Source organism: Quercus lobata, chromosome 12 (genome assembly GCF_001633185.2).
Source record: "Quercus lobata isolate SW786 chromosome 12, ValleyOak3.0 Primary Assembly, whole genome shotgun sequence".
NCBI classification, from domain to species: domain Eukaryota; kingdom Viridiplantae; phylum Streptophyta; class Magnoliopsida; order Fagales; family Fagaceae; genus Quercus; species Quercus lobata.
Genome location: NC_044915.1, coordinates 2,481,133 through 2,625,311, shown reverse-complemented (window position 1 = coordinate 2,625,311; position 144,179 = coordinate 2,481,133). Strand labels below are relative to the sequence as shown.

The 144,179-nt window shown below is 34.9% G+C and overlaps 11 protein-coding genes across 12 annotated transcripts in view; 5 read left to right on the top strand and 6 right to left on the bottom strand.

Moving 5' to 3' along the window:
• The window catches only part of LOC115971666, a 3,776-nt gene extending 553 nt beyond the window's left edge, over positions 1 to 3,223 (top strand). Inside the window, exons 2-4 of the mRNA XM_031091671.1 lie at positions 622 to 1,508; positions 1,628 to 2,162; positions 2,279 to 3,223. Of these exons, the coding sequence (XP_030947531.1) occupies positions 622 to 1,508; positions 1,628 to 2,162; positions 2,279 to 3,223 (2,367 nt within the window). The remainder of the gene's footprint in view (positions 1 to 621; positions 1,509 to 1,627; positions 2,163 to 2,278) is intronic.
• A 605-nt stretch (positions 3,224 to 3,828) lies between these two features.
• On the top strand, positions 3,829 to 9,672 carry LOC115971665 (cold-responsive protein kinase 1-like). Its single transcript, XM_031091670.1, has 6 exons — positions 3,829 to 3,850; positions 6,465 to 6,592; positions 7,060 to 7,273; positions 7,548 to 7,779; positions 8,474 to 8,624; positions 9,332 to 9,672. The coding sequence occupies exons 1-6, from the start codon at positions 3,829 to 3,831 to the stop codon at positions 9,647 to 9,649; spliced, it is 1,065 nt and encodes a 354-aa protein (XP_030947530.1). The 3' UTR covers positions 9,650 to 9,672.
• On the bottom strand, positions 8,247 to 22,543 carry LOC115971664 (pectin acetylesterase 8-like). Its single transcript, XM_031091669.1, has 18 exons — positions 22,323 to 22,543; positions 22,119 to 22,201; positions 21,593 to 21,722; positions 21,538 to 21,542; positions 21,394 to 21,492; positions 21,202 to 21,288; positions 20,998 to 21,122; positions 20,824 to 20,884; positions 20,542 to 20,595; positions 20,379 to 20,456; positions 19,266 to 19,371; positions 18,919 to 19,064; positions 18,628 to 18,753; positions 15,430 to 15,550; positions 12,852 to 12,971; positions 11,468 to 11,582; positions 11,200 to 11,308; positions 8,247 to 8,649 (listed from the first exon to the last, which is right to left on the bottom strand). Exons 1-17 carry the CDS (start codon positions 22,450 to 22,452, stop codon positions 11,224 to 11,226), a joined length of 1,671 nt encoding a protein of 556 aa, XP_030947529.1. The 5' UTR covers positions 22,453 to 22,543; the 3' UTR covers positions 8,247 to 8,649; positions 11,200 to 11,223.
• An 18,425-nt stretch (positions 22,544 to 40,968) lies between these two features.
• Positions 40,969 to 42,779, bottom strand: LOC115971663 (pectin acetylesterase 8-like). The gene is made up of 4 exons (XM_031091668.1): positions 42,773 to 42,779; positions 41,659 to 41,868; positions 41,312 to 41,457; positions 40,969 to 41,145 (listed from the first exon to the last, which is right to left on the bottom strand). Exons 1-4 carry the CDS (start codon positions 42,777 to 42,779, stop codon positions 40,969 to 40,971), a joined length of 540 nt encoding a protein of 179 aa, XP_030947528.1.
• A 501-nt stretch (positions 42,780 to 43,280) lies between these two features.
• LOC115971662 (F-box/kelch-repeat protein At3g06240-like) lies at positions 43,281 to 44,495 on the top strand. Its single transcript, XM_031091667.1, has one exon. It carries the CDS (start codon positions 43,281 to 43,283, stop codon positions 44,493 to 44,495), a length of 1,215 nt encoding a protein of 404 aa, XP_030947527.1.
• A 4,043-nt stretch (positions 44,496 to 48,538) lies between these two features.
• Positions 48,539 to 49,657, top strand: LOC115971660 (F-box/kelch-repeat protein At3g06240-like). The gene has a single exon (XM_031091663.1). It carries the CDS (start codon positions 48,539 to 48,541, stop codon positions 49,655 to 49,657), a length of 1,119 nt encoding a protein of 372 aa, XP_030947523.1.
• A 9,710-nt stretch (positions 49,658 to 59,367) lies between these two features.
• LOC115971659 lies at positions 59,368 to 60,819 on the bottom strand. The gene is made up of 3 exons (XM_031091662.1): positions 60,173 to 60,819; positions 59,970 to 60,052; positions 59,368 to 59,807 (listed from the first exon to the last, which is right to left on the bottom strand). The coding sequence occupies exons 1-3, from the start codon at positions 60,817 to 60,819 to the stop codon at positions 59,368 to 59,370; spliced, it is 1,170 nt and encodes a 389-aa protein (XP_030947522.1).
• A 10,451-nt stretch (positions 60,820 to 71,270) lies between these two features.
• Positions 71,271 to 76,180, bottom strand: LOC115972210 (receptor-like serine/threonine-protein kinase SD1-8). Its single transcript, XM_031092417.1, has 8 exons — positions 76,087 to 76,180; positions 74,429 to 75,627; positions 74,181 to 74,294; positions 73,025 to 73,218; positions 72,546 to 72,756; positions 72,202 to 72,436; positions 71,952 to 72,099; positions 71,271 to 71,629 (listed from the first exon to the last, which is right to left on the bottom strand). The coding sequence occupies exons 2-8, from the start codon at positions 75,450 to 75,452 to the stop codon at positions 71,321 to 71,323; spliced, it is 2,235 nt and encodes a 744-aa protein (XP_030948277.1). The 5' UTR covers positions 75,453 to 75,627; positions 76,087 to 76,180; the 3' UTR covers positions 71,271 to 71,320.
• Positions 76,181 to 91,694: 15,514 nt separating this feature from the next.
• On the top strand, positions 91,695 to 98,766 carry LOC115972214 (cold-responsive protein kinase 1-like). Its single transcript, XM_031092422.1, has 8 exons — positions 91,695 to 92,205; positions 92,487 to 92,896; positions 93,036 to 93,158; positions 95,627 to 95,754; positions 96,163 to 96,376; positions 96,650 to 96,881; positions 97,564 to 97,714; positions 98,421 to 98,766. Exons 1-8 carry the CDS (start codon positions 91,802 to 91,804, stop codon positions 98,736 to 98,738), a joined length of 1,980 nt encoding a protein of 659 aa, XP_030948282.1. The 5' UTR covers positions 91,695 to 91,801; the 3' UTR covers positions 98,739 to 98,766.
• LOC115971654 (pectin acetylesterase 8-like) lies at positions 97,339 to 114,667 on the bottom strand. The gene is made up of 18 exons (XM_031091657.1): positions 114,328 to 114,667; positions 114,124 to 114,206; positions 113,598 to 113,727; positions 113,398 to 113,477; positions 113,206 to 113,292; positions 113,002 to 113,126; positions 112,828 to 112,888; positions 112,546 to 112,599; positions 112,383 to 112,460; positions 111,269 to 111,374; positions 110,922 to 111,067; positions 110,631 to 110,756; positions 107,458 to 107,578; positions 107,273 to 107,342; positions 102,267 to 102,376; positions 100,291 to 100,405; positions 100,023 to 100,131; positions 97,339 to 97,739 (listed from the first exon to the last, which is right to left on the bottom strand). Exons 1-17 carry the CDS (start codon positions 114,455 to 114,457, stop codon positions 100,047 to 100,049), a joined length of 1,707 nt encoding a protein of 568 aa, XP_030947517.1. The 5' UTR covers positions 114,458 to 114,667; the 3' UTR covers positions 97,339 to 97,739; positions 100,023 to 100,046.
• A 28,007-nt stretch (positions 114,668 to 142,674) lies between these two features.
• Positions 142,675 to 144,179, bottom strand: part of LOC115972213 (pectin acetylesterase 8-like) — a 9,119-nt gene continuing 7,614 nt past the window's right edge. For both annotated transcript variants that reach the window (XM_031092420.1, XM_031092421.1), the window contains exons 11-13: positions 143,651 to 143,756; positions 143,304 to 143,449; positions 142,675 to 143,138 (exon numbers count right to left, since the gene is read on the bottom strand). In XM_031092420.1, coding sequence (XP_030948280.1) covers positions 143,010 to 143,138; positions 143,304 to 143,449; positions 143,651 to 143,756 — 381 coding nt within the window. In that variant the 3' untranslated portion in view covers positions 142,675 to 143,009. The remainder of the gene's footprint in view (positions 143,139 to 143,303; positions 143,450 to 143,650; positions 143,757 to 144,179) is intronic.

Sequence of the window (144,179 nt, the reverse complement as noted above, 5' to 3'; positions counted from 1 at the left end):
AAACAGAACATAACGCGAATCAAAACACCCAAAACTCAAAAACTTTTCAAGAGAGAGACTTGAGGTGCGATCAGCTTGTTCTTCGTGATTTGGAGCGTTTGGAGGGGGAGAAAACACTTGTTTTGCATCATTGAAGCTAAACAACGTATGTGTGACTGCTGTTCATCTGCATTTGGGCTCTTGATGTTATTTTTTTATCGCGACCCACCCACGTAGTTAGGTTTTGTTGTTCATCTGCACATTTAAAATTTTTTTGTATGTTAAATGTGCATTTTGCCATTTATATGTAGAATCGCTTAGGATGTAGCTAATGTACTGCTATGGTTGTTTATATAATGCGTATACTTGAAAGAATCAAGTTTATTTGTCAATGATTACACTTGTTTGTGAGCTGTGGGTAGTGTGGTCCCTATGAATTTGTTGGGAATCTAGTTTTGCATGTGCTTTATGTGGTCCTTTGTCCGTGTGTTGTTGTCTTGTTGTCAATTTGTTGGCTTGTTATCTCTTTTGGTTTCTTGTCATTTTCCATATGTCAGTGTGTAAACAAACTACTTATTTTAATTACAAATGATTGACTTCACATTTGACATTGAAATTCATGTTGGGGGATGTTTTGTGTAGGAGCCAACCGTTGAATATGTGGGTGGGTCTGTACATACACTGACAGAGATTGACCCTAACAAGTTGAGTTTCTTTGAAATTCGAGATTTATGCCATCTAGTTGGTGCTCCTAAAGAACATAGTAGATATAGGTATTTACTTCTTGAAGGTGATCTACAGGATGATTTAAGAGATATAGAAACAGATGCAGATATCTTGAACATGACCACCTTTCATAGGGCATGGCCAGCTAAAAAAATCATAATCTATACTGACATAGATGTGGAGCCACTGGCAGTTGAGTATCCTGATGAAGGGGGAGTGGCAAATGGTGGTGTAGGTAGTGATGCAGTAAGGGATGAAATAGATTTGGATTATGATGAAGATGATGAGAATGATGAAGAAGAAGATGTTAAGGATGTTGAGATTGGTGCAAGAGATGAAGAACAGGATGTTGAGGTTAGTGCAAGGGTTGAAGAACAAAACGTTGAAAGAGATAATGATGATGATGATGATGATGATGATTGGCTAAATGAAGGTCTAGAGGGGGATGACTTTGGTGATGACATATTTACTGCTCAAAACTCAGCTCCACAAGGTTTTGCTCCCAATACAGCCTCAGAATCAAGCAATGCACCCCACACAGCCCTAGAATCAAGCAATGCATTCCATGCAGACCCTGAGTGGGCTGAGCCAACCCTTGAGGATGACTTAGTAAGCATGGATGGGTCTGATGATGAGCAGGTACTTGAGCATGTAGAGTTTAATGCTAAGAGTGACATGAGAAATGTTGTACTGAAGAAGGAGATGAAGTTTCCTAATGCAAAGGTGTTCAGAGCTGCTTTGAGGGAGTATGCAATCAAAAAACCTATTGACATCAAATTCAAGCTTAATGAGAGGACCAAGATGTTCACTGCAAGAATAGGTGTGGGTGGAGATGTTATGCATCTCAAATAAGTGGAGAGATAACATTTCAAATTAAGACCTTAACTGATGACTATACTTGCCCCAAGTCTTTTAAAAACAGCCAAGCAACATCAGCTTATGTTGCTAAGAGGTTCATTGAGGATTTTAGCAAAAATCCAAATTGGGAGGTGAGTGGTGTACACAACCATGTGATGCAAACTTTATATGTTGACCTAAGTGTAAACCAAGTGTATAGGTCAAAGAGAAAGGCAAAAGATTTGATCAATGGAGATGAGCAATTGCAATATGGTGTCCTTAGGGACTATGCACAAATGATAAACACTGTAGACAAGGGGAGTAGGGTTATACTGCAGACAGAAATGGCTGATGAGACTTCCCAGTCAAAATTTAAGAGGATGTATGTTAAGTTCAATACTCAGAAGGTAGGATTTTTAGGTGGATGCAGGTCATTTATAGGTTTAAATGGTTGTCACATAAAGCACAAATTTGGTGGGCAAATCTTATCTGCCACTGCCAAGGATGCAAATTACAACATTTTTCCAGTAGCCATGGCTATTGTGGAACAAGAAACCAAGGAGTCTTGGATTTTGGAAATTTTTGCTAATGATATAGGGAGGCCAGAGGAGCTTCAGTTGGTCTTCATTTCTGCTAGGCAAAAGATATGCAAGTTTTGTTTTGTTCAGTTACACTTGAATAGTTTACTTTGTTTGCTAAACTAGCCTATTTTGTTTGTTTTTTTGCTTATTTGTAGGGGCTTATACCTGCAATAGAGACAATATTCCCTACTATGGAGCATAGATACTGTGTGAAACACATCTACAACAATTTCAAAGTTGATCACAAGGGATTGGAGCTGAAGGATGCACTGTGGAGGTGTGTTGTTGCCACAACAGTAAGGGAGTTTGAGAGATGCATGCAGTACATAAGGGATTTGGATGAAAAGGCATATGAGTATCTTGCAAATATTGCACCTGCACAGTGGACAAGGTCACACTTCACTCCTAGGGCCTTAACAGATTGTTTGGTAAATAACTTGAGTGAGTATTTTAATACAATGATATTGAAGTCTAAGGACAAGCCTATCTTGGCAATGTTGGAGTGGATTAGGGTTAGACTTATGACTAGGCTTTACACAAAAAAGGAAGGGATACAGAAGTATGCTGGAAAGCTGTGTCCATGCATACAAGATAGGTTGGAGAAATTGAAGGTTGAAAGTAAGCCATTTGGTACTACCCCAGCTGGCAATTTCCTTTATGAGGTAGGCAGTCAGTATGAGAGGCATGTAATTGATCTTGTCAAGAAGACATGTAGCTGGAGGTCTTGGGATTTAAATGGCATTCCTTGCAAACATGCCATAACAGTCATTTATACAAACATTGAGACACCAGAAGACTATACCCACCCATGCTATTTCAAAGAAACTTACATGGAGATATACAAGGAGGTACTTCCTCCCATGCCTGGCCAGTCAGAATGGGCTGAGACTGGACAGCCTACTCCCCTAGCACCTCACATATACAAACCACCAGGCAGGCCACCCAAGCAAAGAAAGAGGGCTTCTGATGAGCGAAGGAACCCTTACAAAGCAAGTAGGCTGAATAGACTTGTAAAATGTGGGAAATGCAAAAAGGAAGGGCATAACTCAAGAGGGTGCAAGGCTGGCATCACTGGAGAGACACCATGGCAGAGGAGATAGAGGCTTGAAAGAGAAAAAGTTATAAGTATGTAATTGGGATTTAAATGGCAAAAAAAAAAAAAAAAAAAACTTGTTTTTAAACTTACAAAAGTATTTATGTATTGAAACTGGGTTTTGTTGCAGGCAAGGGGATGGGTGCCTGCACCTAGTACCAGATCTACACCTCAGCCTACACCCTAGCCACCATCCCAGTAGCCTACCTACACCTACAACATGATGTCTGCCATTCAGCCTTCATTCTCACAGCAAGGAAATCAAGCGAGGCCATCTCACAGGAGAGCGGGATGGTTCTCTTCCTCACAACCAGAGTTTCACACACCTAGGGAGACCTGGGATATACTACCAAGTTCTTCACAAGTAATTTAGTTGAGTAACCTCTTTCCTGAATGGTTGTGTAGACTAGGATATTTTTTAACAAGTGGATCTATTTTTTATTTTGTAGTCTTCACATACAAATAGGAGCACTGGTGGTGTGAGGACTAGAGGACAGTTTGCTGCACAAAGGCCACAAAAAATGAATTCAATGGGTGGAAAGAGGAAAGAGTAAAGACAAGAAATGAATGAAGCTAGTGGGTACGCATGCTAGCATTGGGAAACTATCAAAAATGCGGAAGGAAGTGATTAGAGGTAAACCAATGTGGATTTTGACAATCATATTTAGCCTATCAATCAATTTGGTTTTGTAGGAAGGTGTTGGAATCGTAGTTATAAATTAACAATTTGCTTGATGATTGTTGACCTAAGTAATTTAGTTAAAAGGGTAAATTCTACTAACATACCTTGAAGTTTAGGCTAATACCAACTAGGTCTAAAACTTTGCAAAACTGGTCAATTTAGTCTCTAAAGTCAACTTAGTCCATAAACAGTGTTATTTTTTCTCAACTGTTTTAGGGGCTAAGTTGGCTTTAGGAACCAAACTGATTAGTTTTTAAAAATCTTGGTCCTAATTGATATTAGCCCAAACCTCAAGATATATTAGCCCAAACCTCAAGATATGTTAATGAAATTTACCATAGTTATAAATAAAGAGAAAAACAACAAAAATAGTTTTATCTGAATTCAACCATGCCAACATCCTCGAGGGTGGCAACTATTTTTTTCATGTAATCAAAAAACTAGGGTTTTGATTCTCGGTCAAAACCTTAACTTATATATATATATATATATATAGAGAGAGAGAGAGAGAGAGAGAGAGAGAGAGAGAGAGAGAGAGAGAGAGAGAGAGAGAGAGAGAGAGAGTCAACACCTTAACTTAGTACTTTGAAATTTCCAATATATCTTTATTGAACACATGGTACGACCTTTTCAACCTATTATCCGTTGCTCCACTCATTACCCATTTCACCTGTAAATAAGTCTAGTCCTATAAACTTGTCTATAACTTTGTCTCAATTTTGTTACGTGGTAACTTGTGAGTGGTAAAATCATGGATCCACATAAACCCACTATTTTATTTTCACAACTCACAAGTTGCTACGCAATAAAGTTGTGAAAAAGTTTGTGACACTAAACTTACTCTTCTGTCATATGGAACCTCTATATACTAGCTATCAATATTACATTCTCATTCAAAATATGAGCCCTACTCTCTCACACAATTCCTTTTTATTTTGATTACCTTTTTTTTAACAATATCCTATTATATTTTCTAACTCGCTAGTGCCTTTTCCTCAACCCTTCTGTCTTCAAATCAGAGTCGATTGCAAAACATATTCTGATTTCAAAAAACATTTGTAGTTTTTTTCTGTAAACTTGGGTCCCTACTATGATGCCATCTATTTCAATATTTAAAGAAACTTAAAATTTTAACATTCAAAATTCTTCGGTAATTGTTTTTATAATATTTGGACAATATTTAATCCAAAAAAATATAAGCGAATGAGTTTGATTAGACATAACAATATTATAGTAATCTCTAGTATCATGTGAGGGTTTCTACTATTTTGTAAGGAATAATCTAGACTCAAGCATTCTTTTTTAATTTTATTTTTAATTTCTACATCATGTATGATTACACATAGGAACCAACCATACCTTTTTACCACGCAACTGAATCATTAATTAATCTATAAAATGATTCAATTAGGTCCTTGCCCTAATCTATGTGTTTACGTGCCATCTGATTAGGCACATTCATATTGGAAAATGTCTACATTAGTCCTTTAAATTTGTCCCCTTTTTCATCTAAGTCCTAAAAGTTTAAAAGTAGCAACTGAATCCTTAATTAATCTAAAATTATTTAATTAGATCCTTACCCTAGCTAGACGTTTATGTGCCATTTGATTCTAAAAAATTTTATATATCTTTTTAGAGCATCATTAGACTAGTTCAAAAAATTCAAATAAATTGGGAGGGTCAAAGTTAAAATTTTGAATGTCCAAATTATTGAAAACGGGTCCTCTACTAGAATAATTTTAGGGACACACCCATTCTCACACTCAATTTCACAATTTGTTGAAGTGTACGACTATGGTAGACACTCTACGTTCATTCATGTTTACATGGACTACAATTTTTTATCAATCACTTACAATCGCACAAATCATTAAGTTGTTAAATTGAGTGTGAGAATGTGTAGGTTTAGTAAAATAGTAGTCATGTAGCAATGATGAGCCTCCAACTTGCTCACATGGAATTATAGTTCAGTTAGTCAAGTAGCATAACAATTTTAATTCACCTAAGTTGTGCATGTATCTTATAAAATACCTAGACACTTTATTATTGTAAATAAGCTAGTCAGATGAAACATCATCATTAATATTATGGTAAGGACTAAATTGGACCATTTTAAATTAATCAGGATTGGATTGCTTTAAAAAAAAATTAAAAAAACTGAAAAATTGAGCCAACCTTAAGGATCAAATATAGTCTTTACCTTCTCTCAGAAATATATAAATATATATACATATATATTACCCTTATTTTTTTAACACCAACGTAGAAGCCAACCAACAAAATAGGATCCCCTCCATCCCTCTCCATTTCAAGTGAAATGAAAGAACCTATTTCAAAATTTATATTTTCTTTCTAATATATATATATATATATATATATATATATATATATATATTTTATGGGAATTCTTTCTAATATTTAATGGTGTATATGGTGCCATATCATTTAAATTTTTTTATAGTTTGGATACATACCTCCATTATAGTTTTAATCTTTCACCAATGATTTATCTATACAAGTTTACTACATATAACACTGATGGATTTCAACTATCTTTTTTTGACAGATGGCATATTAGGAGCATCTGAGTTGCGAGGCCCTATGAATTACAAGTATAATGTTTTGAAATCAGCTACAAAAAATTTTAGTGAAGAAAACAAATTAGGTGAAGGAGGCTTTGGTGAGGTATATAAGGTACGTAAGACTAAAGAAAAATATGAAATTTTAGAAAATATTACATGCACGTCGTGTATGATCATTTAATTTTTCAGTGAGCTTATGTCATTTTTATGAATTTAGGTAACCTAGTTGCCATTAAATCTATCATATTACGTACATTTCAATTAACTTAGCTAGTAACGAATAAGAAATTTAGAGTTTAGACCTCACCTACATAAAAAACTAATTAGTGTCTTAGACTTGATGATAAAGAGTAATCATCATGAAACGAACATCACAAATTGAATTTCTATGTGTGTGCGTGTATATACACGTATATAACTCAAAATATCAATCTCATCTATATGACTCTTTTTCTTGAAACTAGTTGACTACCATAACCATAGTATGTGCCATGTGAAATAGCTACTATTAATCATGTTTCGATAATGGACAATGCTTACATTAAGTTAATTCTCTGTTTTTATTACAACATCGAATAGGGTATTCTTAAGAATGGGAGAGTAGTTGCAGTGAAGAAGCTAGTCATAGGCCAATCCCGCAGAGAAAAGGCAGATTTCGAAAGTGAGGTCAAGCTTATAAGTAATGTTCATCACAGGAATCTTATTCGTCTTCTTGGATGCTGTAGCAAAGGACCAAAACTACTTCTCGTTTATGAATACATGGCAAACAACAGCCTTGACAAATGCTTATTTGGTAATCCAAGCCCATCTCTCCAATCTCAAGAAAACTTGAATGTTATTGTAAGAGAATAAGAACATTGTTATTCTAGGAGTTAACTATTATATAGGTTGGTGTCAATCTAGCTTATAAACCACAAAATTACACACCTTAGCACAATTTGTGTAATAAGTTCCCTTTTTCCTTCTTTCTCACCTTGAGGCTAAAGTTCACTTGTCAAAATTTATTTATTTACTTATGTATTTAATTAAAAAAATTCTGTTTGTGCATTTTTTTCCACGAGAAATAGGTGAAAGAAGGACCATTCTCAACTGGAAACAACGTAATGATATTATAGTTGGCACAGCTAGTGGTCTTGCTTATCTACATGAGCAATTCCATGTATGTATCATTCACAGAGATATAAAAACCAGCAATATTCTTCTTGATAACGACATGCAGCCCAAAATTGCAGATTTTGGGTTGGCAAGACTTTTGCCAGAGGATCAAAGTCATCTCAGCACCAATTTCGCAAGAACAATGTAAGTCAAAATAGTAACAACTAATTACCAAAAGAACAAAATTGTGACAATTTTTAGTTCAGAGTCCAAGGGAATTTGTAATTGTATTAGACAACATTTCTTACCGAGTTCATGTACATCTATAATTTTAGAACATTAATTCATTTTTGTAAAATACCCAATCATGGGAATTAAAAAGTAAAGAAAACCAAAAGGCAAAGTTTTTTTTTTTTTTTGGGGGGGGGGGGGGGGAATCAACATTGCAAAGGTGTTCCTAACACCAAATATATATATATATATATATATATATAAAATAAAATAAAAATGATGGTGCAAACGATTCTAAAGAGTAAATAATTGAAAATTTTCCAAAGTAGATTTCTGGATCACTTATTTAATCACATCTCATTAGTTTCATGAGGTTACTGGATGACACTAGCTAGCAGTCTGATATCAAGACATCATCAACATTAAAAAATCACCCAGGGAATATCAAATTAGATGGTTAATTGAAATTTGAGAATGTCAATATTATTTCAATATAAGGTTTTTAGTTTAACAAGTAGATTGATTTACATGTTACTACAAATGTAATCAACTGATGCAAGATATTTGTGCATGCGGATGGGGACCAATTGGTAGCAAAAGCTCCATTACGGCCTTTTTTGGTTCTGCAAAATATGTATTAATTAGATCTCATCTCATTACTCACCAGGGGATACACAGCACCAGAGTATGCAATCCAAGGTCAATTATCAGAGAAGGTTGATGCATACAGCTTTGGCGTTGTTGCCCTTGAAATTGTTAGTGGCCAAAAGATTACCGATGTGAATTTTGATGCTGACAGCGAATATCTACTTGAACGGGTATGTTCTCAAAGCTACATACCTCCTGTTAGCAATGTAGAACAATAAGAAATCGAGCCAATATGTATCAAGTGCATGTACACATTACTACTTAGTGCTCATTTTTTTTAATGAGAGTCAGTGGACACAACTTTGTTTGTACTTCTGCCACAATCTTGACATGTGCAAGTATGAATGGTGGGAAAAAGTGGTAGATCCATGTGTGATGTTGTAGAACTGTTTTTTAATTGGATAAAACTGGGCTCCAAATTAGTTTGGGGAGGGGAAACAACCCTTTTAACTTGTTAAGTGACCATTTATCTGTGCTTCTAATCATATATTCAAAAGTCTTATTATATAATGACATTACTAATATTGTGGCAACATCTCCAAAAGTTGTGATAATAAAGAGAGAATCGATGCGAGGCATAGTGATAAACTATAAGAATTACTAAATAATCGGTTAAAAGAGATTCCTCAAATAAATTTTAAAGAAAAGTTTGTCCTTTCCTAAGAGGAAATTACTCATTAATGTCTCATAATATTTTTACCAAAAAAGGGACAAACTGATATAAGGTAGCTGTTATGTGTTTATGTTACCTAAATTACAAGTGAGAAAAGGATACAATTTAAATAAATAGTTTTCACTAAAATTTCCTTTGGGACTAATAGAAGAAAGCTTAAACTTCCCATTTTACAAGTTGATTATGTTTTATAATATGACATAGGCCTGGAGACTGTATGTGAATGATATGCACTTGGAGTTGGTGGACGATAATTTAGCTCCAGATGAGTATAAAGCAGAAGATGTGAAGAAAATTATAGAGATAGGCCTCATGTGCACTCAAGCATCAGCTTCCTTGAGACCCACAATGTCTGAAGTCGTCGTTTTGCTCAAAAGCAAGGGCCCTCTGGAGCATAGCCCGCAAAATAGAACTGCCTTTGTTGATTCTGATACAAGAGTAGTCCATGGAGACACAACCACCTCCAACGGCTCCTCTAGTTCCAATGCCACTGCCTCCAACTCTCAGCTCTCTGGTCGTTGAGTTGTAAATGTGCAAAATTTTGATGTGACTAGTGAAAAATAAAGTCTATCAACATTACTATTCTGTTTGATTGATGACTTTTTTATTGAGCCACAGTTTAATTTTATGAGAATTAAGAAACTCTTACAATTTGATCTTATATGAATAAAGAAAATTATATTTGATTCAGGATTGTGAACATTAAGGATCCGTTTGGATTGAGCTTATTTTTGCTGAAACTGAAAACTGAAACTGAAAACACTGTAGCAAAATAATTTTTAAATGTGTAAATAGTATCGTGGGACCTATTTTTAATGAAAAAATTGCTGAAAAGTGAAATTTGTGGGTCCGTGAACAGTGTACGAATACACTGTTTACAATTGACTTGGTCAAATAATGCGGTTGAAAGAAAAAAAAAAAAAAAAAAAAAAAAAAAAGCTGGAAAACGCAACAATGCATTCAGCCACTTTCAGTGCAATCCAAACGCCCTCTAAATCAGGAACTGTAGCAAATCTAGTTTAGCAGCTAATAAATGTTAGTTGAGCTGGATCTTTGTACTATAGGAATTTTTTTTTTTTTTTTTTTTTTTTTTTTTTTTTTTTTTTTTTTTTTTTTTTAAGATAGGTAGATATTAGGGGAAAGCAAGATAAGGTTTGAACCACAGACATGGGGCACCACAAAATATGTCACTATCACTTGAACCCCATCTGTACTATAGATTGTAGGAGTAATATATATATATGCAAGTAATACCTAAACCTAATAGGACCAGACTCTATAGGTTTTTACTACAAAAACCAAACTAAATAACCATTACAACCTGCAAACAAAGCCCAATAACAAAATAAAACCCAAAATAAGACCCAATCGACCATAATTACAGCCCATGCTTACAATAGTTCATTTCTATAGTTAGGTTTTAGTTAATCGAATATAAAGAATGGGGACTTTCCTAAATGTTCGATTATTTGTTGACATAAATTGGTTAAAGAGTTAATGTGGCTCTATGTTTCTGCTTCCCTATCTGCATACAAAAAATCAAATCCACAAAAGTGCTAAATCAAGCCAAGCACAGGCCTGGCTAAGAATTGCCTAGACAAACTTACAAAAGTTCAACTGCTTGACTCAAGCTTGAGCCAAGCCAATGACCAAACCTAGGTCAAAACAGCATAGAACTCAGTTCAGCTTTGCTTGAAGTATCCCTACACATACCAAATACTAGGAAATTACCAAGGCATGGCTAGCACAATTGATTTGAGGGAGGGTATTCTATTACACTCTAAAACCTTCAAAACCCAAAAATATTCAACCTCTATATATAGCCTAACAAATCTGGTATTACAAGGCACCAACAAGTCAAGGAAAAAAAAACACCAAGAAAAACCATCCTACCAAACATGCTTTCTATGTATTGATTCATTCATTGTAGATAACCCCTGTATCAAATCATTTAATAAGCCTAATAAGATTGTGATAATGATGAGGATCACAGTGACAAGAAGAATAGAATTATTATATATAAATATAAAGGTAATAACAACAGGCAAATGGAACTGGAAATAACAACTTACAATCTACTATCGCTAGAACCAAGGTTAAAGATTTCTTCGACCTAATTGCCATGCAAACTGATCAACAGCCGCCATAGCACGAGATGCTGATCCAATAGAACCATCATACCTGCCAAAGAAGGGCGAAAGTAGGCAAAAAGGTTAAAACCCTTTGAAAAGTTATATCCACTTGTTCCCCATCCCATATCCCATTCAAATTTCCATCCTAATACCTAAATGTATTGAAAACATACATTAGCAAAATGCATTTAAGTGCATGCATACTTACAATGCAACCAAGAGGAATGCTGCTGTTTGCATGATAATAGCACCTTCACCAGCAGGTTTTGAAGTGTTCATGCACCTTGCACAGAACCAATTCTCATGAATTGAAGTGACCAAGTCTGTCATCAAATCCCATCCACCAAACTTTAAAAACAATAAAGCAGCTATATCATTATAATTAAGATGTATAAAGCTTTCTGAGACACATAGGTTCAATGCATAAAACCTATTTCATATGGATTGACATGATGTGATATGCCAAGCAAATTCACCATATAGCATAAAATGTTAGTCCCTAGCAATCTAGTGGCAACTGTTCCAAAACATGGTACAATATCCTCTATGCTTCAAATTTGATACATTCTTGGGAGGAGGCGGGCGGGGGAGGGGGAACAAGGATTTGAACCATGGACGTCTCAATTAGAAACACTAAAAAATGCTATTTGACAGAAATGTCATTGGCTCCTCCATGCTTCAAATCAATAGAACAATCATTAGAATTGTAAAAGCTTTACAATACATATAGGTTATGTTTAAAATGATTTAGTTCTACTAGGTTTTCTACAAAATGATAGTATCCTGGAACCCTGCAGTTGCTTACAGATTCCAGAACATATATTTTTCTTTACCATTTTTATTTATATAAGTAATAAACATGTTAAAAGAGTGCATAAAGGGTGCACAACCCTAGTAAACTAGAGGTATGCATGAGAAAATAAAAGAAGCTAACATCGAAAGTTTAGCAACTCAACAAAATCCAACATGGGAGAAAAAGTATAGCCATTAATGTTCTGAGGAACAAGAGATTGACATCTTGCCTGCACATTCATGTCCTTCAAAAAAAAATGCGGGAATTCCATTCACTCCAAATACACCGTATTTTAAATAATATTATGCTTATGCTTTCCCAATCAACCCTTCCAACAAGCTAACAGATGTACCACAGTATATGTTATTGTCCACATAATACCAAAAAGAGGATAAAAAAGGAGGGAAAGACCAGAGATCTCTGACTATGAGGCAATGAAGTACTAAATGATTCAGTCTTGCCATTCGTCTTGCACATACAGCACCAGACTACTATAATTAAATTTTGATTCCTCATATATCACCTGTCCAAATCTTTCCCAAAGCTGCAGTCCGCACTAAAACAGCAATTATAGGTGATTCTTTCACCTAACATATACTCCACCAAGAAAGAAAAAAAAAAAGAATTCGTCGTTTTTCCAGATCATAGTTTTTTTCTTACATGTTTTCTGTAATGAGAAATATTAATAAACCTCCACATTGTTTTTCCATTACATATTAAGCAAAATATATTAAAAATGAACTTGTTTTTCCAGAACATAGGCATTATAATTGCTGGTCACAGCCAAGGGATAACTTACACTGGTTTGGCCCAATAATGAAGGTCTCAGTTTGGAGTTTGTCACGCTTGATGAAATCCACAAATTGGCTCAATTCAATGGGATTTACTTTAATTCCTTCTTGTTTTGCACTGCAAGAATCTAGTCAACCATCAAATTCAGTACATCTAAACAAAATGAACTAAAAAACATGTAAGAGACATTTCTTGTGACTTACTCCTTGCATCCATCCCATTTTGTTAGTCCAGCATAGAAGATCCAAATTTTTATAGGGATTCTATTGTCTTTGACATAAATAGTTCTCATTTTCCAAAATTGCCATCCGAAAATTTACACTCAAATAAAGTAAACAAAAAAGGGTACTTTTTAGATAAAGTAACTGTTAGGAAAGTTATTAATAATCTGCCTGTTGACTTTTTGAATGGACAGTACATTGGGAAATCCCAAAATGAACAGTGAACAAACCATAAGTGGCAAAGGTCATTCGCAGAGCAAAAGGAAATTAAAAATAAAAATAAAAATAAAAACCTTATTCTTCCATTTAAGTATCACAGGTCATAACATAAAAAAGAAACAACATGTATAAATTATTTGGAAAGGCAAGGCAAAATACAAAAACATAGACATGCACACTTCATAATAGCTATGATGAATAGGGTGCAATCTATATCCAACAATCAAATTGACGTAGTTATTGATTTATTATTTCTTTAGAAAGAAATACATACAAAACATTAAAGGCTAATTCTAATAATTTATCCTTTGTGAGGGTGGGAGGGGAGGGGTGGGGTGGGGATGCCTTTTGGTCAAAGGACCATTAAATGTTTGCAATTACATTTTTTATTGATTTTAGTTTGAATTCAAGGATCTCTTGAGAAGAAGATAGTTTATGTTTCCAGAAACTATCAGAAGGCCCGTCAAGGGGAGATTGTCCCAGATTACTCACATCATTCTTGGCTACAGAAGGGGTTACCAGTGCTGTTAGAGGAGAGAAGTTACATATACACCTGGTGGGTCTTAAACCCAAAACCTTTGCCCTTAGAGCATTGGTAGTAGCTCACCAAAACTTTTCTCCCTATTTTAGGATAAGAACCTACTTTTCTTATTTTAGCTAACTATTTTTCTTTTTCACCCACATCAAATTCCCTATTTAGAATCGTACTTCATTTAAATATTATTTCCTCATTCATTTTTTATTATTTCCCTCTTTTTTCAAAACACCTACATTTCTTTATCACAGTGACCAAGACACAAAAACAATAAAATACTGATTTGGGGAATGAACAATGCTTCCTTAAATATTCACTGTAACAAAATCCTAAAACAAGGATGGATAGGAAGGCTGATGTGGGTTGTTTCTTGGGTGATTTTTGGTTTTGCTTACCTATATTGACCCCTTACCCTGTTTTAGGGAAGCTGCTACCAATGCTCTTATAAAAGGAGATGCCATTGGATTTATCACTCACGAGCTAAATGTTAGCAATTACTTGTGAGCTTAAAGCATTATTAGATGTGGAATTACACATTCTTTTTTCTTTTATAAGGTTATGATAAATGGATCACACACACACAAACAACATTGCTCTAGTTAGCATAAATCTTGAGTCGAAAATGAAGCTATCAGATGAATTTGCCAATTCAACACAAACCAGCACTTTACACTAACTCAACTCAAAGATTTAAGAGGCATGTGACATTAAAATTGTTGCAAAACAAAGGTTTTGCATGCTTCCTAAAATCTTTTTGACTTATTTGGCAAAAGGTTCAAAAGGGAAATTCAGCTAACTCACTTTTCTTTTCTTTTTTTTTTATTTTTTATTTTTTTCCAGAAAGTCTAGCTCACCCCCAAGAGGAAACTCACTCAAATATCAACTTTTACACATCTTCAAACTCCATTTCATTTCAGAAAAATTAGAACTAAATTAGGCACCACAAACCCAGAATTCCAAGGGATCTATCAAAAACTAACTGGACCTATATGATTAAGAATCCTAAAGGCTTCCTAAAATAAAACAACACAGCCAATATATGATGACTCTAAAGAAAACTCATAACTATGCATCATAGGTTCACATGAAAAGAGAGTGCCTCCGTCACCCCTTAAAGGTGAAAGCTTGTGTTCAAGTTTCACGATTCTTCATGAGGATCCTGTTTCAGAATTTTTTATGTGCATTGAGACGTCTTCCAAACCTATCTTCACATATTTCCTGAATTGATGAACTAACAATTCAAAAGTGAATTCAATCACACTTTAACAGGTACAAGATCCTTCACCTTGATAAAATGCATGAAAGTGAAATAAGGGAAAGGCAGGGACAATTAATGACTGCCTCAGTAAGACGAACTCATGGAATGCTATTAAGGGAGAGAAAATTTTCAAGATTTTTAGGATTCATGTGGCTATACATAAAAGTATACTCATTGACTCAAAGATCTGATGTAGTGTTCATTTTCATTTGTTAATAAAGTTCACTTATTACTTATCCCCAAAGAAAGAAGAAAGAAGCAATAATAGCAAATATTTCCTTAATTTTTACAAAAATAAAAGCAAAACCAAAACATAGTACATAGTAGTTGTGGTTTGTGGGGTTGAAATTACCAGAAGAAGAGGAGATATTGTTAGAAGCCCACTTGTCCCAAACTTTATGCACGAAACCCCATTCCATTTTTATTCTCAAAACGATCTCTCGGTACTGGTAGAAGTAGTTGTCTCTCTCAGGCTCTCAGGCGAGGCACAAGGTGTTTGATGCTGTTAAGGAAATGAACAATCAGGTTTGAATTTTATTAAGGTCTTTTCTGAAAAAATATAAAATCCTTATTGGGCCGCTTTTAGATGTGGCTGTGGGCCCAGAGGTGAATGCCAAATTTATTCCATACTAATTTTCATAAAATATTTTACAACTATTAAGATAAGTTGTAAATGATAGATGGTATAATAATCTAAATTATTGGTTGAAAACCCTAAGGCTAACGTCGAAATGGTTTTTCTCCAAAAAAAAAAAAAAAAACGTCAAAATGGTAATTTCACACACTTATGGCTAAAATGTCATTCTACGCTATAATGCAACTTTTATTTTATTTTATTACTTGATCATCTGGGGAGGAAGATTTAAATATCAAATTTCTTCGTTTGAAACATCAAGTGGTAGTGCCAATAAAGTTAAAAAGTTCTTGACCACTATTACGTAACTTAAGTTTGATTTAGGATGAAATTCATGCTAAATTTGGACCCTCAAAGGTAAATTGGTCATTTACTGCACAAAAATTGAAAACTTCATTCAAGAAAATACTAAAACTTGATTCTCATTGGTTGAAGAACGTCCTTCAAAAGGGCTAGAGGACACATGATAAATGTTAATTAATTTTAATTCATCTCTGAATAGAAATAATTCTTATTAATTTAGAGATTAATTTTCATTGGTCCAAAGTAAGAGAAAATTAAGCATAAAAGCATGTGATGAAACCTAAATGATAAATTAATTAACAGTTTGGAAGTATTATTAAATCATTATTTGTTTTCGTTAAATGACAAATTAACTAATCATTAAGCAAAATATTAAAGGTTAAAGAGCTTGAAGGAAAACCTACCATCTAGAACCTAACCAGCCAACTAATGTAAGGTCTGAATGAGTTGATCACACAGGGTCTTAGTATTTTCATTGATCTTGTTCTGAAATTGTTAAAATTTTGAACCAAATTACTATTCAATTAAAAAAAAACATGCAAAAAACAACAACAATCACATGCTTTCATACCGCCATTTCCATATCCATGAAGCTTTTTCTAGTGGTTCCTGTTGTAGATTCAAATCTAAACTGATCCAATTGCTCTTCGTATTTCTAAAACATAGCTTTTTTTTTTCAATTTCATTTTCAAAATGCTAGATGAAAGCATAGAAAAATTTTCTCTCTAAATTGCTAAAGTGAAAAAACAAAAAACCTTAAACCTAATTTCTTTCAAGTGCATAGCAAATTAGCTATGAATGATGTAGAAATTGTAATAGTTGAAGGACCTATAGGTTCTTTCCCACTCCAATACTGCAATTTGTGAAATCTATCTTTAATACACGACAATAGAGTTGCACTTTAACGATGAACAAACTCTAAAGAAAAAAAAGATTATATCAAACATTCTCTATCTCTATCACTCTTACTCATTTAAGTATGTAGATGGACCTCATAATTAGATTTGGAGTTGATGGATCTCCGAATTAGATTGGCATTTCTTTTTTATTTTAAATAATATCTTTTTTATTGTATTATCTTCTTTGATTTGATTTTTTTTTTCATTTATTTCTTTCCTAATTGTTTGGTGGTACATTTCTTATTAGAATAGCGATTACATTTATCTATGGTGTACATTGTGGATCATATCTCGATGGTATTTCCATCCTTTTAAATTCAATGGAAACATTTCCAGGATTATAGACCGCATGACATTATAGCTCACTACATCAATTTGGTATGTATGTATATGTATCAAAACATGTTTCGAGAGTTGAGTTAAGGGTTCCATTTAATGATCTTTTTCTTTAATAATTTGGAGTCAAAGGATTAATAATTAACATTAATCATTCTCTCATGTATGCAATTAATAATTATAAATATTCTACATCTCTTTTTTATAGAGAAAAAGAAGATGCATAAATACAAAGATAAAGAATCTCTTACAAATTAACTATAAGGACCATTCATGTCATTTATTACAAAATGGGCATCAATTATATTTACCACCTATATAGAATTGTCTAAAACAATATTACAAAAGGCTCATCTAACTTTCTGACTATATACACTTTCCTGTCAATAATAACTTTGAACAAAGCTACAATGCTACAAAAAATAAAAATAAAAATACAATGATGAATACTAATTACATTAGCAGCTAGCATTTGTTGATTACAAGAATTAGTCCACCATGCACAGTTGTCCGTTTACTAATTGCAAAAGGGTCTATGACGCTTCTCACAAACTTATCTTATCCTCTCTTCCCTTCTCCCTCCTTTTTTTTTTTTTTTTTTTTTTTTTTTTTTGTTGAGAGTTTGAGTTTATGCTTTGTAAAATCTCTCGTTCGCTAAGACACTTTGTATTTTAGATTGTATTTTAGATTGCACACATTGAGGTTGAGGATAAAGCTTCAAAGGATGGCAGGATTGGCATTAGGGAACTCAGGTTTTGAGCTGATAACTCTTTGTGATCTGCATCGTTATAATGCATGCCAATGCTGAATCAAGCCCTGAATCTTTTCTTTTCATTGATTTGGATGAAATTTATCATTAGACAACAAGGCCATTTGTATATGGGAGATGGATATAAAGGAAAAACATTATTTTCCAAATAAAAGATTCCTAAACATGTCCCTTGATACACAATCACAAAAATTATCATGAAGCTACTAAAAACAAGGAAATAAAATTATAAAACCTAAAACTCTAAAAATTTTAAAAAGAATAATAAAAATCTTCCAATAATGACTATTGAGTTCACATCTCATCCAACGTGAAATTGTTTATTATACACATATAGATGCTCAGAGTAGAATTCCTTTGCAATATGATATTGATGCTCATAATAGAATCAACATTGAATGTATCAAAAAAAAAAAAAAAAATTCTTGATTAAGTGTTGAATACATAAGCAATGGGGAAAGACACCTAGCACACCATTTGGTGCAGTGGTGCCTTTTTCTTATTTTGAAGACTTGATAAATCATTAATTTTATTTTCCTTATTTCTTATCAAAGCTTATTTTACCTATAACTATCATTCATATAAATGATAAATTTTGACATTAATCTATAGTTCTGGGTGTTCTTGTAAAACGGTAACAAGGTTGTGGCAAGTGGGGTTGCAAGGATAAGGGCAATCTATCTTTTGGAAGGGCCTTCGGTCATAATACCAGTCTCCAACAGCCTTTGCAATTGTCTGTAGAATTGTTTTTCATACAAAAAAATGGAATGAGTTACTCCACAGCAAAAAAGGGAAATCAACAATGAAAGGTAAAAAAGAATATGAAGAAAAATGTGATAGTAAAATAATTGATAAAATAATAGAAGAAGAAGAAATATTGAAGATAAAGTTGCTTCTTACTGTTTTAGCCAGCAATGGAGAATCATCAAATAACCATGTCTCCTGCAATTCGGTTTGGCAGTGGTCATAGCAAGAGTCGATAAATAGTCCCTTAGATGAAGAGTTGCCAGTGTTTTCCAATGCTTTTAAGAAGTCAAGCCTAAAACCTGAAAATAGACATCAAGATAATACGCCAAATTTCCAGAAGCCAGTTCTTATCATTACCAATCTTGTTCCTTGATATATAGCAATGGTATTCTATATACTTGAAGAACTCTATTCTTGAAGACAAGATGATGTTGTTGAAAATCTATGCTTGCCTCCTTGAAAAATTGTTCAAGGATAAGAAAGAGGCTTTAGGTATTCACCTTGCATGGTTTGAATTTGATCGTCCGAGCACTTCTTTATATTACGTCTGCAATTATGCCAGGTGCCATGAGGATCAACTATAGTTGGTACCAAAATGTTTTTAATCTGAAAGAAAACAATGAGTATAGTACAGCTCTTAGAGGAATGAAAGGGATTAATTTTGAAATGAAAGTAGATACTAAAAATAATAATTTCATTTATAGATATGTCTTACCATTTGTCATCAGTATGGGCAAAAAATTTGTGAAGTAGAATAATCACAAAAAAATAAAAAAGAAAGTAGACGTCAAATAATCACATGATGCTTTTCCATCATATTTTTCTTGAATTTATTTATTTATTAATTTTTTGTTTTTTCTATTCATTTGTCAGAGAAAGCTTCACAAAAGCTTTTTCCAAAAACAGAATATAAGGTTTGGAGGGGAAAAATATTGAATGAAACATCCCAGTTACCAAAAAAAAAAAGAGACAAATCCCAAAATACACAGTCACATCAAGTGAGTGAAGGTGGTAAACCATTCTTCAAAGCACCAAGGCCTTGGCTCAGGTGGGGAAATGAGTGTGGTGGATTGGGGTTGGCCTTAGGTTCCAATTTCACTAAAAATCAGATTAACTTAAATTAGATTTTTAAAATGAAAACGAATTACCATTACATCAAGCAAAATGCCTCAGTCCAAAGGAAGATATTTGAAGTTGCTTCTCAAAGTTTAAACTATGTCAGTAATGTTGCTTAAGAAGTTATGATGTTATATATCGTCTAAGATGAAGGGACTTAGGGAGGCAATACCAATTTTATCCTTCTTTTAATTATTTATGGATGAGAAATGGAGTGGTCTCCATATATCAGAACCATCTCATGTTAAATGCAAATAAGTTCAAAAGCAAGTGAGATACCAATTCTTGAAGACATTCATACTTCTTAAACCAAGCTAGTGGCCAGTTTTCTATTTTTCAGTTTATACATTTATTTTACCTTCAAGGATAAGGAGCTATCCTATGTATATATTAAAAGGAAAGTTTAAAAGATTTCTTGCAAGCAGAGGATAGTAACACATCAAATTGAAAATAAATTCAAGAAATTGTAACTTTGTCATGGAATACAATGAGCTTACCTGCCATGAATCATAGGCTGCATTTACAAAAATTATTGGTGTTTTAATTTCATGTGCCACATTTTGGGGAAAGAAACACTACAAAACAATTGAGAAATGTTGGTAACGGTGAAGAGGAAATGGTGAACTGTGAAACTAATAATACCACAATAGACACACTTACCAACTCTGGTTTTATTTTTGAAGTGCATGATGAAGGCAAATTCTTTGCTGAACCCTACACACCGAAAGAAAGATTTACATTAAGAATCAGGTATTGCTTATTTCTTTTTTTGGTGGAGAATAGGTATTAATTTTTAAAATTGAATGAAAGCTTGAAAAAATGGATAAATTCTATTGTCTTGTTGGACATAAAAAAGAGACTTGAATAAGTGAGCAACTAAAAAAACAACTGCAATATAAATTGCCAATTCATACAAGGGAGAGAGAGAGGTTTGAATAATACATGCGTTGCAACCACTTGACTGTAGAATTCTTCAATGTGTCGTGCTCCGGAAATATCTTTCCTGTTAGACAATGCTAGGTGCTAATTACATGAATGTGTAACTACTAACTACACCAACTCTAAAAACTGTTTGTGATATGAAGTCAAGATAGAAGAACAAATATATGAGCTTACACATTGATGAAGTAACCAGCATCTGATAGGCATTTAACTTTAGCACCGCTAGGTATGAGAGCTCGGAAGCTATCACAATGCAAAATAGAAGCCAATCCACCAGCCGAACTACCAGAGAGAAAAGCCTGACAAGTTGTAGGCAGGGTGAGGATTACAGGAGGGGGAAAAAAAACAAATGATAATAAGGATATACATATACCATACATTTTTTGCATCTTTCATTCCTTTTGATAATAGGTCCTCAATTACTGCAGGCCAAATTCTTGCTCCTCTGAAGTGAAGATTAGTAGCCTGATCAAATTATTATTATTAATTAAAACCCACCAAGAAAAAGGAAAAATACACTGGAATCAGGTCGTCCCCTGAAATTAAAAATTGAAATTCCAATTAACTTACTGGATCGACTGCTTCTACATCACCAGTAAATGATGCCCCATCACAGTATCTAATCTTAATTCTGTTCCAGTTGTAAAGTCTGGATATTTTAGACAGATTCTATTAATTTCATTAAAAGGCAAGACTCAGGAGAACAGAGGTGACACAAGCTGAAAAAAGCATGAAAGATTAACTAAAACAATAAACAATTAAGTCATACCAGGATTATAATTTTGGACTCTACTCAGAATCCCAGTGAAAGCAACTGCCTTGTCCATATGCTTAGATGAACCTAAACGAGTTTCTGAACGATTAAGACAGAGGGTGACATTGTTGCACCATCCACCTCCCTAAGAACCAGAACAAAAGTAACATACAGATAACATCAAGATATTAAAAAATTAAGTTTATTCTTTTTTTATTTTATTTGCAACTTAATAATTTTACTAATTAAAGCTGTTAAAGCCTTCAAGAACTAGATTTGAAAGAAATTTTTAGCATTTATATGTCATAACATGTGATCAAAATTACAATATTTAGCCTTTTCTAATTCTTTTCATAAAAGCTGAAGAGTAATATTTATTATTACTATTTGGCATTAGAAAAATTTCTTTAGTATTAATACCCATTTCTTTTCTTTTTCTTTTTCTTTTTTCCATGTAGGCAATCTGTTCAAGGATTTATTATGGCATTGTTTCTTTAGTTGGTAAAGAAATGGCTAAACAGGATGTGACAAAAGGACAAACCTCTATGTGAACCAACCAATTGTTAATTCCTGCACCGAATCCCTTATCCCAGTGATAAGCTGGCGGACTTCCATCCAGACAAACTGCTCCATATGTCTAATTTCAGAACATATTGAAACAAAGATTTGAAAGAATGTATTGTTTTTGAAAAGAAAAGAATTTAGGTCTAATTTTGATCAGTTTATCTTGCAAGAGATTTCTTACCAGCTCCTTTTGCCACCGCATCCTCAACAATTGTAATTGATACATTAGCACCTTCTGTTTTGAGCATTACTAGTGCCCATACTAGAAGAAACAACCATTGGATTAATCTTGTCCCAGCCATTCTGCGCATATCAAAATTTAGTGATCAAAATGCAGAAAATATTGAAGAAAACTAAGATAACACAGAGGAGAAAACAGATCAGATCACTGCTTTCAGAATTTTCCATTTAGTATAAGTAAATTGATCAACAAGCAGCTTAATGACTTTTTCCCATACATAATTTCCAAATAGGTAATAGAATCAAAATCCCTTAGTAAATTGATAAACTAGTTTGATATGAAGCATTCATAAAATAATAATAAAATCTCGATCCCGTCCTCCTCCTTTTCTTTTGCTCGGAAATCATAAAATCTACAATATGATTATCAAGATAAATCAACTTTAACTCTAAAGATATGATATCATTGGTGAAAAATACTTACTTGAGTTATTTGACAAAACCTTAACCCAATTGCGTCAAAGCTGGGATGGATATGATAAGACAGGCTTATGAGCAAATATTTTATTACGCTTATATCAATTGAAATTCCCAAAATGTAAAAGCCCAGATAGATAAAAACATGTGATAAATAAATTACACATTAAAAAAATAAAATAAATAAAGAAACAGAGGATAGGATAAAATCGCACATCATTGTTATCAATAGTAAAAATATAGATTGGCATATGATTCTCAGACCAAAGATCAAGACTTAGTTGCCCATATCAAAAACCTGCAATTAGTCAATTACTGGTACCTGAATTTTGATCAAATACCCGCTATTCCCATCAACAGGAAAAAAAAATAGATTGATACATGAAACATGCAATCAATTAGTCAATTGCTTGACACATGCCTCTCACATCAAATACATGCAATCAATGGTATCTATCATATTTCATTATTTAGATTAAGAAATCAATTGCATCTATTAGTTAAATCCACTTGATGATTTTCTCTGACTAGAAAAAGGGTATTTCAATCTAATCTCCATGATAACTTCCATCCATGGAGAAATCCAAATTATACTGCCTCCCCATTAAACTGTACATATATATATATAGCAACTTCATCACAAATGCAAAACGAAAAGAGGGAAAAATCCATTGTACCATATAGAGAGACCATTATTACTTACAAACAGAAGAAAAAAAAACTAGAATTGTGAACAAAACAAAGGTGGCTACATAACCCAGTGGACGTAAAAAAGAAAAGTAGATATAGAGTAAAAGAATCACCACATGTACCTGAACTAGAACTAGCAAAAAAAGTAGGGAATCTCAAGCGAGCTTTCTCTTTTTGTTGAAAGAATGTGAATTAAAAAAAAAAAACCCAGTTTTGTAATCTAAATATAATCCCCTATAAACAGCTCCCAGCAATGCAAAAACCAGTTTGTTAGTGATGAAGAGAAAGAACTGAATTAGTAGGAGCTTCTACATACAAGAAGAGAGAGAGAGAGAGAACTACTATTTACGTAAACACAAAAACACGAAATAGATAAGAAAAGCGCTTTGTTTATGGGTAATTATTGAATTCTTTCGGAGTACTATAAATACGTACTCCTCCCTCTCACATAACTGTGGATCTCGCTAATTTGGGAGGACTGTTGATGTGGTCCTCCCTAACCAATGAGATAATGTCATCTATGCAAATATATGTGTGAACTTTCTAATCAATATAAGGAATAAAAAATAAAAATTACTAGATGATGTCACATTTGCATAAATAACAGTATTTTATTAGTTGGAAGGTTCGAAGGACCATGTCAATAGTCCTCTTGGTGGACCTAATAATTTCTCATGTTTCAGTTGGACATGATAAGAGTGTAATTAATAGTAATCAAATAACTGAAGAACCGACACTCATTCATTCAGACCACAAAACATTCAAAACAAAACACAAACATTTATGTTTTTTCAACCTTTAGGTGTGCTTGTCTCGGGCTTGTGGGTCGACTGGGCCAGCTTCTCAACAAATTGTAGAGAGAGAGAGAGAGAGAGAGAGATTTGTGCATTTAACAACCAATTGAAAGCTAGTTTTAAACTTTTAAGTTATTCACAGTTTGCGAGTCTCATACTCTTTTTATTATTTCCGTTTTATTTTATATAATATAAATTTTAGTTTTTTTTAAAAAGGAAATGTCACGTGACAGGCTATGACTAGGTTTTAGCTTTTTGTCTCTATACTATTATTTAACGCTAACGTCAAAATGGTAATTTCACAAACCTATGGCTAAAATGTCATTCTACGCTTTTATTATTTGGTAATTTGGGGAGAAAGATTTAAATCTCAAATATCTTTATTTGAAACATTAGGTGGTAGTGCCAATAAAGTTACAAAATTCTTGACCACTATTACGTTACTTAATTTTGATTTAGGATGAAATTCATGCTAAAATTGGACCCTCAAAAGTAAATTGGTCATCTATTGCAAAAAAATTGAAAACTTCATCCAGGAAAATTGATAGGCCAAAAACGAATTGACCCCCTTGTGATATATTAATTGATTAATTAGCCAAGTTTTATAATTAATCAAATTAACATGCAAACGCGTGGTAGCACAAACAAATCACCAATTAAACTAAGTATGCAGCGGAAAATAAATAACACGGTGATTTGTTTACGAATGGGGAAAACCTAACGGCAAAAACCCCACCGGGTGATTTTCAAGTCATCACTCCCAAAATTCCACTATTATCAAAACAAGCGGTTACAAGTAAAGGAATCCCAGTACCTTCTACCAACCTACAGTTGAACCCTTACTCGAATACCCAATTGGACTTGTTCTGTAGTGACAATTTCCCATTTTGATGCACGGCTCCCAAGTACGTGACTAACTAATGCACGAATCTCAGTATGCGATAGAATTCTACTCTAGCCTAATTTAAGTGTGTATATGTGTAAAGCTCCTTCCTAGAGACTTGAACCCCAGCTCTTGCCACCCACGCCCCACAAGTATTTATACTTGTGGAGTGACCATCACACCAAGGGTATGCGGTGGTTTAATTCATCTTTGAATAGGAATAATTCTTATTAATTTAGAGATTAATTTTCATTGGTCCAAAGTAAGGGAAAATTAAGCATAAAAGCTTGTGATGAAACCTAAATGATAAATTAATTAACAGTTTGCAAGTATTATTAAATCATTATTTGTTTTTGTTAAATGACTAATTAACTGATCATTAAGCAAAATATTAAAGGTTAAAGAGCTTGAAGGAAAACCTACCATCTAGAACTTAACCAGCCAACTAATGTAAGGTCTCAGTGAGTTGATCACACAAAGTCTTAGTATTTTCATTAATCTTGTTCTGAAATTGTTAAAATTTTGAACAAATTACTATTCAATTAAAAAAAAGCGCAAAAAACAACAACAATCACACATTTTCATACCTCCATTTCCAGATCCATGAAGCTTTTTCTAGCAATTCCTATTGCAGATTCAGATTTGAATGGATCCAATTACTCTTCGTATTTATAAAACATAGCTTTTTTTTTTCAATTTCAATTTTGAAAGGCTAGATGAAAGCATAGAAAAATTTTCTCTATAAATTGCTAAAGTGAAAAAACAAAAAATCTCAAACCTAATTTTTTTTCAAGTGCATAGCAAATTAGCTATGAATGATGTAGAAATTGTCATAGTTGAAGGACCTATAGGCTCTTCCCCACTCCAATACTGCAATTTGTGAAATCTATCTTTAATACACGACAATATGGTTGCACTTTAACAATGAACAAACTCTAAAGAAAAAAAAAAGATTATATCAAACATTCTATCTCTATCACTCTTACTTGTTTAAGTATGTAGATCATATCAACATTCTCTGTCTCTATCACCTTTTACTTGTTACTTGCCTTTTGTATGTTTTCATATCTATTATAACATATAGAAAGGGGCTTAATCATATTATTCTTACCATGTTTCACAATTAATGACAATTTCCATTTTGAGGGTTCCCTTTCTTCCCTTGAAAATTTTATGACATCTTAGGCTTCTTTGCTATTTTGAAGGTATCCAGACACACCTAGTATATATACAAAAGAGTAGGTTAAAGCATGCAAACCCATTGTGGATTATGTTCATGCTAAAGGTTTGTCTTTGACTGAGACCACCTTCATATGTTCTTGAAAGTTCAAAAACGTGTATAAACACCTTTGAACGTTTAGACCCCCAAAATACAACTTAACCAATTCAAGTAATATGTCAAACAACTAGTTTGCGGAAACTTAACATATGCTATAATATGAAATTGGTTAAAAACTATCTAAGCCAAAACAGAACATAATCCACAGCAGATAATAAAAAGGCAAAGATAGAGAGGAAGGAAGATGCAAACACAAAGACAACACGCGATGTGTTATCGAAGAGAAAACCGAAGCCCTCGGCGTAAAACCTCTCCGCCGCCCTCCAAGCGGTAATCAATCCACTAGAAAATACAGTTGGGATACAAGGACAGCAATAGACCCTCCAAGCCTAATCTACCCAGTGCACCTAAGCCCTCCAAGCTTCTTCCTCCAACGAGGTTGCGCCGAACCTTTTTCTTTTCTAGCTTCCCGGATTCCGCTACTAGACCGTAGCATCAACCAATGAAGATTGGTTCCTTCCTAACTGCTTCCCAGAAATCCAAACAGCAGTCTCACAATGATGATGATGGTGAGAACCTGGTTTGGTATAATGCCTCTCAAGGTTTTAACAATGGAGAGGAAGAGAGTTGAGGAATTTGAAGAGATTCTAAGGTAGAGATTGTGGGTGAAACAATCTGGTTTTTCTTTAGGGTTTCTCTCTCAAAATTCTCTCTGGAAGCTCTCTTTCAATCGTGGGTAAAAGGGGTATTTATACTGGAGTGGAGAGGAATGTGAAACGTCAGGTTTTTACAAAACAGGGGTGGCTCGCGGCTTGACCTCGCGGCTTGACCAAGTCGCGAGATCCAGTCACGAGATAACCGTATGGCCAGTTGTTCTGTTTTGTCCTGTAGTGCTCCAGCTAGCATGACTGTTCATCTTCCAACATGCTTGGCACGTGTGCATCTTCTGGCGGCTTGTAGCCGCAAGTCACCAGCGAGTCCCAACCGCAAGTCCCTGTTTTCTTGCACACTCTTGAGCAAACTTCACTCTATCTCACTCACTACCCTTACATCAAACCCACCTAAATACAGGGTTACTAAATGCTGAATTACAAGCAAATTTGGCACGGAATAAAGCCAATTAGATGGTTGAATAAATTCAACCTCACAGTTCTCTTCTAATATTGCTTGTTGACAATTGAGCTTTTGTAATGGATGGAGAGAATTGAATGTTTGTAATATTCTAAGTACAAAAACTTTATGGTAAATTACTCATGAATTGCAAATGAGTAAATTTGGGCTTTCTGTACCATATTGTGTTTATTTAACTAATAATTGTTGTTGATCCTAAAGGAAGTATTGCATGTGAACCTATTTGCTAAAGATCAAATTAGATGGAAGTTTTAGAGTGGAACATTTGTGGAACCCCATCCTTGTACTGTACAATCATGTGAAACACATAATGGAGCTATTATGCCTTCTTGATCCAAAAGAAGCATTAATTTTTTCTCTTACTTTTTCTTTTTTCTTTTTGTGATTTCCAAATCAATAAAGGTCTTGTCAATTACTTATTTAGATAAATGTTTTGTTTTTTTAAAAGAAAAAAAAAAATCTTTGCAAAAAATGATCTTTTTCTAAGTAATTTAATAGATCATAACTCTCGTTTTTCTAATTCTTTAAGTGGTGATTGATGATTTCTTATCAAACTCATGAGATTTATTTGGATATTTATTTTTCTTTCATATTGTTGTCTATAGGTTTTTAGCCAAATGGTCAAGCTCCAATTTCTTCCACTAATAAGCATGTGACCCCTCAAAATCTCTCTTTGATTATCTCCTTCACAGCGACTATCAGACTATTTGGAGGTATATTGAATGAAGTTATTCACTAGACAATTTGTTTGTCTTTATCCATTCAAGCATTTCAAAGTGCCGATTATGTATCAGCTGATGCAAAAACTTTCTGCCTCTATAATAAAATTACATAGAATTATGGTGAAGGTTGTGGTTGTTCTTGGCAATAGCGAGGGTGCCTATGGCACTATCTACTTTGTACATTTTTAGACCCCTTAAAACACAACCAGATTAACCTAGTTAATTAGCCAAGTGATTACTTAGTCAAATTATCAAATCTAGGTTAACACAAATATATCATATTAGTATAAAGTGCGGAAAATAAAGAACACAACAATATGATAACCCAGGAAAACCAAACCGGTAAAAAACTTGGGGAGGATTTAACCTAACTATCCTCAAGGTAAAACAAATCTACTATGAAAGAATTGATGTTTACACAATAGCGACTTAGACCACTAACATCCTATTACTACCTTGAGTAGGAAACTTACTACCATGATCACATGACAGCTCCGAGTCCACATACTATTTTTTTCTTGGATTCACAGCAAGCACAAGCACTCCCGCTTTTATATCTTTAAGCTCTTGAAGCAACAACTGAATTGATCACGAAACTCTCGACATCAATCTTGAGATTGGAAACCCTAAGTGTGTATGAAGGCAAACACCTTTAGATCTCACAAGAGATTCACACACATAGCATAAAAGCAACCACAAAATGTGGTTAGAGTTTTTCCTTTTATACTTAAGGCAAAACATAAAACACTACACGTCAAATGAGCTTGGGCTGAGTTGGAAAAATTCTGTAGAAAAACAATCTACATGAGCTTCAATCGATCGAGTCTAATTCTTGATCGATCGAGCCAGGCAGATTTACATAGTAAATCCTGCAGTACACTCGATTCCAACTTTACACTTAAACATACTTTGAGCAAGTCTAAAACAAGACTAAACGTTTTGATCATGGTTTGCCAACATTACAAATTGAAGTTTTAATACATTAGTTCCTAATTCCTTAGAACCTAACAAACTCCCCATTTGGCAATCCATGACAAAACACAAACTAAACAAAATACTCAAAGTTTACAAAAACAGCCCATTACAATAATATTGCCCAGTAAACAAATCCAACCTAACTACTATCTATCAGTTGCAAGTGTAGACAGTAGCACGACTGAATCAACCTGTATATTCCTGTAACACTTAACAAACACATAAACACATGTGTGGAAAATACAAGTAAAACAAAATAAATTCTTGATTTCACATAAGCATAAACTACAAGACATATATCATGAAAAACCTCATAAATATAAATCAATAATCAATGTAGCACAATGTGAAACAAGAAACAGAAATAAACACATCATAATATCTCCCCCTATCATAGACAACTCAAATAAAACAAAATACATCATGAGCCAAAAATATAAATACATGATGAAGCACCTAGATACAATCTAAAGCTCCATAACTCCATAACAACAAAAAAATCTCCCCCTATCAACAAAATCTCCTATCCCTATCCATATGTACTCCCCCTTTTTGTGACGAATTACCAAAGGGTAATCACTCATCATCAAAAGGAGGTGGCAGAGGTGACTGTCTAAGACTCGCCAAATCTGCTCTCAAGGACCGAAGCTCATCAAGCATGTACACCAAAAGCTGACCATGAGCCACCTGAACGGTCATGATAGTATCCAACATACGATGAATGTCCGAATCATCTGAAGTAGAAGGCGGAGGAGCAGCAGCAGCAGCCGAATCAACGTATGCATCAGCAGCCACATCACCTGTAGAAGAGGGAGGAGGAGGAAGAAGTGGAGGTGCACCAGAAGAGGAAGAATCAACTTTAGGGCCTTTAGAGCTAGCTCGCATCTGAGCAGTCATTTGCTTAAGAAAGGTGCCACCTATAGGAGCAATGATATGAACGGGTTCAGATGCCGGAAACTGCTCTAATCCTAAATGTAACAAAATCCTATGAATGAATACAAGAAAGAAAAGAGCATGAGCAGTAAAACTACTCCTATGTACCTCAATCAAAGAATGAATGAAAAGATGAGGAAAGCTCATGGGAGCATCAGTGACAAGGGCATACAAAAATGCACATCTCTCCAACGGATTAATGTATAGGTCAGAGATAGGCCAAATGGAATGGCAAGAAATCCGAAAGAAAAGATAGTGAATCTTGATCAACTCGTGAGAGGTGATCCGAGGATTAGAACCCCACTGGATAGAAGTACCAGTAATAAATGACATAATGTCATCTAGGGGAGGAGACTTATCGTAAGGATAAACAGGATGCTGGACCAGTGGCACCCTAAGAGCATCAGCCACTACCGAAGGAGTAATAGTGTACTCTTCACTCCATAACCAACTCTTCACTTGAGTGTTGGAATTAAAGGAGTGGACCAAGAGGTTCAAGTAGAACTCTCTGATCAAGACAGCCGGAGCGGGTTAAGAAATGTCCAGCAAAGGAAGCCAACCCCTACACTCAAAATTTCTCTGAATCTCACCATCTAACTCATCTAACAAAACATTTCTCTCAGCCCATACATTCCTACGAATGTTCAGCTTCTCATAAGTTTCCTGGTTTTTCTCACTAAGGAACCTCTCACTATCAAAGGTGGGAGAAGAAGTAAAGGTGGAGGTTCTATGAGCTCTAGTCTTCCTAACCATGATGCTAAGGATCAAAAGGATAGACACAAAAGAGATAGAGAGAAAAAAAAAAAACAAAAACCAAGGGCAGACTGCAAGTTTAGCACAAAAATATATAGAAAATAACAATCTATATGATGCAAGAACAATATCAACACATGATGAATGATCTAATGCAGTGAAAATAAGTTCAATTGCACTTTAAAATCACAAAATTGGCATGAGCATAGAGTTTATATCAAAAACCCCAAAATTTTGAAAACCCACTTTCAAAAATCCTAACAAATTGATCAATTGATCATTACACAAGATAGATAACATAAAATAATGATCAAATCAATCAATCTAACAAGCCAATTTCATCAATTAATGCTCAATTGAACAAAAACCCCAATTCGGGTAGTTTCAAGCCCTAGAAAATTAAAATTTTCCCAAATCAACAAATTGATCAAATTAATTCACAAGGATCAGATTTATATCATCCCACAACAAAAACCCAATGATCAATTTGGAAAGAAAAGATTGAAAACATCAAAATCCCCAAATTTTCCTCAGGTTCGAAATTTTCCCAAAATGCATGACAAAAATGCATGAAACATGAAAATAAATGAAAAATGAGGGGCAAAAGGGTCTTACTAGCCTTAGAAGACAAAAACCTTGCAAATTTTTTGAAGAAAACAACAAAAAATTGAGCTTGAATCCTTGACCGATCGAATAGAGAGAGAAAAGTGTTTTTGAAAAAGTTTGAAAGTGACAGAACACGTGAACACTCAAAGTTTTAAAAACTCTCTATGCGATTTTCGATTGATCGAAAATTAGATTCGATCAATTGAAAATTACATTTGATTGATCCAGAAGCAGTCGAGCAGCAATTGAAACGGTCAGATTCAAATCAAAATTTTAATCACATTTTCGATCAATCGAGCAACAGGTTCGATCGATCGAAAATCTGGAAAAATTAAAATTTTGAAAAACAGAGCAATTTTATGTAGAAACTCCTCAAAACATAGTATTTTATGAATAAAATGCATGAGTATGAGATGAAATGCTTTTCAAAAAACAATTGTATTGAACCCAGATTTCCCAAAATTAAGATTTTCAATCAATTTTCTTTAAGTTCTCAAACTTCAAACACATTTTGCATTAAACTCAAGGAAGTTTCAATCTTGGATGGCCTAAACAAAATCACACACAATAACATGTACAAAGTTTAGCAAAGAGTAACTTGTGTAGTGTATGTAACTAGTAAAAGCTTGAGATACATGTGAGGTGATATGTAAATAAAAATCAAGCACAATTTCTACAAAATTCATTACATAAATTTGAAAGAGACTATCACCTAAAGAGTTACATCATATAACTCCCACATCTCCTAGAAAACAAGCTTACAATCATGTAAGTTTCTTGATTTGCCTCATAATGTATACACCAATTTTATTTAATTAGCAACTTATTGAAATAGCCAGGATAATGTACACACCAATTTTAATTGATTGAAATAATTAAAGTCCAATAATGTACACACCAATTTCATTATTTAAACCGAGACTACATCTTATGTTCTTTTGTGCATGTGCTACACTTTCTCGAGCACTTAAATCATATGATATGCACTAAGGTGTTAATGATTGGCTAGTAAACAGTGGTGAGATGGTTATTTATGTCTTTCTCAATAAGATCAAGTCTGACAATCAAAGGCATGTGACTTTAAGATCAAGACAAAGTGATCAAAAACTATAAACATCTTCCCACACAACATGCACTACAAAGCTCAAATTAGTAAAGTGCAATAAATAAGCTCATCAAAACTAAATAAGGTACATAAACATGTTATGTAAAAATAAATTGGCCAACCTTGATTTCAAATCCAAGATAAATAATGCAAAACACATTTTGCTTCCCTTTTCTTTTTCTTTTTCTTTTTTGAAAAAAAATAACAAAAACAACCTAGAATGAAATGCATGAAATGTTATGCAATGCAAATCCTAGAAAAACAAAGACAACAAAGAACAATGGTCACAAAGAGTAAAGCGATAAAGCACAAGGACCATGTCAGAAAGACTCACTTAGATTGAGCCTTTTGCATCCAAAACTTTTTAGATGCAACTCTAGCATTGGAGTTATTATTCACATTATAATTTTGAGCAACTCCAGGATTGAAATAAAGGTTTAAAGCCTTTACCAACTCACCAATAAGTATTATAGGATCTTGTACTTGAGACATAAGTACTTTTGGTTTATTTGCTCGCTTAGCAGCTTGCAACTTGAAACAGTTTGGACGAATATGCCCAAAATTTCCACAAAAATGACAAACCCATGCAGGCCTATCATGCAACTTGCCCTTAGGAGGGTTAGGAGTCTTAGGTTTAAATTCTTGAAGATCAACCCTAATTTTCCTAGGAGGTGTAACTCCAACAGGTTTGACAACCTCACTCACAGGAGGCTCAGAAGAAAAAACAAAGTTTGTAGAATGAGTTTCAGGCACAGAGATGCATTTTACAAAACCTAAACCAGTTTTGTCTGAGGGAGACTTTTGAACACTCAGCATGTGATCAAGTTTGGAGCTTGCAGACCTATTTGTTCGTTCTCTAGTAACAAATAATTCAAGTTCCAAATTCTTAACTTTATCAAGTAAAAGCATGTTCTCAGTCTTCACATTATTCAACAATTCATTAGCATCAAACAGTTTCACAAGAAAATTTTTCTTATCAAGTTCAAGAGATGCAATTTTCTTTAAGCCTAAATCAACATTCATAGCATCCTTTACAGCAACTTTGCAAAGTTTATTATAGGCTTCTTACAAATCTGCATCCTTAGAGAGTCCTCCATCAGAAGGGTTCTCCTCAACAGTAGCACTTTCATCAACTACAGCAATAGCAATGAAAGCAATGAAGTTTCCATCCTCATCACTACCAGACTCATTGTCAGAAACTTCATCATCACTATGGGTTACAGTCATAGTCTTACCCTTAGACCTCAAGAATGTTGGACATTCAGATTTCACATGACCATACCCTTGACACCCAAAACATTGTTGAACCATAGAATTATTAGAAGGTTGACCACCTTTCTCTTCAGGTTTTTCAGTGTTATTAACCTTAGTGGGATTATTCCTCCTAAAATTTCTAAGTTCAGCATTGTTCTTAGCTCTTGCCTTTCTGTTATTATTCCTAAGAAAATTTCTAAAATTCTTGGCAAGATAGGCAATCTTTGTAGCAGAGAGCTCATCATCAAATCCATTCACATAAATATCATCAACAGACTTAAGAGCCATTGATTTGGATTTGCTTGTCTTAGGTAAGTCCAACTCATAAGACTGAAGAGATCCTACAAGTTCATCAACAGGGATGGAGTCCACATCCTTGCTTTCAGTGATGACAGTCACTTTGGGTCTAAAATCCTCAGTCAAAGATCTAAGAATCTTCCTAACAATTTTAGGTTGATCATAGATTTCACTCAGATTATAAGTAGAATTAACAATATCATTAAGCTTAGTATAGAATTCATCAAAAGATTCATTATTAGACATTCTAATACTTTCAAATCTAGTACTTAACTGCTTCAGTTTGTTAATCTTAACTGTCTTTGTGCCTTCATGCACAATTTGGAAAATATTCCAAGCAGTGTGAGCAACCTCAACATTAGAGATTCTGTTGAATTCCTCCATAGAAACAACATTAAAAATAACATTCATAACTTTGCTATTAAAAGCGGCTGCTTCTTTCTGAGAAGTTTGCCACTCACTAACAGGAGTAGTGGGCTTCTCCCATCAGTATTCAACAGAGTTCTAAACTCTCTCATCAATAGATTTTAGGAATGTTTTCATCCTTACTTTCCAATAAGCATAATTTTTCTTTCTCAAAGTGAGGTGGAATAACAAGAAAGTGACCATGTTCCATGACAACCGAAGTCAAGGATCAACTCTTAGATCAAAGGATCTAAACACTAGAGCTAACTTGCTCTGATACCACTTATACGTTTTTAGACCCCTTAAAACACAACCAGATTAACCTAGTTAATTAGCCAAGTAATTACTTAGTCAAATTATCAAATCTAGGTTAACAAAAATATATCATATTATTGTAAGGTGCGGAAAATAAAGAACACAAAAATATGATAACCCAGGAAAACCAAACCGGTAAAAAACCTGGGGAGGATATAACCTAGCTATCCTCAAGGTAAAACAAATCCATTATGAAAGAATTGAAGTTTACACAATAGTGACTTAGACCACTAACATCCTATTGCTACCTCAAGTAGGAAACTTACTACCAGGACCACGTGACAGCTTCGAGTCCACAGACTACTTCTTTCTTAAATTCACTGCAAGCACAAGCACTCCCGCTTGTATATCTTTAAGCTCTTGAAGCAGTAACTGAATTGATCACCAAGCTCTCGACATCAATCTTGAGATTGGAAACCCTAAGTGTGTAGAAAGGCAAACACCTCTAGATCTCACAATCTCACAAGAGATTCACACACACAGCATAAAGAGCAACCACAAAATGTGGCTAGGGTTTTTCCTTTTATACTTAAGGCAAAACATAAAACCCTACACGTCAAACGAGCTTGGGCTGAGTTGGAAAAATTCTGCAGAAAAACAATCTGCACGAGCTTCGATCGATTAAGTCTAATTCTCGATCGATCTAGCCAGCCAGATTTACATAGTAAATCCTGCAATACACTCGATTCCAACTTTACACTTAAACATACTTTGAGCAAGTCTAAAACAAGACTAAACGTTTTGATCATGGTTTGCCAACATTACAAATTGAAGTTGTAATACATTAGTTCCTAATTCCTTAGAACCTTACATATTTCACTTAGGAAGGAGAGGGTAGCTTGAAATTCCTATATGATTGATAAGGAAATGTAAATTTCTATTTTCATAATTAAGGTTATAGTTTTCATTTCAAATTTTTGAGGCGCAGCTACTGTGACTAGAAATATTTCTGGCAGCCTTTAAACCTGGACTCCATGGCTCGCTTCCTTGTGCATGTTCTTAGGGACACCATTACTTCTAACTACACTGATTGGTGTATTCCAATTTTGTTTATTTCTTTGTACCTAAAGCATATTTGGGAAAAGTAAAGAGTAATTCCCACTTAATTCCAATTAAAGGCCCTTTTGTCTTTAATTTTTTTATTATTGTTTTCTTATCTATCTGCTTGCAGGACCACATTTCAGTCTTGCTGGCAAAGAGCTTGATGCTCGTGAGGATGAGAATTGTCATGTTGGTGATCTGGGGAATGTCAGGGGCTGTTTGGCACTGTTGTTAAAACAACAGTTTTCAGTGTTTAGAGAACGATAACACTTCTGACACGTATTTCTATAACACTCAAACACATATTTCCAAAACACTGAAACTGAACATCAATACTTAAACACTGTTACCAAACGGGCCCTCAATGTTGGTAATGATGGTATGTGTTGTACTTAACTCTATAGTGGCTTGAAGTTCCATTAGATTCCATGTTCTATTTTTGTATTTGGTGATTGATTTTGCTGTTATAGGAATGTATTCTTTGTGCCTAACCTCACCACTATCCTTTTTAATAATCAACAACCAACACACAACAGGTAACATCACACCTCCCTAAACCCATTTTTCCTTAAAACCCTTGGGGCAGCGACAATGAGTTTACTCACTTAAATATTAATAAAATTAAACATAGAAGTTAAGCAGTTCAACAATAAGGAAAACTATAAAAGCAATTAGAAGTAGCAACCAAACCCTTTAACTTTCCACCAAAATAAGGATCACAAAGTGCAGTTATTTCGCAGATACCAATTTAAGTATGAATATTTCTGATAACAAATCTTGTAAATATCCCAGCTATAGTCTGCTGACTCTGCCCATGCTGATTTACCATGCCAACAATGAATAATTCATATGCCTATAACTGAAGAATAAAAGTTCCCCTTTTTCTTTTAAATGACTTCATCTAATATGTATGTTTTGCCTTCTCCTTATCTCTGTACCTTACAAATAATAAGCCTATCCCATTTCAATCTCCGTATCATAAGGAAACAAGTACTGTTTCTACGCACTCCTATATGTAATAGTAAGAAGTACCCTTACACCTTGTCCTCTGCTACACCCACATAATGTAGCATCTGAAGCAACATCCTCAACAGCAGACCTAAAAAATCTGATCTTGAGCATGTAATCTAAGCTGCAGCATGGGGGTGTTTGGGGGGGGGAGGATGGGGGAGAGAAGCTAATAAGAAGTTCATTTTAAGAACTATACTACAAACTGACTGATCTAATGCAAACTCTGAAAATGAGCACCTTTAAGCAATAGATTTACTGCCTTTTCAAGCGCATGAAGCATTGTGTAAATCAATTTGATGTTTCATGCTAATGAATTGTGTTATATGATGGAGAGAAATCCACAACTACTAGGAAGAGTAACAAGCTCCTAACCACAAAGTTCCCATTCCAAAATATTGACAATAAACATATAAATATATTATGCATTTTGAAAAAATCTTGAAAGACTTTAGGATGGTTGAATTGTGGTGGAACATATTTATTTATGTATTCGAATAAGTTGTAAGAGGAACTAATGCTATAATTCATGAAGTGTATAAAATCTTTTTTTTTTTTTTTAAATATAAAACATTTGACATTTGGAATCAAGTAGAATGTTATTGAAACAACAAATTACAGACTAGACGACCCTAAAGGGCACAAAGTTACCAAAAATGAACCATAATTCTAATCCAACTCAACTTAATAAGTTACCAAAAAGTAAATAAAAATACTCAACTCAACTCAACTCAGTCCTATTCCCAATAAAATTGGATTGACTACATGAATTCTTCTAGACCAACCCGGCTCTATATAGTGGGTTATGGGTACCTTGTACCGTAAAGCATAATGCTAATATTTTATCAAAAAATGATATGGATTTTCGATTTATTTATTTATGGACAGTAATGGACAGAATCCTATGACATGGTTAATTTTGGAAAACGCGAGGGAGATGATTGTATTTTTGTATTCCCTATGAAAAGTTGGAAGGGGGGAATTGGTATCTTAAAACAAGGAATTATAATATAATTTCTTCATAAAAGTAATACTGTAACGTCATTGGCAATTTCTGGGTTGTGTTTGTTAGTCAAGTACTAATGGACTAAGAAAGCTAAAGTTAAGGTATAATCTATAATCAATTCGTTTAAGTATACTATTTTTTAATTCTCAAATATTAAAGTTGTTTAACTTGATTGTGCACTTCTGGCTTAGATTGATTTTATTTGATATGCATTTATTTGTTTTAAGGGTTAGTATTTGTAGTTTGTGGGCAAAAGAAAGAGATTGAATTTCATCAACCCAAGTTCTAACATTTTAATTCTCTTTTTTTTATTAATAAAAATTCTCTAATACTAATTGGAAAAAAAAAAAAAAAAAAAACTTTGTTTCTCCATAACTTATAAGATCCTTCTGTAGTGGTGGCTATTTCAAGAGATGCTTTAAATTCAAATCAATATGTTGATCAAATCGCCTAGCCAAAGCATCCAGAGACTATAATTATGAAAAAAATAATAATTCAGCCCTCAAACAATCTTTAAATTTTCAACGTAGATTTAAACAATGTTTCTTTCTCATTATAATTTGTGATTTATATTAATGATGATTTTAGGGTCCTCCAACTCATGAAAAGTATGCAAGACTTATGTTTCTTTCTCATTGTGTGTCTTCCAACCCAAATTGAAACAAGAAGAAAGAAGCTTTGACCTGAGGTTGATAGTCATTAGTGAAGAGCTTCCAAATCCAAGTTTTCAATATATATTCTCTCTGGATTTGCTTTTGATTTTTGATACTCTACGTTGTTTTTGGGTGGTATTGGTAATTGGTAAGTCCAAAATGCTCATTTTCTTTCTTAGTTGGTGAATAAATTTATAACTTTAATCTTGTGCTTTCTCCATCACATCTCTCTTATGTTCCATTTATGGCTATTATGGACAACATTGTGTTTGTTCTATTTTGTTTTGAGTGTATTACATCAATGTTGGTGTGTATCATATTTTTATGTTTCTTATTTTACTCATTGATTGTTTAGTGAAATATGACACTGGAACATTGTTTCTCTTTGTGAGCATGTGTGAATTTAAGTAGTAATGCACAGATGAAAAGCTAACTGTGTGATTTTCTTTCAGTGTTATCAGTGTGTGGCTGATGTATTGCTGTCTATATAAAATGTTATAATTCTGTTTTCGGCAAAGAGATTTTGGATTCTGTCTTTTAATTTCTTCTATATTTTCTAGAGTAAACCAGTTTCTTTGGAGTTGATGGACCTCAAAATTAGATTTGCATTTCTTTTTTGTTGTATTATCTTCTTGGATTTGATTTTTTTTTTTCATTTATTTCTTTCCTAATTGTTTGGTGGTACATTTCTTAGTAGAATAGTGATTACATTTATCTATGGTGTACATTTATCTTGATGGTATTTCCATACTTTTAAATTCAATGGAAACATTTTTAGAAAGGGCAAAACTTAGGAACAGTACCTTAGGTGCTGTTCCTTAGGTTTCTCTCTTAAGATTCAGCTATGTGACTACTTAACTAAAAAATACACTTACATCTCATGAGAAAAAATTTACATGGCAGAATCTTAAGAGGGGAGCCTAAGGAACAACACCTAAGTATTGTACCTAAGTCTTGCTCTTCCAGGATTATAGACTGCATGACATTATAGCTCACTATATCAATTTGGTGTGTATGTATATGTATCAAAACATGTTTCAAGAGTTGAGTTAAGGGTTCCATTTAATGATCTTTTTCTTTAATAATTTGGAATCAAAGGATTAATAATTAATATTAATCATTCTCTCATGTATGCAATTAATAATTACAAATATTCTACATCTCTTTTTTATAGAAAAAAAGAAGATGCATAAATACAAAGATAAAGAATCTCTTACAAATTAACTAGAAGGACCATTCGTGTCATTTATTACAAAATGGGCATCAATTATATTTACCACATATATAGAATTGTCTAAAACGATATTACAAAAGGCTCATCTAACTTTTTGACTATGTACAATTTCCTGTCAATAATAACTTGGAACAAAGCTACAATGCTACAAAAAAAAAAAAAAAATACAATGATGAATATTATTTACATTAGCAGCTAGCATTTGTTGATTACAAGAATTAGTCCACCATGCACAGTTGTCCCTTTACTATTTGCAAAAGGATCTATGACGCTTCTTGCAAACTTATCTTATCCTCTCTCCCCTCCCCCTCCTTTTTTTTTTTTTTTTTTTTTTTTTTTTGTTGTTGTTGTTGTTGTTGTTGAGAGTTTGAGTTTATGCTTTGTAAAATCTCTTGTTCGCTAAGACACTTTGTATTTTAGATTACACTTTGTATTTTAGATTGCACACATTGAGGTTGAGGATAAAGCTTCAAAGGATGGCAGGATTGGCATTAGGGAACTCAGGTTTTGAGCTGATAACTCTTTGTGATCTGCATCGTTATAATGCATGCCAATGCTGAATCAAGCCCTGAATCTTTTCTTTCCATTGATTTGGATGAAATTTATCATTAGACAACAAGGCCATTTGTATATGGGAGATGGATATAAGGGAAAAACATTATTTTCCAAATAAAAGATTCCTAAACATGTCCCTTGATACACAATCACAAAAATTATCATGAAGCTACTAAAAACAAGGAAATAAAATTATAAAACCTAAAACTCTAAAAATTTTAAAAAGAATAATAAAAATCTTCCAATAATGACTATTGAGTTCACATCTCATCCAACGTGAAATTGTTTATTATACACATATAGATGCTCAAAGTAGAATTCCTTTGCAATATGATATTGATGCTCATAATAGAATCAACATTGAATGTATCAAAAAAAAAAAAAAAAAAAAATTTCTTGATTAAGTGTTGAATACATAAGCAATGGGGAAAGACACCTAGCACACCATTTGGTGCAGTGGTACCTTTTTCTTATTTTGAAGACTTGATAAATCATTAATTTTATTTTCCTTATTTCTTATCAAAGCTTATTTTACCTATAACTATCATTCATATAAATGATAAATTTTGACATTAATCTATAGTTCTGGGTGTTCTTTTGTAAAACGGTAACAAGGTTGTGGCAAGTGGGGTTGCAAGGATAAGGGCAATCTATCTTTTGGAAGGGCCTTCGGTCATAATACCAGTCTCCAACAGCCTTTGCAATTGTCTGTAGAATTGTTTTTCATACAAAAAAAATGGAATGAGTTACTCCACAGCAAAAAAGGGAAATCAACAATGAAAGGTAAAAAAGAATATGAAGAAAAATGTGATAGTAAAATAATTGATAAAATAATAGAAGAAGAAGAAATAGAGAAGATAAAGTTGCTTCTTACTGTTTTAGCCAGCAATGGAGAATCATCAAATAACCATGTCTCCTGCAATTCGGTTTGGCAGTGGTCATAGCAAGAGTCGATAAATAGTCCCTTAGATGAAGAGTTGCCAGTGTTTTCCAATGCTTTTAAGAAGTCAAGCCTAAAACCTGAAAATAGACATCAAGATAATACGCCAAATTTCCAGAAGCCAGTTCTTATCATTACCAATCTTGTTCCTTGATATATAGCAATGGTATTCTATATACTTGAAGAACTCTATTCTTGAAGACAAGATGATGTTGTTGAAAATCTATGCTTGCCTCCTTGAAAAATTGTTCAAGGATAAGAAAGAGGCTTTAGGTATTCACCTTGCATGGTTTGAATTTGATCGTCCGAGCACTTCTTTATATTACGTCTGCAATTATGCCAGGTGCCATGAGGATCAACTATAGTTGGTACCAAAATGTTTTTAATCTGAAAGAAAACAATGAGTATAGTACAGCTCTTAGAGGAATGAAAGGGATTAATTTTGAAATGAAAGTAGATACTAAAAATAATAATTTCATTTATAGATATGTCTTACCATTTGTCATCAGTATGGGCAAAAAAATTGTGAAGTAGAATAATCACAAAAAAATAAAAAAGAAAGTAGACGTCAAATAATCACATGATGCTTTTCCATCATATTTTTCTTGAATTTATTTATTTATTAATTTTTTGTTTTTTCTATTCATTTGTCAGAGAAAGCTTCACAAAAGCTTTTTCCAAAAACAGAATATAAGTTTTGGAGGGGAAAAATATTGAATGAAACATCCCAGTTACCAAAAAAAAAAAACAGACAAATCCCAAAATACACAGTCACATCAAGTGAGTGAAGGTGGTAAACCATTCTTCAAAGCACCAAGGCCTTGGCTCAGGTGGGGAAATGAGTGTGGTGGATTGGGGTTGGCCTTAGGTTCCAATTTCACTAAAAATCAGATTAACTTAAATTAGATTTTTAAAATGAAAACGAATTACCATTACATCAAGCAAAATGCCTGAGTCCAGAGGAAGATATTTGAAGTTGCTTCTCAAAGTTTAAACTATGTCAGTAATGTTGCTTAAGAAGTTATGATGTTATATATCGTCTAAGATGAAGGGACTTAGGGAAGCAATACCAATTTTATCCTTCTTTTAATTATTTATGGATGAGAAATGGAGTGGTCTCCATATATCAGAACCATCTCATGTTAAATGCAAATAAGTTCAAAAGCAAGTGAGATACCAATTCTTGAAGACATTCATACTTCTTAAACCAAGCTAGTGGCCAGTTTTCTATTTTTCAGTTTATATATTTATTTTACCTTCAAGGATAAGGAGCTATCCTATGTATATATTAAAAGGAAAGTTTAAAAGATTTCTTGCAAGCAGAGGATAGTAACACATCAAATTGAAAATAAATTCAAGAAATTGTAACTTTGTCATGGAATACAATGAGCTTACCTGCCATGAATCTGGCGGACTTCCATCCAGACAAACTGCTCCATATGTCTAATTTCAGAACATATTGAAACAAAGATTTGGAAGAATGTATTGTTTTTGAAAAGAAAAGAATATAGGTTTAATTTTGATCAGTTTGTCTTGCAAGAGATTTCTTACCAGCTCCTTTTGCCACCGCATCCTCAACAATAGTAATTGATACATTAGCACCTTCTGTTTTGAGCATTACTAGTGCCCATACTAGAAGATTCAACCATTGGATTAATCTTGTCCCAGCCATTCTGCGCATATCAAAATTGAGTGATCAAAATGCAGAAAATATTGAAGAAAACTAAGATAACACAGAGGAGAAAACAGATCAGATCATTGCTTTCAGAATTTTCAATTAAGTAAATTGATCAACAAGTAGCTTAATGACTTTGTCCCACACATAATTTCCAAATAGGAAATAGAATCAAAATCCCTGAGTAAATTGATAAACTGGTTTGATATGAAGCATTCATAAAAAAAAATGTCTCAAACAAGAGAACCCACAAAAGCACAACCACTAACCCCTGGAAAGATCAAGAACAACCATCTTCCAGACGACATGATATTCAACATCTTAGCAAGGCTACCAGTTAAATCACTCATCAGATTCAGGTGTGTTTCTAAATCCTGTAACTCCTTAATCACAAGCCCCTATTTCATCTCCACTCACCTTATTAGTTATAATAACAATAATCATGATAATAAGGATCGTGGTTATATCCTTGACATGTCATGTTTCAATTCTCCTCCTCCTACAAATAGACCAGTTATTACGTTTTATTGCGACCATGAGTTTGATAAAATTTTCCAGTTTGAAGTTCCCTTAAACCTTCCTTCTCATCATGCCACCTTCTTAGTCGGTTCGTGCAATGGCCTTTTGTGTCTGAATTTTTGTCCTCCTCGCACTATGATTAATGTTATTTACGTGTGGAACCCCAACATCAGAAAGTTAAAGAGGTTGCCTGATCCTTGTGAAAGCCAATCACACCTTGTGTCACTTGGATTTGGTTATCAATCTAAGAGTATTGACTACAAGGTTGTTAAGATTTTACGTTGCGTTACCTCTCAACTTGAGGTTGAGATGTACTCATCGAAATCGGATTCTTGGAGAAGGGTTGGGTTTTCATTTAGAACTAATGTTGAGTTTGAAATTCATCATAATTATTATTTGCCAATCCCATTCTTTGGTGGAGCTTTGCATTGGTTATTAGATACCATACCAGATGAAGAGAACAACAAGAGTGAAATGATTTTGTCATTTGATATCGATAAGGAGACATTTGAAGAGCTAGCGCCACCTGATCATTGCTTAGATGGAGAGCATCCTGGGAGAAGTCTTATGTTATTTAGGGGGACACTAGCTTTCATTAGATTTGTGAGCGTTGGTGAACATAAATTCACATGCATATGGGCGATAAAAGAGTATGGCACACATAAATATTGGAATAAACCTCTTGTTGTACCAAAAAAATATGATGGTTTTAATGGTTTCACCAAGTGTGGTTTAATTCTATCGCATGAACAATTTCGGATGTCCTCTAATGGCGTATCAAAGATGCGGAAAAAAACTAAATATGTTTTAATTGACCCTGAAACTTTTCGTGAAAAACGTGTTCATATTCAAAATATTTCATTTGTAGCTACTTTCATGGAGAGCTTAGCCTTACTCGATGGAGCAAATGTGATAACTTATTAAGTGCATGGAGATGTTTGTACTAAAAAGTGAAGTTATCGGTTGTATAAATGAAATAAAATCTTTGTAATGCTTTTCTTTTTGAGTTATATATTCTAGAATCAGACACACAGTCACTCAATCTGAGTGTCTAATTCAACTTTGAAGACATATATTTGTCCGAAACTGGAGCTAGTAATGTACAGAGGGGTTGATATAGAGAGGAAAACTAGGAGGAATTTTCCACTGGAACATCCAACCCTCACAGAATTGGATTGAACTGCTTGCAATCAGCCATGCCTCTAACCAGAACTCAACTTTTACCCAGGCACCCCCTTTACCCTGTTTTGGAATATTTTTATAAAGATTACAATATTTTTATTAAATGTTGATTTAAGTGTGTAAATAGAAATCAGTTTTATTCTTTGATGTCTTTCCTATATATCATGGAGTAATTCTTAGGTACTTCTGGAGTATAGAAAATAATATTCTTTCTTCTCACATTTATGGTGAGATTCACTCATTAAATTCATGTGGAGTCTACTCATTAAATTCATAGTAGGGTTCACCATGAATGTAAAAGGAGGAAGCATCATTTCTTCGTACATTTCTTCGTACTCCAGGAATACCTAAGAATTTTCTTATATTATGAGTTGGCCAAATTAATGCATATTGATTAGCAAACCTTTCCAAATGTTGGTGCACCTGATGTACTTCCTTATTAAATATTTTCTTCAAACGTTTTCTGAATTGCTAATCTGATATGTTTCTTTAAATGAATTTTAATTGGCATGGATTTTTTACTTTTAAATAGATTTCTATATCCAGCCATATGTGTTAGAGAAAACCATTATTCTCATGGGCACTATTTTCTGCAACCAAAAGCCTTTTTAGGTTATCACCACCTTATTTCCCTTTGAGCTACCTATCAAAAGTCTTTTTAAGTTACACCACATTTTCTCATCATTGTTCTATACATTATCCAGCACAATTAAGTACTTCTTTTGTTTGCCCAGCAAAAAAAATACTTCTTTTGTTTGAGTTCTCTGCGAAGTTTGCAAATGATCCATATTAAGGATTTCAAGTTTCAAACCAGTTGCAAATCCAGTTATCTTTTCAATAATTGTTTTCACATCAAAGATATCAGAGACACACACCTACATCTTCAACTCAAAATAAGTCTTCACTTTCTCATCATTGTATACATATTGTGAAAGTGTGGTCTTCCCCATTCCTTTAATTCCCACTATGGATATGAACGAGACATTTTCTTCCACATCAATGTTCAATAATAAATCTATGGTCATTTTCTTATCCTCTTCTCTCCCAACAACTGATTCTTCTCGTGCGAATGAGTGAGTTTGGTCCCTCTCCCTCACCTTTATTAATTTGCAAAGGATGCTCTATCAATTGGAATTTGTTCCAAGCATTTGCTGTTGCATCAAGTCTCTCCCTTATGGCCATTATTTTGTGAGCCATGTTAAAATAAAAAGCAATTTGGTTTGAGATCGAAAAGAAAGTGTGTACCTTCTTTGCCATTTTATCACCCCCCATCACCCTTTAATTTGTCGCAAGTCTTCAGTAGAGAAATCACTCAACAGATCATCTGCGCCATATACTGCCTCTCTAAGCTTCTTGACTATTTACTTATTTAGTGATAATATCTTGTTTCCTTTGTTAATTTATTTTATTTTATGTATTTCATCTTTTATGTATATCATAATAATAATATATATATATTAGATTATTATTATTTATATTATTTTATATTTTATATGTCAATCTTCATTTGAAAAATAAATAAATAATCTCCGTTATTTTGTCAATGTCTTTTAAAGGTTCAAAACCTAAAAAAGAAAATAAATATTGAAAAGAAATTTTAAAAATAAAAAGAAGTATGAGTTTAAAACCCAAAAAAAAGAAAAAGAAAACACAAATTGTTAACTAAATAATTTATTGTTCCTCATGTAAATTTGTGTATAAGTAATAAAACACATATGGTCTATCTTTATCTCAAAAAAACAAAAACAAAAAACATATATGTAAGAATGATTCCATAATAAACTTGAAGTTTATTATTACTTTCGATTATGAAGTTTCAAATACATATATCTTTCATTAACCATTCTTCATGATTCTTAAACTTGGCTTTTGTCAATCTATTTGTGTTGCTTTTTGTTCCATTCATTGGTAAAGTACAATAACCATATATGTGAGACGCCCACATCCATACTTATATCTTAGTGTGTCTTGCAAGTTATTTTACAAATTTGAAAATTTAGACTTTGGAACATGGGGCTCTTTTGTTAGATAACGCATTTTTTTTTTTCTTCAACTAAAATTGGCATGTAACAAATTAAGAATTAAGCCTCTGTTGTTTGCATTCGTGAAGTCTCGTTGTAGGTATATATTGTAAAGCATCCTATAGCAATGGATAATAATTAGATGAAATTTGCGTCTAGCGCCAGGAAGGATTTTCTCAAAAAAAGAGAGAAAAGGATTCCATGTCCGTGTACTAACTGTGTGAGTAGAAAACTGTTTGGTCTAGGACTCTAGATGTTGCATGTGATCACCTATTTTCATATGGGATTGTTAAGGGTTATTTATAACCTTGGGTTTTTCTTGGAAAATCAACATTTGCAATGACTTCTACTGAAAAGTCAATGGTTACATCCAAAAAATCTTTAATGAAGATGGTGATATTCTTGAGATATTGCATGAGCATGACTATTCTGGTGTCAAAACCAGTGAAAGAAGGCCTTACTGTGCAACAAGCTGCACAAGGTTCTAATGAAGAAAAAACTTAGATATAGTATTTTTAACCATTTAAAATTTTAAAATAAAGTGATGGGCTTTTTCTTTGGTTGGGTTCTAAGTGCCAATTTGTAAATGTTTGGGGAGAGGGGACCAAGAGTAATTATTTTGGACCTAAATGTTAAAAGAATTCAAAATATATAACTATTATGATTTTAAAAAAAATTTGGGGGGCCACTGCCCCTCTAGCCAATAAACAACTCTGTCCATGGATGAGGGAACCACAGAATCTATATCTAGTACCCAGCCACAATTGTGGAACCATTTTTTTTTTTGGCTCAGATCTGTAAATTTTTCATATCTCACAAACTCAAGACACAAAAAAGAAGCTAATAAAGACCGAACTGAGATCAACGGTTGTGCTTGAAATCGATGTCGATTTGCTCTTCAGGTTCATCATTAATTGCAGGATTGTGATCATAGGGGCTCAAGCTTTCATTGCAAATCTCCAGCCACCTCCTTTGTTATGTCAAACGTTAATCACAAAGTGACAAATTCTAAAGTAAATTATACTTTGCCAAACTGATCTCTAGTTATTGGGATAAATGATATAAAGGAACGTAATACAAATTCTAAAGTAGATATATAGAATGACCCTACTTCTACCCTTCCTTATTGTACTCCTTTTTTTTTTTTTTTTGGTAAACTACGTATTTGATTCCTATCCTATATACTATATTTTAATTTAATCTCTAACCTTACAATTGTGTCAATTTGGTTCCTAACTTTTAAAAACGTGGCCATAGAACTTTTTTTATGTAGTGTCAGTCCCTGTCATTATCTTTTTTATGAAAATTGATGACTTGTCTAATGGCTAAAATAAAAAATAAGCTTTCATTTATGTCACAATAAACTTAAATTTTATTTTAACTGTTTGTCATGTCAGTAATTTTCATCTAAGATATAACGGCATAGATTAAATTGACACGATATTAAAAAGTTAGAGACCAAATTGATACAATTAAAAAAGTTATAGATTAAATTAAAATATGGTGTAAATGTTAGAGACCAAATATGTAGTTTACCATTTATTTTTCCTTTAAAAAATCATTATATATATATTTATATATTTTTTTAATGTTCATGGATTTTTTTTATTACGTGGAGACGTGGCTTTTTATTATCTTACAATTACTTTAATAATATATATATATATTCCTCGGAATTTCTCAGGAGCGTTAATGAAAACCCTACCTCTCTTTATATTAATAAAAACCCTAAAAACCCTACGTCTCTCTCTCTCTCTCTGAAAAATGTCTCAGACAAGAGAACCAGCAAGCGAACAACCACCGACCACCCTTCGACGTCAGAAGTATCTTCACTACAGTATTGTACTCAATATCCTGGCAAGGCTACCAGTTAAATCACTCCTAAGATTCAGGTGTGTTTGCAAATCTTGGGATTCCTTAATCACCAGTCCATATTTCATCTCCACCCACTTATATATCAATAACGTTGATCGTGGTGATTATATTGTTAACATGCCCTGGTATGTGAACCCTTCTTCTCCTCCTTATTCCAACAGACCAGTCATTACGTTTTATTGCGATCATGATGGGTTTGATAAAATTTTCGAGTTTGAAATTCCCTCAAGGTTTCCGCCTTATCAAGCTAACTTAGTCGGTTCGTGCAATGGCCTTTTGTGTTTGGAATTTCAAGTATGGGAGGAGAGATGGCAAGCAGCATCTAAAACTGCTATTATCTACTTGTGGAATCCCAGTATTAGAAAATTAAAGAGGTTGCCTGATATTATGTTTGACTGCTTTTTTGACTGCTTTATTCCACTCGGATTTGCTTATCATTCCGAGGATAATGACTATAAAGTTGTCAAGATTTCATATTATTCCAGGAGAAAGCTTGAGGTTGAGGTGTACACATCAAAATCAGATTCGTGGAGAACACTTGAGGACCTTGACGTTTCATTGAGACCCAAAACTGATGACTTTGGATTTCATTTTTCTTTGCCAATCCCATTTTTTGGTGGAGCTTTGCATTGGTTAGTAGATATCATACAAGGCGAAGAGAAGCACAAGACTGAAATGATTTTGTCATTTGATGTCAATAATGAGACATTTGAAGAGCTAGCTATGCCTGACCGTTGCTTTGATGGAGCAGGCAATGAATTTGATGGGAAATGTATTTCGTTGTTTAGGGGGAAACTAGCTTTGATCAGATTGGAGACAGTTGGAGAACAAAGTTTTGCATGTGTATGGGCCATAAAGGAGTATGGCAAGCATAAATCCTGGAATAAACCTCTTGTTGTACGAGAACAATATGATCGTTTCTATGGTCTCACCAAGCGGGGTTTCATTCTTTTGGAAGATGAATCCCACATCTTTGGTAATGGTCAATTAGAAATGCCGAAAAAATGAAAGCTCGTTTTGATTGATCCCGAAGCTCGATGTGAAGGGTGTTTTGATTTTCAAGATCTTTCATTCGTAGCTACTTTCATGGAGAGCTTAGCCTTACTTGATGAAGCAAATGTGATAACTTATTAAGATGTGTGTAAAAACTGAAGTCATTACTGGTATAAATGAAATGAAATCTTTATAAGGCTTTTCCATTTAGCAGCATATATATATATATTTAATGGTCGTGGCTATTTTATATATATTAGTATTTGATATTGTTATGTGGATAGTACATACCCAGATTACAGCTCTGACTATTAACATTCTCTGGTCACCTTCTTGTTTGCTAGTTCTAGCTATATGGTCTTTACCGGTCTGTGCTTCTATTAATTAGTGCTTTTGTATGCATCAAGGATAAGCATTTCACAGATTGTGATAGAATACAAACTCTCTTCAAAGACTACCTATAACTATGAGTAGAGATGGGCATGTTAATGCCAAAAAGGAGTCAAATCTATTTATTAATTACCATGGGGGATCCATTGATTACCAATTGTTAATGTTAGGATCCTGTCTCTTTGCTTGCTGGTGGCCACTGCTAGTGCTAGTAGTTCTCTATTTGTGCTTGCTGTTGTATCACTGCAAGTTGCAAAGTTGCTGCATATAATATATAGGAGCTGCGTACCACACCACTAGAGCGCTGCAATACTGCTATTATATTGCAGTGTTATTGTGTCATGTACTAATATTTATTAGCAGCCAGTCTATTAGTAATTTAGTAGTACTCCTATTAGTTAATTACAGCATGTGCTCTATCTAAAATAATAACAGCATGCAGTGTTATTGTGTCATTTACTCATATTAATTAGCAGTAGTCTATTTATTAGTCATTAGTAATTCTATTAGTCAATCACAACATTTTCTTCTATGATGTAGAACAGACAACACAGACTTTTTTGGAGCAGCAAGGGCACTGGAAGTCAGTACCGCACAAGATGAAGGGGTGGGGGGTGCTAATAGAGGTCATCGGAGTGACGATGTCGAAATTGCATGAAATTTGATAGATTGAAGGAAAACAACATTCTAATCTAGACTCAAGATTTTAGTTTCAAAATTAGATTGAGGTCTCTTCTGTTTTGGGACGTCTCTTAGAGACAATATTTTCAATTTTCGTAATTATCTAAATTTTGTTATTTTTGGCAAAAATAGCTATTTTGTCACCTAATAACGTGATTAGCTAATAGAGTTCAGGAGTGATTTTAGTTTCAACATTCATCTAGACTCACTCTTTTGTTTTGGGATGTCTCTTAGAGACAATATTTTAAATTTTCGCAATTATCTAAATTTTGTTATTTTTGGCAAAAATAGCTATTTGTCACCTAATAACGTGATTAGCATAGATTAGGATTTTTAGGTGTTTTCATAGCCGCCCTAGGGTTTCTTTTACTATTTAAACATATTGTAGCCTTCAGGAAAATTTAGTTTTCAAATTTATAGAAATACAGACTTTGTCTAATTCTCTCTGGTGTTTAGTTTCTTTTTCATTTAGAAAAAAAACGTGTTTGTTTTCTTGTAGCTTCCGCGACATCATTCTATCTAATTGGCTATGTGATTAATTTGGAGTACTTAGTCAGTTAGTTGGTACTGCATTTAGTTAGTTACTAGCTAGTCTAACAGATTGTCAATGGCCTAGTTAAATATATAAGGCTGATTCTCATGATAGATTATTGTACATTCATTCATTCATTCAAGAAATATATATTTCTAGTCTCAAACAAACTCTTCTCAATTGCTCTATTCATTGTGCTCTTTTAGAATGAGTGAATGATCACAGGTTTGGAGATTGAACCCTCTTCACACTTAAGCGGCAATTGAGCTCGCTCGGCCCTGTAATCCCATAAAGCTTATCCATCCCTATTATTCTTTTACTGGGCCCTGAGCTGAGCCCACGAGCCCGTTATTCTATTTTCAGATCCCCACGCAAAGTATCCTTGCTATCGTGAATTGTGAAATATAGAGACTTTTCTTCTTGCTATACGAAAGGATTTAGACAAGAAAATGACTTTAGAAATTACCAATGTTTTTAAACATATATAGTGTGTGGTGAAATCTTATAATCATGCCATAAAATCCTCAATCAAATTCATTTTTATAAGTTTTGAATGAATCTCAAGTGCATGTGGTGGAATTACTCAGTTGTTTGACATGCAAAACTCTAAAGAGAAAGTGTGGTCTTCCCCATCTCTTTAATTCCCACTATGGATATGAACGAAACATTTTCTTCCACATCAATGTTAAATAATAAATCTATGATCATTTTCTTATCCTCTTCTCTCCCAACAACTTATTCTTCTCGTACGAATGAGTGAGTTTGGTCCCTCTCCCTCACCTTTATTTGCAAAGGTTGCTCTATCAATTGGAATTTTTTTATATCATTTGCTGTTGCATGCCATCAAGTCTCTCCCTTATGGCCATTAATTTGTGAGCCATTTTAAAATAAAAAGCAATTTGGTTTGAGCTCAAAAAGAAAGTGTGTACCTTCTTTGCCATTTTATCACCACCCATCACCCTTCGACGCAAGTCTTCAGTAGAGAAATCACTCAACAGATCATCCTCGCCATATACCGCATCTCTAAGCTTCTTGAGCCAGTCCCTGACTTGATGATTCCTGTCTTGCTGCTCCTCTGCATCCTTGTCCTGAAGTCTGCCCTAAGAAAAATAGTTAAGATGCATTTAATTCTTTATTAAATTGATGTAAATCAAAAGTAATGTAAAATAAAAACCTTTATAGCCAGTTAAAAAGTAACGTAAAATACACTTAAAAAGCTAGTGAGAAGCAATGTAAAAAGAAGAATGGGTCACAATATTCAGCAAAAAGAAAAATAACTGGTCATAGAGCAATATGATAAGAAGTTGTTTGTCCTCTTTTATGGTCTAACGAAGGTTTATGGGAAATTTCCTAAATGCATGTGATCTGCAATTTGCTCCTCAAACGTCAAAAGAAGGGTTGGAAATTTCCTACACCATGCCAAACTTGTTTGTCCTCTCCCTCAAAGTGTTTGGTGGGGGCAAATAATTCGTTGAAAATTTTCACAATTACAGTATTCTCCTCAAAAGTTGTGCCAATTTACTTTCTCTCTCTCTCTCTCTCTGAAATTAATACAACACAATGTTTGGTGGACTGAGATTCTCTAACATTAATATTGTTTGGTGGAAAAAAGAAGAGATTCAAGCTCGTAATTTTCAGATTCTCAACCCAACAACCCGGTATTCTTAGGTTTTGTAAGACAGGTTGTAATTGTACCAAACTGAATCAAGCTGATTATTATAATTTTAAGATCATTTAATTTTGGTTAAAATGTAAAATTGACTTTCTAATTTTCTTCAGATTTTATTTTAGTCCCCTAATTTTACTTTTGTTTAATTTCAATCCTCTAAGTTTCAGATTTATTCAATTAAGGCCTTTTTCGTAAACTTTTGTTAAAATTTTTTGAAAAAAAAAATTCTGAATTTTTTTTTTTAATCATTAACTGAATTTTCTTAATTTAAAAAATTGGAAGAAAAATTTATAAAATTGAAAAATTAACCACAACATATAACAAAAGTTAATGGAAGAGCCTTAATTGAATAAACTTGAAAATTAGAGGACTGAAATGAACAAAAGCAAAATTAGAGTACTGAAATGAAATCTGAAGAAATTTAGAGGGTTAATTTTGCATTATATGAAAAATTGAAAGAGTTGGTCAAAATAGTGAATTACATTTTCGTTTTTCATAAAAAGCTTTCTAAAGTAGTTTACATATATGCCTTAAGGGCATACGTTAGTAAATTTATATATATATATATATATATATAATTTTTCCCCAAAAATTAATGGTAATGAAAAAAAAAAAATTATATCAGTCAAAAACAATATAAAAACTTATGAAGAAACTTTTCTAACTGGCCAAAAAGTAACCTAAAAAGAACAAATGCCACATAAATTTATTGGGAGTTGCGCCAATGACCCCATTTCTTTTACTTTTGTCACTCTCATAATGTTAATAGTTGGGTTTTGTCGATGAATATTCATAGAGCATACATCAACCATTCATTTTTAAATAACTTAAAAAATTAAATAAAAATTAACAAAAAAATTTGTCTGCTTTTTCAAATTTCTATAAAAAAATTTTAATTTTAATTTTTTTTTTTTACTAATATATGCCTTAAAAAGCACATGTTAATAAATTCCAAGTTAATAACATGACTTTTTCGTTAGATTATGGTACATTGTGATTGGAATTGGCAAATAGAAACAAAGGAAAAAAAAGTCTTGAAATCTTTCCACAAAAGTCACCATGTGGCAGTTTCCAGTGAGTTTCCACACTAACTTTATCTTCAAAGCAATCGGCTATTAGTGACCTTTGCAAATCAGGCACAGCCCTTAACAACTTTGCTCAATTTTCAACACTAATCATTTCATCAAACCTATCAAATTCCTAGACATAACCACTGATCAAAGCACCATGCCAAGATAATAATAAAGGTTTCTTGGAAATTCCCCTCCCCCTCTCTCTCACTCTCTAGCATTTTCCGGGGTGGATTGATACACATTGAGTAGAAGGATTAAAATTTTTTTTTTACATACGCATAAAGAACCTTAAAAGTTGTGCATGTTCCTTCTCTTTTTCTCTATGTAAAGAAAAATTATAGTCACATCGTAAATTTCACCGAAGATTTCATATACTCTTTTACAATCACAATTTTGTTCGTGGGAGGTCCACCACAATACAATATTATGAAGAGGGTATGAAATTTTCAATTACTCTCTGAAATTAACACTATGTTTAAAGAAAGGAAAAAAAAAAAATTAAGGGAATAGATTTGGAAAAAAAAAAAGACAGAAAATACTATTTATGTATGTGTTTGGAAGTAAAAATGAAAAAAAAAAAAAAAAAGGAAAGAAAACGAAGGAAAAAATAATGCTAAAAAATTATTTTATTTTTTATTTTTTGTAAATTATAAATGAATAATTCAATAGGAAGAATTAAACATAATTTTACAAAAATATTCAGAACTTTTTTATACTTTTACAAGGGTACAAGAGTAATCTTGTATAAAAAGTTAATCATTTCTCTTTTTTTCTTTCAAATCGGACAGAAACAAAATTTGGAAAAATGTGTGGATTCCAAAATTTTCCCATTTTTTACTTCCTCTTGTCCAGTATAGCCAAACATTGGGGTGAGTTTGGTTCAGCTTTTTGAAAATGAGCTTTTTGAAAAAGTGGAGTTTTTAAAAAGTATTTTATGAAATTGGGTTTTTGTAAAAACTGAGTGTTTGGTAAAAGTTATTAGAAAGTGTTTTTTGAAAAAACTGAGTGTTTTGGCTAGAACTTATAAAAGTGGTGGTTTGAGTGATAAATTATCAAAAATGACAATGTATATATAAAAAAGTTTATTTCATACTTAAATCAACTACTTCATAATACTTAAATCAATTTTTCTCTTTCTAAAAAAATTATTTTTCTCTCACCAATATTAGCTAATAATAACAACTCACTTAAGATTTATTGTGAAAGTATTGTGAAAATATTGCGATAATTGATATTAATTTTAATTTGAACGTAATATTACAATTATTTTTTTTCTCATTCTAAAAGAATTATTTTTTTCCTCACAGATATTAGCTAATAATAACCTACTACTTAAGATTTATTGTAAAATTATTGTGAAAATATTACGATAATTGATACTGATTTTAATTTGAATCTACTATTAAATTTTTTTTTCTCTTTCTAAAAAAATTATTTTTTTCTTACTAATATTAGCTAATAATAACCTATCATTTAAGATTTACTGTGAAAATATTGTGATAGCCTTTTTTTTTTCCCCTCTCTTTTTTCTCCTCCACACACGTATCCTTACTCTTTTCTTTTTCTCCTTCTTTCCTTTTTTTTCCCCTTACCATTTCCCCCAAACTCCAGAACGTTCTTGAGAGCTCTCTTTCTTCCTCTTTCTTTTTTTTATTTTCTTTCATCCTTTCTCCCTTTTCTCTTAACACTTTGTCTGCAAGTTAATATATATATATATATATATATTTTTTTTTTTTTAACTAGTTAGATGATGTTATGTGCATATTAAAGGTCAATGGCAAAATACAATAATATTTAGTTTATAAATATTAATAAATTTATAAATCAAATTAAACCCTATCTAATTTTTTAATTTTCAAATTCCTCTAATTTGAAAGAATTGAAAATAAAGGTTTCTCCTCAATTCCTTGCTTCCATCCATCCTATTGTACTGTGTTATTCTTTAATTAACAAGTTTGGAAAAGAAGTTAATTTGATTTTGGACTGTGATTACAAGTTTCAGTAAAGAGGCAATGTGATAATAATTATATAATTATAATGTACCTATTGGTTTTTGGAAGTTTATAACATTCTTGCTATCTTTATTTATTTATTTATTTTTTTGTATGGTACTGTACTTTCAAGAAATCAAGTATTGGGTAATTTTTTTTCCATTTTTTTTTTTGTTGTAAATTTTATATTATTAAGTGGATTATAAATATTTAAGATAGTAATTAGTATTTAGCCTACATAATGGGAGACGATAGATTACAATGGGAGATAATAATTTGATAAGAATTTTTATTAATTAGCTAAGAGTTTTTATTTTTATTTATTATAATTTGATAATTACAATGGGAGATGATAAATTTAAATTTTAAATGTCTCCACCGAAGATATTTGAAAACTCAAAACTTGTTGATCGGGAGTAACTACCAAAATATCAACACTTGGATATTATTAGATAACAAATTTTAATAATAGATCATGATTTTTCTTTTTCGTCTACAAGTGTTACATATGTGATATATGTAGGCTACTCTCCACTTTGAGAATTGTTATCCAGATGTCTAAAAATACACACTACGTTTTTTTTTTTTTTTTTTTGAGAATGAAAATACACACTACGTTAATTGACACAATGACTCAACTTTTATATATTGTATTGTGTTATTATTATTATTATATCACATCATATATAACTTTAGGAGGAGAACCTGAATCATTCTCACTTCAGTGACATAGGGTGAAAGTTTAAGGTTGTTAATTTGGATTTTATACCCTGAAATTTCAGAATTTATCTTTTCAGCATACTGTCCAATTCCTTTAAGTGCTGAAAACTCTTCAGTGGACCACATGTCATGGATGTATGTCTCAAGTTGGTTAACCAAGAAAGAAGCTTGAGACATAAAAAAATTCTACTGGCGGCTTTGTCTAGTCTATCAAGTTTACCATGTAGGACCCATTAATTTTATATATAAAATTGTACTAGGAGTAGAAGTCTACTACTACTAGGAAAGCTGGAAGGTAACGTGAATTCACTTAATTAGGGATTTTTTTTTAATTTTTTTTATTGTGTCTTTTGTGTAGAGGGGGGGGGGGGTTGGGGGGGGGGCAAATATGGTATTTCAGGTCATTATTAGTCAAAACATTTGAAAGTTCAGGGGGGTAGGTGCCCCCCCCCCCCCCCTCCTCCCTCCGCCCTTGCCCCCAGGCACATTTGTGGAACCAATTTTTTTTTTTTTTTTGGCTCAGATTTGTAAATTTTTCATATCTCACAAACTCAAAACACAAAAGAGAGGCTAATAAAGACCGAACTGAGATCGACTGTTGTGCTTGAAATTGATGCCAATTTGCTCTTCAGGTTCATCATTAATTGTAGGATTGTGATTAAAGGGGCTCAAGCTTTCATTGCAAATCTCCAGCCACCTCCTTTGTTATGTCAAACGTTAATCACAAAGTTACAAATTCTAAGTACTTAACTTCCAACGATGGTTATAGAAGATTAGATTAAATATTCTAACTCCTATAGCGGTTGTGGAAGTTAATTCCAAACCTTCTGACTTCCTCAAACATAAAGGAAGTTACAAGACAAGTAACCGTTTCAAGAGCACAATATATAAACACTCATTTACATCAAATGAAGGTAAGTTTTAGACAACTCCCAAAAAGTTGGAACTCCAGAATTTAAGAGAGAAACTAACTTAAGCATCAGAGGGTTCTTAGCCGGTCTGCCCTGGTCACCTTTGATCATGTGTTTTCCTTTTCAGGCCTTTCAAGCAATCATTAGATCATTGAAGCCTGGAGATTCAGCCTATTGATTTTCTGTGTATCATCAGTAATATTAAGTAACCGGAAATAAATTACCAGTTGGAAATGAAGAAAAAGAATAATGTACCATGATTTCATCAACATGTAATAAGACTATAAGAGATGTCACTTTAGTTAGGTAGGCAAGGACGAGTAATAAGCATGTGACAATTTTCCATATTCAATGACAATGAAAGACTTAACCATTCCTAGTACTATCTAGCTATAAGACAATTTCCCTCTAGCTATAAGAAGATTTTCCTCTTTGGACTAGACTTTTATGTAGTTCAGAAATATCCCTAAACCTTACGTTTGACAAGAAAAAAATTTGAAGACAACCCGGTAAAAATATATTTCCAACTCCACTTAAAATGCCTATAAAATAGGACACTCTCCTACTAATCCATGTTTTCAAAACAAACTTATCCAAAATTTAAAAATAAAAAATAAAAACTATGACACTAGACCCCAAAAAAAAGGTCTCATTGCACTCGTAAAGCACGTGTGATGAGGTTAGTATATATATATATGAAAATAGTGGGTGAGTGAGTGATGGAATTTGAACCAAAGATATGAATTACTACATACATAAAGTTTGTATAATATTTTCTTTTCACTTGGCTTAGGATAATAATTATCACATATTTACTATTGCACGCTCATCGTGGGGTGAAATTGTATTTTTTAAATTCAATTTTAGTTACAAAATCACGTTTCACAATTTTAACTGAAACAATATTTTCAAAGCACAATTTCAAACCTTTATGCATGCACCTTTGTACAAGTACGTGTTGCATACAAGTTCTAGTCAAGAGTGTGTATGGCAATGTATGATAAGCTGTGTATACCAATAATTTCCCCTTGTCTTATTTCATCCTTCATGGATGAACCATCCACTTTTAGTTTATACCCGTCCACTTTTTGGACTTGGAATTTTCATCCTCTTGGGATGATCCATCCAGTCCATGGACTCTAGCCTATACCCGTTCCAATTTTGTGGGTTTAGAAAGTTCATCAACCTGGGATGGTCCGTCCAGTCTGAGGACTTTGTTTATATCCATCCACTTTTGTGGATTTAGAATTTTCATCCTCCAGGGATGATTCGTCCAGCTTGTGGATTTTATTTATATCTGTCCATTTTTGTGGACTTAGAATCTTCATCCTACTAGGATGATTCGTCCAGCTTGTGGACTTTATTTATATCCGTCCATTTTTGTGGACTTAGAATCTTCATCCTCCTGGGATGATTCGTCTAGCTTGTGGACTTTATTTATATCCGTCCATTTTTGTGGACAGAATCTTCATCCTCCGGGGATGATCTGTCTAGCTTGTGGACTTTATTTATATCCGTCCACTTTTGTGGACTTTGAATTTTTCCAACTTTTGGACTTTGTGAGAATTCAGGTTGAAAAGACAGATGTGTCTGAATATTCTTCTTAAAAAAAATCATGTGTTTGCAGAAAAGTACCTGCCACCTTGGGCTTAAAAAGATACTTAAAGTATTGTAGCAAAAAGTTGTTAAAGTAAAACTAATAATTGTAGTAAAAACTAAATAAACTGGGAAAAAGCGTTGATGCTCTTCATATTGTCTCTACTGATAGTATTTCCGTTGGTGCTCCGTGTTCCATGGGTGCTGAAGTTTTTGACCGTCTAGCTTCTTGAGGTGGTAGGTGCTCTTCCTCTGCCATGATGTGATCCTGTAGGGTCTTTCCCAATTGGGGCTGAGCTTTCCTTGCGAAGGATCTCTAGTAGCACCCATTACCTTTCGTAGTACAAGATCTCCAGCCTGAAAGTCTCTATGCTTGACATTGGAGTTGTAGTGTTTCGCCATGAGATTCTGATATCGCGCCATCCTTTGCTCCGCTGTCACTCGTACTTCATCCACCAGGTCGAGTTGAAGGCGCATGGCCTCTTCGTTCTTAATCTCGTCGTAGTTCTCCACTTGATAGCTTGTGAGCCCTACTTCTGCTGGGATGACAATGTCACTTTCGTATGCTAGTCGAAAAGGCGTTTCTCTAGTGGGTGTTCTTGCTGTAGTTTGGTATGCCCACAGAACGCTTGGTTGCTTGTCTGGCTAGATACCCTTTGCCCTCTCGAGCTAGGTCTTGATGATCTTGAGCAATGACTGGTTTGTGACTTCAACTTGCCCATTGGCCTGTGGGTGTGCGGGCGACGAGTAGTGATTCTTGATACCTAGCTTTGAACAGAAGTCCCTAAATGCGCTGTTGTCGAATTGCTTCCCGTTGTCGGAGACAAGCACTCTAGGTATTCCGTACCTACAGATGATATTCCTCCAAACAAAACTTCTAATATTCCTCTCTGTGATAGTGGCTAGGGCTTCTGCTTCTACCCACTTAGTGAAGTAGTTGATACCAACCACCAGAAACTTTAACTACCTAACTGCTGTTGGGAAGGGGCCCATGATATCTAGTCCCCATTGAGCAAAGGGCCAAGGGGCTGTCATGGGAGTCAGCTCTTTGGACGGTTGCCTGATGAGATTACTGAACCTTTGACATTTGTTGCAGGCCTTGACATAAGCTTGTGTATCTTTTAGCATTATAGGCCAATAGTATCCTGCTCGGATCAACTTGTGTATTAATGACCGTGCCCCCGAGTGGTTTTCGCAGATACCCTCGTGGACTTCTCTCATTACGTAATTTGCTTCCTCGTGGCTTAAACACCTCAGATACGATCGAGAGAATCCTCTTTTGTATAAGACATCTTTTATTAGCACAAACCGTGCAGCTTGGACCTTTAACTTCCTGGCGGCGTCATTCTCGTCTGGTAATACGCTAGTCTTCAGGTACGATATCAATGGCGTAGTCCAATTTCTTTCAGAATCTACTTCTTGCACATTTGTTCCGTCATCAATCAGTGAGGAGATTTGAACAAATGACAATACTTGTTCGGGGACAAGCATAAATTCTGCCAAGGCCGCTTTTGCTAGGCGGTCGGCACATTCATTTTCCCTCCTTGGGATTTGAACAAATCTGACTTCGAGACTATCGATTCGATTCTTCACCTCTTCTAGATATCTCTTCATCCTTTCATTCTTTCACTCGTAGCCGCCATTAATCTGACTTGTTACCACCTGTGAGTCGCAGTGTATGACCATGTTTGGATAACCACACCTTTGTGAGGTCTAGCCCTGTCACCAAGGCTTAATATTCGGCCTCGTTGTTGGTTGTGGGGAAATCTAGTCGGATCATACACTCAATCTTATCCCCCTCTGGGGTTTGGATAACCACACCGACCCCTCCTGCTCGCCTATTGGATGACCCGTCCGCATAAATATTCCACTGCCGCATCTCCTCTGCCCCCTGGCCATCCCCGAGGGTGAATTCAGCGATGAAGTCAACAACTACTTGCCCTTTTATAGCTGTTCGCAGACGATACTGTATATTAAACTCACTAAGCTCCACTGCCCACAAAGCCATCTGTTCTGCGGTCTCAGGGCTACTCATGGCTCTTCTTAGGGGTTTTGTTTGTCAAGACAACGATGGTATGTGCTTGGAAGTACGGCTTGAGTTTTCGCGCTGCTGTTATTAACGCGAGGGCCAACTTCTCCATCTGAGGGTACCTCTTTTCTACTCCTTGGAGCGCTCGGCTTGTAAAGTAGACCGGTCTCTGAGATCCGTTTTCCTCCCTCACTAAAGCTATGCTTACAGCGGCTTGTGAAATAGCTAAGTATAGGTAGAGTTCTTCTCCTGGTTTGGATGGACTGAGCAATGAGGGAGATGAAAGATACGCCTTTAAGTTTTCAAATGCCACCTGGCATTTGTTCGTCCACTCAAACGATTTTTTCAAATTGCGGAAGAAAGGTAGATATTTGTCCGTTGCTTTCGAGACGAACCTGTTTAGGGTTGCGATTTTGCCATTCAAACTTTGCACCTCCTTGACTGTCCTCGGCGGCTCTAACTCTATTATGGCCCGTATCTTCTCCGGGTTAACCTCTATACCTCTTTGGGATACCATGAAGCCCAAGAATTTCCTTGCCGTCACCCCGAACGCGCACTTGCTTGGATTTAGCTTCATGTTATATGACTGGAGGGTGTCAAAGGTCTCCCGGAGGTCGCTTGGTTGATCATCTTCGCGTAGGCTCTTCACTAGCATGTCATCGACATAAACTTGTACGTTCCTCCCAATCTGGTGCACGAACATCTTGTTCATTAATCTCTGGTATATCGCTCTAGTATTCTTTAGTTCGAATGGCATCATCTTGTAGCAGAACAGTCCCTGACTGGTAACAAAAGAGGTCTTCTCTTGATCGGCTTCATCTATTTTGATCTGGTTATAGTCTGAGAAAGTGTCCATGAAGCTCAAAAGTTGGTGTCTTGCGGTTGAATTGACCAAAGTATCTATTCGAGGGAGTGGATAACTGTCTTTGGGGCAGACCTTATTGAGGTCCATGAAGTCTACGCACATCTGCAATTTTCCATTGGCCTTTTTAACCATGATGACGTTTGCCAACCAATCGGGGTAATACACTTTTCTCGGATGAAATCTGCCTCAAGCAACTTTCGAACTTCCTTAGCTATCGCTTTGTCTCGCTCCAAAGTGAATACCCGTTTCTTCTGCCCGATTGGGGAAAATGAAGGCGATACATTCAACCTGTGAACTATGATTGAGGTGTCGATTCCTGACATGTCCTCGTGACTCCAGGTGAACACGTCTTGATTGTCTCTTAGGAATGCCGTGAACGCTTGGTGTGCAGGCCAACTTGCAAGTGTACCCATTCTGGTTGTTCGTTCTGGCCTTAAGTCATCAAGGATCACTTCCTTGAATTCTTCAACCTGCTCCGCTACTACCCGTTTTTCTCCTATGCACATTGTCTGCTGATGATCTTCCATCTCTAGCATAGCAATATAGCATTCTCGCACTGCCACCTGATTTCTGTGCAGTTCTCCTACTCCATAATTCGTTGGGAATTTGATTATTAAATGATAGGTTGAAGTTACAGCCTTCCATGAGTTGAGGGTGGGTCGTTCGAGAATGGTATTTTAAGCGGACGAGTAGTCGACCACCAGGAATGTTACTTCCTTAGTGATCTGCTGGGAGTAATCACCCATCGTTACTGACAACGTAACGGCATCGATGGGGAACACTCTCATCCCTCCGAAACCAACTAGAGGGGCATTAACCGAGACCAACTGTTCTCTATCAATCCTCATCTGCTGAAAAGCCGGGTAATACAGGATGTCTGCCGAACTGCTGTTGTCAACTAAAACTCGGTGCATGTTGTAGTCTTCTATCCTCAGGCTGACAACAAGCGCGTCATCATACGGGTGGTGCAGCCTTCAAGCATTTTCTTCTAAAAATCTGATGACTAGGTTGTCGATCCGTGCCATCTTGGGTACAATGCTTGTAAGCTGGACGTTCTGAACCATTCTCAGGTACGTCTTCTGGGCTTTTTTGGACGACCCAGAAGTTGCCGTGCCTCCTACGATCATCCTTATGCCTCCAATGGGCGGCCTTGGGCGCTCATTCTCCCGTCACAGGGCCTGCTCTTAGGGTGGATCCGTTATTTCCTTGCTAACGAACATCTGTAGCTTCCCCTGTTTTATAAGGGCCTCTATCTGCTGTTTTAGATCACAGTAGTTAGCTGTGTCGCGCTCGTGGTCTCGATGGAAGTGGCAGTACTTTCCCTTGGCCTCTTGCTAGGATCTCCCTTCAACTTGCCGGGGAACGTCAGGGCTCCTTCATCTTTGATATGCATTAAGACCTGGTCTATTGGGGCAGTTAATAGTGTGAAGCTTGTGAACCTCCCAGTGGGGGGTTTGGAGCGTCTATCATCCCGTCGTTCTCCGGTCCTAGCCACCTTTCGCCTTCTATCTTGCCGTGTGTCCTCCTGTTTTTCCCTTTTTCTGGGCTTATCCTCGCAGGCCAGCAGTGCGTCTTCCGCGTTCATACATTTGGTGGCCCTGTAAAGCACATCCGACATGGTCTTTGGATCATTCTTGTATAGAGAAAATAGGAACTTACCCTTTCGTAACCCATTAGTGAATGCTGCTATGAGTATCTTGTCATTCACTTCGTCAATTGAGAGGGCCTCCTTGTTGAAACGGGTTATGTAGGACCTCAGCGGCTCGTCCTCCCGCTGCTTAATGTTCATCAGACATGCAGTAGACTTCTTGTATCTGTACCCTCCAATGAAGTACAAAGTGAACTGGGTACTCAACTCCTTGAAAGTACTGATAGAACTAGGCGTTAACCGACTGAATCAAATTCTCGCAGCATCCTTTAGCGTTGTAGGGAAGGCCCTACACATGATTTCGTCTGTAACTCCTTGAAGGTGCATCAAGGTCTTGAAGGTCTCCAGGTGATCTAGAGGGTCCTTGACTCCGTTGTAACTGTCTATCTGTGGCATGCAGAATTTATGCGGCAGAGGGAAGTAATTGACGAAGGCAGTGAACGGTGAGTCGGTTCGATTGACTAGGTCATCAAGATCGCTGGATACTCGTCCCTTGAGGGCGTTCATCATAACTTTCATCTGCTCCTTCATTGCCTGCATCTCCGCGACAAGGTGGAGCTATATCCATGAGGGTTAAGAGGTTTATGTTTTGTTGCTCCGGTCTGCTTGGGGTGTTACTACCCTCTGGTCTCTCCTGGTTCCTGCAATCAGCATTGGCACCTTCTTGATCTTCTTCTTGGTTTCCTATCACCGCGTTCTTCTATCGCAACTGTTCCTTTAGGGTTTGGTTTTGTCTAGTGAGGCGCTCCACTGCCGCTGTAAGGGTTAGGCCTATCTCTCCAGGGCAGTAGGTTGTGGCTCGTCTTCCTAAATGTTGTTGGTGGTCACTATCGAGCGTGTAAGTACTATGCAGCCCTTTGTCCGGGTAGCGTTTGTATGGCCTACAAGTTGCAGTCACGATTTCCCACAGACGACGTCAACTGATGATGCCGTAAATATCACCAGTGAGCTACACGATCCTCGCACGCTCGTAATGATATCTGTACAGAAAAGAGAGAAGACCTAACAGAGAGCACTGGTGTGGTGTTAGCCAAATACCCTCCGAAGGTCAAGTTAGAATGATTCTCACAACTCTAGAGTGCTAGAGAAGGGTAAATTATGCGTACCTCGATTTGTAAGGGTATTGAGGCTTTTATAGTAGTAGAAGGTTGGCATTTCTTCCTTAGTATAGAAGTCTTTTCCTTATAGGAATCCTCTTGAATAGTTCTAAACGTGATGGACAAGACATATCCTTGTAGGGAAGATCTTCATTAACGCACTTATCTTCCGGAATCCTCTTCGTGCTAGGATTCCATTTACCTTGGGATTCTATGGCGATTAAGTGTATGTCGCAAGTATTTCCCATCTAGGGTTTCTACTGTATCTATCTATAACAGACCTTTGCACAAGTTGGGCTTGCCCTCTATCGGCCCACGGACATGGATCCGTCAGGCCTATTTAATGGAGGTCCGTCAGGCTATATTTTTACCCTCTTCAATAAGCATTTCACAGATTATGATAGAATAGAAACTCTCTTCCAGAGACTACATATAACTATGAGTAGAAATGGGCATGTTCGTTCCAAAAAGGAGTCAAATCTATTTATTAATTACCACGGGGGATCCATTGATTACCAATTGTTAATGTTAGGATCCTGTCTCTTTGCTTGCTGGTGGCCACTACTAGTGCTAGTAGTTCTCTATTTGTGCTTGCTGTTGTATCACTGCAAGTTGCAAAGTTGCTACATATAATATATAGGGGCTGCGTACCACACCACTAGAGCGCTGCAATACTGCTATTACATTGCAGTGTTATTGTGTCATGTTCTAATATTTATTAGCAGCCAGTCTATTAGTAATTTAGTAGTACTCCTATTAGTTAATTATAACATGTGCTCTATCTAAAATAATAATAGCATGCAGTGTTATTGTGTCATTTACTCATATTAATTAGCAGTAGTCTATTTATTAGTCATTAGTAATCCTAGTAGTCAATCACAACATTTTCTTCTATGATGTAGAACAGACAGCATAGACTTTTTTGGAGCAGCAAGGGTGTTGGAAGTCAGTACAGCGCAAGATGAAAGGGGGGGGGGGGGGGGGGTGCTAATAGAGGTCATCGGAGTGACGATGTCGAAATTGCATGAAATTTGGTAGATTGAAGGGAAACAACATTTTGATCCAGACTCAAGACCTCAAGCATTGCCTAAATTTAGGCAAATTCCTTCGTAAAGCCTCGAAAACAGTGCTTTTGCTATTTATAGTAATATTTATTTTTCCTTAATAACTTTTAGTTTCAAAATTAGAATAAGGTCTCTTCTGTTTTGGGACGTCTCTTAGAGACAATATTTTCAATTTTCGCAATTATCTAAATTTTGTTATTTTTGGCAAAAATAGCTATTTTGTCACCTAATAATGTGATTAGCATAGATTAGGATTTTTAGGTGTTTTCATAGCCGTCCTAGGGTTTCTTTTACTATTTAAACATATTGTAGCCTCCAGGAAAATTTAGTTTTCAAATTTATAAAAATATAGACTTTGTCTAATTCTCTATGGTGTTTGGTTTCTTTTTCATTAAAAAAAAATGTGTTTGTTTTCTTGTAACTTCCGTGACATCATTCTATCTAATTGGCTATGTGATTAATTTGGAGTAGTTAGTCAGTTAGTTGGTACTGCATTTTGTTAGTTACTAGCTAGTCTAACAGATTGTCAATTAAATATATAAGGCTGATTCTCATGATAGATTATTGTACATTCATTCATTCATTCAAGAAATATATATTTCTAGTCTCAAACAATCTCTTCTCAGTTGCTCTATTCATTGTGCTCTTTTAGAATGAGTGAATGATCACAGGTTTGGAGATTGACCCCTCTGCACACTTAAGCGGCAATTGTGCTCGCTCGGCCCTGTAATCCCATAAAGCTTATCCATCCCTATTATTCTTTTACTGGGCCCTGAGCTGAGCCCACGAGCCCGTTATTCTATTTTCAGATCCCCACATAAAGTATCCTTGCTATCGTGAATTGTGAAATATAGTGACTTTTCTTCTTGCTATACGAAAGGATTTAGACAAGAAAATGACTTTAGAAATTACCAATGTTTTTAAACATATATAGTGTGTGGTGAAATCTTATAATCATGCCATAAAATCCTCAATCAAATTCTTTTTTATAAGTTTTGAATGAATCTCAAGTGCATGTGGTGGAATTACTCAGTTGTTTTGACATGCAAAACTCTAAAGAGAAAGTGTGGTCTTCCCCATCTCTTTAATTCCCACTATGGATATGAACGAGACATTTTCTTCCACATCAATGTTAAATAATGAATCTATGATAATTTTCTTATCCTCTTCTCTCCCAACAACTTATTCTTCTCGTACGAATGAGTGAGTTTGGTCCCTCTCCCTCACCTTTATTTGCAAAGGATGCTCTATCAATTGGAATTTGTTCCTATCATTTGCTTTATCCCTTACTAATATATTCCTTAAAAAGCACGTGTTAATAAATTCCATGTTAATAACATGACTTTTTCGTTAGATTATGGTACGTTGTGATTGGAATTGGCGAATAGAGAAACAAAGGAAAAAAAAGTCCTGAAATATTTCCACAAAATTCACCATGTGGTGGTTTCCACACTAACTTTATCTTCAAAGCAATCGGCTGTCAGTGACCTCCGCAAATCATGCACAGCTCTTGACAACTTTGCTCAATTTTCAACACTAATCATTCATCAAACCCATCAAATTCCCAGACATGACCACTGATCAAAGCACCATGCCAAGATAATAATAAAGGTTTCTTGGAAATTCCCCTCCCCCCTCTCTCTCTCTCTCTCTCTCTCTCTCTAGCATTTTCCTGGGTGGATTGATACACGTTGAGTAGAAGGATTGGAATTTTTTTTTACATACACGTAAAGAACCTTAAAAGTTGTGCATGTTCGTTCTTTCTTTCTCTCTGTAAAGAAAAATTCTAGTCACATCATAAATTTCTCCGAAGATTTCATATACTCTTTCACAATCACAATTTTGTTAGTGGGAGGTCCACCACAATACAATATTACGAAGAGGGTATGAAATTTTCAATTACTCTCTGAAATTAACATTATGTTTAAAGAAAGGGAAAAAAAATTATGGGAATAGATTTGGAAAAAAAAAAAAAGATAGAAAATACTATTTATGTATGTATTTGGAAGTAAAAATGAAAAAAAAAAAAAAAAAAGGAAAGAAAACGAAGGAAAAAATAATGCTAAAAAATTATTTTATTTTTTATTTTTTGTAAATTGTAAATGAATAATTCATTAGGAAGAATTAAAAGTAATTTTACAAAAATATTCAGAACTTTTTTATACTTTTATGAGGGTACAAGAGTAATCTTGTATAAAAAGTTAATCTTTTTTTTTTTTTTTTCCCGGTATGTCGCTCCATGAGCAAAGAGTGCCACTCACGAGTGGAGCGAAAACAAAGTTAGGGGGAATTCTTCGTTGGGGGAAATCCTTTTATTTCATATTGAATATAGATCCATGTCTTTCTTATTCCACTAGCTACGACCAAAGTCTTTCTTCTTCCATTAGCTAGGACCAAATTCTCACATGTCCACTTTGTTATTACAACCGTATTTTTTGATGTCAAAGACCAGAAGCTTCACACAAATTATTATTGGATCTCGGTTGTTCTTAACAGAGATGGCTATTCATTTAAGTCTTCGGGTAGCACCACTAGATTTTCAACAAGGTGGAAATTCTCGTATTCTGTATGTACATGTTCCTGCGACTCGAATGAATATTCTTGTTTATATCGCTATGGCTATAAACACTTTCTTCTTATTATTAACAAAACACCCCCTTTTTCTTCGCTTTTTCCGAACCAGTATAGAAATGGGTGCTTTTTTTACATTGTTTACCTTAGTTAATGGGGGTGTTTTGGGGAAGACCTATGCGGGCACCTTTTGGGTGTGGGATGCTCGTTTAACCTCCGTATTCATCTCGTTTCTTATTTACCTAGGTGCACTGCATTTTCAAAAGCTTCCTGTCGAACTGGCTTCTATTTCAATCCGTGTTGGACCAATCAATATACCAAGAATAAAGTCTTCAGTCAACTGGTGGAGTACATCGCATCAACCTGGGAGCATTAGCAGATTTGGTACATCAATACATGTTCCTATACTCATTCCAATCTTGTCTAACTTTTCTAACTTCTCCTTCTCAACCCGTATCTTCTTTGTTCTGGAAACACGTCTTTTTATTCCATCTTTTCTCGAATCTCCCTTAACGGAAGAAATAGAAGGTCAAGAAGGAATACCAAAACCTAGTTCACTAGTTGAGTTTTTCTGCATCTATGACTGAATGGTTAAAGTGCCCAACCTAATAAAGAGGCAAATTTGTAGGTTCGATTCCTGCTGGATGCACTTGGAATGCTCAGTTCAATTGCTACTCACGGAATTTATACATATAGCTTGTCCTTATAGCTTATGGATCATTCGAGAACCAAGCAGTCGACCATTCACCGCCAACAAACAGGCCCACTTGGATGCTCTCTTGGATTGGGTATGGGATAGGAGCATGGATGTCAATACCGTACCGTACCGGCCGTACCGGCCGGAATATACCGTACCGGCCAGCAATCCGGTACACTCGACCCCCCTGTTTCGTACCGGAAAAAATACCGGGCGTACCGGCCTCGTACCGGCCGTACCGGCCAATTTCGGGCAATACCGGCCGGTACCGGGCGTACCGGCCGGTACAGAAAAAAGTTTTTTTTTTTTTTTTTTTTTTTTTTTTTTTTTTAAGTTTTGTAATTTTTGAATTTTTGTTAGGACAAAATGGTAACTTATTTGTATTAACTTATTAGTATTATTTGTTTTCTTAATATGCAATGGTAACTTTTAAGCTTTCTATTTTATTTTTTTTATTTTTTTTCCCTTTTAATTGATACTAAAGTCTAAAACCATGAATAACTAGTTCTAAATTGAGGAAATATTTTATGGTAAACTTTTATATTTATTATAATATATATATACACAAACATACATACATATATATATATATATATATATATATATAAATAGCGGTAAACCCGAAACGGTACACCGGTATTGACCGGTATCCGAAATATATCGTACCGGTGGCCAAACCGGTACGGCCTCCGGTACGGTATTGACATCCTTGGATAGGAGGCCTATACATCCACTTGCATAGCATGTCGGTAGTAGCTACAAGACAAAAAACGAACTCAAGAATGCAAGAGAAGTGCTTTTTAAATGGTAGAGCTACAAGAAAGCATCTACTAAGCTAACCATCTAATCTAAGCAGTAGTATCTCAACTCAAGGAATAGCTTTCTCGCAAGAGGAAAGAGATGGTTAGGGTCTGGCAACTGATGAAAACGTCTTGTTTGGAAGTGATGGGACTTCAACATTGTATTTGATTAACCGTCAAAATTTCAAAGTCATAGGAAAACATATTGTCACATATAATGGTCATGAAGTACACAACCTTGATGAACTAGAGTATATAAATGGAGAAGTTTGGGCAAATGTTTGGCAGATTGACTGCATTGCTAGAATCTCACCTAAGGATGGTACTTTGCTTGGATGGATTCTTCTTCAAAATTTAAGGGAAAATTTGGTACAATCTAGGAATAATGGTATTGATGTTTTAAATGGCATAGCCTGGGACAGTGCTAAAAAGCGCATCTTAGTGACGGGAAAACATTGGCCAAAGCTTTATTAGATCAATCTACATCAAGTAAAGAAAAAAAACAAGGAAAAGAAAAAGACTCAAAGTGGGAGATAAGTCAAAGTTTAAGCGGTTGAAACCTGAGTAAAATTTTATGATTACATTGAGTTCTACTGGCTTTGATGTGCAATTATTTCATTATGATTGTAGAGCAATTCTTTTGTCCATTCAGAGTCTACCAAGAATTTTTCTTAGAAGGTTTTGTGGTGGTGGAGTAGTGATGATGCCAAAGATGATTTTGATTTGGGGATTTTGGAGAAGGGTTGATACCTATGCACGAGAGAGAACTAGAAAAAAAAAAAATACAAGTTTTGTTTTTAATCGATTGGGAAGAGGGGGGTGGGGGGTGTTTGGTCTTTTAAGTTTGTGCCACTTAGCAATGCATGTGCAAGTCATGTGCTTCATATTTCCATCCCACTTAACCGTAAAACTAATGGCGGGGTGCAAAGTGTAACGAATGTCATAGTTTAGGGTGCAAATTGTGCATTCAAATAGTTTAGAGTGCAAAGTGTAATATGGAGCATAATTTAGGGTGGTAAAGTATAGTTTTTCCTATTTTTATTCCAAAAATGGCATCTGCCTGGGCCTTGGCCTTTTTTGGGTGTAGACTTTTAGAAGTGTCCCTAAGGCCCTCCTTCATATTAGTCCATGAATATCCTTATGCAATTATGCTAAAAACAGAAGAAGAAGAGGTATATAATGAAAGTAGGAGAATAGGAAGAAAAATCTTTTAATGTAGGACTTGACAGACTACAACATGGCAATAAGCCAATGATATTATAATATTATTTTTTATTTGAAACATATTTAGGTAACAAGATGAACAATTGATGTATGATCACCAAAGTCTAAGACTCTAAATTATTACCGAGCTTCCAAAATTGAGGCTGTCATGTTATTTAGAGAACAAATTTCTGGCTCTCTCTTAGATGAACTCAAATCCTCGAAACCGCTGGCAAATGAAAACACGGGTTTTTTTGGTGAAGGTAGAAGTGCAGGTTCCTTACTGAACATCGAGATCACATCTGATATGGTAGGCCTATCAGTTGCATTTTCTTGGATGCGAAGGAATGCTATGTTTATATAACTCAAAAGGACATTTGCAGGAGGAGTATCTCCAAGGATTGGATCCATCAACTCCAACGACCTATTGCTTTTCCACAAATCCCACGCCTGAAGAAAATTTAGCATCAAAATTAAAAGCAAGTGCCATTTATGATGCGTTTAGCATAGTACACATCACAAATAAGAAGAACTGCAAACTGAATTAAAGGAGCATTAGAAATGATCTTGGGTAAAACACCGAAAAGCAGCTACTTAGGTTTAGAGGAAACTCAATTTGACACTAGATATATAACTTTTAAATCAACATTACTGAATCAGAAGATAATCCTTTGAAAAGTCAAGAGATGGTATAATACACACACAGACTCAAATGGTTAAACACATTGTCTAAGCTTTTGTTAACTTAAAAGTAAGAGGGTCCATTACTCACATATCCAATAAGATTGATAGAGTCACTTTGATAGAAACCAGTATTCTTCTTGCCACTCAAGATCTCTAACAATAATACTCCAAAACTAAAGATGTCAGATTTAATTGAGAAGAGGCCTTCCATTGCATATTCTGGGGACATATAGCCACTGTATTTCATTGTAAAAATAACTAGTTAGTAGCTTCATTGTGAATACTTTGTATTTATTACTGATATTTGCTATAGATACATACTTATGAATTATACTTACTAAGTCCCCACTATTCGGTTGGTTGCTTGTGACCCATTCCCACAAAAAATTCTTGCCAATCCAAAATCTGATATCTTAGGATTCATGTCTTTATCCAACAAGATATTGCTGGCCTTCAAATCTCTGTGAATGATTTGTAACCTGGAATACTGATGGAGGTAAAGAAGCCCTTGAGCAATCCCTTCAATGATGTGAGTTCGGGTTGCCCAATCTATTATCCCATGTCTAATTGGATCTGTCTCAATACCACATATAGATAGTAAGATAGAAGATAGGAAATAATTGGTAGGCATAATGTAAGCAGATGACTTCGAAAGTAATTAAGATTATGTTAAACTACATACCAAAAAGGAAATAATCTAAGCTTTTATTGGGCAAATATTCATAGATCAAAATCTTTTCATCTCTTTCAATGCAGCAGCCAAGCAGTTTCACAAGATTCTTGTGTTGGAGTTTGGCTATAAGCATTGCCTCATTTTTCAGCTCTTCCCATCCTTGTCCAGATTTTCTTGAAAGTCTTTTTACCGCTACTAATTGTCCATTCAGCAAGGATCCCTGAAAATAGTTCTTTTTAGTTATTTATTAAACCTTGGGATGAATCCACATCAAACAATTATTATAGGTTGGATGCTAGTGTTAGAGGTATTAGGCTTACAATATAATTAGGCCTCGCCCATGTATACCTAATACCTTTAACACCTAGCATCAGTTTCATGCAAGTATTAGGACGTCAATATTTGTGTTAAACGTTAGCTTGTTGAATATTATATATTACTTCAGAATTTCTCTTCTAAGATCAATGTGGTTAGTTATTGAAACTTACTTTGTAAACAGGTCCAAAACCACCCTCTCCAAGTTTATTTGAGGCACTGAAGTAATTAGTAGCAGTAGACACACTAGAAAAACTGAAGAGTGGAAGCTCCATTTCCTTATTTCTACCTTTCCCAATCCTCTTCTTGTTGATTAGTCCTCGTTGTATAGCCCTGTTGGTGAAATCAAATGATATCAAGTCCTCCCCTGCTTGATCAAGAAGATAGTTCCGATTAGTCCAAGCTGTGTGATCCTGTTTCTCAAATCAAATTATAACAAGTCCTCCCCTACTTAATCGTGAAGATGGTTCCTCTAATCTAATCCTAAAATGATTCATAAAAGCCGTCATGGCTCAAATAATAACTGAGTTCTGTTACATGGTTGCAGAGGAATATATACATATAATTTCAAAAGCATTTAATTGTTTTGTTGAAATCCTTGATGAGTTCTTATGCCGGCAGTTGGAAGTAAATGAATTGCTTGAGCCCACATATATTTACTTGCTTGAGTGGGCCTCTTCAGTCAGCAATACTTCGAACAACCACAAGTACATAATTTAACCCCTTTTTACATCAAATAAAATATATCAAGAGATTTACCAACACTCATATTTGCTTGTTATCTTTTAAATTTATCTTTTCGATTAGAATTAGACTCAATTGTAAATGCCTCATTATGTTAATGAAAGTAAGTTCACTTCCAATGTTTTACTTTTCATGCAATTAGTTAATTGTAGTCTCAAGTTTTTTTTGGCAACTATGAATACTTCGAATTAGAATAGAGCATACCGACTTAGCCTTGAAAATGCTTGTTTTAAGTTCTTCACTTAGTCCTACTTATCGTATCAAAAGTAACTTAGCCCTCGAGGATAGAATGAGATGTAGCCTCGAAGTGCAAAATTTTCTATCAAATAAACACACTTGCTGCAAGTACTAGAAGTGATTCAAGGTTGCACAAAATCTTGGTCTAGTGACATGGTTTGACTTGCATAACTCTTTCAAAAAAACTGGTTTAGTGACACAGTTTGACTCTCCCCCAAAAAAAAAAAAAAAAAAAAAAAAAATGGCTATACATCACAACTTTTCTTGTTCAACGATCTTATTAGCTGCTCTGTACGTTTATAGAAGTTATATCAAAGAACCTTGGTAAAATGACTTGCGTAATATTACCTTTGAAGTCTGACCTCTTACAAATGCAGTAAAGAATCAAGAGTACCCCAAAAGCTACGGCAATGGCAACCACAACTATCATTATCAGCTTCATCTTTTGCTTGTTTTTCACCTCTTTTTGATTGAATTTGCAATAGAAAAGCAAAAATAGTTTAGTAATGCAATAAAACTGACGGAAACAAAGATTTTAGCTTCAATGGCATGTCAAAATATGAATTAAAGAGCAACGAAGACTATAGGCACATTACCTTTCTCTGATGCAGACATTCGAATATATACATTCTGATTATCAACATCCATCCTGTTATTAGCAGAGATCTGTCTAATATCAATTAGATCCCCAAACCACATGGCACAGCCACTTATTCCGTATCTGATATTTGAGTTTGTAAAAGCCGTACAGTTACAGATGTTCAAACATTTGTCTCTGCATTCCTCAAAATCCATGCTTTCTTCCACCCAAGAATCTGTAGAATCTGGCGATTTGAGTCCAACAAATTTAACAAACACAATTTTATCTTTATCCTGGCAGCTCAATTGCTTACTGCGTTCACATCCCTTATACCACTCTTTTGGGTTCCATGTTTGTAGTGATTTAGGCTTGAATCCTTCTACACATTGACAGACAGGTGACTCACCCATGATACAATTTCCATAAGCACCACATAAATTATAATTGTCACATTTGTCTTTTGGCAAATGTAACAACATGCTCCATTCTTTTTTTTCTTCAACCCACAAGTAGACCTCATACTGTGATTGGTTCAAAACTGCTCTTGTGATTACAGATTCCTGAATCATATCGAACTTGAAGTAAACCTCATCTTTGTTGTAGACATAAGTGAAGCTGTAATCCTGGGTGGACTTTAAATCTGGCATACCACTGAAAAAAAGGCCATTCCATGGGCCGGACCGGAAGTACTTCTGGGAGCCGATCTTCATGACAAATTCAGGGTAATTATGAAGTTCAATCTCCCAGCTCAGTTCTCCAGGTGAGGGGTCATCTGAACTCTTCCATGAAGATAGATGCCGTTTCAAACCAATCCTTAAGTCCCATCCAAGCTTCATCCCAGGTAGCCATGTATCAGAGGGATAGTCAAAGCTTTGCCACAAATAGCGTCCTGGGTTTCCTTCATTCTCTTCTCTTAATACTAGATTTCCAGAATCTAAAAGCTCAACAACTGGACTCCTTGCCTCCTTTGTTGAATTTGCCAACCAAGCAATAGTCGTATTCTGGCTAAGAAGAACAAGGCTACCCGAACTGTTTAACATCAACACGCCAGACGAGTCGCTAATTGGGTTGAGTCGGTTTGCTACCCAAACAACCGTTTTAACTGTGATAGTGTTGTACCGAATTCCCAAGTAACGGTTAGTGGAATTACCGGGATTGAAGAACCCCAGGACAAAGCCACCATCTTTAGAGACCAAGGTTGTATTCTCAATGTCACTGAGGAATTGCGATTTAGTAATGCTATCAGCAGCATTCGAGAATACAAAGAATAAAATAAGCAAATTGGAACTCAACACCACAAAAGCGAAGATGTCCATTGCTTGCTGGTCTTAAATCTCCTAGCTAACCTATTTTTAAAAATCGGACTAGACCACCCGGTCCGATCGGTTCAATCGAGAATCAGTTAATAATTTGGTTCAGTTATGAGTAAAAATCGAAAATCAATAAAAAATCAGAAATAATTAGGAACCGGCTGGTTCAACTGCAAAAATTGGGAACTAGTATGGTTGAACTGGTTATTGGTCAGTTGGGTTGAAAACCAAAAGTAACCTAAAAACACTCACACCTCTCTTAGTCTCTCTCTCACTCTCATTTTTCCTCCCCTCAAAGCTAGCTTTTTGGAGCTGTGATCCTACCCATGTGTCACAAATCTTTAGAGAAAGAGGGAAAACATACCTATAGACACAGTGAGAGAAAGACCTGGGCTTATTTGGATTTGGAGAGGAGAGACCATAATCAATACATTCATTTGCCTCAATCCATTTGAAACCGTGTGGCCATATATTTTACTTTTTTTCCTTAAAGAATCAGATAACAGAGGATTGATTTTTGACTTTAGTGAAGTGTTGCTTTTGTGAAGCGTGACAACACTGTAGTAGTGAAGTGTTGCTTTTTATATTCATGGATCAAAACCTAGCCATATGAGATCATTTAATCCCCACTATCCAATCTTTAATGTGATCCACCTGTCAATATGTCACAATGAGAGAAAGACCTGGGCTTATTTGGATTTGTGAGGAGAGACCACAATCAATACATACATTCGCCTCAATCCATTTGAAACCGTGTGGCCAGATATTTTACTTTTTTTTTAAAGAATCAGATAACAGAGGATTGATTTTTGACTTTAGTGAAGTGTTGCTTTTGTGAAGAGTGACGACACTATAGTAGTGAAGTGTTGCTTTTTTATATTCATGGATCAAAACCTAGCCATATAAGATCATTTAATCCCCACTATCCAATCTTTAATGTGATCCCTATCAATATGTCATAGTGAGAGAAAGACTTGGGCTTATTTGGATGTGGAGAGGAGAGACCACAATCAATACATACATTCGCCTTAATCCATTTGAAACTGTGTGGCCAGATATTTTACTTTTTTTTTTCTTAAAGAATCAGATAACAGAGGATTGATTTTTTACTTTAGTGAAGTGTTGCTTTTGTGAAGAGTGACGGCACTGTAGTAGTGAAGTGTTGCTTTTTATATTCATGGATCAAAACCTAGCCATATGAGATCATTTAATCCCCACTATCCAATCTTTAATGTGATCCACCTGTCAATATGTCACAAAGAGAGAAAGACTGGGCTTATTTGGATTTGGAGAGGAGAGACCACAATCAATACATACATTCGCCTCAATCCATTTGAAATCATGTGGTCAGATATTTTACTTTTTTTTTTTCTTCTTAAAGAATTAGATAACAGAGGATTGATTTTTGACTTTAGTGAAGTGTTGCTTTTGTGAAGAGTGATGTCACTGTAGTAGTGAAGTGTTGCTTTTTATATTCATGTATCAAAACCTAGCCATATGAGATCATTTAATCCCCACTATCCAATCTTTAATGTGATCCACCTGTCAATATGTCACAGTGAGAGAAAGACCTGGGCTTATTTGGATTTGTGAGGAGAGACCACAATCAATACATACATTCGCCTCAATCCATTTGAAACCGTGTGGCTAGATATTTTACTTTTTTTTTTTTTTTAAAGAATCAGATAACAGAGGATTGATTTTTGACTTTAATGAAGTGTTGCTTTTGTGAAGAGTGACGGCACTATAGTAGTGAAGTGTTGCTTTTTATACTTACAAGTTCCACATGCATCATGTTGAGCTAGAATACTGATTAGATGTGCACAGTCTAAAATGCATTCATCTTTAGAAATGATGTGTTCCAATCAAAACAAGAACCTGTCAATAAGAAAGACAAGTTGCACTAAAATGGCCATGCGTGTCACATAGTCAGCTTGACGGAGGTGGAAAAACAAGTTCAGTGCAAGAAAAACATAAACAAAACAAAATGCTATCATGTAAAGTAAGTCTAAAACAATATACTTTACCAAATTCATGCATTTCTTAGTTAATGTAGATAGAAGAACAGTATTACTGTATTATTATTATTATTATTATTATTGGAGTAGTAATTTAAAATTTTTAAAATTTTTGGTAACAGTTCGATACCACCATTGCCTTTAATCCTTATCATCATAGTCACCACCACTACCCAACACTACCACCATCATCACATCACAGCTTGCCTCCACCACTGTTACTATTACAACTATGACCATTGTCGCTAATACCACTACCTCCACCTCTACAACCACTATGACTACATAAAATACTAATGGTTTTCCAAACACCAACTTCATGTTCACAAGTTTAATGACTCAAGTAAGCATTAGTCCCCTCTCCCCTTGTGTGTATGTGTGTTAGAATACTTAGTATTCTAAAAAAAAAAAAAAAAAAAAAAAGTAAGCGTTAGTCACATATACATTTTATATATATATATATATATATATATGGGTTGGGTTCAAGTTACACTTGATTTAACTTTAAGTAATGTTACAGCACTCAATAACTTGTTATAAAATTCATATTTTAAAAATCTTATCGTTGAATTACATGTTTTATATGTTTTTAATATTCTTGCCAAGTTTCATGTCAATTGGATATTATTTACTATTTGATCCATAAATTCATATTTTATGCATTATTTTGAACTACAAAAATTTGAATTTAAACAATTGATTGATGACATAACTATTAATCTTTGATCACCATGAAAATTTGCAAGCATGAAGAATATATAAAAATAATGCAATTTAACGGTGGATTTATCAAAATTTGCATCGAATTAAAAAATATTGAGTGATGTAACATTATTTAGAGTTACATCAAGTATAACTTGAACCCAACCCTATATATATAGGCAAAACTTAAATACAGGACCTTAAATACTATTACTTAGGTTCCCCCTCTTCAATTTTTGCCATCTATCTTGTTTATTGACTTACACAAACAATGTTAAAATACTTTTTCTTTATGTTTTTTTTTCTTAATCTTTTATTCCCCCTGTCCTGTGAGAGAATAGAGAATCCCATGGCATTAGCATCAAATTCAGATCTCTCCTGCTTCTCACCCTCATTCTAAACCAATTGAAGCCAACAAAGGGTAAGAAGGACCAATGGGTGAAAGATAAGAAGAAGGTAAGGGATGAGAAGGATAAGATGAAGAGAAAGAAGTGGGAGGAGTGATTTGGGAAAGATGGAGAGGGATTACCTATAGAAGATTGAAGAGATTTTGCAGATCAATATATGAGTTGGGTTTAGAGCTACACCCGGTGTAATTCTAAACATTTTAACAACATATAATAACTTTTTATTGAATTAATATTTCATAAATCTCACTGTTGGATTACATGCTCTCTATGTTATTAACACGCATACAAAGTTTTGTGCCAATCGGATGCAATTTACTATTGGATATGGAAACTCATCTTTTATGCACAATTTTAAATACGAAAAATTTTAAATTTAAACACTTGATCGATGACATAGTTATTGATCTTAGATTATCTTGAAATTTCGCAAATCATATTATATATAATAAAAGTTGGGCTTAGATGCCGTGATTGCGTTGCGTGACTTCACCAAATTGCAGAAATTTTATTAAATTTTTATATTTTTAAAGAATTAAAAAAGAATAGTATACTACCAGGACTCTAATTTAATATATGTATATATATATATCTCAAAATTCCTTATAACTATCAACCACATTCTCTTTCTCTTTTTTTTTTTTTTTTAATTTTTAAAAATTTTAATTTTTTATATGTTACGTTATGTTGAATCAACTCTTTTTTTTTCTTTTTTTTTCATATGACCTTTTTTTAATTCCAATTTTTATGGGATAAAAACAAACAAATTAAATGCTTTGTAACTAACTCTCTGGCCGCATTAATGAGGAAGTGATATATGAGCTGTAATTTTCAGCCTTATAGCTACTATTAGAAATTTCAGGAAGATGCTGATGGGATAAGGATCAACACCAGTAATCTAATCTACACGTGAATGGTAGAGATGAAGGGAGGAGGAGAGTATAAAACAGAAATAAGACCCTGAAGAAAGGGGATCAGAGAATTAAGAGAGAAACATTGTAGCAATAAGAACTGTACTTGTAATCAACTTCAAGAACTATATATAAGAACTGATCTCCTCGAACTGTGCCGATGACGATTTTCATTAGATACAATCAATCCACATTTACTTTATTGTCATTTGGATCCATTATAATTGCTACCCAACTCATTAGAGCCTAGTTTTCCAACCCATTCTCTACAAATTCATTGTATTGGGCTCTTTGAGCTTAGATCCTTCTAACTTTTGGGCTTAGGACTCAAATCCGGTCCTTACAATTATTATTATTTTGAGAGAGTTTCAACCTATAACAACCACTTCTAATAATAGTTTTTTTTTTATCAAATCAAGACACCAATCATTTTTTGGTATGGTTAGAAATTAAATCCAAAATATCTTACTCAATAATCAGAAACTTTAGCCTTTGTTTTTTTGTGTGTGTAATGAAAGATTTTTTTAATGAATTTGTTCCAACTCCCAAGTGGGTACAATGAAATTAACAATTATGTAGCGTAGCAGACATGTCATGACGTTGAGATTGAGACATTAAATTGTAATTAGGGCACTAAATTGCATCTTTAACTGTCAGTTGTGAACTAGAAACGAATCAGTCACGGATGTTAATAGACTTTTCAACAAGAATGCAAATATCTGAAATCACACGGAGTGGAAGAGCGTGCTGTGCACTCTCCATTAATGCTGCTTTTTTTTAATACCTTTAATAGAAGGAAAAAGTTAAGAGCATTCGCACTGGGGATTGCAAATGCCAAATGTAAGGAAAATTTTGCATTTCAAGCCCAAAAGAGCTCAACATCCGAACTTCTAAATGGCTACTACTGTAAATAAAATAAAAAAAATAAAAAAATTTATTTTATTCCTTCTGACTTTCCTACTCTTTACACTCTGTCTCCCACGTCTCTCTCTCTTTCAAATTTCTCCCTCTCCCTTTGTTCTCTCTTAGTGATTTCTCCCTCTCCCTTTGCTCTCCATTAGGCCACCGTTGGCCACCATCGCCCAGCAACACCAAACCCAGGCCGTGGCTCGATGTTTTGCTCCGATGGGTTTGCTCCGATGTGGGTGTGGTTTGTGGGTATCTCGGTGGAGATTGGTCCAGTGTGGGTTGTGGCTCTCTCAAGTCCAGTGTGGGTTATGGACTGTGGGTCTTGAATTGGTGTGGATCGTGGTGGATCGGCGAGTCTTGAATTGATTGTGTTGGTTGGGTTTTGAATCGGTGTGGATCGTGGCGGGTCGTGGCAGGTTGTGGTGGCTCTGGGGTTGAGGATCATGGTGGATCAGCGGGTTTGGAGTTTTGGGTTTTGTGGGGGTATTTTTTTTTTGGTTTTGTTTTGTTTTGTTTTGTTGCTGTGACCGATGCTTAAAGGAAGAGGTGGGTTTGGTTTGATTTTGATTTTATGGGTTGCCGTGGTTGGGGATTGCTGTGGTTTGGTTTGATTTTGATTTTGATTTTGTGGGTTGCCGTGGTTACCAAAGTTGGGGGTTTCCGTGGTTTGGTTTGTTTTTTATTTTGATTTTGTGGGTTGCCGTGATTTTGATTTTTTTTGTGCTTGAAGATGGATTTGGTTTTCAACTGATAAAAATCAGTTTATGTACTGAGTTTTGGAGATAAAAATTAGTTTGGGTATGTACTTGGTGGTGGTGGTATCAGGTGGTTGCAGAGGTGATTTGGGTTTTGGGTTTTTGTTTTTATTTGGGTTTTGGATATATTATTTTATTGTGTAGAAATATTATTTTAATGTGTTGTATTGTAAAATAAAAGTTGAGATGTTGGAGTATTGTAAAAATGGTATTGTATAATTGATAAAGTACTTTTTAAGATGGTAAAATAGGATAAGATAGAATTTCCTCTGTGGATAGTCTAAGCATGATGCTCTAAGCTACCATAGCAGACTTGTTGGCTCAATTTCCAAGAGATGAGGAATTTCCGCTAGATGATGAGGTTCTAGGAGAAGTGGCCACAGCAGAAGTAACCGAGGGGGTCATGAAGTTTGATGGCTCTTCTATAGCAAACTCGGGAGGCATAGGAGTGATCCTTTATCATGAAGGAGAAGGGATCGTGGCGCTCTCGTTCAAGTTATAGTTTTCGTGTGCAAACAATACCGCAAAATACAAGGCTCATCTTACTGGGTTAGCTACAACCCTCGAGATGGGGATCAAACATTTGAAGGTGATAGTTGACTTTAATTTGGTGGTCTGCCAAGCCAAGGAAAGTTTCTCCTTAAAGGAACCATGTTTTGCCCCATACAGGACGTTGGCCCAGAAGAGGCCCAAAGAAAACTTAAGGAAGTGCATGGTAGAACCTGCAGGCTCTGCGACAAATCAAACTTTTCCACAGGCTTCAGAGAACTGGTTTTTATTGGCCAAACATGGGTAAGGACGCGAACCTAGTCCAAACCCAGTGTGAGGCCTGTCATTTGGCTATAGATCATGAAGAAAGTTATGCCGCGTTTGCCAATGAAGATTGGAGAAGCCCATTCATGCAATACCTGACAGAAGTTGTCCTGCCACAAAAGTATAGTGAAAGATATAAGCTTAGGAAGCTGGCAACTTGCTACTTCCTTTTCAAAAAGGGATATGACGGGGTCCCATTACGATGTTTGGGTCCTGATGAGGCTAGAGAAACGTTAAAGGAGGTACGTGCTGGGGAATGTGGAGAGCACCAAGGAAAGAAGAAGCTATATCGGTGCATGCTGCAGATGGGTTATTATTCATCCATAATGAAGAGGGATATGACAGAATTTGTGAAAAATTGCCACAGCTGCCAAGTGCAAGCCAATCTGATCCACATCCACCCACAAAGCTTGCATAGCATGGTCACCCCATAACCTTTTCACACCTGGGGGCTCAATTTAGTGGGACCAGTTAATCCACCTTCTCATGGGTACATATGGATCCTTGTAGCTACAGAATACTTTACCAAATGGGAAGAGGCCATACCACTCAGCAAAGCCACGGGAGGAGCTGTGGTGAACTTCATCAAAGAAAACATAATTGTCCGATTTGGGGTACCTTATAGAATTGTAAGTGACAATGGTACCCCATTTGTCAACAGAGAGGTAAGAAAGATGCTGGAGTTTTATCAGAACAAATACCATCGGTCATCGCCCTATTACCCCAAAGGGAACGGGCAAGCGGAAGCAACAAACAAAACCCTTATCAAGATTATCAGCAAGATGAGCTAAGAGTACACCAGAGGATGAGTAACACATCTACCAGACGCCCTGTGGGCCTACCGAAGTTCACCCAAATCTGCTACAGGATTTGGGCATTCTCCTTAGTCTATGGAACAGAGGTAATGAGCCCAACAAAAGTGATGTTACATTCTTTAAGGGTTATGCAGGCACAAAAGAGAGAAAATGAGAAGGAAGTCTTTGCGGCAGAAAGATGCGATGACCTGGAAGGGTTAGAAAAAAAAAAAGGAGGAAGCCTAAGAGCACAGCCACAACATAGGCAAAATATGGCCGAAACTTATGGCAGGACAACTAAAGATAGTGTGTCTGCAGAAGGACAACTTGTATTATAGACACCACGTTAGGGGAGGTATGGTAGGATCATCTAAATTCTCGCCAAAATGGGGGACCCTTCGTGGTAAGGGAAGCACATGCAAGTGGGTATTATCCTTTGGCCCAAATGGATGGAAAAGATTTGATGGACCCTATTAATGGCAAATGGTTAAAGCATTATTATGCCTAAGAAACATTATGTAGTTATTCCTTTCTTTCTCTGATGTTTTCTTTCTTTCCTCCAAGTGACCACCTCTGCAAGGGATAATGTCACAAGAAAGCGTTGTAGAATGTTTTCATTTGTAGTTGGTGATTAAGTGCAAAAAAAAAAAAAAAAAGTAATGAAGACCATGGAATATTAGCAAAACATACTGTATCATAAACATAGAAGTAGCTATAGCAGATGTGGCATAATAGATTACAAGCCCAAAATATATATGTCATATCAAACTTATCAAATAAGTGTTAGAGAAATAAGGAAGTGCACTGAGTAGAGAGAAAAGGGAGAGAAATAAACATGGGGGAAGGAAATAAAGATACATAATGTCACAGTCTAATCAAAGGTCTGAAATAAGGGTTTGATCTCCAAAGTGACTGGGGTCAGTAACACGAGAAAGAAGACGCTCGTGACATGCCTTTAAGTCTGCCGCCTCCTTCTTCAAACTCTTAATGCGAGCATCTATAGCATCCACAGCAAGTTGAACATTCCTCGTAAAGAAGGCTCGCGCTATCTCTCGCAAGTGATCCAGCAGGAACTCCACAACAAATTCGACCTTGATCAACTCCTAAACCGCGGGCCTCCACTGTAGAATCCTCTTGACAAACATAGTATCGATGACCTCTTGACAAACATAGTATCGATGAAGTTATGCTCAATGTCATTCATCCCACTCCCCAACAACTTAAGGAAGTGCTCCCTCGTGGATCGACCGAAGAGAAATCCTTGCATAAAATCCCCACGGCTGTTATAAACTTCCTCCAAGTGGGCAATGCACTCCCTGGGAACCCAGAAACCATGAAAGTTAACATAAAGAACTCTAGCACCCCAAAAGTCTGCAAGATCAAGATCATAATCAAGGACATTGAGGGTTCATAGTGTTTAATTAAGGTAATATTAATATGAAAATTTTGCATGCAAATATATGGCCTAATGGGGCTAACTTAAAGAGTGCCAAATGGCCCACTAATAAGCCAATACTTTTTGCATGGCCGACCACATATGCTCGCACCCCTCTCCACTTTTACTCTCTCTTTCTCTCTCTCTCACAGTGAGTCCCTCTCTTCCTCCTGAATTCTCAAAAGTAAAACCGACCCTAGCTCCTCTCTCATGGCAGCCAGCAACTGTTTCAAAATCCCTTGTCATCGACTTTTGCTGCGGTCCCTGCGAATCTGATACGCAGTACCAATCTTGGCAGAGACTCAGCCGCACAGTATGTCCCGAATTGTCATATCAGATCGATCGAACACTGTCTTTTAAGATTCCATTTATGAATTGCATAAAACTGCCTAACCTTTGCTTTCCTTTACAATGAAAGGAATTGGTTATTGCATATCATATTCATAAATGGTGGTCTAAGCCAAGAAGCATGTGTGCTCTCTGTTTTGGAGTGGCCAAAACCTTGCCAGAAGTCTTTCTCACATGTGGGCTTCAATTCTTCCCGCTGTTTAGTTTTTTTTGGCCAGGTGGTTGGTCACTCTAAACACAGCATACAAATATATTATTATGTTATCGGTTAGTTACAGAAAGTCTGTAGTCACAGCCATATACTTTTTCTACTACATAGATCATTTCTCCTCTCTCTTCGTCAGATTCACAAGCACGTAAAGTGCAGTGGCCATGGTTTAAATACCCTAAATAGTTATTGTTTCCTCAATTGTTTTGTACAGTATTCTTGTTTATTTTCTGGTCATTTTTTGTTAAATACCTTAAAAAGTTGTAGCTAACTAAACAAACAACTCCTTTGGCATTCTTTTTTTATCAGCTTATCAATTTAAATCTTATATATGCACTAAGTTTCATATTAAAATATGAAACCACACAATAACAATTTCTATATGATTATTTTTAACTTGTCATTTTTAGTGTCCAATCAAAATTAATCACCATTTATCCTATGTAATTAGTTTAACCTAGTTAGACACACATTAATAGTTAGAATTTGATCTTGTGATATATTTCAATCTGGTCATTTGATTGAAGCAACAAACATATTATTGTGTTTTAACCCAAAAAAAAAAAAATATATATATATATATATATTATTGTGATCTTTGAAACTTCAAGATCATCCCCATGAAGTGTGATGAATTAATTAATGGTTAAAATTACATTTGTGCCCTTGATGTGTGAAATGACCATTTTGCCATTTGCAAGATTAAATTATGGGTGTAAAATGGGATGTCTACATTATATGTGCAAGTGTATGTAGTAGACACTCTCCTAATTTAAAAGTGTTATTATTTCATCTTTTCAAAGAGTACAATTTAAAAACACACATTTTTCCTGTCTCTTTTCTTTGCAAACCAAAAGAAATCTAGAATTCTCACATTTTCTTCTTTCCTCTCTTTCCTATATCTAAACATAGCAAAGAGAAATATTTTCTTCTCTTTTCTTTCTTTTCCCTTCCTTTTTTTCTTTCTTTTCCCTCTCCTAGGTATGACCAAACATAGTGTAAACTAGCTTCAAAGTTCAGAGTGACTATTTTAGACATAAACTAGAGTAATTGATATTTGTGCTAATTTTATTTTGGTTTACTAATAAATAGATTGTGGGGGAGGATTAGAGAAACACTAGAATATGTTTCCTCCTTCTCAAAAAGAAGTAGACCCACTCATAGGGTCTACTTTTATGTGAAAGGAGAGATACATGTACAAATTAATGGTATAACTCCTTGGAGGATTGAGATCCATGCAATACCTACAATACTTTTAATCGTGATCATTGATTCCAATGATCAGAAAAATTAATAGTTCATTGATCTGTGTCCTCTCTTCATGCTCTCCCCTTTCTCAGTTTCTATTATTTGGTTCTTTGTATTTACCTCCACTCTCACCCACCACCACCATCTCTCCAACCCCAATCCCATTAAACCACCGTTCCCAAGCCGTTGCCACCACTAGTGCCATACTGTTCTGACTGGTATTGGTGTTTTGATTAGAGACTCACCTGACCCACAATCGTCGCTTTGTCGTCTTGTCTTGAGGCAGGTGTAAGTGTAACGCAAGATGAAGCTCAGGTGAGATATGTGGGCATGGACCATGCACAAGAGGATTAGTCGTTCTCTTTAGGTTAATTCGTTGCTTTGACAATTTTCCCCAGAAGCTTTATTGAAGAAGACAAAAGACCTATGCTTTGGTTCTATTCTCTAAAGGTTCTATTGAAGAAGGAGCCATCCTTTCACAAAGTGATGAAATCTTAGACTTTGTGTTGGTAAAGTACTTAGCTTGAGCAACTTAAAATGGATGATGACTTTTTGTGTTGGGAGTTGGGACAGTTCTTCTGGCAGCTTATTCGAAGGAGATAGGAGTTGATCTATATTTGTTGTATTTGTGTGCCTGTCACCCATAATTATTTGGATTTTTTTTGCCCAAAAGCTAAAAAAATTAGCCTTCGACACTGAGTAAGCATTTGAAACATCTATTGCAATTCTTCTTCTTTTTCATGTTGTCTTCAATGGCAGCTCTACCCTATATATATCTCGTCTCTTGCAATATATATAATTATTTTATAGTTAACTTATTTCGTCTACCTAAAAAAAAATTGAACATCTTTCTTTTTAAAAATCCACATCAACTGACTTGGAAAATAAAAAACAATAGAATTGGAAATGTTCGAGAAACCGACTCCTTCCAAACTAACAACAGAAAAGAAAACCTAACTCTTCTAACTAAAGCATGAGCTACAACATTGCCCTGCCAGCTAATATAAAAGAAGGAAATACTCACTAGAGAGCCAACTATAGACAAAGTGTCTTTAACTAAATGATCAATAGAAGAACTATTAAAACCAATGTAATTTAAAGCATTAATTATGATCTTTGAATCACCCTAAAAAACAGAACAAAAAACCATAATTAATTCACAACATTCCTAATTAGCATACAAATTCACATATGGGCCCATCACAATCTCTGATTTTTAAAATTGTCTTTTAATGATATGGCATACTATTTTAGAAATGTTTTGAAATTATTGTAACATTTTGTTATCTTCATAAAATTATTCCTAAAATAGTACTAGCTCTCCAAACATAACCCCCTTAAGCTTTACCCTTTAAAGAAAAAAAAAAAAAAAAAACTCTTAAATAATAACGGTAAAAGTTATACTAAAGAACAACAATTATAGCTCAAAAAATAACAAGATTAAGCCAAAAAGAAATAAAAGAAAAAATAATTAACAAAAAGCTATATCCCTTGGAATTATTTTTTGGAAAAATATTTTAAATTAGAGTTTAATTTTATAAGAATGGTACACTTATTTATTCTCTCTCAAAATTCTATCTAATCCTAAAATTTAGGCCACCCTAGGATGGATGAATGCAATATTATTTTGAGAAGAGAGAAAAGAGAAAGAAAAGGGAGGAAGAGGGGAGAAGAAAGGGAAGAGAGGAAAAAAAATTCCATGAAGTTGTTTGGTTTGTAAGAGAGAAATGATGGAAGAAAGTATACCCTATTATGAGTGTATTTTTCCGAAATGAAGAAAAGTATAGTTTATTGGTAGGTTCCACCATCAAAACTCTGTCTTCACTCTCCCATTCCTCCCAAATTTGGGAGGAAAGAAATTGTTGGACCATGGAGGTGTTTGGTGTGTTTACTGTTAACGTGTATAATGTTATGGGCTTTAGGCCCAACTATATTACTTGCATAACACACATTCTTGTCCTACACTTTTACTTGTACTGCACTCATATGCCTCCTATATAAAGGCACTCATGTGTATTCTTTTACTGTGAAATACAATATACAATCATTCAGTATTTCTAACATGGTATCAGAGTCATTGCACTAACTTTCTTGTGTTTTGCAGTCTTGTCTTTGTTGGTATTTTCCGTTGCCTCGACTTCTTCGGTCAGTAAACCTTTTCCATACCCTCTCCTGACTACTCCACCACCGTCAGAGGTGCCCAAGGTTGAATCTTCACGGCCAGAAGCTCGATCACTGCCACCAAGATCACTGCCTTCGTCGGATCTTCCACATCAGACCTCTGATTAAGACATAAGACATATCATTGCGTAGATTTTCAACCGATCTACACAACGCCGCTTGAATAATCATCATCTGAACCTACATGCACTGCCACGCGCCGGTCAAAGTTTCGGCAAGTTCTTCCACGCGCCTCATGCGCCATCAATATTGCTTCGATCCTGTCGTCGCCACCACTGTCGGAATCGTCTTTCTCCGATCTACATAGTCAAAAAAGAATCGGCCTCATCGGACTTCTCACGCGCCCTCACGCGCTACCTAAAATTCTCTGCAACATCAACTACGCGCCACACGCGCCGCCCTACTGCCCATTGACGTCACTTGCTAACGTCATCTGCCACGTCAGCCCTATTTGCTTGCTTGCTAACATCACTTGCTGACGTCAACACCTAGTCAGCGCTTACGTCATCACCTAGTCAGCGCTTACGTCATCTTGCTTACATCAGCCTCTGTTGACCTTGACCGTGCGTTGACCGTTGACTTTGACCCAGAGTTGATTTTTTACAATCCAGGTGCTTCTTACTCAGTTTTTCGTGTAGATTTCAATTTTGCAATCCATTTTTGCATATTTTGCTTCTAAATGAAGAATAAGGATAGGTCTTCTTCTTGTTGCAATAATCATCACCGACAATCTAGCAAACGTTTTTGCAATTTTTGCAAACGTTTTGGCCACAATATTAGACTTGCTATCATCACAACAAATCAGCTGTTTCAATTTCTGCTACTACTATTGTTAACACTGAGAGTGTCCAACCAATGGCTCCTGTTTCTGCACAGTCTAACTCTTCAGGTCGCACTTTCACCATGTCCACAGATGACCTTAAAAACATCATCGCTAATGTCATTTGTATGGTTAGTAATGCATCTTATTACTCTTCTCTCTCAGCTTTATCTGGTATGTCTCCTTCCTTTTGGCTTATGGATTCTGCTTGTTGCAATCACATAACACCTCACTCGTCCTTATTTTCTGAACTTAAACCTGCACCACACCCTCTTAATATTCGCATAGCAAATGGTTCCACAATGTCTGGTCATAATATAGGTTCCGTTTCGACTTCCAACCTCTCGGTTCCTGGGGTCTTTAATGTTCCTGACCTTTCTTACAATTTATTATCTGTGGGACAATTAGTTGAGTTGGGTTATCACATTATCTTTAATTATTCTGAGTGTATTGTGCAGGATCCAAGGACGGGACAGGAGCTTGGGACTGGTCCCAGAGTTGGGCGTATGTTTCTCGTGGACAACCTTCGTCTTCCACTTATTGCTCCTATTTTTGTTGCTGCAACTGTTGCAGTTTCTTCTATTCCTTCCCTTGCACTTTGGCATGCTTGACTTGGTCACGCATCTTCTTCTCGGGTACAACAATTGGATTCTAGAGGTTTGTTAGGTTCAGTGTCTACAGAAAATTTTGATTGTGTTTCATGTCAGTTAGGAAAATAACCAGCTTTGCCTTTCAATACTAGTGAATCAATATCCACTGATATCTTTGACCTTATTCATTCTAATGTTTGGGGGCATTTCTCTGTCTCTAGTATTGGTGGATCTCGATATTTTATTGTCTTTGTTGATGATTACTCTCGCTATAGCTGGATTTTTAATATGAAATATCGTTCTAAATTATTGCAAGTATATTCTAATTTTGCAAAAATGGTTGAAACTAAATTTTCCAAACGTATCAAAATTTTTCGATCTAATAATGCTCTTGAGTACACTCAATATGCTTTCCATGCTGTTTTGCATTCCTATGGTACTGTTCATCAACTAACTTGTCCAGGTACCTCTCAGCAAAAGGGTAGAGTTGAACGAAAACTTCGTCATATTCTTGACACTGTTCGTGCTCTCCTTCTCTCTGCCAGAGTTCCTGCTCCTTTTTGGGGCGAAGCTGCTCTTCATGTTGTTCATGCTATTAATCGCATTTCAAGTCCTGTCATCCAAAATTAAACTTCATATAAGCGCCTTTTTGGGTCACCTCCAGACTATTACCATCTTCGCTCTTTCGATTCTACTTGTTTCGTTCTTCTTCAACCACATGAGCATAACAAACTTGAGCCTCAGTCGAGGCTTTGTTGTTTTTTTGGCTATGATGAAACTCAAAAGGGGTATCGGTGTTATGATCATGTTTCTCATCGTCTTTGTATCTCCCGCAATGTTGCCTTTTGGGAATATCGCCTCTTTCTCGAGCTCTCTCACTTCCATGCCTCCCTATCTTCCTCCTCTGTCTTAGATCTTTTTCCAAATGAGGCACATATTCCTTCTGTAGCTGCTCCTGTCCAACTAGATTACTTGTATAACACACATTCTTGTACTACACTCTTACTTGTAGTGCACGCATATGTCTCCTATATAAAGGCATTCATGTGTATTCTTTTACTATGAAATACAATATACAATCATTCAGTATTTCTAACATTTACTTCTCTTGAATTTTTTTTTTTTTTAAATCCTAAATTTTGATGATTTTTTCCTGTAAAAGTGCTAGCTACATATGACTTCATTTTGCAATGAATACTTTGAACACACCTTGATTCGTATAGATATTAGAAAGAATCGTGTGGTTATTAGACAGTAGACACTGTCAAAAGGAAATTTTTGTTGAAGACCAGGACCATTGAAACTTCTTTCACATAATCAATGCGATTATGACTTAGGAGGTAGTCACTACTACTAGTATGGCTTAAGAAATTAAAAAATCCAAGAACAAAAGAACAATTTTTTTTTTTTTTGTTTTTAAATCCATGCTAGAAGCCCGGAAGTTTAGGCGGGTATTGAATCTTCATGATTCTCTCTCTCTCTCTCCCTCTCTCTTCATGAACAAAAGTCAAATTTTGCAATTATAGTAAGACTGACTAGCGTAAAGGTTAGGCAAGTAGAACTCAGAAAAATAAACTTACATAGATACGACTCGTCAAAAAAACTTAATTATGCATTATATGCATGTATAAAGGACGACTCCAGCTCTAATTTGATTTTCAAAGTCCCAGTTGTGGTCCACTATATATGCATGTTTTCCATTTTATTGTATAGGTTTAATATTTGACCATGAATTTTACTATTTTTTGAGAATTCAACTTTCACGAACTTTTTTTAAACAGCTACTTTTTGCTCATTAAGACACATCAATTGAGAAACAATACAATTTATCCCCCAGCATATAGTTCAAATCATAGTTGGGTGCCTTTAAAAATACTATTGGCAACCATACTTTCATTTTGCTACTCAATAATCATATAGTATATGTTTGTAGAAAGTGAATGAAAATGAACCCACATAGAAAGATGTTTCATATTGTTCTAAAAACAACTATAGTATTAGTATTGTTGTGCTTATTGAAAGAGAATTCAGCAGATCCACAGATTAATCTGTTAAACAAGGGTTGCAGCACATTCACTGTAGCTGATTTGTTGGACTTTAACACCAATCTGAACGCAACATTCTTGGACCTCAAGGAACAGCTAATCAACAACAACAAAAGCAACCATTTTGCCACTTCTCAACAAGCAAGGGGTTCAGACCCAGTCTATGCCATGTTCCAGTGTAGGAAGTACCTGTCTATGGATGATTGCATCGCATGTTTTAATACCGCCACATTTTATATCCGCAGTCACTGCAATGCATCCAACGGTGCCCGTGTTACCTATGATGGCTGCTTTTTAAGGTAACATTTAAAATGCTTGTTTTATGGATGGAAGTAGTGACAAGTCAAATCAATATTTTATAAGGAACTTGTATTAACAATATCCAATCTTGTAAAGAATCTTGTAACTTAGTTGGAACTTCTTAATATTTCAATAAAGATGTTTAGGATTTAAATCTTTCATCCTTATTTATTGAGAATAGTAATAATTTAAAATAGTGATGCCTATTTATTAGTTTTTCAGGATTTTTTTTTTTTTTTTTTCATGTTGGATGTTTTTAATTTTAATTTTGTTGGTTAAGGTATGAAAGCAACGCATTCTATGACCAATCCACAATGCCTGGCCATGTTGGTTTCTGTGGGAAACGGAATGCATCTCAGAGTAATGCATTTGTTGAGACAGTGGAGAGAGTGCTAGCAGAGCTCCAAGTTGCAGTCCCAAGAATTGATGGTTTCTTTGCAGCAATCAAGAAGAAAGTGGGTGGTGGTGATAGTGGTAATAACATGACAGTGTATGGTGTGGCACAATGCGTGGAGTCAGCCAGTAAAGGTGGTTGTCAAGAATGCTTGAAGGTGGCGTATGGCAACATTGAGAGATGCCTTCCTGAAACTGGTGGTAAGGCAGTGGATGCTGGGTGTTTCCTGAGGTATTCAGACACACCATTCTTTGCTGATAACCAAACTACTAATATCACACCCTTTCTAAGAAATGGTGAGTAGTGAAACCACGTACCCCTCATCTATATTAATGCAGTAGTAGTGGTACATACTCTCAGTATTCAATATTGTATGACTTCACTCATACGTGTATTTCTAATATTGGTTGGTGTTGCCATATTTTTTTTTTGCAGGTGATTCAAAGAAGAAGAAATTCATCATTGGAGGAGGAGTTGGAGGTGTATGCCTTTTATTGATCATTGTATTCTTGGTTTATTGGTATAAACTATCAAGAAAGCGGAAGGAAGTGATTAGAGGTAAACCAATGTGGATTTTGACAATCATATTTAGCCTATCAATCAATTTGATTTTGTAGGAAGGAGTTGGAATTGTAGTTATAAATTTACAATTTGTTTGATGATTGTTGGCCTAAGTAATTTAGTTAAAAGGGTAAATTCTACTAACATACCCTGAAGTTTGGGCTAATACCAACCGGTTCTAAAACTTTTCAAAACTGATCAATTTAATCTCTAAAGTCAACTTAGTCCATAAACAATAATTATTTTTTCTCAATTGTTTTAGGTGCTAAGTTGGCTTTAGGAACCAAATTGATTAGTTTTGAAAAATCTTGGACCTGATTGATATTAGCATAATCCTCAATATATGGTAATAGAATTTACCATAGTTAAAAATAAAGAAAAAAACAACAAAAATAGTTTTATCTTAATTCAACCGTGCCAACATCATTGGGGGTTGCAACTATTTTTTTCATGCAATCAAAAAACTAGGGTTTTGATTCTCAGTCAAAACCTTAACTTATATATATATATATATATATATATAGAGAGAGAGAGAGAGAGAGAGAGAGAACCATAACTTAGTACTTTGAAATTCCCAATATATCTTTATTGAAACACATGGTACGACCTTTTCAACCTATTATCCATTGCTCCACTCATTACCCATTTCACCTGTGAATAAGTCTAGTGCTATAAACTTTTCTATAACTTTGTCACAATTTTATTACATGATGACTCGTGAGTGATGAAATCATGGATTCACATAAACCCACTATTTTATTTTCACAACTCACAAGTTGCTACACAATAAAATTGTGGAAAAGTTTGTGGAATATTACACTCTCATTCAAAATATGAGCCCCACTCTCTCACACAATTCCTTTTTATTTTGATTACCTTTTTTTTAACAATATCCTATATATTTTCTAACTCACTAGTGCCTTTTCCTCAACCTTTCTGTCTTCAAATCAGAGTCGATTGCAAAACATATTCTGATTTCAAAAAACGTTTGTAGTTTTTTTCTGTAAACTTGGGTCCCTACTCATATGATGACATCTATTGCAATATTTAAAGAAACTTAAAATTTTAACATTCAAAATTCTTCGGTAATTTTTTTTATAATATTTGGACAATGTTTAATCCAAAAAAATATAAGCGAATGAGTTTGACTAGACATAACAATATTATAGTAATCTCTAATATCATGTGAGGGTTTCTACTATTCTGTAAGGAATAATCTAAACTCAAGCATTCTTTTTTAATTTCTACATCATGTATGATTACACATAGGAACCAACCATACTTTTTACCACGCAACTGAATCATTAATTAATCTATAAAATGATTCAATTAGGTCCTTAGCCTAATCTAGGTGTTTACATGCGTGCCATCTGATTAGGCACATTCATATTGGAAAATGTCTACATTAGTCCTTTAAATTTGTCCCCCTTTTCATCTAAGTCCTAAAAGTTTAAAAGTAGCAACTAAATCCTTAATTAATCTAAAATTATTTAAATAGATCCTTACCCTAAGCTAGACGTTTATGTGCCATTTGATTCTAAAAAATTTTATTTATCTTTTTAGAGCATCATTAGACTAGTTCAAAATTCAAATAAATTAGGAGGGTCAAAGTTAAAATTTTGCTAGTTTAAATAAATTAGGAGGGTCAAAGTTAAAATTTTGAATGTCCAAATTATAGAAAGCACCCCCCTCTCCTAGAATAATTCAGGGGACACACTCAATTTCACAATTTGTTGAAGTGTATGACTATAGTAGACACTCTATGTTCATTCATGTTTACATGGACTATAATTTTTTATCGATCACTTATAATCGCACAAATCATCAAGTTGTTAAATTGAGTGTGAAAATGTGTGCAAGTTTAGTAAAATAGTAGTCATGTAGCAATGATGAGCCTCCAACTTGGTCACATGGAATTATAGTTCAGTTAGTCAAGTAGCATAACAATTTTAATTCACCTAAGTTGTGCATGTATCTTATAAAATACCTAGACATTTTTATTATTGTAAATAAGCTAGTCAGATGAAACATCATCATTAACATTATGGTAAGGACTAAATTGGACCATTTTAAATTAATCAAGGATTGGATTGCTTTAAAAAATAAAAATAAAAACTGAAAAATTGAGCCAACCTTTAAGGATCAAATATAGTCTTTACCTTCTCTTAGAAATATATAAATATATATACGTTACCCTTATTTTTTTTAACACCAACGTAGAAGCCAACCAACAAAGTAGGATCCTCTCCATCCCTCTCCATTTCAAATGAAATGAAGAGAAACTATTTCAAAATTAATATTTTCTTTCTTATATTTGATGGTGTATATGGTGCCATATAATTTAAATTTTTTTATAATTTGGATACATACCTCCATTATAGTTTTAATCTTTCACCAATGATTTATCTATACAAGTTTACTACATATAACACTGATGGATTTCAACTACTTTCTTTTTTTGACAGATGGCATATTAGGAGCATCTGAGTTGCGAGGCCCTGTGAATTACAAGTATAATGTTTTGAAATCAGCTACAAAAAATTTTAGTGAAGAAAACAAATTAGGTGAAGGAGGCTTTGGTGAAGTATATAAGGTATCATCATTTAATTTTTCAGTGAGCTTCTGTCATTTTTATGAATTTAGGTAACCTAGTTGCCATTAAATCTATCATATTGCATACGTTTAAATAAACTTAGCTGGGAACGAATACGAAATTTAGAGTTTAGACCTCACCTACATAAAAAACTAATTAGTGTCTTAGATTTGATGATAAAGAATAATCATCATGGAACGAACATCACAAATTGAATTTCTGTGTGTGTGTGTATATACGTATATAACTCAAAATATCAATCTCATCTATATGACTCTTTTTCTTGAAACTAGTTGACTACCATAACCATAGTATGTGCCATGTGAAATAGCTACTATTAATCATGTTTCGATAATGGACAATACTTACATTAAGTTAATTCTCTGTTTTTATTACAACATCAAATAGGGTATTCTGAAGAATGGGAGAGTAGTTGCAGTGAAGAAGCTAGTCATAGGCCAATCCCGCAGAGCAAAGGCAGATTTCGAAAGTGAGGTCAAGCTTATAAGTAATGTTCATCACAGGAATCTTATTCGTCTTCTTGGATGCTGTAGCAAAGGACCAAAACTACTTCTCGTTTATGAATTCATGGCAAACAGCAGCCTTGACAAATACTTATTTGGTAATCCAAGCCCATCTCTCCAATCTCAAGAAAACTTGAATGTTATTATAAGAGAATAAGAACATTGTTATTCTAGGAGTTAACTATTATATAGGTTGGTGTTAATCTAGCTTATAAATCACAAAATTACACACCTTAGCACAATTAGTGTAATAAGTTCCCTTTTTCCTTCTTTCTCACCTTGAGGCTAAAGTTCACTTGTCAAATTTTATTTATTTACTTATGTATTTAATTAAAAAATTTCTGTTTGTGCATTTTTTCCATGAGAAATAGGTGAAAGAAGGAGCATTCTCAACTGGAAACAACGTAATGATATTATAGTTGGCACAGCTAGTGGTCTTGCTTATCTACATGAGCAATTCCATGTATGTATCATTCACAGAGATATAAAAACCAGCAATATTCTTCTTGATAACGACATGCAGCCCAAAATTGCAGATTTTGGGTTGGCAAGACTTTTGCCAGAGGATCAAAGTCATCTCAGCACCAATTTCGCAGGAACAATGTAAGTCAAAATAGTAACAACTAATTACCAAAAGAACAAAATTGTGACAATTTTTAGTTCAGAGTCCAAGGGAATTTGTAATTGTATTAGACTACATTTCTTACCGAGTTCATGTACATCTATAATTTTAGAACATTAATTCATTTTTGTAAAATACCCAATCATCAGAATTAAAAAGTAAAGAAAACCAAAAGTCAAAGTTTTTTTTTTTTTGGGGGGGGGGGGGAATCAACAGTGCAAAGGTGTTCCTAACACCAAATATATATATGTATATATATATATAATAAAAAAATGATGGTGTAAACGATTCTAAAGAGTAAATAATTGAAAATTTCCCAAAGTAGATTTCTGGATCACTTATTTAATCACATCTCATTAGTTTCATGAGGTTACTGGATGACACTAGCTAGCAGTCTGATATCAAGACATCATCAACATTAGAAAATCACCCAGGGAATATCAAATTAGATGGTTAATTGAAATTTGAGAATGTCAATATTATTTCAATTTAAGATTTTTAGTTTAACAAGTAGATTGATTTACATGTTACTACAAATGTAATCAACTGATGCAAGATATTTGTGCATGCGGATGGGGACCAATTGGTAGCAAAAGCTCCATTACGGCCTTTTTTGGTTCTGCAAAATATGTATTAATTAGATCTCATCTCGTTACTCACCAGGGGATACACAGCACCAGAGTATGCAATCCAAGGTCAATTATCAGAGAAGGTTGATGCATACAGCTTTGGCGTTGTTGCCCTTGAAATTGTTAGTGGCCAAAAGATTACCAATGTGAATGTTGATGCTGACAGCGAATATCTACTTGAACGGGTATGTTCTCAAAGCTAAATACCTCCTGTTAGCAATGTAGAACAATAAGAAATTGAGCCAATATGTATCAAGTGCATGTACACATTACTACTTAGTGCTCATTTTTTTAATGAGTCAGTGGACGCAACTTTTTTTGTACTTCTGCCACAATCTTGACATGTGCAAGTATGTATGGTGGGAAAAAGTGGTAGATCCATGTGTGATGTTGTAGAACTGTTTTTTAATTGGATAAAACTGGGCTCCAAATTAGTTTGGGGAGGGGAAACAACCCTTTTAACTTGTTAAGTGACCATTTATCTGTGCTTCTAATCATATACTCAAAAGTCTTATGATATAATGACATTACTAATATTGTGGCAACATCTCCAAAAGTTTTGTGATAATAAAGAGAGAATCGATGTGAGGCATAGTAATAAACTATAAGAATTACTAAATAATCGGTTAAAAGAGATTCCTCAAATAAATTTTAAAGAAAGGCTTGTCCTTTCCTAAGAGGAAATTACTCCTTAATGTCTCATAATATTTTTCCCAAAAAATGGACAAACTGATATAAGGTAGCTGTTATGTGTTTATGTTACCTAAATTACAAGTGAGAAAAGGATTCAATTTAAATAAATAGTTTTCACTAAAATTTCCTTTGGGACTAATAGAACAAAGCTTAAACTTCCCATTTTACAAGTTGATTATGTTTTATCATATGACATAGGCCTGGAGACTCTATGTGAATGATATGCACTTGGAGTTGGTGGACGATAATTTAGCCCCAGATGAGTATAAAGCAGAAGATGTGAAAAAAGTCATAGAGATAGGCCTCATGTGCACTCAAGCATCAGCTTCCTTGAGACCCACAATGTCTGAAGTCGTCGTTTTGCTCAAAAGCAAGGGCCCTCTGGAGCATAGGCCGCAAAATAGACCTGCCTTTGTTGATTCTGATACAAGAGTAGTCCATGGAGACACATCCACCTCCAACGGCTCCTCTAGTTCCAATGCCACTGCCTCCAACTCTCAGCTCTCTGGTCGTTGAGTTGTAAATGTGCAAAATTTTTGTGTGACTAGTGAAAAATAAAGTCCATCAACATTACTATTCTGTTTGATTGATTTGACTTTTTTATTGAGCCACAGTATAATTTTATGTGAATTAAGAAACTCTTACAATTTGATCTTATATGAATAAAGAAAATTATATTTGATTTAGGATTGTGAACATTAAATCAGGAACTGTAGCAAATCTAGTTTAGCAGCTAATAAATGTTAGTTGAGCTGGATCTTTGTACTACAGGATTTTTTTTTTTTAGACAGGTAGATATTAGGGGAAAGCAAAATGAGGTTCGAACCACAGACATAGGGCACCACAAATTATGTCACTATCACTTGAACCCCATCTGTACTATAGATTGTAGGAGTACTATATATATATATATATATAATATATATGCAAGTAATACCTAAACCTAATAGGACCAAGACTCTATAGGTTTTCACTACAAAAACCAAACTAAATAACCATTACAACCTGCAAACAAAGCCCAATAACAAAATAAAACCCAAAATAAGACCCAGTCGACCATAATTACAGCCCATGCTTACAATAGTTCATTTCTATAGTTAGGTTTCAGTTACAGCCCATGCTTACAATAGTTCATTTCTATAGTTTCAGTTAAACGAATATAAAGAATGGGGACTTTCCTAAATGTTCCATTATTTGTTGTTGACATAAATTGGTTAAAGAGTTAATGCGGCTCTATGTTTCTGCTTCCCTATCTGCATACAAAAAATCAAATCCACAAAAGTGCTAAATCAAGCCAAGCACAGGCCTGGCTAAGAATTGCCTAGACAAACTTACAAAAGTTCAACTGCTTGACTCAAGCTTAAGCCAAGCCAATGACCAAACCTAGGTCAAAACAGCATAGAACCCAGTTCAGCTTTGCTTGAAGTATCCCTACACATACCAAATATTAGGAAATTACCAAGGCATGGTTAGCACAATTGATTTGAGGGATGGTATTCTATTACTTTCTAAAACCTTCAAAACCCAAAAATATTCAACCTCTATATATAGCCTAACAAATCTGGTATTACAAGGCACCAACAAGTCAAGGAAAAAAAAACACCAAGAAAAACCATCCTACCAAACATGCTTTCTATGTATTGATTCATTCATCGTAGATAACCCCTGTATCAAATCATTTAATAAGCCTAATAAGATTGTGATAATGATGAGGATCACAGTGACAAGAAGAATAGAATTATTATATATAAATATAAAGGTAATAACAACAAGCAAATGGAACTGGAAATAACAACTTACAATCTACTATCGCTAGAACCAAGGTTAAAGATTTCTTCGACCTAATTGCCATGCAAACTGATCAACAGCCGCCATAGCACGAGATGCTGATCCAATAGAACCATCATACCTGCCAAACAAGGGTGAGTGTAGGCAAAAAGGTTAAAACCCTTTGAAAAGTTATATCCACTTGTTCCCCATCCCATATCCCATTCAAATTTCCATCCTAATACCTAAATGTATTGAAAACATACATTAGCAAAATGCATTTAAGTGCATGCATACTTACAATGCAACCAAGAGGAATGCTGCTGTTTGCATGATAATAGCACCTTCACCAGCAGGTTTTGAAGTGTTCATGCACCTTGCACAGAACCAATTCTCATGAATTGAAGTGACCAAGTCTGTCATCAAATCCCATCCACCAAACTTTAAAAACAATAAAGCAGCTATATCATTATAATTAAGATGTATAAAGCTTTATGAGACACATAGGTTCAACGTATAAAACCTATTACATATGGATTGACATGATGTGATATGCCAAGCAAATTCACCATATAGCATAAAATGTTAGTCCCTAGCAATCTAGTGGCAACTGTTCCAAAACATGGTACAATATCCTCTATGCTTCAAATTTGATACATTCTTGGGAAGAGGGGGGCGGGGGAGGGGGAACAGGGATTTGAACCATGGACGTCTCAATCAAGGATGTCAATACCGTACCGGAGGCCGTACCGGTTTGGCCACCGGTAAGATATATTTCGGATACCGGTCAATACCGGTGTACCGTTTCGGGTTTACCGCTATTTTTTATATTTATAAATAAATAAATATATATATATATATATGTATATATGTATGTGTCTGTGTATATATATATTTTATAATAAATATAAAAGTTTACCATAAAACATTTCCTCAATCCAGAACTAATTATTCATGGTTTTAGACTTTAGTATCAATTAAAAGGGAAAAAAAATAAAAAAATAAAATAGAAAGCTTAAAAGTTACCATTGCATACTAAGAAAACAAATAATACTAATAAGTTAATGCAAATAAGTTACCATTCTGTCCTAACAAAAATTCAAAAATTACAAAACTTAAAAAAAAAAATAAAAAAAATAAAAAAAAAAAAACTTTTTTCTGTACCGGCCAGTATTGCCCGAAATTGGCCGGTACGGCTGGTATTTTTTCCGGTACGAAACAGGGGGGTCGAACGTACCGGATTGCTGGCCGGTACGATATATTCCAGCCGTACCGGCCGGTACGGTACAGAATCAATAACCTTGGTCTCAATCAGAAACACTAAAAAATGCTATTTGACAGAAATGTCATTGGCTCCTCCATGCTTCAAATCAATAGAACAATCATTAGAATTGTAAAAGCTTTACAATACATATAGGCTATGTTTAAAATGATTTAGTTCTACTAGGTTTTCTACAAAATGATAGTATCCTGGTACTGTGCAGTTGCTTACAGATTCCAGAACATATATTTTTCATTACCATTTTTATTTATATAAGTAATAAACATGTTAAAAGAGTGCACAAAGGGTGCAGAACCCTAGTAAACTAGAGGTATGCATGAGAAAATAAAAGAAGCTAACATCAAAAGTTTAGCAACTCAACAAATCCAACATTGGGGAAAAAGTATAGCCATTAATGTTCTAAGGAACAAGAGATTGACATCTTGCCTGCACATTCACGTCCTTCAAAAAAAAAATGCGGGAATTCCATTCACTCCAAATACACCGTATTTTAAATAATATTATGCTTATGCTTTCCCAATCAACCCTTCCAACAAGCTAACAGATGTACCACAGTATATGTTATTGTCCACATAATACCAAAAAGAGGATAAAAAAGGGGGGAAAGACCAGAGATCTCTGACTATGAGGCAATGAAGTACTAAATGATTCAGTCTTGCCATTCGTCTTGCACATACAGCACCAGACTACTATAATTAAATTTTGATTCCTCATATATCAACTGTCCAAATCTTTCCCAAAGCTGCAGTCCACACTAAAACAGCAATTATAGGTGATTCTTTCACCTAGCATATACTCCACCAAGAAAGAAAAAAAAAGAATTCGTCGTTTTTCCAGATCATAGTTTTTTTCTTACATGTTTTCTGTAATTAGAAATATTAATAAACCTCCACATTGTTTTTCCATTACATATTAAGCAAAATATATTAAAAATGAACTTGTTTTTCCAGAACATAGGCATTATAATTGCTGGTCACAGCCAAGGAATAACTTACACTGGTTTGGCCCAATAATGAAGGTCTCAGTTTGGAGTTTGTCACGCTTGATGAAATCCACAAATTGGCTCAATTCAATGGGATTTACTTTAATTCCTTCTTGTTTTGCACTGCAAGAATCTAGTCAACCATCAAATTCAGTACATCTAAACAAAATGAACTAAAAAACATGTAAGAGACATTTCTTGTGACTTACTCCTTGCATCCATCCCATTTTGTTAGTCCAGCATAGAAGATCCAAATTTTTATAGGGATTCTATTGTCTTTGACATAAATAGTTCTCATTTTCCAAAATTGCCATCCGAAAATTTACACTCAAAAAAAGTAAACAAAAAAGGGTACTTTTTAGATAAAGTAACTGTTAGGAAAGTTATTAATAATCTGCCTGTTGACTTTTTGAATGGACAGTACATTGGGAAATCCCAAAATGAACAGTGAACAAACCATAAGTGGCAAAGGTTATTCACAGAGCAAAAGGAAATTAAAAATAAAAATAAAAACCTTATTCTTCCATTTAAGTATCACAGATCATAACATAAAAAAGAAACGACATGTATAAATTATTTGAAAAGGCAAGGCAAAATACAAAAACATAGACATGCACACTTCATAATGGCTATGATGAATAGGGTGCAATCTATATCCAACAATCAAATTGACAAAGTTATTGATTTATTATTTCTTTAGAAAGAAGTACATACAAAACATTAAAGGCTAATTCTAATAATTTATTCTTTGTGGGGGTGGGAGGGGTGGGGTGGGGATGCCTTTTGGTCAAAGGACCATTAAATGTTAGCAATTACATTTTTTATTGATTTTAGTTTGAATTCAAGGATCTCTTGAGAAGAAGATAGTTTGTGTTTCTAGAAACTATCAGAAGGCCCGTCAAGGGAAGATTGTCCCAGATTGCTCACATCATTCTTGGCTACAGAAGGGGTTACTAGTGCTGTTAGAGGAGAGAAGTTACATATGTACCTGGTAGGTCTTAAACCCAAAACCTTTGCCCTTAGAGCATTGGTAGTAGCTTACCAAAACTTTTCTCCCTATTTTAGGATAAGAGCCTACTTTTCTTATTTTAGCTAACTATTTTTCTTTTTCACCCACATCAAATTCCCTATTTAGAATCATACTTCATTTAAATATTATTTCCTCATTCATTTTTTATTATTTCTCTCATTTTTCAAAACACCCACATTTCTTTATCACAGTGACCAAGACACAAAAACAATAAAAAACTGATTTGGGGAATGAACAATGCTTCCTTAAATATTCACTGCAACAAAATCCTAAAACAAGAATGGATAGGAAGGCTGATGTGGGTTGTTTCTTGGGTGATTTTTGGTTTTGCTTACCTATATTGACCCCTTACCCTGTTTTAGGGAAGCTGCTACCAATGCTCTTATAAAAGGAGATGCCATTGGATTTATCACTCACGAGCTAAATGTTAGCAATTACTTGTGAGCTTAAAGCATGATTAGATGTGGAATTACACATTCTTTTTTCTTTTATAAGGTTATGATAAATGGATCACACACACACACAAACAACATTGCTCTAGTTAGCATAAATCTTGATTCGAAAATGAAGCTATCAGATGAATTTGCCAATTCAACACAAACCAGCACTTTACACTAACTCAACTCAAAGACTTAAGAGGCATGTGACATTAAAAATGTTGCAAAACAAAGGTTTTGCATGCTTCCTAAAACATTTTTGACTTATTTGGCAAAAGGTTCAAAAGGGAAATTCAGCTAACTCACTTTTCTTTTTTTTTTCTTTTTTTTTTTCTTTTTTTCCAGAAAGTCTAGCTCACCCCCAAGAGGAAACTCACTCAAATATCAACTTTTACACATCTTCAAACTCCATTTCATTTCAGAAAAATTAGAACTGAATTAGGCACCACAAACCCAGAATTCCAAGGGATCTATCAAAAACTAACTGGACCTATATGATTGAGAATCCTAAAGGCTTCCTAAAATAAAACAACACAGCCAATATAAGATGACTCTAAAGAAAACTCGTAACTATGCATCATAGGTTCACATGAAAAGAGAGTGCCTCCGTCACCCCTTAAAGGTGAAAGCTTGTGTTCAAGTTTCACGATTCTTAATGAGGATCCTGTTTCAGAATTTTTTATGTGCATTGAAACGTCTTCCAAACCCATCTTCACATATTTCCTGAATTGATGAACTAACAATTCAAAAGTGAATTCAATCACACTTTAACAGGTACAAGATCCTTCACCTTGATACAATGCATGAATGTGAAATAAGGGAAAGGCAGGGACAATTAATGACTGCCTCAGTAAGATGAACTCATCGAATGCTATTAAGGGAGAGAAAATTTTTAAGTTTTTTAGGATTCATGTGGCTATACATAAAAGTATACTCATTGACTCAAAGATCTGATGTAGTGTTCATTTTCATTTGTTAATAAAGTTCACTTATTACCTATCCCAAAAAAAAAAAAATATTCCAAGTTGGTAATTGGGGAAATCTATGCGTGCTTGTGGTGGGTTATTGGGCTAGGAGAATTTATGGATTGTTGCAGAAGAAAGGGCTAGGTTAGGGCTAAAAATTGGCTAGAGTTTGATGGTACGGAAGTAAAATGGAAGGGATTAGGGAGCAGGATAACCAATGGAGAAGAAAAGGGGAAAAATGCTAGAGACGAAGAGAGGAGAGGAGAGACAGAGAGAACAAGTTCTTCCAATTTATCAAATTTTATTCATACAACCCTAGAAACACATGGAACCAATGTAATATTCATTGAAACCTTAAAGGTTTCCATAAGTAAAATATAACCGCAATCAAAGTAATATGACTCCATTATAGACTTAGCATATGTTTGGAACAAAGGAAGATGAGAGAAGGGGAGAAGGAGAGGGTGGCTGGAATATAGTAAACATTCTCTTCTCCCTTCATCACCCCCATCCAAGCATAGAGTCAAACATTTGGGTAAATTACTTAATTACACCACCTCCTTCAGGTTTATTGAAATAACACTTTTCCCCAAATGTTTGTATAAATGACACTCCCCGGTTTGTATAAATGCAAAAGTTGTCATGAGGGAGTATCATTTTGTAATACCTCAAGGGAGATTGGTGTAATTTACCCTAAATATTTAAATTTCTCTCCTTCATCAACCTCCATCCAAACATTTAAATCATGGGGCCAAAAAGAGTGTATGATTAGAGCATAGAGATTCCTATTATAGTCACACCAAATTTTCCATGCCTTCACGCTCCTATTATTGTCCTCCCAAACTGCACAAAGGATTGCTAACAAAGATTCTTTTGATCCTCTAAGCCACCAACTTTGACTCTCCCAACCATCCATCAAGTTGCCACAATGCTAAGCATTAGCCACTGGATTCCACACAAACCCAAAAATATGCCATAATATGACTGAAAATGAGGGGCAATGTAGAAGCAATGGTCAACAGCCTGCTCATAAAAAAAAATTACTAGATTCCCCCCCCAATTGGGAATCGCTAATTCCTAAAGACCAAATTTTCCCCCATCAAAATCTTACTAACCCGAAGTTTACTAACGTCTTGATGTAGGATCTTTAGGAATTCAGCACTAAATTAGATTCTAGATGAGAACTTAAATGTGTTCATGGCTGTTTTTTTTAATTAAAACAATGACTAGAACATGAAATGAAGAAAGATAAAACACTAAGTAATCATACCAAGGTTTTCCTAAGAAATCACTCTTGGGTAGGAGAAGGCAATCACACCCTCAAAGCTTACATTAAGCTGCTGGAATTTTATCAAGAACAGTCTCACTATCGATGTTATTGACCACAATAAAGCCTTAAATAAGTTAGCTAAATTCTTTCTCAGAAGGTCTAGACTCTAAATAACCTATTACTAGAAAGACTAGAATTACTAATAGGAAAAAAAAAAGTACTTAAGAACTTCTAAACCATATAGGAAAAGGCCTCAAAACACAAGACCCATGGGCCTCTAGAAAAGCCCTTCCAGGAAATTTAAAAACTACCAAACTACCCCTATTTTATTAAAACTGAACCAGCAACTTTCTAACCTAAAAAATTTAAAGACTAAAGATCTAATGATAACTAAAGTAACCTCAAAGGTGCCAAGAAGGTCCTGTATCAAAACAAGATCACAATTCTTGAATCTTGTATTTAATCTTCTTTTTCCTCAAACTCCTTCTAACTGTCTGCATCATGTCTTGTCCAACCCAGTCTCAAAACCAGCCTAACAACTCTAGGAGAACTGGAGAAGAGAACGTCATGTGCCAATTGCAAGAAACCTATATCAGTCCACCGCATTGCCATCCCTTTTTCTTATGAATTATATGTCAGGCATATCACACCCAAAAGAAATCTCAAACATCAATACTAGAATTCCTATAGGATCTAATAAAAGCTAGAGATGAAAAGAGAATGTGACAACAATAATCCAAATAGATGGGAAACAATTGGGCATGAATTAATATACAACTTAAACATATTCGATATGCACCAAGGTTGTATTAGATTAGTGGATTTAATAGGAGGTGCTTACATTCCAATTTCATATAAATACACTTTAAATTTTCCACCCACAGCAAGAATTAAAACTTTTTATCAATCCATGAAAGCAACCTAACCCCTAACATGTTACTCAAATAAGCATTGAAGAGTTTGTCAAAACTCAGAGAACACTGCCAAGAGCTTTACCAACAGAGACGTCCAGGATTCAAATTCCAATCCCCCAACTATCGAATTATCAAAAAAAAATATTCACCTGGGCTAGAATTTGAAACCCCCCCAAGACAAAATTTCAATCAAAGAATTTCTAATTTGACAATTTGCTTCAATTGCCACCAAACATGATACAGTACTCACTCACAAAGCAATAACTATCCAAAAAAAAAAAAAAAAAACTGACAAGTATTGAGAATGGAGAAGCAATAACTAACAGTGAAAGCATAGATTTCATTTGGTATAAAATAACCAAATAAAATTAAAATAAGAAGTATGTATCTTATTAGTACTTACATTGTAGACAACAAGCGAGAGGGTCCAGTTGGGTCATAGTTAATTAGAAGAGCAGCTTTCAAGGGCTCACCTGCAAAGAAAGAAGAAAGAAGCAATAATAGCAAATATTTCCTTAATTTTTACAAAAATAAAAGCAAAACCAAAACATAGTACATAGTAGTTGTGGTTTGTGGGGTTGAAATTACCAGAAGAAGAGGAGATATTGTTAGAAGCCCACTTGTCCCAAACTTTATGCACGAAACCCCATTCCATTTTTATTCTCAAAACGATCTCTCGGTACTGGTAGAAGTAGTTGTCTCTCTCAGGCTCTCAGGCGAGGCACAAGGTGTTTGATGCTGTTAAGGAAATGAACAATCAGGTTTGAATTTTATTAAGGTCTTTTCTGAAAAAATATAAAATCCTTATTGGGCCGCTTTTAGATGTGGCTGTGGGCCCAGAGGTGAATGCCAAATTTATTCCATACTAATTTTCATAAAATATTTTACAACTATTAAGATAAGTTGTAAATGATAGATGGTATAATAATCTAAATTATTGGTTGAAAACCCTAAGGCTAACGTCGAAATGGTTTTTCTCCAAAAAAAAAAAAAAAAACGTCAAAATGGTAATTTCACACACTTATGGCTAAAATGTCATTCTACGCTATAATGCAACTTTTATTTTATTTTATTACTTGATCATCTGGGGAGGAAGATTTAAATATCAAATTTCTTCGTTTGAAACATCAAGTGGTAGTGCCAATAAAGTTAAAAAGTTCTTGACCACTATTACGTAACTTAAGTTTGATTTAGGATGAAATTCATGCTAAATTTGGACCCTCAAAGGTAAATTGGTCATTTACTGCACAAAAATTGAAAACTTCATTCAAGAAAATACTAAAACTTGATTCTCATTGGTTGAAGAACGTCCTTCAAAAGGGCTAGAGGACACATGATAAATGTTAATTAATTTTAATTCATCTCTGAATAGAAATAATTCTTATTAATTTAGAGATTAATTTTCATTGGTCCAAAGTAAGAGAAAATTAAGCATAAAAGCATGTGATGAAACCTAAATGATAAATTAATTAACAGTTTGGAAGTATTATTAAATCATTATTTGTTTTCGTTAAATGACTAATTAACTAATCATTAAGCAAATTATTAAAGGTTAAAGAGCTTGAAGGAAAACCTACCATCTAGAACCTGACCAGCCAACTGATGTAAGGTCTCAATGAGTTGATCACACAGAGTCTTAGTATTTTCATTGATCTTGTTCTGAAATTGTTAAAATTTTGAACCAAATTACTATTCAATTAAAAAAAACATGCAAAAAACAACAACAATCACATGCTTTCATACCGCCATTTCCATATCCATGAAGCTTTTTCTAGTGGTTCCTGTTGTAGATTCAAATCTAAACTGATCCAATTGCTCTTCGTATTTCTAAAACATAGCTTTTTTTTTTTCAATTTCATTTTCAAAATGCTAGATGAAAGCATAGAAAAATTTTCTCTCTAAATTGCTAAAGTGAAAAAACAAAAAACCTTAAACCTAATTTCTTTCAAGTGCATAGCAAATTAGCTATGAATGATGTAGAAATTGTAATAGTTGAAGGACCTATAGGCTCTTTCCCACTCCAATACTGCAATTTGTGAAATCTATCTTTAATACACGACAATAGAGTTGCACTTTAACAATGAACAAACTCGAAAGAAAAAAAAGATTATATCAAACATTCTCTATCTCTGTCACTCTTACTCATTTAAGTATGTAGATGGACCTCATAATTAGATTTGGAGTTGATGGATCTCCGAATTAGATTGGCATTTCTTTTTTATTTTAAATAATATCTTTTTTATTGTATTATCTTCTTTGATTTGATTTTTTTTTTCATTTATTTCTTTCCTAATTGTTTGGTGGTACATTTCTTATTAGAATAGCGATTACATTTATCTATGGTGTACATTGTGGATCATATCTTGATGGTATTTCCATCCTTTTAAATTCAATGGAAACATTTCCAGGATTATAGACCGCATGACATTATAGCTCACTACATCAATTTGGTATGTATGTATATGTATCAAAACATGTTTCAAGAGTTGAGTTAAGGGTTCCATTTAATGATTTTTGTCTTTAATAATTTGGAGTCAAAGGATTAATAATTAACATTAATCATTCTCTCATGTATGCAATTAATAATTATAAATATTCTACACCTCTTTTTTATACAGAAAAAGAAGATGCATAAATACAAAGATAAAGAATCTCTTACAAATTAACTTTAAGGACCATTCGTGTCATTTATGACAAAATGGGCATCAATTATATTTACCACCTATAAAGAATTGTCTAAAACAATATTACAAAAGGCTCATCTAACTTTTTGACTGTATACACTTTCCTGTCAATAATAACTTTGAACAAAGCTACAATGCTACAAAAAATAAAAATAAAAATACAATGATGAATACTAATTACATTAGCAGCTAGCATTTGTTGATTACAAGAATTAGTCCACCATGCACAGTTGTCCGTTTACTATTTGCAAAAGGGTCTATGACGCTTCTCACAAACTTATCTTATCCTCTCTCCCCTCTCCCTCCTTTTTTTTTTTTTTTTTTTTGAGAGTTTGAGTTTATGCTTTGTAAAATCTCTCATTCGCTAAGACACTTTGTATTTTAGATTGCACACATTGAGGTTGAGGATAAAGCTTCAAAGGATGGCAGGATTGGCATTAGGGAACTCAGGTTTTGAGCTGATAACTCTTTGTGATCTGCATCGTTATAATGCATGCCAATGCTGAATCAAGCCCTGAATCTTTTCTTTTCATTGATTTGGATGAAATTTATCATTAGACAACAAGGCCATTTGTATATGGGAGATGGATATAAAGGAAAAACATTATTTTCCAAATAAAAGATTCCTAAACATGTCCCTTGATACACAATCACAAAAATTATCATGAAGCTACTAAAAACAAGGAAATAAAATTATAAAACCTAAAACTCTAAAAATTTTAAAAAGAATAATAAAAATCTTCCAATAATGACTATTGAGTTCACATCTCATCCAACGTGAAATTGTTTATTATACACATATAGATGCTCAGAGTAGAATTCCTTTGCAATATGATATTGATGCTCATAATAGAATCAACATTGAATGTATCAAAAAAAAAAAAAAAAATTTCTTGATTAAGTGTTGAATACATAAGCAATGGGGAAAGACACCTAGCACACCATTTGGTGCAGTGGTGCCTTTTTCTTATTTTGAAGACTTGATAAATCATTAATTTTATTTTCCTTATTTCTTATCAAAGCTTATTTTACCTATAACTATCATTCATATAAATGATAAATTTTGACATTAATCTATAGTTCTGGGTGTTCTTGTAAAACGGTAACAAGGTTGTGGCAAGTGGGGTTGCAAGGATAAGGGCAATCTATCTTTTGGAAGGGCCTTCGGTCATAATACCAGTCTCCAACAGCCTTTGCAATTGTCTGTAGAATTGTTTTTCATACAAAAAAATGGAATGAGTTACTCCACAGCAAAAAAGGGAAATCAACAATGAAAGGTAAAAAAGAATATGAAGAAAAATGTGATAGTAAAATAATTGATAAAATAATAGAAGAAGAAGAAATAGAGAAGATAAAGTTGCTTCTTACTGTTTTAGCCAGCAATGGAGAATCATCAAATAACCATGTCTCCTGCAATTCGGTTTGGCAGTGGTCATAGCAAGAGTCGATAAATAGTCCCTTAGATGAAGAGTTGCCAGTGTTTTCCAATGCTTTTAAGAAGTCAAGCCTAAAACCTGAAAATAGACATCAAGATAATACGCCAAATTTCCAGAAGCCAGTTCTTATCATTACCAATCTTGTTCCTTGATATATAGCAATGGTATTCTATATACTTGAAGAACTCTATTCTTGAAGACAAGATGATGTTGTTGAAAATCTATGCTTGCCTCCTTGAAAAATTGTTCAAGGATAAGAAAGAGGCTTTAGGTATTCACCTTGCATGGTTTGAATTTGATCGTCCGAGCACTTCTTTATATTACGTCTGCAATTATGCCAGGTGCCATGAGGATCAACTATAGTTGGTACCAAAATGTTTTTAATCTGAAAGAAAACAATGAGTATAGTACAGCTCTTAGAGGAATGAAAGGGATTAATTTTGAAATGAAAGTAGATACTAAAAATAATAATTTCATTTATAGATATGTCTTACCATTTGTCATCAGTATGGGCAAAAAATTTGTGAAGTAGAATAATCACAAAAAAATAAAAAAGAAAGTAGACGTCAAATAATCACATGATGCTTTTCCATCATATTTTTCTTGAATTTATTTATTTATTAATTTTTTGTTTTTTCTATTCATTTGTCAGAGAAAGCTTCACAAAAGCTTTTTCCAAAAACAGAATATAAGTTTTGGAGGGGAAAAATATTGAATGAAACATCCCAGTTACCAAAAAAAAAAAACAGACAAATCCCAAAATACACAGTCACATCAAGTGAGTGAAGGTGGTAAACCATTCTTCAAAGCACCAAGGCCTTGGCTCAGGTGGGGAAATGAGTGTGGTGGATTGGGGTTGGCCTTAGGTTCCAATTTCACTAAAAATCAGATTAACTTAAATTAGATTTTTAAAATGAAAACGAATTACCATTACATCAAGCAAAATGCCTCAGTCCAAAGGAAGATATTTGAAGTTGCTTCTCAAAGTTTAAACTATGTCAGTAATGTTGCTTAAGAAGTTATGATGTTATATATCGTCTAAGATGAAGGGACTTAGGGAGGCAATACCAATTTTATCCTTCTTTTAATTATTTATGGATGAGAAATGGAGTGGTCTCCATATATCAGAACCATCTCATGTTAAATGCAAATAAGTTCAAAAGCAAGTGAGATACCAATTCTTGAAGACATTCATACTTCTTAAACCAAGCTAGTGGCCAGTTTTCTATTTTTCAGTTTATACATTTATTTTACCTTCAAGGATAAGGAGCTATCCTATGTATATATTAAAAGGAAAGTTTAAAAGATTTCTTGCAAGCAGAGGATAGTAACACATCAAATTGAAAATAAATTCAAGAAATTGTAACTTTGTCATGGAATACAATGAGCTTACCTGCCATGAATCATAGGCTGCATTTACAAAAATTATTGGTGTTTTAATTTCATGTGCCACATTTTGGGGAAAGAAACACTACAAAACAATTGAGAAATGTTGGTAACGGTGAAGAGGAAATGGTGAACTGTGAAACTAATAATACCACAATAGACACACTTACCAACTCTGGTTTTATTTTTGAAGTGCATGATGAAGGCAAATTCTTTGCTGAACCCTACACACCGAAAGAAAGATTTACATTAAGAATCAGGTATTGCTTATTTCTTTTTTTGGTGGAGAATAGGTATTAATTTTTAAAATTGAATGAAAGCTTGAAAAAATGGATAAATTCTATTGTCTTGTTGGACATAAAAAAGAGACTTGAATAAGTGAGCAACTAAAAAAACAACTGCAATATAAATTGCCAATTCATACAAGGGAGAGAGAGAGGTTTGAATAATACATGCGTTGCAACCACTTGACTGTAGAATTCTTCAATGTGTCGTGCTCCGGAAATATCTTTCCTGTTAGACAATGCTAGGTGCTAATTACATGAATGTGTAACTACTAACTACACCAACTCTAAAAACTGTTTGTGATATGAAGTCAAGATAGAAGAACAAATATATGAGCTTACACATTGATGAAGTAACCAGCATCTGATAGGCATTTAACTTTAGCACCGCTAGGTATGAGAGCTCGGAAGCTATCACAATGCAAAATAGAAGCCAATCCACCAGCCGAACTACCAGAGAGAAAAGCCTGACAAGTTGTAGGCAGGGTGAGGATTACAGGAGGGGGAAAAAAAACAAATGATAATAAGGTTATACATATACCATACATTTTTTGCATCTTTCATTCCTTTTGATAATAGGTCCTCAATTACTGCAGGCCAAATTCTTGCTCCTCTGAAGTGAAGATTAGTGGCCTGATCAAATTATTATTATTAATTAAAACCCACCAAGAAAAAGGAAAAATACACTGGAATCAGGTCGTCCCCTGAAATTAAAAATTGAAATTCCAATTAACTTACTGGATCAACTGCTTCTACATCACCAGTAAATGATGCCCCATCACAGTATCTAATCCTAATTCTGTTCCAGTTGTAGAAGTCTGGAAATTTTAGACAGATTCTATTAATTTCATTAAAAGGCAAGACTCAGGAGAACAGAGGTGACACAAGCTGAAAAAAGCATGAAAGATTAACTAAAACAATAAACAATTAAGTCATACCAGGATTATAATTTTGGACTCTACTCAGAATCCCAGTGAAAGCAACTGCCTTGTCCATATGCTTAGATGAACCTAAACGAGTTTCTGAACGATTAAGACAGAGGGTGACATTGTTGCACCATCCACCTCCCTAAGAACCAGAACAAAAGTAACATACAGATAACATCAAGATATTAAAAAATTAAGTTTATTCTTTTTTTATTTTATTTGCAACTTAATAATTTTACTAATTAAAGCTGTTAAAGCCTTCAAGAACTAGATTTGAAAGAAATTTTTAGCATTTATATGTCATAACATGTGATCAAAATTACAATATTTAGCCTTTTCTAATTCTTTTCATAAAAGCTGAAGAGTAATATTTCTTATTACTATTTGGCATTAGAAAAATTTCTTTAGTATTAATACCCATTTCTTTTCTTTTTCTTTTTCTTTTTTCCATGTAGGCAATCTGTTCAAGGATTTATTATGGCATTGTTTCTTTAGTTGGTAAAGAAATGGCTAAACAGGATGTGACAAAAGGACAAACCTCAATGTTAACCAACCAATTGTTAATTCCTGCACCGAATCCCTTATCCCAGTGATAAGCTGGCGGACTTCCATCCAGACAAACTGCTCCATATGTCTAATTTCAGAACATATTGAAACAAAGATTTGAAAGAATGTATTGTTTTTGAAAAGAAAAGAATTTAGGTCTAATTTTGATCAGTTTATCTTGCAAGAGATTTCTTACCAGCTCCTTTTGCCACCGCATCCTCAACAATTGTAATTGATACATTAGCACTTTCTGTTTTGAGCATTACTAGTGCCCATACTAGAAGAAACAACCATTGGATTAATCTTGTCCCAGCCATTCTGCGCATATCAAAATTTAGTGATCAAAATGCAGAAAATATTGAAGAAAACTAAGATAACACAGAGGAGAAAACAGATCAGATCACTGCTTTCAGAATTTTCCATTAAGTATAAGTAAATTGATCAACAAGTAGCTTAATGACTTTTTCCCATACATAATTTCCAAATAGGTAATAGAATCAAAATCCCTTAGTAAATTGATAAACTAGTTTGATATGAAGCATTCATAAAATAATAATAATAAAATCTCGATTCCGTCCTCCTCCTTTTCTTTTGCTCGGAAATCATAAAATCTACAATATGATTATCAAGATAAATCAACTTTAAAGATATGATATCATTGGTGAAAAATACTTACTTGAGTTATTTGGCAAAACCTTAACCCAATTGCGTCAAAGCTGGGATGGATATGATAAGACTGGCTTATGAGCAAATATTTTATTACGCTTATATCAATTGAAATTCCCAAAATGTAAAAGCCAAGATAGATAAAAACATGTGATAAATAAATTACATATTAAAAAAATAAAATAAATAAAGAAACAGAGGATAGGATAAAATCGCACATCATTGTTATCCATAGTAAAAATATAGATTGACATATGATTCTCAGACGAAAGATCAAGACTTAGTTGCCCATATCAAAAACCTGCAATTAGTCAATTACTGGTACCTGAATTTTGATCAAATACCCGCTATTCCCATCAACAGGAAAAAAAAATAGATTGATACATGAAACATGCAATCAATTAGTCAATTGCTTGACACATGCCTCTCACATCAAATACATGCAATCAATGGTATCTATCATATTTCATTATTTAGATTAAGAAATCAATTGCATCTATTAGTTAAATCCACTTGATGATTTTCTCTGACTAGAAAAAGGGTATTTCAATCTAGTCTCAACCAACATACATTGCTTACAAACACCACCATGATAACTTCCATCCATGGAGATATCCAAATTATACTGCCTCCCCATTAAACTGTACATATATATATATATAGCAACTTCATCACAAATGCAAAACGAAAAGAGGGAAAAATCCATTGTACCATATAGAGAGACCATTATTACTTACAAACAGAAGAAAAAAAAACCAGAATTGTGAACAAAACAAAGGTGGCTACATAACCCAGTGGACGTAAAAAAGAAAAGTAGATATAGAGTAAAAGAATCACCACATGTACCTGAACTAGAACTAGCAAAAAAAGTAGGGAATCTCAAGCGAGCTTTCTCTTTTTGTTGAAAGAATGTGAATTAAAAAGAAAAACCCAGTTTTGTAATCTAATATAATCCCCTATAAACAGCTCCCAGCAATGCAAAAACCAGTTTGTTAGTGATGAAGAGAAAGAACTGAATTAGTAGGAGCTTCTACATACAAGAAGAGAGAGAGAGAGAGAGAGAGAACTACTATTTACGTAAACACAAACACACGAAATAGATAAGTAAAGCGCTTTGTTTATGGGTAATTATTGAATTATTCCGGAGTACTATAAATACGTACTTTTCTCTCTCACATAACTGTGGATTCCGCTAATCTGGGAGGACTATTGAAATGATCCTCCCTAACCAATGAAATAATGTCATCTATGCAAATATATGTGTGAACTTCCTAATCAGCATAAGGAATAAAAAATAAAAATTACCAGATGATGTCACATTTGCATAAATAACAGTATTTTAATAGTTGGAAGGTTCGGAGGACCACGTCAATAGTCCTCTTCTTGGACCTAATAATTTCTCATATTTCAGTTGAACATGATAAGAGTGTAATTAATAGTAATCAAATATCTGAAGAACCGTCACTCATTCATTCAGACCACAAAACATTCAAAACAAAACACAAACATTTATGTTTTTTCAACCTTTAGGTGTGCTTGTCTTGGGCTTGCGGGTCCACCAGGCCAGCTTCTCAACAAATTGTAGAGAGAGAGAGAGAGATTTGTGCATTTAACAACCAATTGAAAGCTAGTTTTTAACTTTTAAGTTATTCACGGTTTGCGAGTCTCATACTCTTTTTATTATTTCCGTTTTATTTTAAATAATATAAATTTTAGTTTTTTTAAAAAAGGAAATGTCACGTGACAGGCTATGACTAGGTTTTAGCTTTTTATCTCTATACTATTATTTAACGCTAACATCAAAATGGTAATTTCACAAACCTATGGCTAAAATGTCATTCTACGCTTTTATTATTTGGTAATTTGGGGAGAAAGATTTAAATCTCAAATATCTTTGTTTGAAACATTAGGTGGTAGTGCCAATAAAGTTACAAAATTCTTGACCACTATTACGTTACTTAATTTTGATTTAGGATGAAATTCATGCTAAAATTGGACCCTCAAAAGTAAATTGGTCATCTATTGCAAAAAAATTGAAAACTTCATCCAGGAAAATTGATAGGCCAAAAACGAATTGACCCTTTGTGATATATTAATTGATTAATTAGCCAAGTTTTATAATTAATCAAATTAACATGCAAACGCGTGGTAGCACAAACAAATCACCAATTGAACTAAGTATGCAGCGGAAAATAAATAACACGGTGATTTGTTTACGAATGGGGAAAACCTAACGGCAAAAACCTCATCGGGTGATTTTCAAGTCATCACTCCCGAAATTCCACTATTATCAAAACAAGCGGTTACAAGTAAAGGAATCTCAGTACCTTCTACCAACCTACAGTTGAACCCTTACCCCAATACCCAATTGGACTTGTTCTATAGTGGCAATTTCCCATTTTGATGCACGGCTCCCAAGTACGTGACTAACTAATGCGCGAATCCCAGTACACGATAGAATTCTACTCTAGCCTAATTTAAGTGTATATATGTGTGAAGTTCCTTCCTAGAGACTTGAACCCCAGCCCTTGCCACCCACGCCCCACAAGTATTTATACTTGTGGAGTGACCATCACACCAAGGGTGTGCGGTGGTTTAATTCATCTTTGAACAGGAATAATTCTTATTAATTTAGAGATTAATTTTCATTGGTACAAAGTAAGGGAAAATTAAGCATAAAAGCTTGTGATGAAACCTAAATGATAAATTAATTAACAGTTTGCAAGTATTATTAAATCATTATTTGTTTTTGTTAAATAACTAATTAACTGATCATTAAGCAAAATATTAAAGGTTAAAGACCTTAAAGGAAAACCTACCATCTAGAACTTAACTAGCCAACTAATGTAAGGTCTCAGTGAGTTGATCACACAAAGTCTTAGTATTTTCATTAATCTTGTTCTGAAATTGTTAAAATTTTGAACAAATTAGTATTCAATTAAAAAAAAACACAAAAAACAACAACAATCACACGTTTTCATACCTCCATTTCCAGATCCATGAAGCTTTTTCTAGCAATTCCTATTGCAGATTGAAAGTTCAAAAACGTGTACAAAACACCTTTGAACGTTTAGACCCCCAAATAACAACTTAATCAATTCAAGCAATATGTCAAACAACTAGTGTGCGGAAACTTAACATATGCTATCATACGAAATTGATTAAATACTATCTAAGCCATAACAGATTAAAATCCATAGCAGATAAATAAAAGGCAAAGATAGAGAGGAAGGAAGATGCAAACACAAAGACAACACGCGATGTGTTATCGAAGAGGAAACCGAAGCCCTCGGCGTAAAACCTCTCCGCCGCCCTCCAAGCGGTAATCAATCCACTAGAAAATACAGTTGGGATACAAGAACAGCAATAGACCCTCCAAGCCTAATCTACCCAGTGCACCTAAGCCCTCCAAGCTTCTTGCTCCAACGAGGTTGCGCCGAACCTTTTTCTTTTCTAGCTTCCCGGATTCCGCTACTAGACCGTAGCATCAACCAATGAAGATTGGTTCCTTCCTAACTGCTTCCCAGAAATCCAAACAGCAGTCTCACAATGATGATGATGGTGAGAACCTGGTTTGGTATAATGCCTCTCAAGGTTTTAACAATGGAGAGGAAGAGAGTTGAGGAATTTGAAGAGATTCTAAGGTAGAGATTGTGGGTGAAACAATCTGGTTTTTCTTTAGGGTTTCTCTCTCAAAATTCTCTCTGGAAGCTCTCTTTCAATCGTGGGTAAAAGGGGTATTTATACTGGAGTGGAGAGGAATGTGAAACGTCAGGTTTTTACAAAACAGGGGTGGCTCGCGGCTTGACCTCGCGGCTTGACCAAGTCGCGAGATCCAGTTGCGAGATAACCGTATGGCCAGTTGTTCTGTTTTGTCTTGTAATGCTCCAGCTAGCATGACTGTTCATCTTCCAGCATGCTTGGCACGTGTGCATCTTCTGGCGGCTTGCAGCCGCGAGTCACCAGCGAGTCCCAGCCGTGAGTCCCTGTTTTCTTACACACTCTTGAGCAAACTTCACTCTATCTCACTCACTACCCTTACATCAAACCCACCTAAATACAGGGTTACTAAATGCTGAATTACAAGCAAATTTGACACGGAATAAAGCCAATTAGATGGTTGAATAAATTCAACCTTACAATCTCCCCCTTTGGCTATTCCGTGACAAAACCCTAAAACAGACTCTAGACTTAACATGTGAGTTGGGAACAGTTGAACAAAACTCACTCACACCTAACTCTAGAAGCTGTGAAGCACTTGAATCATATGAACATAATACTCCTGAAACACAACAATACACCATGATCATTGTAAGCAGAAAATTATAAAATGCATATGAAACAGGCAATATGTGATCAAGCAAAGATGGAGTTATGAAACAAACCATGGCTTGATCAACCAAGTGAACACCACAAGGTAGTGATCACAGTGCTCATTCACACTTGAAATGAACACAAGGACATACAAGTTAACAAGCACAAGGCAAGACACTTGTATGTTCAACACTCAACCAATGCATAACACACAAGGTATATGCATCTAGGAACAATCCTACAAGGGCACAAGAGTGACAGTACATAAACCAAAATGCAGAACATTTAGATTAAAGTACTGATTTCAACATAGCATAAAGGCTGCATTAAGCAAGGTACATACCATAAAGCCTACAAACTATGCATAAAACATAAACCCTAAAAGCTTACAAAAGCACATGGATACAAAATACAAAACATCCTGAATAACAGTTTACAAAACACAATATATCAACTTAAAGAGAAGAAGAATGTAAAGACACTCCCCCTTAGGTAAAGACACTCCCCCTTTGATCATGCCTATCTCTCCCCCTTTTTGTCATGGAATAGGCTAGTCATCCTCTTCCAGCTTTCTCTGAATTTGATCCAGTTGAGTTTGAAGAGAAGTAAACTTCATATCCCACCGAGTGCTTTGATGGTGTAGAGAAGCTGTAAGTCCAGACATCTTTGTATTCAACTCGTGGACAGAGGATACAATGCGATCAAGTTTCTCATCCAGGGAGAGAGTGCTAAACTGAGAGTCACTGTGAGATGCAGAAGTTTCTGGTTTGGCTCTCTTCCGACTATGTCCAATGCTTGCATTGAATGTACGCATGTTGATTGGACTTGGTTTGGACATAGGAGATTCATCAGCCATTGGATAAATTCCCTTGAGCTTCAAGATCTGTGAAATGAGACTGCAGAAAGGAACGCATATCCGAGACTCAGTTCGAAGAACCGTTTTGCGCAGAACATGAAAAATATGAGCACAGATGTCTATTTCCACATCAGAGATTAGATCATGAAGAAACAAAGCCCGTCCAAGGTTCATATACCCAGTGCTTGATAAAGGGTACAAATTGTGAAACATTACAATTGTAAGCACTCTCAGTTTTGGAGAGAGAGAGGAAACACTGATGGATTTGCCATTGGGCGAGAACTCCAAGTCTTGACCAAGACTTTCTTTAAGAAGCTCCTCATCAGGACAGAGATCATCGTAAACCAACGAATGTCGGAAAATGGGTCTGTTGATGTGAAGAATTTCTGCCAGATATGCAGGAGAGACAGAAAAGCTCTTTTTCCGAACCCAGCACTTAAGTTCATCTCCTTCCACAATTGCGTTGGCATAAAATTCTTTTACCAACTCTTCATACGCATCATCCGGATCAGAGAGAAGGTAATTCCAATCCTTGTGAGCAAACCATTTTGGAATGTCAGTGTCATGAAGTGAGGGCTGATCCAAAGCTCTTTCTAGTAATGGTTTGGCATGAAGAAAGAAATTCTCATAAGACTGATAGGCTACATATGATCTGAACTTGTCAGGATCGAATCTCTTTGATGAAGAGCGAGTCCCTTTTGGTTGAGGTGAGAAATCATCAACATCTATTACTGGTTCCTTCCCTTTGGAACTACCTCCCTTTACAGCAGCCTTTTTGAATGGTGACATGACCAGTCTGCATTATGAACAAGGGAAATGACAGAACACAATCCAACAAACTTTATTAGCAGTGGGTTAGTGGAAATATAGGGACAATGAAGAAACCCTAATAGCTGGATGATAATGGTCAGAAAATAGCAATGGGGGACACAAATTGCTCAAATTGAACTACACAGAAGAGGGAGTCCAAATAGAACCACATAATCAGCTGAAAAGGACCCACATTCAACAACACATCAACAGGGTACCACACAGGATCAAGGTGAAACACGACATCAACAGCAGATCAGCCAAAAATTAGCTAACCCTAGCTAAGCACATGATAAAGAACAAAACCACCCAAAATAAACTAGCTCACAAACAGAAACACAAGCTTCCAAAGGCTAAGCATGGACAAAGAGTAGTAGTTGAGCTAAAAACCCATCACAAAAACACAATCAAATGTGAAAAATCCTGAGGGAAAACCATAACAACAAGTAAAATAGAGTTCAAGACAGAAAAAACCATACCTGTTAGGCGATGAGTTTGAGCTGAAAAGAGGCAAACAATGGAGATCGAGAATGGAGGCACGGCGTGAATGGGTAAGAGCAGATGAGAAAGACAATGAATAGTCACAAAAAGATCGAGGGAAAAACAAAAAGTTTAAAAACTGCCCCTATATGTCCAAAACACGCGATTTTCGCGACTGAGACGAGTCGCCAAAAAGTCGCCAGATCAAGCCGCCAAAACACCCTAGGACGAAAATTTGAAAATTTTTCTAAGTGTTTTTCACGACTGGAAGGTCTACCAGCGAGTAAGTCGCGAGCTGAGCCACGAAAATCTCTAAGTGAACCTTGCGACTGGACCTTCCACTCGCGAATAAGTCGCCAACAATGACCAGCGAAGTAGCGACTGAGTCTCGCGACTTGACATACCCGCGACTGAGCCGCCAAAACAGGGCAAAACTGGGTTTTTGAAATTTTCAGATTTTTCAAACAAAATACTTTCCAAAAACACTTAAAACACTCAAAAATCTTTTTGTGCTTGAATTAACAAAGATTGAGCATGTGAAAACACATTTCATCAAGTACAATCACACAAATGAATATGGCATTTATTGAACATAAACTTGTGTGTTGTGTGTGGATATCAACAATGAGATAATCCTTAGTCTAATGTGAAGCTTCAATGATCAATTCAACCAAGACATACACAATTAGCACTAGATCATGTGACCCATCTCAATTATAGAAATATGTATATATAACCTCTCACAAATCTTGATAACATGAGTTGGAGTTTTACATTTGACTCCACTTTTAATCATAATATTTGATCATTTTGATCTTTTGAGTCAGTCACTTCTCATTGTGAGAGTAATATTTGATATTTCACTTTAATGAATAAGCCTTTGGCTTTTTGAATAAACATTCACTTCAAAATAAGGTCGCTTACCCTTTTTCCTAGTCAAATACTAGAATGTGCGACAGGCTTTTGCAGCTCAATATCTCTTTTCACTTTGAGATTTACATTTGGTGAGCTCTTTTAGCAAAACAAAAATAAAGAGTGGGAAGATATATAAACACAAGTCTATGCATGTCTCAAGATCAACATAACCATTCACTAATCATTCATGACAAGTTTGAAGATCTATTTACAACAATCACATAGATTTCAAGATTTTTCCCACAGTGATATGAGTGCATGAAAACAAGCAATGCTCGAAAATGCACAAAGCCATTTGCACAAAGGTACAAGGCAAAACAAGTTTTGAGACAAAGACTCAACAATGTCAATCAAGCTTTTTGATTTTCTAATTTTTATGTGATTTTTGGATTTTTGACACATAAGAAGAAAATGATTGAACAAACAAAGAAAGAACCAACAAAATTCACAGATGGACAAACAAACAATAAACATGTTGCACAAAGAGCTAACAAAGAGGTGTGTGCCCCATCACAAGTAAACATATCATATTATAAATATGTGAGGCACACAACACACAAGGGAGTTAAGGAATTGTACCAACACCAATGGTCTTACGGAGTGATTCAAACCGTGGACCATCGAGAGGCTTGGTGAAGATGTCCGCCTTTTGATTGTCGGTGTGTATGAACTCAAGACACACTACTCTTTCCTCTACCAAATCCCGAATGAAATGATAGCGTATCTCTATGTGTTTAGACTTTGAATGCTGGACAGGATTCTTGGAAAGATTGATGGCACTGGTGTTGTCACAGAAGACACACATCATTTCTTGAGGAATTCCATAGTCATGAAGCAATTTCTTCATCCAAAGAAGCTGAGTGCAGCAACTTCCAGCAGCGATGTATTCTGCTTCTGCAGTGGATAGAGACACTGAATTCTGCTTCTTGCTCATCCACGAGACAAGATTGTTACCAAGATAGAAATAGCCGCCTGAAGTGCTTTTCCGATCGTCTACACTGCCTGCCCAGTCAGCATCCGAATACCCAGCAAGACAAGAATTGGAATCTTTTGAATACCACAGACCATAGTTTGCAGTACCATTCACATATCGAATGATTCGCTTAGCAGCAGTCAGATGAGATTCCTTCGGATTTGCTTGGTACCTGGCACAAACGCCTACACTAAAAGCAATGTCCGGTCTACTGGCTGTAAGGTAGAGCAAACTCCCTATGATGCTCCTATATAGAGTAGGACTTACTTCGACTCCAGATGAATCAACATTCAGTTTAGTGGATGAACTCATGGGCGTGGAGGCATGTTTTTTGGAGTCTAGTCCAAACTTTTTGACAATATTTCTGGTATACTTCTCTTGAGATACAAATATGCCCTCCTTTTGTTGTTTGACTTGAAGACCCAAGAAAAATGTGAGTTCCCCCACCATACTCATCTCAAACTCCTTCTTCATCTCCTCAGAAAATTCAGTAGCACGATCTTCGATGGTTATCCCAAACACTATATCATCAACATAGACTTGTGCCACAAGGAGATGATCTTCATCATTTTTGACAAACAGAGTTCGATCGGCATACCCTCTCTTGAAACCTCTATCTAGAAGATAATGTGTAAGACGATCGTACCAGGCTCTAGGTGCTTGTTTCAAGCCATAAAGGGCTTTCTTCAATCTTAATACATGATCTGGAAAATGAGGATCCTCAAATCCTTTTGGTTGCTCAACAAAAACTTCTTCATTTAAATATCCATTCAGAAATGCGCACTTTACATCCATTTGATAAAGTTTGAAATTCAAGGTGCACGCAATGGACATGAGGATTCGAATGGATTCGAGTCTTGCCACCGGAGCGAAAGATTCATCAAAATCCACTCCTTCTACTTGAGTGTATCCTTGAGCGACTAACCGAGATTTGTTTCGAATTATTTCTCCATCTTCATCAGTTTTGTTTTTAAAAATCCATTTTGTACCTATAACATGAGTGTTCTCAGGCCGTGGAGCAAGTTCCCACACATCATTCCTCACAAACTGATTCAGCTCTTCATGCATTGACTCTACCCAATTCTCATCTTGAAGAGCCTCTTCAACCCTTTTTGGTTCAAACTGTGCAAGATAGCAGTGATGTGTTACATGATTAGCTAGCAGAATGTTCCCTTTCCTGAGGTGAAGTCTGTCATCAAGAGATCCTATGATGTTACTCTCCGGATGATTCTTGATAACTCTTGAGGATGGCCTTTTTGAAGTGGAAACTTCATCACTGCGAGAGATAGGAGGATGGACTTCCGGAGGAGTAAGAGGACTTGATGTTCCAGCCATCGATCTCGTTTCCATTCTTGGGTTGATGGGAGTCGATTCTACTTCTGGTATAAGTTCTTCACCTTCTGTATCCAAAGCTTCTAACTCAACTTCGGCATCTTTGGTGCTCGGCCCTTCTACATCATCAATCATTTCCACCTTAGGTAAGGCATCATCAATCTTGACATTTATGGACTCCATCACCGTTTTCGTTCTATTGTTAAACACTCTATACGCTCGACTAGTAGTAGAGTAGCCAAGAAAAAAACCTTCATCACTTCTAGCATCAAACTTCCCAAGATTCTCTCGATCATTTAGGATATAGCATTTACTTCTAAAAACCCGGAAATATTTCACTTTTGGCTTCTTCCCATTCCATATCTCATAGGCAGTCTTCTTCGTACCAACTCGAAAGAAAATTCTGTTGCCAATGTGACACGAGGTGTTGACAGCTTCTCCCCAAAATTTTTGAGGTATTTGCTTGTTAAGCAACATGACTCTTGCCATCTCCTGAATCACACGATTTTTTCTCTCTACCACTCCATTTTGTTGTGGAGTTTTGGGAGCTGAAAATTCTCTCTTAATTCCATTCTTCTCACAGAAGGACTCGAATCTTGCATTCTCAAATTCCCTCCCATGATCACTTCTAACTTTGGCTATCGGAACCCCTTTTTCGTTTTGTAGTTTCTTGCACAGAATCTCCAACCTCTCACAAGCTTCTGATTTTTCTCTAAGGAATTCAACCCAAGTGTATCTTAAGTAGTCGTCCACAATAACCATAATGTATCTCTTCCCCCCTAGACTTTCAGTTCTGGTAGGCCCCATTAGATTAACATGGAGTAACTCCAAGCACCGAGAGGTGGCTATCACATTCACCTTGTGATGACTTGCCTTAGTTTGCTTCCCCATTTGACACGCACCACAAACAGTCTTCTTCACTTTTCCAAACTTAGGAAGTCCCTCGACTGCTTCAAGTTTGGAAACTTTTGCTACTTGTTTGAAGTTGGCATGCCCAAATCTGTGATGCCACAGCTCCAACATATCCACACGAGCACTTCTACACGATATGGGTGCCGTGGGAACTATTCCATAACAGTTATCTGTAGTCCAATTTCCTTCCAAAACCTGAATCCCCTCCTCATTGATGATCAAACATCCCTTCTTAGAGAATTGTACCAGAAAATCATCATCACAAATTTGAGTGATACTCAACAAATTTGCCTTCAGCCCTTTTATGTACAGCACATCTTTCAACAGCGGCAAACCAGGTATCTCAATGGTTCCTTTGCCTAGGACTTGAGCATGACTTCCATCACCAAAGGTCACATAGTCACCAACCTTTTCTTTGAGTGTCTTAAACAGAGACTTATCCCCTGTCATATGGCGAGAACACCCACTGTCAAGATACCACAAACACGCATTAAACACCTTCAATGAGGTATGCACAAATAGGTTCACATGTGACAGACATTCTTGACCTTCAAACACAAATTCATCATCAGTTTTCATGCTTCTTTCAGTTTGATTTTTCTTTTTCAGATTCTCGATCATCTCACACAACATTCTATTCTTTCTTTTATATTTCTTAATCAATGATTTAGAGTCAGATATGCTACTGTGTAAGACATGATTCTGATTTTCAAGATATTCCAGCATGTGAACAAATACTCTAGCATGTTTCTTAGTTTTTAACAACTCTACAAGATCTTCAGTAAGACACTTTTCAGACATATGCATAGAGTCATTTTCACAAACACTAAAGCTACAATTCAGCATGGTATAAACCAAAACAATCAACCACAACACAGGGGTCTAGGATCACACTTAGGTAATAAAACCACAACAAGTGTACCCGCTCTGATACCAATTGAAAGTTCAAAAACGTGTACAAAACACCTTTGAACGTTTAGACCCCAAAATAACAACTTAATCAATTCAAGCAATATGTCAAACAACTAGTATGCGGAAACTTAACATATGCTATCATACGAAATTTATTAAATACTATCTAAGCCATAACAGATTAAAATCCACAGCAGATAAATAAAAGGCAAAGATAGAGAGGAAGGAAGATGCAAACACAAAGACAACACGCGATGTGTTATCGAAGAGGAAACCGAAGCCCTCGGCGTAAAACCTCTCCGCCGCCCTCCAAGCGGTAATCAATCCACTAGAAAATACAGTTGGGATACAAGGACAGCAATAGACCCTCCAAGCCTAATCTACCCAGTGCACCTAAGCCCTCCAAGCTTCTTCCTCCAACGAGGTTGCGCCGAACCTTTTTCTTTTCTAGCTTCCCGGATTCCGCTACTAGACCGTAGCATCAACCAATGAAGATTGGTTCCTTCCTAACTGCTTCCCAGAAATCCAAACAGCAGTCTCACAATGATGATGATGGTGAGAACCTGGTTTGGTATAATGCCTCTCAAGGTTTTAACAATGGAGAGGAAGAGAGTTGAGGAATTTGAAGAGATTCTAAGGTAGAGATTGTGGGTGAAACAATCTGGTTTTTCTTTAGGGTTTCTCTCTCAAAATTCTCTCTGGAAGCTCTCTTTCAATCGTGGGTAAAAGGGGTATTTATACTGGAGTGGAGAGGAATGTGAAACGTCAGGTTTTTACAAAACAGGGGTGGCTCGCGGCTTGACCTCGCGGCTTGACCAAGTCGCGAGATCCAGTCACGAGATAACCGTATGGCCAGTTGTTCTGTTTTGTCCTGTAGTGCTCCAGCTAGCATGACTGTTCATCTTCCAACATGCTTGGCACGTGTGCATCTTCTGGCGGCTTGTAGCCGCAAGTCACCAGCGAGTCCCAACCGCAAGTCCCTGTTTTCTTGCACACTCTTGAGCAAACTTCACTCTATCTCACTCACTACCCTTACATCAAACCCACCTAAATACAGGGTTACTAAATGCTGAATTACAAGCAAATTTGACACGGAATAAAGCCAATTAGATGGTTGAATAAATTCAACCTTACACAGATTCAAATCTGAATTGATCCAATTACTCTTCGTATTTATAAAACATAGCTTTTTTTTTTCAATTTCAATTTTGAAAGGCTAGATGAAAGCATAGAAAAATTTTCTCTATAAATTGCTAAAGTGAAAAAACAAAAAATCTCAAACCTAATTTTTTTTCAAGTGCATAGCAAATTAGCTATGAATGATGTAGAAATTGTCATAGTTGAAGGACCTATAGGCTCTTCCCCACTCCAATACTGCAATTTGTGAAATCTATCTTTAATACACAACAATATGGTTGCACTTTAACGATGAACAAACTCTAAAGAAAAAAAAAAGATTATATCAAACATTCTATCTCTATCACTCTTACTTGTTTAAGTATGTAGATCATATCAACATTCTCTGTCTGTATCACCTTTTGCTTGTTACTTGCCTTTTGTATGTTTTTGTATCTATTATAACATATAGAAAGGGGCTTAATCATATTATTCTTACCATATTTCACAATTAATGACAATTTCCATTTTGAGGGTTCCCTTTCTTCCCTTGAAAATTTTATGACATCTTAGGCTTCTTTGCTATTTTGAAGGTATCCAGACACACCTAGTATATATACAAAAGAGCAGGTTAAAGCATGCAAACCCATTGTGGATTATGTTCATGCTAAAGGTTTGTCTTTGACTGAGACCACCTTCATATGTTCTCTTCTAATATTGCTTGTTGACAATTGAGCTTTTGTAATGGATGGAGAGAATTGAATGTTTGTAATATTCTAAGTACAAAAACTTTATGGTAAATTACTCATGAATTGCAAATGAGTAAATTTGGGCTTTCTGTACCATATTGTGTTTATTTAACTAATAATTGTTGTTGATCCTAAAGGAAGTATTGCATGTGAACCTATTTGCTAAAGATCAAATTAGATGGAAGTTTTAGAGTGGAACATTTGTGGAACCCCATCCTTGTACTGTACAATCATGTGAAACACATAATGGAGCTATTATGCCTTCTTGATCCAAAAGAAGCATTAATTTTGTCTCTTACTTTTTTTTCTTTTTTCTTTTTTTGTGATTTTCCAATCAATAAAGGTCTTGTCAATTACTTATTTAGATAAATGTTTTGTTTTTTTAAAAGAAAAAAAAAATCTTTGCAAAAAATGATCTTTTTCTGAGTAATTTAATAGATCATAACTCTCGTTTTTCTAATTCTTTAAGTGGTGATTGATGATTTCTTATCAAACTCATGAGATTTATTTGGATATTTATTTTTCTTTCATATTGTTGTCTATAGGTTTTTAGCCAAATGGTCAAGCTCCAATTTCTTCCACTAATAAGCATGTGACCCCTCAAAATCTCTCTTTGATTATCTCCTTCACAGTGACTATCAGACTATTTGGAGATATATTGAATGAAGTTAGTCACTAGACAATTTGTTTGTCTTTATCCATTCAAGCATTTCAAAGTGCCGATTATGTATTAGCTGATGCAAAAACTTTCTGCCTCTATAATAAAATTACATAGAATTATGGTGAAGGTTGTGGTTGTTCTTGGCAATAGCGAGGGTGCCTATGGCACTATCTACTTTGTACGTTTTTAGACCCCTTAAAACACAACCAGATTAACCTAGTTAATTAGCCAAGTGATTACTTAGTCAAATTATCAAATCTAGGTTAACACAAATATATCATATTATTATAAAGTGCGGAAAATAAAGAATACAACAATATGATAACCCAGGAAAACCAAACCGGTAAAAAACCTGGGGAGGATTTAACCTAACTATCCTCAAGGTAAAACAAATCTATTATGAAAGAATTGAAGTTTACACAATAACGACTTAGACCACTAACATCCTATTACTACTTCGAGTATGAAACTTACTACCATGACCACATGACAGCTCCGAGTCCACATACTATTTTTTTCTTGGATTCACAGCAAGCACAAGCACTTCCGCTTTTATATCTTTAAGCTCTTGAAGTAGCAACTAAATTGATCACGAAACTCTCGACATCAATCTTGAGATTGGAAACCCTAAGTGTGTATGAAGGCAAACACCTTTAGATCTCACAAGAGATTCACACACACAGCATAAGAGCAACCACAAAACGTGGTTAGGGTTTTTCCTTTTATACTTAAGGCAAAACATAAAACCCTATACGTCAAATGAGCTTGGGCTGAGTTGGAAAAATTCTGTAGAAAAACAATCTACATGAGCTTCGATCAATCGACTCTAATTCTTGATCGATCGAGCCAGGCAGATTTACATAGTAAATCCTGCAGTACACTCGATTCCAACTTTACACTTAAACATACTTTGAACAAGTCTAAAACAAGACTAAACATTTTGATCATGGTTTGCCAACATTACAAATTGAAGTTTTAATACATTAGTTCCTAATTCCTTAGAACCTAACAAACTTCCCATTTGGCAATCCGTGAAAAAACACAAACTAAACAAAATACTCAAAGTTTACAAAAACAGCCCATTACAATAATATTGCCCAGTAAACAAATCCAACCTAACTACTATCTATCAATTGCAAGTGTAGATAGTAGCATGACTGAATCAACTTGTATATTCCTGTAACACTTAACAAACACATAAACACATGTGTGGAAAATACAAGTAAAACAAAATAAATTCTTGATTTCACATAAGCATAAACTACAAGACATATATCATGAAAAACCTCATAAATATAAATCAATAATCAATGTAGCACAATGTGAAACAAGAAACAGAAATAAACACATCATAATATCTCCCCCTATCATAGACAACTCAAATAAAACAAAATACATCATGAGCCAAAAATATAATTACATGATGAAGCACCTAGATACAATCTAAAGCTCCACAGCTCCATGACAACAACAAAATCTCCCCCTATCAATAAAATCTCCTATCCCTATCCATATGTACTCCCCCTTTTTGTGACGAATTACCAAAGGGTAATCACTCATCATCAAAAGGAGGTGGCAGAGGTGACTGTCTAAGACTCGCCAAATCTGCTCTCAAGGACCAAAGCTCATCAAGCATGTACACCAAAAGCTGACCATGAGCCACCTGAACGGTCATGATAGTATCCAACATACGACGAATGTCCGAATCATCTGAAGTAGAAGGCGAAGGAGCAGCAGCAGTAGCCGGATCAACGTATGCATCAGCAGCCGGATCACCTGTAGAAGAGGGAGGAGGAGAAAGAAGTGGAGGTGCACCAGAAGAGGAAGAATCGACTTTAGGGCCTTTAGAGCTAGCTTGCATCTGAGCAGCCATTTGCTTAAGAAAGGTGGCACTTATAGGAGCAATGATATGAACGGGTTCAGATGCCGGAAACTGCTCTAATCCTAAATGTAACAAAATCCTATGAATGAAAACAAGAAAGAAAAGAGCATGAGCAGTAAAACTACTCCTATGTACCTCAATCAAAGAATGAATGAAAAGATGAGGAAAGCTCATGGGAGCATCAGTGACAAGGGCATACAAAAATGCACATCTCTCCAACGGAATAATGTACAGGTGAGAGATAAGCCAAATGGAATGACAAGAAATTTGAAAGAAAAGATAGTGAATCTTGATCAACTTGTGAGAGGTGATCCGAGAATTAGAACCCCACTGGATAGAAGTACCAGTAATAAATGACATAATGTCATCTAGGGGAAGAGACTTATCGTAAGGATAAACAGGATGCTGGACCAATGGCACCCTAAGAGCATCAGCCACTACCGAAGGAGTAATAGTGTACTCTTCACCCCATAACCAACTCTTCACCTGAGTGTTGGAATCATAGGAGTGGACCAAGAGGTTCAAGTAGAACTCTGTGATCAAGACAACTGGAGCGGGTTAAGAAATGTCCACCAAAGGAAGCCAACCCCTACACTCAAAATTTCTCTGAATCTCACCATCTAACTCATCTAACAAAACATTTCTCTCAGCCCATACATTCCTACGAATGTTCAACTTCTCATAAGTTTCCTAGTTTTTCTCACTAAGGAACCTCTCACTATCAAAGGTGGGAGAAGAAGTAAAGGTGGAGGTTCTATGAGCTCTAGTCTTCCTAACCATGATGCTAAGGATCAAGAGGATAGACACAAAAGAGATAGAGAGAAAAAAAAAACAAAAACCAAGGGCAGACTGCAAGTTTAGCACAAACATATATAGAAAATAACAATCTATATGATGCATGAACAATATCAACACATGATGCATGCTCTAATGCAATGAAAATAAGTTCAATTGCACTTTAAAATCACAAAATTGGCATGAGCATAGAGTTTATATCAAAAACCACAAAATTTTGAAAACCCACTTTCAAAAATCCTAACAAATTGATCAATTGATCATTACACAAGATAGATAACATAAAATAATGATCAAATCAATCAATCTAACAAGCCAATTTCATCAATTAATTCTCAATTGAACAAAAACCCCAATTCGGGTAGTTTCAAGCCCTAGAAAATTAAAATTTTCCCAAATCAACAAATTGATCAAATTAATTCACAAGGATCAGATTTATATCATCTTACAACAAAAACCCAATGATCAATTTGGAAAGAAAAGATTGAAAACATCAAAATCCCCAAATTTTCCTCAAGTTCGAAATTTTCCCAAAATGCATGACAAAAATGCATGAAACATGAAAATAAATGAAAAATGAGGGGCAAAAGGGTCTTACCAGCCTTAGAAGACAAAAACCTTGCAAAATTTTTGAAGAAAACAACAAAAAATTGAGCTTGAATCCTTGACCGATCGAATAGAGAGAGAAAAGTGTTTTTGAAAAAGTTTGAAAGTGACAGAACACGTGAAAACTCAAAGTTTTAAAAACTCTCTATGCGATTTTCGATTGATCGAAAATTAGATTCGATCGATTGAAAATTACATTTGATTGATCCAGAAGCAGTCGAGCAGCAATTGAAACGGTCAGATTCAAATCAAAATTTTAATCACATTTTCGATCAATCGAGTAACAGGTTCGATCGATCGAAAATCTGGAAAAATTAAAATTTTGAAAAACAGAGCAATTTTATGTAGAAACTCCTCAAAACATAGTATTTTATGAATAAAATGCATGAGTATGAGATGAAATGCTTTTCAAAAAACAGTTGTATTGAACCTAGATTTCCCAAAATTAAGATTTTCAATCAATTTTCTTTAAGTTCTCAAACTTCAAACACATTTTGCATTAAACTCAAGGAAGTTTCAATTTTGGATGGCCTAAACAAAATCACACACAATAACATGTACAAAGTTTAGGAAAGAGTAACTTGTGTAGTGTATGTAACTAGCAAAAGCTTGAGATACATGTGAGGTGATATGTAAATAGAAATCAAGCACAATTTCTACAAAATTCATCACATAAATTTGAAAGAGACTATCACCTAAAGAGTTACATCATATAACTCCCACATCTCCTAGAAAACAAGCTTACAATCATGTAAGTTTTTTGATTTGCCTCATAATGTACACACCAATTTTATTTAATTAACAACTTATTGAAATAGCCAGGATAATGTACACACCAATTTTATTTGATTGAAATAATTAAAGTCCAATAATGTCCACACCAATTTCATTATTTAAACCGAGACAACATCTTATGTTCTTTTGTGCATGTGCTACACTTTCTCGAGTACTTAAATCATATGATATGCACTAAGGTGTTAATGATTGGCTAGTAAACAGTTGTGAGATGGTTATTTATGCCTTTCTCAATAAGATCAAGTCTGACAATCAAAGGCATGTGACTTTAAGATCAAGACAAAGTGATCAAAAACTATAAACATCTTCTCACACAACATGCACTACAAAGCTCAAATTAGTAAAGTGCAATAAATAAGCTCATCAAAACTAAATAAGGTACATAAACATGTTATGTAAAAATAAATTGGCCAACCTTGATTTCAAATCCAAGATAAATAATGCAAAACACATTTTGCTTCCCTTTTCTTTTTCTTTTTCTTTTTTGAAAAAAAATAACAAAAACAACCTAGAATGAAATGCATGAAATGTTATGCAATGCAAATCCTAGAAAAACAAAGACAACAAAGAACAATGGTCACAAAGAGTAAAGCGATAAAGCACAAGGACCATGTCAGAAAGACTCACTTAGATTGAGCCTTTTGCATCCACAACTTTTTAGATGCAACTTTAACATTGGAGTTATTATTCACATTAGAATTTTGAGCAACTCCAAGATTGAAATAAAGGTTTAAAGCTTTTACCAACTCACCAATAAGTACCATAGGATCTTGTGCTTGAGGCATAAGTACTTTTGGTTTATTTGCTCGCTTAGCAGCTTGCAACTTGAAACAGTTTGGACGAATATGTCCAGACTTTCCACAAAAATGACAAACTCATGCTGGCCTATCATGCAACTTGCCCTTAGGAGGGTTAGGAATCTTAGGTTTAAATTCTTGAAGATCAACCCTAATTTTCCTAGGAGGTGTAACTCCAACAGATTTGACAACCTCACTCACAGGAGGCTCAGAAGAGAAAACAAAGTTTGTAGAATGAGTTTCAGGCACAGAGATGCATTCTACAAAACCTGAACCAGTTTTGTCTGAGGGAAACTTTTGAACACTCAACATGTGATCAAGTTTGGAGCTTGCAGACCTATTTGTTCGTTCTCTAGCAACAAATAATTCAAGTTCCAAATTCTTAACTTTATCAAGTAAAAGCATGTTCTCAGTCTTCACATTATTCAACAATTCATTAGCATCAAACAGTTTCACAAGAAAATTTTTCTTATCAAGTTCAAGAGATGCAATTTTCTTTAAACCTAAATCAACATTTATAGCATCCTTTACAGCAACTTTGCAAAATTTATTATAGGCTTCTTACAAATCTGCATCCTTAGAGAGTCCTTCATCAGAAGGGTTCTCCTCAACAGCAATACTTTCATCAACTACAGCAGTAGCAATGAAAGTAATGAAGTCTCCATCCTCATCACTACCAGCCTCATTGTCAGAAACTTCATCATCACTATGGGTTACAGTCATAGTCTTACCCTTAGACCTCAAGAATGTTGGACATTCAGATTTCACATGACCATACCCTTGACACCCAAAACATTGTTGAACCATAGAATTATTAGAAGGTTGACCAACTTTCTCTTCAGGTTTTTCAGTGTTATTAACCTTAGTGGGATTATTCCTCCTAAAATTTCTAGGTTCAACATTGTTCTTACCTCTTGCCTTTCTGTTATTATTCCTAAGAAAATTTCTAAAATTCTTGGTAAGATAGGCAATCTCTGTAGCAGAGAGCTCATCATCAAATCCATTCACATCAATATCATCAACAGACTTAAGAGTCATTGATTTGGATTTGCTTGTCTTAGGTAAGTCCAACTCATAAGACTAAAGAGATCCTACAAGTTCATCAATAGGGATGGAGTCCACATCCTTGCTTTCAGTGATGACAGTTACTTTGGGTCTAAAATCCTCAATCAAAGATCTAAGAATCTTCCTAACAATTTTAGGTTGATCATAGATTTCACTCAGATTATAAGTAGAATTAACAATATCATTAAGTTTAGTATAGAATTCATCAAAAGATTCATCATTAGACATCCTAATACTTTCAAATCTAGTACTTAACTGCTTTAGTTTGTTAATCTTAACTGCCTTTGTGCCTTCATTCACAGTTTGGAGAATATTCCCAACAGTGTGAGCAACCTCAACATTAGAGATTCTTTTGAATTCCTTCATAGAAATAACATTAAAAATAGCATTCATAACTTTGCTATTAAAAGCGGCTGCTTCTTTCTGAGAAGTTTGCCACTCACTAACAGGAGTAGTGGGCTTCTCCCATCAGTATTCAACGAAGTTCCAAACTCTCTCATCAATAGATTTTAGGAATGTTTTCATCCTTACTTTCCAATAAGCATAATTATTCTCATCAAAGTGAGGTGGAATAACAAGAGAGTGACCATGTTCCATGACAACCGAAGTCAAAGATCAACTCTTAGATCAAAGGATCTAAACACTAGAGCTAACCTACTCTGATACCACTTATACGTTTTTAGACCCCTTAAAACACAACCAGATTAACCTAGTTAATTAGCCAAGTAATTACTTAGTCAAATTATCAAATCTAGGTTAACAAAAATATATCATATTATTGTAAGGTGCGGAAAATAAAGAACACAAAAATATGATAACCTAGGAAAACCAAACCGGTAAAAAACCTGGGGAGGATATAACCTAGCTATCCTCAAGGTAAAACAAATCCACTATGAAAGAATTGAAATTTACACAATAGCGACTTAGACCACTAACATCCTATTGCTACCTCAAGTAGGAAACTTACTACCAGGACCACGTGACAGCTCCGAGTCCACAGACTACTTCTTTCTTAAATTCACAGCAAGCACAAGCACTCCCGCTTGTATATCTTTAAGCTCTTGAAGCAGTAACTGAATTGATTACCAAGCTCTCGATATCAATCTTGAGATTGGAAACCCTAAGTGTGTAGAAAGGCAAACACCTCTAAATCTCACAATCTCACAAGAGATTCACACACACAGCATAAAGAGCAACCACAAAATGTGGTTAGGGTTTTTCCTTTTATACTTAAGGCAAAACATAAAACTCTACACGTCAAACGAGCTTGGGCTGAGTTGGAAAAATTCTGCAGAAAAACAATTTGCACCAGCTTCGATCGATCAAGTCTAATTCTCGATTGATCTAGCCAGGCAGATTTACATAGTAAATCCTGCATTACACTCGATTCCAACTTTACACTTAAACATACTTTGAGCAAGTCTAAAACAAGACTAAACGTTTTGATCATAGTTTGCCAATATTACAAATTGAAGTTGTAATACATTAGTTCCTAATTCCTTAGAACCTTACATATTTCACTTAGGAAGGAGAGGGTAGCTTGAAATTCCTATATGATTGATAAGGAAATGTAAATTTCTATTTTCATAAGCAAGGTTATAGTTTTCATTTCAAATTTTTGAGGCGCAACTACTGTGACTAGAAATATTTCTGGCAACCTTTAAACCTGGACTCCATGGCTGGCTTCCTTATGCATGTTCTTAGGGACACCATTACTTCTAACTACATTGATTGGTGTATTCCAATTTTGTTTATTTCTTTGTACCTAAAGCATATTGGGGAAAAGTAAAGAGTAATTCCCACTTAGTTCCAATTAAAGGCCCTTTTGTCTTTAATTTTTTTATTATTGTTTTCTTATCTATCTGCTTGCAGGACCACATTTCAGTCTTGTTGGCAAAGAGCTTGATGCTCGTGAGGATGAGAATTGTCATGTTGGTGATCTGGGGAATGTCAGGGGCTGTTTGGCACTGTTGTTAAAACAACAATTTTCAGTGTTTAAAGAACAATAACACTTCTGACACGTATTTCTATAACACTCAAACACATATTTCCAAAACATTGAAACTGAACATCAATACTTAAACACTGTTACCAAACGGGCTCTCAATGTTGGTAATGATGGTATGTGTTGTACTTAACTCTATAGTGGCTTGAAGTTCCATTAGATTCCAGGTTCTATTTTTGTATTTGGTGATTGATTTTGCTGTTATAGGAATGTATTCTTTGTGCCTAACCTCACCACTATCCTTTTTAATAATCAACAACCAACACACAACAGGTAACATCACACCTCCCTAAACCCATTTTTCCTTAAAACCCTTGGGCAGCGACAATGAGTTTACTCACTTAAATATTAATAAAATTAAACATAGAAGTTAAGCAGTTCAACAATAAGGAAAACTATAAAAGCAATTAGAAGTAGCAACCAAACCCTTTAACTTTCCACCAAAATAAGGATCACAAAGTGCAGTTATTTCGCAGATACCAATTTAAGTATGAATATTTCTGATAACAAATCTTGTAAATATCCCAGCTATAGTCTGCTGACTCTGCCCATGCTGATTTACCATGCCAACAATGAATAATTCATATGCGTATCACTGAAGAATAAAAGTTCCCCTTTTTCTTTTAAATGACTTCATCTAATATGTTTGTTTTGCCTTCTCCTTATCTCTGCACCTTACAAATAATAAGCCTATCCCATTTCAATCTCCGTATCATAAGGAAACAAGTACTGTTTCTACGCACTCCTATATGTAATAGTAAGAAGTACCCATACACCTTGTCCTCTGCTACACCCACATAATGTAGCATCTGAAGCAACATCCTCAACAGCAGACCTAAAAAATCTGATCTTGAGCATGTAATCTAAGCTGCAGCATGGGGGTGTTTGGGGGGGAGGATGGGGGAGAGAGAAGCTAATAAGAAGTTCATTTTAAGAACTATACTACAAACTGACTGATCTAATGCAAACTCTGAAAATGAGCACCTTTAAGCAATAGATTTACTGCCTTTTCAAGCGCATGAAGCATTGTGTAAATCAATTGGACGTTTCATGCTAATGAATTGTGTTATATGATGGAGAGAAATCCACAACTACTAGGAAGAGTAACAAGCTCCTAACCACAAAGTTCCCATTCCAAAATATTGACAATAAACATATAAATATATTATGCATTTTGAAAAAATCTTGAAAGACTTTAGGATGGTTGAATTGTGATGGAACATATTTATTTATGTATTCGAATAAGTTGTAAGAAGAACTAATGGTATAATTCATGAAGTGTATAAAATCTTTTTTTTTTTTTTAAATATAAAACATTTGACATTTGGAATCAAGTAGAATGTTATTGAAACAACAAAACAGACTACACGACCCTAAAGGGCACAAAGTTACCAAAAATGAACCATAATTCTAATCCAACTCAACTTAATAAGTTACCAAAAAGTAAATAAAAATACTCAACTCAACTCAGTCCTATTCCCAATAAAATTGGATTGACTACATGAATTCTTCTAGACCAACCCGGCTCTATATAGTGGGTTATGGGTACCTTGTACCATAAAGCATAATGCTAATATTTTAGGGATAATTACACATTACCCACCTGTGGTTTACCTCTAATTCTAAGTGCCTACCCGTGGTTTGAATTTTGACACTTTGCCCACCTGTGATTCTCACCGTTATTGTGCCGTAACCCACCTCTCTACTTTCCGTTACTCTAACACAGAAAATGTAAAAACAAAACCCCAAACGGATCAAAACACTCCTCACATGAAGAACATACACAAACATGGATTGAAAAAAGCAAAGATCAATTTCAATGAAAAAAGCAAAGATCAATTTGGCATATGAAACTTTTTTCTCTTTACATATGTTTAGTATGAAGCAGTAAGATTTCAAAAACCTATATCGCTCTCACTCAAATCTTGAATATGAAAACATACCAAAAATCTGAAAAATTATAGGAAGTTGAACCCAAAATAAAACATCTAAATCATCAATAATAAAAAATCGAAACCCACTGCCCACTGCCCCTGCCACCAGCCACCACAACCCACTGCCATAGCCACCACCGCCCACAACCTCAAACCCCAACCACCAAAACTACAAACAAGTCACAAACCCAAAATCAAACCACAAACAAATCACAAACCCAAAATCAAATCACAAACAAGTCACAAACTCTAACCCATAACTGCTGAACCACCAAAACTGCAAACAAGTCACAAACCCAGGCAGTGAAACCGAGTGGTGGCATCGGGATTTGGCGTCTCTGTCGGGTTTTGATTCGGATTCTAGGTCTTTTGGGTGGACCGATCAGACCCACGCCGAACTCCATGCAATTGACCCACGCCGCTCCCAAGAACTCGAAGAAGGGTGTGGTTTCGTCGCCGCTGAATCCGGTACTTTCGTGTAAAACCTCATCGTCTTTGGCGCCCCAGGTGTCGAAACGGGAAGCTTTGATAGAGAGAAGCAAGAAGCCGAGCCGGTCGGAGTTGGGACCGTTGGGGAAGAAGAGAAGGAGGGAGTTGGAAAGAGGGAGGCGATGGAAGGAGAGCTGCCGTCTGCATAATGCTAAATCCGTATCTCAAAGAGGGTTTTTTTAGCTAATGGCTTTGATCGATCCACGTTCAAGTGAGTGGAGACTTTTGCTAAGTTCTGGGAATTTTTTTTTTTTTTTAGAATGAGTAAGTTCTGGAATTGATTACAACTTTTGGCTAGTTTAGGTAACTAAAAGAAAATATGTTGCCACTTCGATCAATTTATTATTTAAATAAATAAATATAAAAGTAGGCTGTTAAACTTTTGTTAACAGTAGCTTTGTGTATGTTCTTTATGTGTTTGTGTATGTTCTTCATGTGAAGAGTGTTTTGATCCGTTTGGGGTTTTGTTTTTACATTTTCTGTGTTAGAGTAATGGAAAGTAGAGAGGTGGGTTACGGCACAATAACGGTGAGAATCACAGGTGGGCAAAGTGTCAAAATTCAAACCACGGGTAGGCACTTAGAATTAGAGGTAAACCACAGGTGGGTAATGTGTAATTATCCCAATATTTTATCAAAAAATGATATGGATTTTCGATTTATTTATTTATGGACAGTATTGGACAGAATCCTATGACATGGTTAATTTTGGAAAACGCGAGGGAGATGATTGTATTTTTTGTATTCCCTATGAAAAGTTGGAAGGGGGGAACTGGTATCTTAAAACAAGGAATTATAATATAATTTCTTCATAAAAGTAATACTGTAACGTCATTGGCAATTTCTGGGTTGTGTTTGTTAGTCAAGTACTAATGGACTAAGAAAGCTAAAGCTAAGGTATAATCTATAATCAATTCGTTTAAGTATACTATTTTTTAATTCTCAAATATTAAAGTTGTTTAACTTGATTGTGCACTTCTGGCTTAGATTGATTTTATTTGATGTGCATTTATTTGTTTTAAGGGTTAGTATTTGTAGTTTGTGGGCAAAAGAAAGAGATTGAATTTCATCAACCCAAGTTCTAACATTTTAATTCTCTTTTTTTTATTAATAAAAATTCTCTAATACTAATTGGAAAAAAAAAAAAAAAAAAAACTTTGTTTCTCCATAACTTATAAGATCCTTCTGTAGTGGTGGCTATTTCAAGAGATGCTTTAAATTCAAATCAATATGTTGATCAAATCGCCTAGCCAAAGCATCCAAAGACTATAATTATGAAAAAAAAAAATAATTCAGCCCTCAAACAATCTTTAAATTTTCAACGTAGATTTAAACAATGTTTCTTTCTCATTATAATTTGTGATTTATATTAATGATGATTTTAGGGTCCTCCAACTCATGAAAAGTATGCAAGACTTATGTTTCTTTCTCATTGTGTGTCTTCCAACCCAAATTGAAACAAGAAGAAAGAAGCTTTGACCTGAGGTTGATAGTCATTAGTGAAGAGCTTCCAAATCCAAGTTTTCAATATATATTCTCTCTGGATTTGCTTTTGATTTTTGATACTCTGCGTTGTTTTTGGGTGGTATTGGTAATTGGTAAGTCCAAAATGCTCATTTTCTTTCTTAGTTGGTGAATAAATTTATAACTTTAATCTTGTGCTTTCTCCATCACATCTCTCTTATGTTCCATTTATGGCTATTATGGACAACATTGTGTTTGTTCTATTTTGTTTTGAGTGTATTACATCAATGTTGGTGTGTATCATATTTTCATGTTTCTTATTTTACTCATTGATTGTTTAGTGAAATATGACACCGGAACATTGTTTCTCTTTGTGAGCATGTGTGAATTTAAGTAGTAATGCACAGATGAAAAGCTAACTGTGTGATTTTCTTTCAATGTTATCAGTGTGTGGCTGATGTATTGCTGTCTATATAAAATGTTATAATTCTGTTTTCGGCAAAGAGATTTTGGATTCTGACTTTTAATTTCTTCTATATTTTCTAGAGTAAACCAGTTTCTTTGGAGTTGATGGACCTCAAAATTAGATTTGCATTTCTTTTTTGTTGTTTTATCTTCTTGGATTTGATTTTTTTTTTTTTTCATTTATTTCTTTCCTAATTGTTTGGTGGCACATTTCTTAGTAGAATAGTGATTACATTTATCTATGGTGTACATTTATCTTGATGGTATTTCCATACTTTTAAATTCAATGGAAACATTTCTAGAAAGGGCAAAACTTAGGAACAGTACCTTAGGTGCTGTTCCTTAGGTTTCTCTCTTAAGATTCAGTCATGTGACTACTTAACTAAAAAATACACTTACATCCCGTGAGAAAAAATTTACATGGCAGAATCTTAAGAGGGGAGCCTAAGGAACAACACCTAAGTACTTTACCTAAGTCTTGCTCTTCCAAGATTATAGACTGCATGACATTATAGCTCACTATATCAATTTGGTGTGTTTGTATATGTATCAAAACATGTTTCAATAGTTGAATTAAGGGTTCCATTTAATGATCTTTTTCTTTAATAATTTGGAATCAAAGGATTAATAATTAACATTAATCATTCTCTCATGTATGCAATCAATAATTACAAATATTCTACATCTCTTTTTTATAGAGAAAAAGAAGATGCATAAATACAAAGATAAAGAATCTCTTACAAATTAACTATAAGGACCATTCGTGTCATTTATTACAAAATGGGCATCAATTATATTTTCCACATATATAGAATTGTCTAAAACGATATTACAAGAGGCTCATCTAACTTTTTGACTATGTACAATTTCCTGTCAATAATAACTTGGAACAAAGCTAAAATGCTACAAAAAAAAATACAATGATGAATATTATTTACATTAGCAGCTAGCATTTGTTGATTACAAGAATTAGTCCACCATGCACAATTGTCCCTTTACTATTTGCAAAAGGATCTATGACGCTTCTTGCAAACTTATCTTATCCTCTCTCCCCTCCCCCTCCTTTTCTTTTTCTTTTTCTTTTTTTTTTTTTTTTTTTTTTTTTTTTTTTTTTTTTTTTGAGAGTTTGAGTTTATGCTTTGTAAAATCTCTCGTTCGCTAAGACACTTTGTATGTTAGATTACACTTTGTATTTTAGATTGCACACATTGAGGTTGAGGATAAAGCTTCAAAGGATGGCAGGATTGGCATTAGGGAACTCAGGTTTTGAGCTGATAACTCTTTGTGATCTGCATCGTTATAATGCATGCCAATGCTGAATCAAGCCCTGAATCTTTTCTTTTCATTGATTTGGATGAAATTTATCATTAGACAACAAGGCCATTTGTATATGGGAGATGGATATAAAGGAAAAACATTATTTTCCAAATAAAAGATTCCTAAACATGTCCCTTGATACACAATCACAAAAATTATCATGAAGCTACTAAAAACAAGGAAATAAAATTATAAAACCTAAAACTCTAAAAATTTTAAAAAGAATAATAAAAGTCTTCCAATAATGACTATTGAGTTCACATCTCATCCAACGTGAAATTGTTTATTATACACATATAGATGCTCAGAGTAGAATTCCTTTGCAATATGATATTGATGCTCATAATAGAATCAACATTGAATGTATCAAAAAAAAAAAAAAAAATTCTTGATTAAGTGTTGAATACATAAGCAATGGGGAAAGACACCTAGAACACCATTTGGTGCAGTGGTGCCTTTTTCTTATTTTGAAGACTTGATAAATCATTAATTTTATTTTCCTTATTTCTTATCAAAGCTTATTTTACCTATAACTATCATTCATATAAATGATAAATTTTGACATTAATCTATAGATCTGGGTGTTCTTGTAAAACGGTAACAAGGTTGTGGCAAGTGGGGTTGCAAGGATAAGGGCAATCTATCTTTTGGAAGGGCCTTCGGTCATAATACCAGTCTCCAACAGCCTTTGCAATTGTCTGTAGAATTGTTTTTCATACAAAAAAATGGAATGAGTTACTCCACAGCGAAAAAGGGAAATCAACAATGAATGGTAAAAAAGAATATGAAGAAAAATGTGATAGTAAAATAATTGAAAAAATAATAGAAGAAGAAGAAATATTGAAGATAAAGTTGCTTCTTACTGTTTTAGCCAGCAATGGAGAATCATCAAATAACCATGTCTCCTGCAATTCGGTTTGGCAGTGGTCATAGCAAGAGTCGATAAATAGTCCCTTAGATGAAGAGTTGCCAGTGTTTTCCAATGCTTTTAAGAAGTCAAGCCTAAAACCTGAAAATAGACATCAAGATAATACGCCAAATTTCCAGAAGCCAGTTCTTATCATTACCAATCTTGTTCCTTGATATATAGCAATGGTATTCTATATACTTGAAGAACTCTATTCTTGAAGACAAGATGATGTTGTTGAAAATCTATGCTTGCCTCCTTGAAAAATTGTTCAAGGATAAGAAAGAGGCTTTAGGTATTCACCTTGCATGGTTTGAATTTGATCGTCCGAGCACTTCTTTATATTACGTCTGCAATTATGCCAGGTGCCATGAGGATCAACTATAGTTGGTACCAAAATGTTTTTAATCTGAAAGAAAACAATGAGTATAGTACAGCTCTTAGAGGAATGAAAGGGATTAATTTTGAAATGAAAGTAGATACTAAAAATAATAATTTCATTTATAGATATGTCTTACCATTTGTCATCAGTATGGGCAAAAAATTTGTGAAGTAGAATAATCACAAAAAAATAAAAAAGAAAGTAGACGTCAAATAATCACATGATGCTTTTCCATCATATTTTTCTTGAATTTATTTATTTATTAATTTTTTGTTTTTTCTATTCATTTGTCAGAGAAAGCTTCACAAAAGCTTTTTCCAAAAACAGAATATAAGGTTTGGAGGGGAAAAATATTGAATGAAACATCCCAGTTACCAAAAAAAAAAAGAGACAAATCCCAAAATACAGTCACATCAAGTGAGTGAAGGTGGTAAACCATTCTTCAAAGCA

What these genes read in the sequence shown, in the direction of transcription:
- LOC115971665 (XM_031091670.1), top strand. Translation starts at nt 3,829, where the DNA reads ATGCGGAAGGAAGTGATTAGAG. An exon ending in GCTTTGGTGAGGTATATAAG is followed by an intron (nt 6,593 to 7,059) that starts GTACGTAAGACT and finishes AACATCGAATAG; the next exon opens with GGTATTCTTAAGAATGGGAG. An exon ending in CCTTGACAAATGCTTATTTG is followed by an intron (nt 7,274 to 7,547) that starts GTAATCCAAGCC and finishes CACGAGAAATAG; the next exon opens with GTGAAAGAAGGACCATTCTC.
- LOC115971659 (XM_031091662.1), bottom strand. Translation starts at nt 60,819, where the DNA reads ATGAAGAGATATCTAGAAGAGGTGAAGAATCGAATCGATAGTCTCGAA. An exon ending in CCCTTCCCAACAGCAGTTAG is followed by an intron (nt 60,053 to 60,172) that starts GTAGTTAAAGTT and finishes TATCATCTGTAG; the next exon opens with GTACGGAATACCTAGAGTGC. An exon ending in GGACTTCTGTTCAAAGCTAG is followed by an intron (nt 59,808 to 59,969) that starts GTATCAAGAATC and finishes ACCAAACTACAG; the next exon opens with CAAGAACACCCACTAGAGAA.
- LOC115972210 (XM_031092417.1), bottom strand. Translation starts at nt 75,452, where the DNA reads ATGTTAAACAGTTCGGGTAGCCTTGTTCTTCTTAGCCAGAATACGACT. An exon ending in TAAGAGGTCAGACTTCAAAG is followed by an intron (nt 73,219 to 74,180) that starts GTAATATTACGC and finishes TTGATCAAGCAG; the next exon opens with GGGAGGACTTGATATCATTT. An exon ending in CTATCAATCTTATTGGATAT is followed by an intron (nt 71,630 to 71,951) that starts GTGAGTAATGGA and finishes AATTTTCTTCAG; the next exon opens with GCGTGGGATTTGTGGAAAAG.
- LOC115972214 (XM_031092422.1), top strand. Translation starts at nt 91,802, where the DNA reads ATGAAAATGAACCCACATAGAAAGATGTTTCATATTGTTCTAAAAACA. An exon ending in GCGGAAGGAAGTGATTAGAG is followed by an intron (nt 93,159 to 95,626) that starts GTAAACCAATGT and finishes TTTTTTTGACAG; the next exon opens with ATGGCATATTAGGAGCATCT. An exon ending in GCTTTGGTGAAGTATATAAG is followed by an intron (nt 95,755 to 96,162) that starts GTATCATCATTT and finishes AACATCAAATAG; the next exon opens with GGTATTCTGAAGAATGGGAG.
- LOC115971660 (XM_031091663.1), top strand. Translation starts at nt 48,539, where the DNA reads ATGTCTCAGACAAGAGAACCAGCAAGCGAACAACCACCGACCACCCTT.
- LOC115971662 (XM_031091667.1), top strand. Translation starts at nt 43,281, where the DNA reads ATGTCTCAAACAAGAGAACCCACAAAAGCACAACCACTAACCCCTGGA.
- LOC115971654 (XM_031091657.1), bottom strand. Translation starts at nt 114,457, where the DNA reads ATGCGCAGAATGGCTGGGACAAGATTAATCCAATGGTTGTTTCTTCTA. An exon ending in AGTCCAAAATTATAATCCTG is followed by an intron (nt 113,478 to 113,597) that starts GTATGACTTAAT and finishes TAAAATTTCCAG; the next exon opens with ACTTCTACAACTGGAACAGA. An exon ending in GCTGGTTACTTCATCAATGT is followed by an intron (nt 112,889 to 113,001) that starts GTAAGCTCATAT and finishes ATTGTCTAACAG; the next exon opens with GAAAGATATTTCCGGAGCAC.
- LOC115971663 (XM_031091668.1), bottom strand. An exon ending in TCAAATTCAAACCATGCAAG is followed by an intron (nt 41,458 to 41,658) that starts GTGAATACCTAA and finishes GTCTATTTTCAG; the next exon opens with GTTTTAGGCTTGACTTCTTA. An exon ending in CTCCATTGCTGGCTAAAACA is followed by an intron (nt 41,146 to 41,311) that starts GTAAGAAGCAAC and finishes ACAATTCTACAG; the next exon opens with ACAATTGCAAAGGCTGTTGG.
- LOC115971664 (XM_031091669.1), bottom strand. Translation starts at nt 22,452, where the DNA reads ATGCGCAGAATGGCTGGGACAAGATTAATCCAATGGTTGTTTCTTCTA. An exon ending in TGCGGTGGCAAAAGGAGCTG is followed by an intron (nt 22,202 to 22,322) that starts GTAAGAAATCTC and finishes CATATGGAGCAG; the next exon opens with TTTGTCTGGATGGAAGTCCG. An exon ending in TACAAGAACACCCAGAACTA is followed by an intron (nt 15,551 to 18,627) that starts TAGATTAATGTC and finishes CTCGCCTGAGAG; the next exon opens with CCTGAGAGAGACAACTACTT.